This window comes from Hippopotamus amphibius, chromosome 8 (genome assembly GCF_030028045.1).
Source record: "Hippopotamus amphibius kiboko isolate mHipAmp2 chromosome 8, mHipAmp2.hap2, whole genome shotgun sequence".
In the NCBI taxonomy this organism is placed as follows: Eukaryota; Metazoa; Chordata; class Mammalia; order Artiodactyla; family Hippopotamidae; genus Hippopotamus; species Hippopotamus amphibius.
This window is the reverse complement of record NC_080193.1, coordinates 122,175,307-122,319,485: the sequence shown is the minus strand read 5'-3', so window position 1 is coordinate 122,319,485 and position 144,179 is coordinate 122,175,307. Positions and strand designations below refer to the sequence as shown.

Below are 144,179 nucleotides of genomic sequence, written 5' to 3'. Positions count from 1 at the left end.
TATAGAAGGAAAGGAAATACAGCCTTATATTTTCTAAAGGAAATGCCATTTGCAAAGATATAATGCAAAGGAAAGTAAGGGAAAGTAAACGTGCTGATCTTGGGTATGCTTTTACAATAAAATCACCATGAAATTTTGGTTAAATAAAAGCAGTTTTGGAGGACCACAAGGCTGCACTGGAAGATGGTTGAGGCCACAGAATACATTGGTTTGAGTGAACGTACAAACCAGGCTCCATTTCCAACTGGGCTTTCAACTCCAACTGGGGTTGAAAAACCACGGTTAGATGAGAATGATGGAATATCCAAACCCCCATATGAAAGCTTCATTGAAGCCACTGTGGAAACCCGGGGCTGCCAGAACACCAACGTGCAGTCACTCTCACTGTTTTTCTTAAGACTCTCAGCCTAGTTGTGCTTCCTGTAGCTCAGGACTCTGCTCCAAGATGGTCGACACTCAGCACATCACCTGAACTTTCATTCCCCCGTCACTCTGGCTCCCTAATGGCCCTGGCCCAGTCTGCTCCCTGGGCACATCAGTCTGCACCTGATTCGAGGTGGCTTACATTCTCTGCCTTACCTTGCTTCCAGAGATATCTTCGGAGACCATAGCTTCTTCCCTACTCTGCTAGCCACTTTCCAGGGCATTGCTTAAATAAGATTTCTTAAATAAGAACAAACAAATACATCTTCACAAAGAGATTCTTTATCCTGTGATTGGCTATTCACATCTGCCTCAATAGCTGGTCTTAGTGTTTTTGCATAATTCTTTTATTCACTCATTCTTCTCCACATTTATTGAGCATTTGCTGTATGTTCCAGGTCTCATCTCTGAGTTAAAGACATAGTCCTCATTCCCAAGCAGAACATAACTTGGTGAGGAGAACAGCCAATTTATAGATTATGGTATAGGGATGACAGTGCTTTGATAGCTGTAAACATAGGGGTATTGGGCAACTTAAACCAGCTTGCCTGATTGATTTGGCTACTTGATCACAAAATGACTGGGTTAAGTGTCACACAGTACTCTTTTTTCATTAGGAAGCCTTATCCCCAAATCTCTTGGCATTATTCATTCAAAGAACATTTATTGAGCATCTACCATGAGCCAGGCACTGTTCTATATGCTATAATTTTAGTACTCAATGGAACAGAAAAATACTCCTACCCTCATGGAGCTTACATTCTGCAGGAGCCAAAACTTCACTAGATGACACATGAATAAGTAAAATATAGAATAGGGAAGATAGTGGTGTGTGCTAAAGAGGAAAAAGAAGGAAGAAGAATATGAAATGGAGAGGTCAAGTTTAGGGTGACTAGGGAAGGGCCCTCTGAGAAAGTGACCTCTGCATAGTGATCTGAAGGATCTGAGAGGTGAGCTGGGATACGGTCTCGGGGGAAAGCATTCTAGACAAAGGCAACAGCAAATGCAAAAGGCCCTGTGTCAGGAAAGTGTCTTGTGTGTCTAAGAACAGTAAGGAAGCCATTGTGGCTTGAGATCAGAAACTGAAACTCACTCTCCTTTGAAAGAAGAGGAGATGAACTAGCTTCCCAGACCCGTTTCAGGACGTCATGAGAAGATACAGCATTTGGAGAAGGAAACAGTACAGTGATTTTCAAAAGGGCAGCAGTGGTGTGGGAGGGCAAAGCCCTGTTTCCCAGGCCTGGAGTCACCCTTGTAACCTTCGGTCCTCACTCCTTGCTCTGGGTAGAGCATCTGATGTACGCACTTCCTCCAGGGAAGATGAATGGGAGCAGTAATCTTAACAGACCACAAGAAGGAACTCAATTGCCTCAAGCATATTTAAGGAAAGATACAAAAGTCATTGTGCATCCCGAGTATTTAGTTTTCCTCCTCCTTCCCGCACCCACCCCTGCCCCCCGCCAAGGTCCTTTCTCAGCCTGACATCATCTGGTAGAGAAAGTCACCGTTACATTTCAATGGAAAACTTTCTACGAGACCTAAATAAATTACAGTTAAGAATTGAGTCTCCAGAGATCTTCCAACCCAAAACTGGCTCACCATCTAAGAAAACATCTCATAGAGAAACACCAGTGAAACTATCTGGTCTCAAAATTCAAAATCAAACACACACACACACACTAAAAAAACAAGTCAAAATGCTAGACAAAACAAAAAACAGCATCTTCCTGACTGCCTCTGAGGCAGTGCTTCTCAACCTTTCATCAATTATGGATCCCTTGTAGAATCTGATGAAAGATACAGAGTCTGTCTCAGGAAAATGGACACACATTCAATTGCAAGGGGTTTGTAAACCCTATGAAACCTATCCATGGATTGCTCTATAGAGTTGGGATTCAGAATATCTGCTTTGAAAGGAAAAATCTTTTCTTTTTCAAAAAAACATTTCTCCTACTTAGATTCATTAACGTTCCTTAAAACTTCAGAGTTCCAACTCGACCATCTTCATTTACTATAAACACACTGTAGTTTATGATTCAGTAATCAGAATCTAATCTCCCTCCTGACATTAGAGCAGACATAAGGCTGGAGCTGGGGAGAGAAGCAGCGACAGACTTCAGTATCAGGGAGAGGATTCATCCAGTTCAACCATCTGCCTTTGGAGATGCCACCATCAAACAGCTGCAGGATGTATCCTCCGGGCACGGGCTCCATGACCCCGCAGCAGCATCTCTGTGACCCTGCTAGGAGCCCTAGTCCCAGGAGAAACACTGAGTCATGCAAACAGATTTAGCAATCTTAGAAAGAAGCTTTTTTTCCCCTCTTCTGAGTATCAGTGGGTGTTCCTCTGTCCTACCATTTAGTCACTGTACTCACCTGGAATGGCCTCTAGAATCTCTTTGTAAGCACTAAGTTCCAGCATGTAAAGGAGGAGATTAAGGAGAGAGGAAGAGAAGTATTCTGCCTGCTGATAGTTTTCTCATCTGCGTACCTGTTAACCTACCAACAGCCCTGTGAATTTGAGCATAAACACTGAGGTTAAAAAAAAACACTATAAAAAGATATATCTTTACTGCTAGGAAATGGTCCAGGAGGAAGAGTTTGAACATACATATATGCATCGCTTTTTGTTTTTGTATTAAAAAAAGAGGTGTTTCTATCCTTATTTTAATAAGGTGCAAAATGCTTCTCCCACTCTTTGCCTGTTCCACACGCTCCTCTCTAGCCCCACTGGCTTGTGAACTTGCTGTTCACACCAAAGGAGTTGGCTAAGAAAGGAATGATAATTTGTTGAAGATGACTGAAATCAGCACTGCTTTAACAAAGCCGTATCCCTAGCCCTGACTCATTCAGTGTGAGACACATTTGTAATCCATGGCATTGGGGGTGTGGGGGACACTTCGTGATTTAATTAATGTGTCCCCTGTGCCTTCTGGGAGTGAAGTGCAATCACCAGGGAGGTGGGGCAGCCTCCTGTGGATCAAAGACTAGGCTCTTAGGCAAAAAGAAGCCTCCGTTTCCTCTGACTGGGAGCCAGGGCTCAGCCTTCTAGAGAACTGCTGTGTCAGTGGCAAAAGAAAAGGGGATCCTCTGAGGAGGGCAATCAGTGCTCCAGTCTTCGATATTCTCCACCTTTATTCTCTTCTTGTTTTTAATAAGGGCATCTTCAATCAGACAAATTCTTAACATGCTACAGGAAAACACAGCAGCCACAGAGACCGGGAAAGGAACCTGCTAAGTTCCATACTGAGCATACTGAGAAGGTCCGGGGTTGCTGTAGACCCCCGTAAGGTGGGGCACAGGTACTGTACCTAGAGACGGGGTAAGAGCAGGCAGACATCATGGATTATACAGTCAGCCCCTGTCCTCAGAACAATCACACTAGAGCAGTGGTTCTTAAGTGGGAGCCACGTGTGGAGACAATTTGAATAACATGACTCAGACAAGGCGTGCATCTAGCGGTAGAGGGAAGGAATTCCGCTAAACATCTAATGCTCAGGACAGCTCCACCCCTCCACCCCACCGCCAACAAAGACTGATTTGGCCCAAAGTGTCCATAGTGCCGGGGCTGAGAAGCCCAGTGCTAGTGGGAATGAGGGCGTGAAGCTTTGGGAGACCTGAGAGGTGGATGCCTATAGGTGGCAGAAGCTTGGACTTTTCAATCAAACTTCAAAGGCTTTCAAGACTTCAAAGTAGGGTGGAATATTTTTGGCTGGATATTTCACTCCAGAATCAGGCAAGACTATCACAGAGGAGTATTCTCATATGGCTGCTCAAAGTTAACAACCTCATCCTCTTGATGAGTCCTTTATTTTCTGTGTGTACGCACGTGTGTAAAGAGGAGAGCAACACAAACAGAGACACACCCACCTGGAAGGAGGCTGTAAGTAAGTAGTAAATGAATACCACCTAGGTCCTCTGTGCCATCCCTTCTTTGCATATAACTCATTATTGACAACCATGGGCTTAATCCAAATGAACTGTCTCCTGCCCCTCAAGACTGAAGCACTGGACCTGAAAAATTGCCTCTGAAGGATTTCTCAGGAGTGACTTTTCAAGAATGGGTGCGAGTCTATGTAAAGAGCTCTCTGCTCCATCAACGGACACTTTCATTGTTGTCATACGTTGGCTGTTGTGAATAGTGCTGCAGTGAACACGATAATGCAGATATCTAAGTGATTTTACTTGTTTTGTATATATACCCAAAGGGGGATTGCTGGATCATATGGTAGTTCTATTTTTAACCTTTTGAGTAACCTTCATACTGTTTTCCATAATGGCTGTCCCAATTTACATTCCCACTAACAGTGCACAGGGTTTCCTTTTCTCTACAACCTTGCCAACAGTGTGGTACATTTACACGATAGAGTATTATTTACCCTACGGAAAGAAGGAAATCATGCCATTTATGACAACATGGATGAACCTGGAGGACATTATGCTAAGTGAAATATGCCTGACACAAAAAGGCAAGTACTATGTGATCTCACTTTTATGTGAAATCTAAAAAAGTCAGATGCAGAAACAGAGAGTAGAAGAGCACTTACTAGGGAGTGAAAAAATGAGATTTCCCCTAGTCAAAGGATACAGACTTTCGGTTATAAGATATATAAGTTCTGGAGACCTAACGTACAGCATGGTGACTACAGTTAATAATAATGTATTATATACTTGAAATCTGCTAAAAGAGTACATCTTAAGTGTTCTCACCACACACACACAGAAAAGTAACTATATGAGGTGATAGATGTGTTAATTAGCTTGATTTTAATCATTTCACATTGTATATGTATATCAAAACATCATGTTATACACCTGAAATATATATACAATTTTTGTCAATCTGAATTCAAGGAAGCTGGAAAAAAATAAGATAAAATAAAATAGACACAAAAAAAAAAGAGAGAGAGAGAGGAGCTCCTTCCTCTCCTCATGAAAACATCACCCTGGGAGAATTTACTGAGGACAGAGGGCCAGGAGTGTGTTAGTATCTGAGTGTGTGTGAGTGTCTGAGTGTGTGTGTGTGAGTGTGTGTCTGAGTGTGTGTGCGCACGCATTTTCCTGTCTTTGTCTGAATGCCCTCTCCCAGTGGAGCATGATCTGCCAGTACCGAGCGTGCCACCCCCGCTTTGGACCTCGGCTTCCTCATAAATAGAGGGAGTTGGATTCGGTGATCTCTAGGGCCCCTTTCCAGCTCTAACATTTCTGGATTCTATGTCGACAGTCATTTTGTGCCTGCAGAAGGATGCCAAATGCCTTCATCCTTTGCTGTCTTCAGCGGCCTTGTGCAAACTCACTAGCACAGCAGGCTGCTCTGTGGGTGGCCAGCCCGGAGCACCCTGGACTGGACATCCATTCCTCGCCTCCCATTCTTGCTCCAAAGACGTGCTTTATATTCCTCCTCAAGATGATGTGAGAGGGAATTTAATGGGCTGATTTTATGTGAGGATCCAACTATAGAAAACCAGATTCTAGTCAGTGCTTTCTGCAGAGGATCTTTCCACAGAAGCTGAGCTGTTTCTAAAATAGTCCCCGAAGTAGCTTAAAAAATAATGGAGATTCTAAAACCAGATCATTTCCTGATGAAAAATCCAGGCCTGTTCAATTTTTAATCCTTTCTGAAGTCAGCATGGTTTTTCTTTTTCTCGTAAAGTTACTTAGAATGAAATCCTTGAATTGGCCCCTTGGACACATTTACAAGTTGTGTCTAATTTCTTAATTCTTTTAATCAAGGCTTTCCTAGTTCTAAATCATAGTTAAGTGTTTTGGGGGGGGAATCAGAGTGCTTATTCCTATTTGTCTGACAACACACAGCATCAAATATTCATCATTTAAATGCAATTAAAATATAGAATCGCAAAAACATCATAGCAGTGATTTAAATTGCTCCAGTTTTAATTAAGAGATTAGGGCAATTTGGGATTAGAAACATAATACAATGCACAATCAAGAGGTCATATTCTTATAGGTTTTTGATAATTTAAAACTCTTATGACTTTAAAGATGAGAGGAATGTGGGTGTATTTGCCAATAATGAGTAATAATGACACTAGAGAAGAATAGGAAGACATGAGTAAAAAAAATATGAAAACTCAGATGTGCTGAGAAATTTTAAAATCTACCTGCCAGGTGAAATGTTCAACAGTCCTGAATTCTTCCAGGTTAAAAGCAACAAATCTAAATAAAACTTCACATGTAAGTAGAATGTGCAATTCAGTAAAGTTGTTAAGAACCACATCTCCATTTAAAATTCTTACTTATTATATTCCTATTTCACTAGGATCATCTTAATTTCTTTATGGCTCTGGGATTTGTGGGACCATCTTCATCTGAATGCTTGGAATTGATCTAAAATGTGGTCTGTGGATGATAAAACCTAAAGACGTGGTTAAAAACTTTAAAATTAATTGACATTTTCATTATTCAGCTGGCCTCCAAAGTGACTCCATATAAATTATATTGCCATATATAAATCGTTTGAACTTTAGCTGCCACATTTTCCATATAAACCAACAGCAGCCATAAACAGTGTGAAGTGAAGCGAAAAGTGGCTTCCCTATGGAGGCAGGAAATGTGAAGTCTCTCATGACTTTTAGCCTCGTGTACTTTCATAATCAACATCTCTTGTCATGTTTTTAATTAAAGTGGTATCAGTACTTAATGCAATACCCGAGCTTGTTGGCCACCGAGGCACAGACACAGCACGGATGTCCTGAGGCAGGCAAGCACTGGTTCTCACTTGGACCAACCTCAAATTGCTGATGGGACTTGGGCATCCATGTACTGGCTCCAATGGGCACCTGGACCTTTGGAGAATTTTTTGAACAAAAAAACTTGGAAGATCTCTTGGTCCAGCATCTGACTTCAGGCCGAAGAGTAACAGAGCTAGCTGTGTGAGGGAGTGATCTGGAGCCCCATTACCTGATAAAAATATAAGAAAAGGCATTCACAGAATTTTAAATTTTCTCATAGCCACGTTTTTAAAAGTAAAAAAAAGAAAAAACAGGCAAAGTTAACTCTAACAGCATATTTCATTCAGTCCAAATCATAACTATTTCAACAGATAATTAATACAAAAATTATTTAAATATTTAAAATTATTTTTTCACACCACATCTTTGAAATCTGATATGTACTTTGCATGTGCAGCACATCTCAATTTGTACCAGCCGCATTTCAAATGCTCAGTAGTCACACTGAGTGGCTAGGAGCTACTGCATTGACAGTGTGGCTCTGGGCTATCAAAGTGGTCTTTTGGCACTGAAGGGATGAAAAGTCTGGGGAAGGGTAGCCTCTCACTCCAGAGAGCACTGTTTGGCCCCAAAGATTCAGACAAAGAAATGGAAGTTAGATTTTTACAGGTCATAGTGGCAGTGTCTCCAAAAGAACGTATATATAAGCTGTAGCGTAGTCATAGGATGGAATACTATGCAATAGGAAGGAATGGTCTACAAATACATGCAACAATAAGGATGAATCACACAAACACAACACTCAGTGAAAGAAACCAGATATAAAATGTACATAGTTTATGCATCCAATTACATACACTACAAAAAAGCAGGCAAAACCCAAGGACTACAAAGTCAAGATAGCGAGTACCTTGGTAGGGGGCAGTGACTGGAAGAGGGGCCAGGGGGAGCTTCTGGGTGCTGGTCACATTCTATTTCTTGACCCAGGTACGTTTCACTTATGAAAATTCACTGAGATATACACTTATCAAATATTTATTTGTCATTAAGTATGTTATGCCTCAATACAAAAACATTTTAAAGAAAGGTAAGAGTCAAAATATTAAATCGCTACATATTTCTGTTCTGGAAACTAAACACATAACATGTACCGTATCACATTATAAAAAAGATATGTCAATGCTTCTGACCTAATTTTTTAAAACTTTGGATTCCAAAATAAATTACAAAAGTAAAATCAAAACTCATAGGTATTGGTTTCTGAAGATCAACTTCAAAGGTAGCCGGGGGTATGAGCACAGGACAGAAATGGGACCAACCGGGTTCAGGAACAACCTATTCGCTCTGTGTGCGATTGGACATAGAAGGGACATGAACAAACCACCACACGCTCTGCTTTCCTCTGAAGAATGTTTAATTCTCTTGTCCTGAGTTTCCCCAACTGGCCCTGCATCCCTGGATTTAGAGTCTTTGCAACTGAATTTAGGACAGAGATCCTCAAGAGGAAACCTCATCTATTACCCTTGAGAGAACAAGTCTAAGGATGACAAATTGGAGCAACTTAGTAGATTTGGAACATAAGTACATCTGATTCCTAGACTGCTAACAGCTCATGATCACTACCAGTTTTTTGAACTACATCCCAATGGAAAGATTATGTTTGGAAAACTTGTCCTAAGTTTATCATTAAAGATACTTACTCATATCATTAAAGCTTATTTCTGAGAAATTTTTATCCTTGAGAAAAATTACTGACAATTCTTAATTGAACAAAGAAAGAACATAGAAGACTCATCCTGTAACTCAGGATGATCTGATTCACAATCAACCCAAAACCACTTCAAGAGAGTCTAGTTAGGATATAGTGCCTGGCCTGGGAGAGCCTAACAAGAGAGGGACCCTTGCTTGTTATTTCTGTGGATGCTTTTGTGTGAACCCCATAAATTATACTGATATGTCATTGGTATTTGGCATTAGAATAAAACTTGCGACTTACAGAATACCTAAAATGCTTATTGCTGAAGTGTCTCAAGCCTCCTGCCCATAAGTTCCCACAGGCCATTATATCATTCAAGTCTGCTGTCCTTAGCTCCCATATATGCATAGCTGACATTTATAGACGTGGTTTTTTTTTTTAAGCTCTTTATTGGAATATAATTGCCTTACACTTTTGTACCAGCTTTTGAGGTACCCCAAAGTTAATCAGCTGTATTTATACATATATCCCCATATCCCCTCCCTCCCACGACTCCCTCCCACCCTATAGATGTTTTTGAAGAATGTTTTAATAGTTAGTTGTTTAGATGTCTCTCATGATGAAGGCTAAAGCAATAGTCTAATTATTTTTATATTATCACAAACTCTTTTCCTTAAAGCCCTGGGCCCTCTAAATTGACTTTTGTTAATTTAAATTCATAGGATTCAAAGGATATGGATCGGGCTAGAGTAAAACTATACCTCATCTGAAAACACTCCTAAAGTTATGGTTTTGCTGGCATAATCATATTGGCACATCCCCAAATGCCTATATTCAAATGACAAGCTTAAAAATTTAGACCCATGTAATCCAGCCTCAGAGTGGAATGGCAGTCAAGTCACAGAAATTAATTTCCCCAAACGTTTTTTGCTTGTATTGCTTCAAATACCATAAAGGGGCCATGTTGAGCACAGTGATATTTCTTGAAATTCCTTTTCCATACACAATACTTTCATTATCTGTCACAGCTTCTCCTCCATCTCTTCCCATCAACACTCTAATCCTTCTCTCCACCACTTTCCCCCTTTTATCAAAACTCTGTAAAGCAGTATGGTGCCTGGAGGAGGCTAAAGAGGAATACATGAAACAGACAAAGTCTGACTCCTCTTTAGAGGAACAGGGGAAAGGAAGGCTGGGAACAAGCATACGTTGACAATTTTTGCCCCATCGCACGGTGTTGGTATCAGACTAGCATCATCTTAGGTTGGGTTCCTGGAGAAAGAGACTCTGAGACAGAGATTTGACTGGAAGAGGTTTACTGAGGAGAGCTCTTTGGAACAACCCCTGTTAGAGAATGAGGAAAGCAGGGTAACAAGGCAGAGTGAAAAGCAACGTGAATAGAGGCCTCCCATCATCCACAGGGGAGCTTTGAAAGTGTGATGGCCCCTCAGAAGGGTCCTGAATCAGGACAAGGGACCCAGGCCTTCAAACCCCGCAATGGACAGTCAGTAGATGTGGGCTGCCCCAGCAGGGAGCATGACCTGGGGAACGACAGCTTTCTTCAGCAGCCAATGTCCCATGCAGCTGAGGGGACGAACACCTTGGCCCTGACGGGGGCATCTAGGTGGCGCATAACAGTAACTACTACAAGCGTTGTATTAATAGCTGTCTTTTTAGACCAGATAACAGGAACTGTCTGTCCCCACACGGCTTTCTACGACCCTCACTCTTCACGTTATGATCTTTGGAGCATCTTTGTTCCTGACGACTGCCTTGGAAGGCCTCATATGAAATGACTTTGCTTAGTCTGTTGTTTCAAACCACGTAATGGTTATCCCTTACACGGAAATTACCCTGCCAAATGTCTCTGAGAAGTTCTTTATGCTCAAGCCTCCTCCTATAAATGTTTCCCCTTAGCTTTTTGCACAGCAGGTCAGATCTCTTTTTGCCATTTTCCCTCTGCACATTTGCAAGCCAAGAGAAGCGCATTTTCAGCAGTAAGACTGCAATGTCATGATGCAAGTTTGATGCTGGTGAGGGTAAGAAGCTGGCACAAGAGAAAGAGCTCTAGAATTGAACTGCTCAGCGCTACATGCCAAAGTCTCCTGGGCCTTTAGGAAATTTGGTTTTCAGCACATCTCCAGTCTGGCTTGATTTTCTCCAGCTATGTTGATGCCAATCCTGTTTCCAAGTCATAGATTTGTTTGATTCTATTTTCCCTTTCCCAATCTTCTTAGCACATAGGTTGATAGCAAAAATATGTTTTTGTTTCCGTTGAAATACTTAACTTTACTTGTCCATGGTACATACCATGATATATAACCACAATTTCCTTCAGCCTGATAGTCATTTAACTTGGCAGTGAGTCCCTGCTTGTCCTACTAGGTATTGACTTCTGGCACATAGGTGTGAACAGAAAGCAGTCCCCAGTCATTTCCCAGCTAATGACTGAAAGAACCGTGAATGCTAACTCAGATCTTCTCATTGAGTGCAACTGGAACTTTATTTATCAACGCTGACACGACAACCCTCACCATCTTATCATGTTTTCAAGGGCCTGTTGGAACTTTCTGGTGAACAAGTGTATTCAGTAGCTGCTAGAATTACCTGAAGTTCATTGGGTACCCTCTCTGGCCGGCCACAACACTAGGCATTGCGTGGCACAGGTCAATGGATGTTGCATCTTGGCAAGTTCTTTCCTTATTGTGCAACCACACCCTAGTCAGTGGGAGGGATGTCAAAGTGTAGAACTCCAGGCCCACTGATTGCAGTGTGTCACTGAGTCAAACTGAGCGGCTAGAACTGAGAGAAGCAACGCAGATATGCCCTGCCACAAAAGCAAGTAGGGTCAGGAGTTCAAAGCCAACCATCAAGCCAACCATGAATTTGAGGCTGAGAGAAATGAGGGTTCAGGGAGCAGGGAGCCCCTAGAGGTCAAGGCAAGGCAAGGGACCAGGTGGAAGCAACTGGGTTTTATTCAGTAATGGCACGGGCATGTCATAAACTCCCTTTAGTGTCTCAAAGCCATTGGATTGCTTAGCTTTGGCTTCTACAACTAGTCATATTTTAAACCCCTCCAGTAGTTTACCTTTCATATAAGGAGCTACAAAGAAGAGTCACTCTGTATGATTCAAGGGTATAAAATTTTTTTTTTTTTTTTTGCCATCACAGAGAGCTTTTAAAAATTGATTAATTAAGCTTCACGGTATCTGTCAGTTAAGTAATAGAGTGAAAGAAAGTGCAGCCCCCTATTGAAATAAACTCTCATTTGGAACAGCAGCTTTTTTTGAGCTATAACTAGACATCAGTTTAAGACAGAGTGCTGAGGACAACATATGGGACAAAAATCCAAATGGATGGAAATATGAAAATAGGACAGGAAGCTAAAATAGATGTGCACTCAATTTCTTTAGTATAAATAGCATTGTCTGTAATCTCAGGTATATGATTCAGCAATCTCTAATGGAAATCATTCCCAGTATTGCAAATGGGCAAGCAGCAGGTCCATGAATTCTTCTATAAAAGTGAGAAAGGGTCCCTAAAAGATTTTAAAATACTTGAAACAAATTCCAGTTTGGGGTAAAAAAAATTTTCCATTTGTTTACAATTGGAGTCCAATTCTCTTAAAGCAAATAGGAATGAATGTTTACCCACCTAAACAGTAAGTTTTGATCACTGAAGGAAGACAGTCTTAGTAAGGGTGGGTGCAAAATACCACAGAGCTGTTGGCCTCATTACAAATTCATGACCACCACACTCATCAGGGCTCCTATAGCCACTCTGTCATTGGTCTGCTCCTCCCAGGATAAATCTCTTTCCCACTTACAATCAAACTATTTTCCTCCCCCTCTTTACTTCTCAGGTCCCTTGTGCAGCCCTCATTCTCAACATGGTACCTCACTGTCTAACTTGAATTGGTCCCATTTCCTTCCCATTCATGTCAAAATTTAATCTAATTTTACCCATCCTTTCCTCAACCCTTTCTGCCTAAAAGAAGCAGTGTCCTCACTCACTTCCAAGACCAATTCTTCCACTTGATCCTGTCTCCCCTCATCTCTTTCAGGGCCTTATTCTGTCCCTCAAACTTCTCCGTCTAACATTAAAACAACAACACCACCACCTGTTCCAGTCATCTATTGTTGCATAATAAGCACTCGCAAACTTTAGTGGCTTAAAATAAACAAGTTATTTACTCACAAGTCTGCAGTTTGGGTACAGCAGGGCTCTTCAGTGATCCAAGCAGCATATTCTGGGGCAGGAAAGCCCAAAATGCCTTCTGCACGCATCTCTGGTGCCTCAGCTGGGATGCCTAGACAAGGCGGGAACTGGCTAGACATCTCTCTCTCTCTGTCACCTTGTGACATTTCCATGTGGATTGTGTGGGTTCCCCCACAGCAGGATGGTGTCAGGTTCAGACCTCTTACATGGCAGGCTGGCTTCTCTAGGGTATAAAAGCAGAAGCTGCCAGGTCTTCTTAATGCCTTGACTTGGAAGCCTGTCCAAGGACATCACATTCAATTGGTCACAGGACCATCCCAGATTCGAGGAGAAGGGACGACACAAGGACATGAATACTGAGAGACATAGCTCCCTGGGGCTCACCGATTCTCCTTAGAATCAGCTTTCCTATCCTAATATCATTTTCTTTCCCACCTTATTCGCCTCAAAGAGTTATGATCCTCTCTCCTTTACACGTCATCACCACTTTTCAAAAAATAATTCTCTACTCTTATTTCCTCCAAGGTAACATCTCTCCTTTACTCTTCAACCCACTGCAATGTGGCTTCCAAATTCATCACCTTACTAAAACTAACAGCAACTTTCTAACTGTTAAATCTACATATTTCTTTTTTTGTCCTCATCTTACTTTATTTCTCTGAATTGTTTGTTTCTGTTGACCTCTTTCTTAAAATCCTCTCCTCATCTGGTTTCTGAGATATTGTGGAGATTTCCTCCAAACTTGCTCCTTCTTAATATTTTTCTCTCTTTCTCTTCCTCTACATAAATGTAGGAGGCTTCTGCATCACCCCTACTCCCATGCTACCCGGTCTGTCACTAGGCTATCACAATCCTACCCTGGTAAAATCTAGAAACCGCCCCCTCTTTCCATTCCCATTGCCCCTACACAATTCAGAGCCTCATTTTCTCCTCATTAGGCAAACACAAGAGTCTTCTGTTTGATCTCCAACACTCCAGTTTCTGCACCTTCCAATCCTACAAACCGGTATAAGAGTTACCTTACTTAGAACAATCTATGCTCACACTCTTTCCCCAGCTACCTATTGCCAATTAGGAAAGTTCAGTCTTGCCTTATTTTGCCAAATCCTATAATCCTGGTCTCAAAACATAGTTTCCAATTACCACAGCAAATTCCCATAGCCCAGGTTTTAGTCCCACAGGACATTTCACAATTCTCTAAAGATGTCTTGTGTTTTCCTGTCTCTGTAGTCTTCCTTCAGAAAATTAACCTCCATCATTTTTACCTATCAAAAACTTCCTCATCCTTTAAGGCCAGCCTTAAAAGCTACATTTTCCATAAAGATTTCTCAGTTAGAACGAATCACTCCACTTGCTTTATTTATACCCATGGAATTTTGTTTACGCATTGCTTTCAGAGCATATCACATTATAAGTTATAATATGTTATTATTTAGTGTTCCTCACTAGATCATAAACCCCATGAGACAAGAGACTCAGTAATCTCAGCATCTAGCATAGTTGCTAAGAACTTAGTATTTTTAAGTTGAATGGAATAAACATTATGAAGTAGTTATTGGCTTTCAACCGTTAGCCAAAGAGTCATGTAAAACTAGAGAGGTTTCCTTCCATACATGTGATTTAATTGCCAGCTTAGAACAAAGGCTCTCATGGACAAGATTGCTAAAATTCTGCCCCACTCAAATCACTTAGTGGTGTAAATACTAAATTAAATTCCAGACAGATATTTTAAAAATATCTAGCAGTATGAAGTGAAATAAGTCTGCATTTTCCCAAATTACCTAGATCATTGCCTTATTTCACCAACTTGTTTTATGTTATTACTCTAAGATTTATCACTAACCAATGCTCTTTAAATTTTCATAACTCTCGGGGATATGTGTGACGGCGACACTGCACTTTCACAAGCAACATGAGGATATACAAACATTTCAATTAAGTGTGTCAAATAGTATGCAGATAAATCAATAGAATGGAATAAGGAAATAGCGGTAAATATTTCATGTTGTAAGAAAGACATATTTGATTATTTCCTGCAACAACTACAACTCATTTATACTGTGTGCCTGGTGAGTAGCAATTAAGTCTCCACCTCACTTTCACAAATAGATTTATTCCTAAGATGTATAGATCAATAAATCAATTATATTTTCCTATCTCCCTATAATTTATTTAACCTTCATTTCTCATCCATTTGTCTAACAATTTCCAACTTTTGTACATTAGGCTGCTTAACCCACCCACAGCTTCTCTATCAAGTAGTTAATGGTTTGGAAACAAACAGTAAAGAAGTTCCTATTTTAAAGGAATCCTAGGGTGAACACTTCTGCAAACTGAGTGATTGGATTCTAATTTGTGTTTTGAAAATTCAACTTTGCATAAACAGCCCATAAGATAGTTTGATAGTTTCAAAGACAGCGTGAAAATTGATTAATGAAAAATTGGAATAAAATCTTATCAAATCATGCTAGTTAAATTCTCCAAAACGATACTTTTTAACTCTAATGCTGCTGACCTGTAGCACAGTAGCACCATTCATACGTAGTTCAATTTCAGGATTCTGGGACCAGAGAGCCTTGGACGTCACAGAAAGAAAGAAGAGAATGGTGAACAGTTTCTGCTTTCAGTCCTTGCTGGGTCGTTCAAAGCACTATTTCAAAGCTGCAAGCTTTGCTATCAGTACTTTTTCACTTCTAATTTTCTTTTCCTTTCCTATCCATTTCTAGCCTCAGGGTCTTACTCTAAGGTTTTCCTTTTGTAGTCTCTTTCCTGAATGGCATTAAAATGTATATTTCAGGCTTCAAGATGACTTAAACCCATCTTACCTCTTCCAAACTGTTCCCCATGCAGGTGGACTAAGAATGTAGAGAGCAGGGACTTTGGTGGGGAGAAGAGAGAGAGTGTGTCTCATGCAGCCCATCTAAAACAGGCCTAAAGGTGACAGAAGTGAGTTCACATGTTTTAAAACAATATCTGAACATTCCTTGACAGCATTAATAATGTACTGAAACAAACATGAGAAGGAAATGGGGAGAAGAGATGATGTTACGGCCCCTGCAAAGAGAGGAATGGCAAACATCTACCAGCAGCAATGAGTATAAAGGAAAAGCGTGTCTGGGGGGGGGGGGGGGTGGGGGAACTCTTTAATCAAATCAGACAAGAGAGGAGAGCCATTTGTATGTCAGGGATATTCATTAGTTGGAAACTTTGTGACTTTTAAGAGACCCTCCTCGTGGGCAGCAAAGCAAGTAAACCACAAAATCAATATTTTTCACTTTTTCAAATATACCAGGAGTAAATAAATACCCAGCTTGGAAATTAAAAGAAAAATAATGAGAAATAAACAACTTCAAAATCTTGAGAGTTGAGTATTTTTCTTTAGAATTTGAAATCATTCTTAAAAATCTATGGAAAATCCCCAAAGTTTAGTGTACTGCTAGTTACATATTTTGTGATTTCTTGATTGCAGAAGTTATTTATAGAAAAACAAAAGTGTTCAACATATTTGCTGATTGAGGCAATGACTAGCTGAATTTTATACCTATGAGTGTAGAATTTATAAGTGGGAAATGTGGCACTTAACCCAGAATCGTAAAGGCAAAGTTTTATTTACTAATCATCCATATGGCTCCTCTATTTCCACAGCATTTTGCTTTGCCCAATGTACCATTACAATGAATTAACTGTTCCAATCTAAGACCAAGCTATCCACCTACCCCACCCCTTCTTATCTATTCAAGGATTATGCTCCTGCAGTTATCTCCTCTCATACGGATTATCCCCATTCACGTAAAATTTGCTTCAATATATCACATTTAAAATAAAAATTCTTCTCTCTGGAGAAATAGCTGATTTCAACGTAAGATAGAAATTGTACAAGATGAGCTCAGAATACCATGTTATACCGGATAGCAAGGAAGCTATAAAAAAACAGAACAAAACCAAACAAACAAAAAAATTACCAGGGCATACCAAAAAGATTCTGGGGCCAACTAAAGAACCTGCCCTTGGGTACAAATGGGAGCAATTTGAGCATCAATAAAGATAATAACTGCAATGTATCGAAACATATTAAATATATTTAAATCCATGTGTTTGTATTATTTAAAAAATTGTCCATTGTTAGAGGATACTAAATAACTTATTATTTTGAAAACTATTAAAGAGAAAGAATCAAACATTTATTCTATACTTCCTAAACAAACTGTAATAGTAGGTAACTAAATAATGGATGAGAGAAGTGTTCCAGCTAATAAATACAGAAGCAAGGATAGAATTAGAATGTCACCATTCTGCAATCCCTGATGAATTAACAAATCTAGGCAGAGAGCGTTCATGGCTGCTAACATCACAAAAAGAGACAACGAGGCATTATATTCTTCTTGATGGATAAACATGCTATGAAATAACCTTGCCAAAGAATTTAAACCTGAATCTGATAAAGTTTTTGGATCTAACTATCAATTTTTAGAAAATACAAAAGAAGAATATGCTAAACAAAACCGCAGAGGTTCAATCAAACCGTAGGAAACTCTACAGGACAAATAACCCAGTTTTTCTGAAAATAAATTGCAAGAGGGATAAAAGATGAAGAGAGAATCTCCAGACTAAAAGAAATTTAAAAGACATAACAATGCTGAACCAAAAGAAATTGTAAGGTGTTAATCTTGTCTGGAAATTAATTCAAACAAATCATACAAAAATATGACATACATGAGATAATTAGAATTTTGAACTCTGGATATTTGATATCAAGGGATAATGCCCAGTTGTTTTTAGGTGTCATAAAGATATTTTTATTATATTTCTTTGCAAAGAGTCCTTATCTTTTAGAGATACACTCTCAAATATTACAGATGAAATAATGATATCTAGGATTTGCTTACAAATAATAGTGGTAGGTAAGTACATAGCAGTACAGATTAACGAGATTGCTAATTCCTAAAGCTGTTGATGGGTATAGGAGGTCTAATCGTACTATTGGGTCTACCTTTTTATATGTTTTAAATTTTCCATTGTAAAATTATTTCTAAAAATTGTCTCTCGAATTTGCATTCATCTGCTCCCCATTGGAGCAAAATTCCATGTGAGACACACCTCTATTTCTTTACCTCCCATGTTCTTCTTTCAGCAGTTTTGTTTTTTGCTTCCCACTACTCCACTGAAAGTCCTGTCATCAAGATGCCCTATGACCTCCATCTACCAATCCAATCTTCAACCTCTATTCTCATCTCACTTGGCCTCTTAGTAGCACTTGACAATAATCTGACCATCCTTGGTTTCTGTGCTCTCCCTGTGTCACATGCTTCTTCTAATTTCACTGGCTTCTCTGTCTTCAATTCCCCTCAAACTGTTGCAACATTTCCGGGCTCCCTATCAACACATTTTGCTAAGTCAATCTCACTCAGTTCCACAGCTTTAAACCCAATCTAAATATTGGTAATGTTCAACCTGGCATTCCCATTCTTGAGCCTCAACTTTTATGTCCAACTACATCACAATATCTAACAGGCAGAGATCTTAAAATTAATAAGTATACAGTAAAACTCCTGATTCTGCTTCCTCCCCTTCACATAATCCCCTGACCCCACTCCATCTTTTTATCTTAACTAATGCATCACCATTCCCCCAGTCACCCAGGCAAAGAGCCTCAAAGTTATCTTTGATATTTTTTTGTCTACTCTGTACATTCAACCTGTCAAGAAGTCCTATAAGCTCCAATTTAAATTTATCCTAAACCTGATGTCTTAGTCAGCTTGGGCTGCCATAACAAAATACCATAGACTAAGTGGCTTAAATGGCAGAAGTTTGTTTTTTCATAGTCCTGGAAGCTGGGAAGTCCAAGATCAAGATGCTGGCCAATTTGGTTTCTGGTGAGAATTCTCTTCCTGGCTTGCAGAAACCACCTTATAGGACCACCTTCTCGCTGTGTCCTCCCTCACATACCTGGGGAGGAGACAGAGAGCATTAATAAGAACACTAATCCCAGGCTATCAGGGTCCCACCCTTATGACTTCACTCAACCTTAATTACCTCCTTGTAGGCCCTGTCTCCAAAGTCAGTCACATCGAGGGTTAGGGCTTCAAATATGAATTTTGGGGAGGTAGGGGACCCGATTCAGCCCATATGATCTGAACACAACAATTTCAGGGCGCTTACATTTTTCCTTCTGCCTAGAATGCTCTTCTTTCCAATATTCTCAGGGCTAGCTCCTTCCCAAGAAGTCCTTCCCTCCCTAAAATACTCATTTTTTTTCTCTCCCTTTCTTAATGACTGTATAACTTCCAGTCTTCCAGATCTCAATGATTCTAAAGATGATTTAAAGAGTAAGTGACAAAAAACTTATGTTAAAAGAATAAGAAAACACATGATCTTCTAATAATCACTATATCAAGTTAACCATGTGCTCTGAATTATTTCTATTTCTCTAACACTGAAATTGAAAAGTATAAATTTAGTATTCTAACAAAATAAAAATTGAAAGGAGTTCTGCTATCCCAATCTTCCACTACTTTTCATCTTTATACCTATAACTTGCACACACACACATACATATATATGTGAACACCCACTTTTTTCTAATAAAAAACAGAATTGTTCTATATACATATTACTTCGTAACTAATTTTCTCACAAAGAAGTATACCCTGACCATTCTTTCTGGGCTATGTAGATCTATCTTGTTCTTTAAAGGTTGAATTATATTCCATTGTCTGAATCACAGTTTCCTTATTCATGCTTCTACAGATAGTATTGAGATTGTTTAAAATTATTCACTAATACAAAGTCATTTGTACATGTGTATTTACAGACTTGTGCAATTATTTTTGTAGGCTAGATTCCCAATATTGAGATGACACTCTGAAGTGAAATAAACATTTTCATTCCTGAATTCATGTACCTATTTCAATTCTCATCAACGATGTATGGCATTGCTCTCATCAGCTCAAAATGTTATCAGACTTTTACATGTGTGCCAAACAGACAAAATTATCTTGCAGTTTTCATTTGCATTTATTTAATTAACAATGAGATAGAACATCTTTACATGTATTCATTGGCCATTTATACTCTGCAACTTTTATATTCATGTTGTTTTGTGTATGCATAACAAAAGTACCTGACTAAGATTTGAGAAGATTTACAATAAAACACACATAGAGCTATTAAACACAGATAAAATGAAATGTTGGGGGAGATTAAATTCCTGTGTTGTATATAAGACACAAACCCACTTTGCATATGTGCATTTCAATAGTTATGGGGTACTTACTATGAAGCAGGCACTCCTCTAAGACCTTGGAGGTAAAGATTAATATGATCCTGCCCCTGACCTTGCACTGTTTCTGTGTAATTCACCAAGCATCCTAACAGCAGAAATCAAAATACAAAAATGACCAGTTTGGTAGCTCCATATAAAAAAGTATAAATTTATAAAACCTGTAGAATACAGACCCACAGATTAGATCATCAATTGATAAGCGAAGGCAAAACTTCTAACGAGGAAAAAATGTATGGGACTAGGTTTTCACCATCATGGGTAAATTGAATGCAGGTTAGCATTAAACACATATTAGATTTATATAATAAAAATGTGCTGAGGTTTCAGGAGGTGAAAACAAATTTAATCTCCTTGGCAGTCAGGAGAATATGCATGAAGAGTTGATGAATTGCCTCTCTCACTTCTTAAAACCTATGCCTGTAGAATCTCTGACGGTTTTACAAACGGCTGCGTCCACTGGGAGACTGCGTTTGGTTTCTCGGATATATTCACTCATAAAGGAGTCATAGCTTGTAATAAAATCATTCCAAATGTTAAAAGAAAATCAGAGTGAGAACTGTGAGTGCAATCCTCTGCAAAGCCGAGAAACACAATGCTTTCGCTTTAGACACTTTATCAAACGTGCCAAAACTGAAAATAATTCAGCTCAGGATTTTACACTCAACATCCCAGATGCCTGCGCAGTTGGAAAAGTGGGGCTGCCCTGCTTCTGGCACATAGTGGAGGTATTTATGAGACAAAATGCAACTTTCTTCCTCCCAAACTGTCCAAAGATTATACAGGATCTGGAGAGATTGACCATTGGGGATGGACTTTTCTGATCCAAACAGGACAGTAAGTTAGGTGAAGAGTGGGACAGCCTGGTAAGGAGCCCTCTCATCTTACCATAGGCAGCCCCAGCCTGTTCCGTGAGAGGGAGGTTTATTTTGCTGTTGTTGTTTCCTTTCCAAGAAGACTTGAAATCATCACAGGGCAGTGTGGACCAAAGATTAGATGAGGTAAGTTTACGCTAGGAGACAGGGAGGGAGGACACCATGGAAGCATGGCCAATTTGGAGCTCTACCCAGGAGGCAATAAACACTCTCAGTAGAGTTACTGCTTCCAGTGCATGGAACTTTTTGCCCTAGACGCTTCCATCCAAGAGCCTCAGTGCTGTGGGCTCTGGAAGATCCTTTTATAAGAGGAGAGAAAACATGCATGTGCTCTACTCTGGGTATTTCTGTGACATCTTGGAGGGCCTTGGCCCTACTTCATTAGCTCCAAGGCAGCCTCAAATCTATCTTAGGGACTAGACTTTGCTCCAGAGTCCTTAGGCAGCCTCTTTGGCCTGAGGCAAGGATTTATGTGGCTACTTTGGTAATCTGATTCCAGTGCAAGTCCAGTTCTAGCCTTGATCCTAACAGATTGAGTTTTGGTATATCCTGGACTTTTGACTCACGAAGGAACTGACTGCAATTTGGAAGACCAACAGAAAACTCCCTAGAGTAGGATGTACGTGCCCCACCCACCACCCCACCCCCTGCCAGATATGTTCAACTCCTAACCCTAGGTACCTGTGAATGTGACCTTATTTGAAAAAAGGGTCTTTGCAGATATAATAAAGTTAAGATTCTCAAGATGAAATCATCCTGGATTTAGGGTAGGTCCTAAATCAAATGACCAGTGTCCTTATAAGAGAGAGAAGGAGAGAAGACACAAAGACACAGAGGGAAAGGCCATGTGAAGATGGAGGCAGGGAGTGGAGTGATGTATCTACAAGCCAAGGAATGCCAAGGGTTGCCAGCTGCCACCAGAAGCTAAGAGAGGGGCATGAAAGGAATTCTCAGAGCATCCAGGAGGAGCCAACCCTGCAAATGCCTTGATTTTAGACTTCTGTCCACTAGAAATGTGAGACTAAGTTTCTATTGTTTTAACCCATCCAGTTTATAGTGATTTGTTATGGAAGCCCTAGGAAATTAATACACCCCACAACGCAGATCCAATGAGTTAGTGTGATCTTTTTGGGCAGACTGCATTGGGAATCCTGTGAAAATCACCCTTTAGGGCACAGTTGGGGTAGATTGGACAGAACACAGAGTTTGGAGTTGGACAGATCTTTGTTAATTACTGCTGTGTGTGCTTGGCAAGTTCCTCTAGGCTTTTGTCTCTTCCTGTGACATCAGGAAGGCAGTCTGGGAATTTGAGACAGAAGTCAGGTAGCACAAGCCAAGAATACATTAGAGGTTATCAACCCTGGCTGCATGTTAATATCACCTAGGGAAGTTCTAAAAAATGTTTACAAGGCCTCACCTCAAACAATTGAATCAGAGTCTGGGACTGAGCCATAGGCAATGGTAATTTTTTAACTCTCTGGACACCACTTCACATCCACTGGCATAACTATTGTCAAAAAAACACAGAAAATAACAAGTGTCAGCAAGGATGTGGAGAAGCTGGAACCCTTGTGCATTGCTGGTGGGAATGTAAGATGATGCAGCTGCTGTGCAAAACAGTATGGCATGTCTTAAAACTACAACCCAGAATTACCACATGATCAAGTGATTCCACTTCCAAGTGTATACACAAAAGAATTGAAAGTAGGAACTCAAACAGACATCTGTTCTCAAATAGGACCCCATGTTCATAGCAGCATTATTCACAATAGCCAAAAAGTGGAAACAATACAAATGTCCATCAGTGGATGAGTGGATAAACAAAGTGTGGTGTATACATAGAATGGAATATTATTCAGCCTTAAAAAAGGAAATTCGGACACATGTTATAACATGGATAGATCTTGAAGACATTATGCTAAGTGAAAAAAATGCCAGGCACAAAAGGAAAAATATTGTATGATTCCACTTATATGAGGAACTTACAATAATGAAATTCATAGAGACAGAAAGTAAAATGGTTTCCAGGGGCTGGAGAGAGGAGAGAAAGAAGAAAAGAAGAGTTCGTGTTTAATGGGCACAGAATTTCACTTTGGGGAGATGAGAAAGCTCTGGAGATAGATGCAGGTGATGGTTGCACAACAGTGTATTTGATGCCACTGAATTGTACACTTAAAAGGGGTTAAAATGGTAAATCGTACGTTATGTATATTGTCATCATAAAAAGAAAACAAAAAATGGATGTTAATTGCACCTATTGTGGCAAATCATTTTACAACATATGTAAATCAAGCCATTATGCTGTATACCTTAAATGTGTACAGTGATATATGTCGATTATTTCTCAATAAAACAGGGAGAAAAGTAAAAAAAAGAACAAAAAACAAAAACTCTTCCTGGGCAATGCTGATAAGCAACAGAGTTGAGAAACAGGACAAGCAATGCCCAAGTTCAAGAGGCTAGGGCAGGTCAGGCAAGTCATGGAAAAGATCACCTTGTCAATGGCCAGGCAGGAAACTCCGGGAGACCTAAGACAGAGACTCACACCTAGGACTGAGATGCTGAAACCCTCTGGCAGGAACTCAGTCACTGCAAGGCTGGGTCACCAGACTCAGATAAGGACCAATAGCATCACTGATATGGTGCTGAATCAGCATGGGGTTCCTTCCCCACATTCTGTATAGGACAAAATGGGTTCCACCTGTGGGCCAAACATTGGGGGGGGAGGCTGTAAGGGCATATACCTGATAAGAGACTCAGGAAAAACCCGAAGACTGTTCCAGTCCCAGATCTGCTTTGTTTTGTTAACATCTCAACTCCATAGATTTTCTTCGTGTACAGAGAAACCTTGTGAAACCTCAACTCTTAACCCCTTGGGTAAACTCCCACTCTGCACATCAGTCTGAGAGAGGTTTGAGAGCCTGTGCGCCTTGCATAAGTCTGACAGAGCAGCGTATCGATCTATTTGCAGCGCAGAGTGGGCTGCAGGGAAGAGTTGAGCAAGGGTGCGTGGGTGCAGGGTGAGGGCGTGTATGAATAGATGCTGATTCTATTCATTCCAGTCTCAGAGGCAGCCGCTTCTGACCTGGTCCCCAGGTCTGGGCACGCACTCTCTTAGCATTGCTTTTGGACACCCTTCTTTCGAAAAGTGGTAACAATACTGCCAAAACCAAATTTCAGCCCTTTCATGTGAAAAGTTTTCAGCAATCTTGTTAGCAATAAAAGAAAACACAGAGCTTTAGTTTTAGCTGTTGTACCCATTTACTCTAACCTGGGCCCATTTCTCCCCAGGATGACGGCTGTGTTTGTGGTCTCTGCCTCACCTCTGCTCAGTTATGCTGCATCTGAGAGGATGCAGCTCCTTAGCACACCTCAGGAAGGAAGCGTATGAGTGGGAAGTGGGGTTTCACCTGTCAAATGCCATCCTGGCAGCTTCCCAATAGCAGCTCACGTGTAGAAGGAAAGTATTTCACCTCTCTTATTTTTATGGAGTTATTTAGAACAATTATAAACACTTTCTTCAAATAAACTAAGAGGAATCAAAAGGATAATATGTAGCCTTCTGTGTTTCCCAAACCTTTACAGTTCTGTCTGTACATAAATGGGTTTAATTCAGTTAGTCTTGTGCTCAGGGGTGGAGTGAGGGCGGACCACAACAGCTGGTCTAGGTTTGAGGGCTGGGTGAATGCTGACTCAGGTCCCATTAAGGCTGTTTTCCCCTTGCTTTAGGAACAAACAAACAGGCTGGGAAAGATGAAGGACACACAATGATGGGAGCAGATTTGGCTCCCAGGGCTTCTTTGTTCTTCAGGACGTGTTCCCAAAATTTGGAGTCTTGGCAGCCGTGCAGAGTGAGGAGTCCTCCAGGTTGAATTTCCCACAGGTGAGTTCACTGCCTTTCATACTTTTATAAAAGGGGATGGGATGGGTGGGGGCTGCAGGGCCTAGCAGCCTACATCACCCAGGCCTCATGTCCAGGCTCCAGGTTCAGGATTTCTGGATGCAATGCAACTGTGTTATTGCCTACGTGCTCCTCTGCTTCTTGTTGAGCCTGAGGGTTACTTGGGACTTGAGCACAACTGGCCTGGCCATGGCCTATTGTGGTTTGAAGAACACATAATATGATATGTAACTGACTCCAAATTCTTTGCCATTTTCACCAAAGACACTCTAAGGTGAAGAGTAGCAATCTGTCACAGTAAACATCTCAGTGCAGTGTCCCCTGGGAAAACATTTAGAAGTAAGGCTTGCTTGATGGCTAATTCAGAGATCTGTCCTGATAATCTAAACTCTCTGGTTGTTCTGAGGACTATTTCATCCAACCACTCCCTCATCTACATCACAAAGTAGGCTTTCTGGGGGACTGGAATAATCATGTCTGCCAGAGGGAGCCTTGGCTAGTCCTGAATGACACCTACAATTCTTATTATCTGCCTTACCTCCTTTTCTAGATTCCATGCAGACCCTGGCTCATTTATGCAGCTTCTCACATTCTCCTGAATCAAGGCTTCACCTGTGGTTTTGATATTTTAAATTTATCTCTTGGGTCATATTCATTCATATATTTATTAATTCACTTCTTCAAGAAACATGTATGAAATGTTTATAATTTACCAAGCAGTGTTCTAGACACTGAGGAAAACAACAGAGACAAAAGGCTCCGTTTTTACCCTAAAGGTATCCACATTCTAGTTGGGAAGGTAGACAAAGAAACCCCAGATAGAGGTCTGCAAATGTGTCCAAAACCAACTATGTTGTATATTATTTTTATTATTTAAAATTTTTTTTTGATCATATCAACAAATTGAAGGATAAAAACCATATGATCATTTCAATAGATGCAGAAAAAGCTTTTGACAAAATTCAACATCCATTTATGATAAAAGCTCTCCAGAAAATGGGCATAGAAGGAAATTACCTCAACATAATAAAAGCCATATATGAGAAACCAAAAGCCAACATCGTTCTAAATGGGGAAAAACTGAAAGAATTCCCTCTTAGAACAGGAACAAGACAAGGGTGTCCACTCTCACCATTATTATTGAACATAGTTTTGGAAGTTTTAGCCACAGCAATCAGAGAAGAAAAGGAAATAAAAGGAATCCAAATTGGAAAAGAAGTAAAATTGTCACTCTTTGCAGATGACATGATATTATACATAGAAAAGCCTAAAGAATGTACTAGAAAACTGCTAGCACTAATTGATGAATTTAGTAAAGTAGCAGGATACAAAATTAATGCACAGAAATCTCTTGCATTCCTATACACTAACAACAAAAATGCAGAAAGAGAAATTAAGGAAACTCTCCCATTTACCATTGCAACAAAAAGAGTAAAATATCTAGGAGTATACCTGCCTAAGGAAGCAAAAGATCTGTATGCAGAAAACTTTAAGACACTGATGAAAGAAATCAAAGATGACACAAACAGATGGAGGGACATACCATGTTCCTGGATTGGAAGAATCAACATCGTGAAAATGACTGTACTACCCAAAGCAATTTACAGATTCAATGTAATCCTGATCAAATTACCAATGTCATTTTTCACAGAACTAGAGCAAGAAATCTTACGATTTGTGTGGAAATGCAAAAGACCCCGAATAGCCAAAGCAATCTTGAGAAGGAAAAATGGAGTTGGTGGAATCAGGCTTCCTGACTTCAAACTATACTACAAGGCCATAGTAATCAAGACAGTATGGTACTGGCACAAAAATAGAAAGGAAGATCAATGGAATAGAATAGAGAACTCAGAGGTAAGCCCAAACACATATGGGCACCTTATCTTTGACAAAGGAGGCACAGGTATACAATGGAAAAAAGACAGCCTCTTCAATAAGTGGTGCTGGGAAAATTGGACAGCTACATGTAAGAGAATGAAATTAGAACACTTCCTAACACCATACACAAAAATAAACCCAAAATGGATTAAAGACCTACATGTAAGGCCAGACACTCTAAAACTCCTAGAGGAAAACATAGGCAGAACACTCTAGGACATACATCAAAGCAAGATCCTTTTTGACATACCTCCTAGAATCATGGAAATAAAATCAAGAATAAACAAATGGGACCTCATGAAACTTAAAAGCTTTTGCACAGCAAAAGAAACCATAAACAAGACAAGAAGGCAACCCTCAGAATGGGAAAAAATAGTTGCCAACAAAATAATGGACAAAGGATTAACCTCCAAAATATACAAACAGCTCATGGAGCTTAATACCAAAAAAGCAAATAACCCAATCCACAAATGGGCAGAAGACCTAAATAGACATTTCTCCAAAGAAGACATACAGATGGCCAACAAACACATGAAATGATGCTCAACATCACTAATCATTAGAGAAATGCAGGTCAAAGCCACAATGAGGTATCACCTCACACAGATCAGAATGGCCATCATCAAAACATCTAGAAACAATAAATGTTGGAGATGGTGTGGAGAAAAGGGAACTCTCCTGCACTGTTGGTGGGAATATAAGTTGGTACAGCCACTGTGGAAAATAGTTTGGAGGTTCCTTAAAAAACTAAAAATAGAACTACCATATGATCCAGTAATCCCACTACTGGGCATATACCCAGAGAAAATCATAATCCCAAAAGAAACATGTACCACAATGTTTATTGCAGCACTATTTACAGTAGCAAGATCATGGAAGCAATCTAAATGCCCATTAGCAAATGAATGGATAAAGAAGATGTGGCATATATATATATAATGGGATATTACTCAGCTATAAAAGGAATGAGATGGAGCTATATGTAATGAGATGGATAGACCTAGAGTCTGTCATACAGAGTGAAGTAAGTCAGAAAGAGAAAGAAATATTGTATGCTAACTCATATATATGGAATCTAAAAATGGTACTGATGAATTCAGTGACAAGACAAGAATAAGGACGCAGATGCAGAGAATGGACTGGAGATTTCGAGGTTTTGGGGGGGCGGAGGGTGAAGGGGAAGCTGAGATGAAGTGAGAGAGTAGCATAGACATATATATACTACCAACTGTAAAATAGATAGCCAGTGGGAAGTTGCTGTATAACAAAGGGAGATCAACTCGAGGATGGATGATGCCTTGGAGGACTGGGATGGGGAAGGTGGGGGGAAGTCCAGGGAGGGAGAGGATACGGGGATATGTGTATAAATACAGATGATTGACCTTGGTGTACCTCAAAAACTGGTACAAGAGTGTAAAGCAATCATATTCCAATAAAAATAAATAAATAAATAAATAAATTTTTTTGAATCACACATCTGTGTGTAACCTGATTTTGCAAATTGTTATATATTATTTAAAAATCATCCTTATTTTGGGTAGTGTTGTATCAAACTCCAAGATGACTTCCAATGTCCTCACCTCCTGATCTTCATCCTCTTTTAAGGCTCCTTCCCACATTAAATCAGTGCTAGTCTGTGTGACCAATAACATAGAGCAGAAGTGACTTCCGAGGTTATTAAAGGTATTACTGCTGCTACCTTGGTCTCTTGGATTGCTCACTGGACAGCAGTATACTATGAAGACACTAAAGTGGCCCATGGAAAGACTACTTGAAGAGGAATTAAGAACCCTGGCCAGAACTAGCATCAACCCACCAGTCACATGATTTGACCACCTTGCAAGCAATTACTTCAGCTTTAGTCAAACCTTCGGGTGAGTGCAACCCTGGCCAGGATGTGACTACAACCTCATGAGAGATCCTAAATCAGAACCAGCCAGCCAAGCCAGTTCCAAATTCCTCACCCACAGATACCATAAGATAGCAAATGATTACTGTAATTTTATGCAAGTAAGTTTGGGGGAGATTTGTTACACAGCATTAGGTAATAGGCTATGCTCTTGTTTTTTGTTATGAGCTTTTCTTCTGTGTGGAATGCCTCTGTATATGTTCTTCCATTGCAGCTCCCTCATCTTTTAAGGCACAATACAAATATCACTTATTTAATGGTTTTCTAGTTATGTCAATCAGATCTCTTCTAATTACTTGGCACATTGCAAGTATTATAATAGTTGTCTATTACAATTATTTCTAGATTATGAGCAATCTAAGGGCAGGCTATGCTATATTCAAAGTTTACAACATCATAGCACTAGCCTAGGGTCTTATATATCATATGTGTACAATAAATATTTGTTAAATGAATGACAGAATGTGGTATATACACACACAAAATATGCTATATTAATTTTTACATTTTAATGTTTCATTTCAGGAGTTTTTTCTTTTATATTTATTTTTCCTGTATTGAAATTAGACCAGGGAATGAACCTCATTTATGATGTCTTTTCTGCCTGCCTGCAGCATTTAATATGGTGCTGGATACTCAATGTGTGCTCAATAAAGGTTGACTGACTGAGCATTTAATACCTTAAAAGAGAAATTCAATAAATGTAGTCCCAGTGACCTGAAAGAGTAATGTTTCTCCTTGTGTGTCTAATGGATTACCAAGGAGTTTCTTAGAGCTAGGATTTTAGAAACAACTGTCAATGCCAAACTCAAGGACACAACTATCACCGGAAAGGGCCTGCCTCAGAGAAAGATACTTCCCAAAGAATAACAAAGAGCTTAAGAAATTAGCCTGCACTTTGTCCATAGAAACGTAGATTCCTTAGATGTAAAAGACTCCCTCTGACCTATACAGCTATGCAGAAATCAAAGACTTCCTTTTAGGAGGGTGAATATTCCACCCTAGGTCAGCCTAAAAGTCAACATTAATGATGAGGCTACCTAAGAAATATCTGGACTGCCACAGTGAAAGGGGAGATGTCCACTGTGAATTCTCGTCAAGGCAACACCTACAAGGTCCAGCTACAGTCCGCTTGGCGGCCAGTCTGACTCTGCTCGCCGAGACAGCTCCATGCATCTTGCTCGTGACACTCCCTGTCTGCACACTGTCCTGAAGAGGATACAAAGCTCTTAGCTCCAGCCCTGCCCGTGACTGGCTTAATCGCTTCATTTTCCTTTACCCATGCTGTGTCTTAACTCTGACTGATTGGTTTATGTCTCCTGGATGAATTTCCTTTCATCCATTAAGTACCACTAATGGACCTCTGATTAATTAATTCCTTCTCAGTTTCCAAAGTAGGAGTTTTATTAGTAGGAAAGCAAATGCTGATACTACCCAAACTTTCAAAAGAGGAATCCACTTATTTTTTTCTTTGAGATATATGTAGATTTACCACTGATTTTTTTAAAAGAAAGGAGCCAAAGTTCTGATGATGAAATTATTCTTCAAAACTGCTTCTTTATGATATCTGGTATAGCCAGGGTTATGAAAATGATAATAACATTTTTGTCAAATGAGAGAAAAACATAAAAGTGGAAGGCATATAATGAATATTCAAGCCTTATAATACACTAACATTTACCATTTGGATTTTCAATAATTTAATGGAACACCAAAGCAGGTTTTTATTATTCAACATATTTGCCTCTGGATTATCCATCAGAGATGTAAATGCCTCTAATTCAATCATGTTTATCTTGTAGGTATGTTAATAACTGCACTGTTGATGGCTTTTGTGTTTTATTTTCAACTGTATATGTGTTATTATGAGGACAATACATACAATTTTAGAAAAGAGACAAAATTATATAAAGTAAATGATATCTAAAGGGAATGGAATAAAGTAAAAATTATTAATAGAAACAGAACTTTAGGAAATAAATTGATTTTAAAATTAACATTATGGTACAGAAGGCTTTTAAAAATCTGTATACCCTACAAAGAATTAAAATGATTCATGGATGGCTTTTGGCTCTGAAACTTATTTAAATTTAATAATTTAGCCTGAAAAACCGTCGGTATTTTATTAAAAAGTTCAAAAAAGAATAACAAATAAAGTATGATCATCACAGTCTTCAAGTGGTATTTATGAAGCTCCCATCTTCTTTAAAATCATATCAAGTACATACATAACAAAATAGGGGCTCATTAAAACCTGATCTTCATGTAGCTTCTATGTTCATTCTCCTGTTTTCATTTACAGCAGTTTCTGTATCACCACAACATTTATAAAGCACCCAGCACAGGTCAAGAGCTAGAGCGACCACTCATCCCTCTAAGGCACAATCTCGCTTAACATTCCAGACAACCCCATGGCTAACTACTCAACATGGCACAGAAGGGGAGACTGAGGCATAAAGAAGTGAAATAATTTGGCCTGGTTCACACAGAGGTAGAAGAGCCAGAATTCAAATCATATCTCTTTGACTTCAAAGCCTGAGCTCTTATCATTCTACTATGAGAGTGATTAAGAGTGTTAAATCTCCTTCAAAAGACCTGCCTACTTCTCCAGCCCTCCCTTTTCTAAATCAAACCTTTTCCCATGTATATCATGTTTTAGTTATATACTGCTTTATATTGTTATGTACATGTTTAAAGTGTGTAAAGTTTTTTCTTCAACTAAACTGTAAACTTCATGAAGGTAGGCTTATGTCTAGTATATGCCGTACTACAATCAGAAAACAAAAGATAACAAGTGTTGGTGAGGATGTGGAGAGAAGAGAACCCTTGTACACTGTTAGTGGGAATGCAAATGGGTAAAGCTATTAAGGAACAGTATGGTAGTTCCTTAAGAAACTAAAATTACAACTGTCCTATGATCTGGCAATCCCTCCTCTGGGTATACACCCAAAGGAAATGAAATTGACACCTCAAAGAGATATCTGCACTGCCATGATTCATTGCAACACAATTTACAATAGGCAAGATATGGAAACAACCTAAGTGTCTGTCAATGAATGAATGGATAAAGAAATTGAGATTATCTATCTATGTATGTATCTCTCTACCTACCTAATGAATATTATTCAGCTTTAAAAAAAGAAAGAGCCTGCCATTTACAATGAACCTGGAAAATGTTATACTAAGGGAAATAAGCCAGGCATTTACTCATATGTAATCTTAAAAAGTCAAATGCATAGAAGCAGTGAATAGGATGGTGGTTACCATGGACTGCAGGATGGAGAAATAGGCGGATGCTAGTCAGCAAGCACAAAGATGCAGTTGTTTAGGATGGATACGTTTAGAGGTCTAACATACAGCATGATGAGTACAGTTCATAATAATATATCGAACGATGGAAATTCGCTAAGACAGTAGATTTCAGCACTCTCATCACATACACACACACACACACACACACACACACACACACACACATACCCCCAGGTGAGATTATATGTTAATTAGCTTGACTGTGGTAATCATTTCACTATGTATATGTATAGCATCATGTTGCAGAGCTTAAATGTACACAACTTTTATTAAAAATAAATATATTAAAAATGTGCCCTATACCCTTCCAATTTACTAAACCACTCCCTCATACATAAGCACTCATTAAGTATTAGATGAATTTAATTGAGTGTGACTATTTAAAATAGGTGTTGATAGTTAAAAAGGTATATAGCACATTTATCTTAGTATTGTACTAGCTACTTTACATATATTACCTCATTTACTCTTGGAGGTAACCTGGAAAGTAGGCTTCATCATGCCCATTTTACAAATAGAGAAATGGAAGAAATATTAAATAATTTGGCCAAGGTCACAAAGAAAACTAGTGGCAGTGTGGGATTCAAATCCAAAGCATCTAAAAAAGAAATTTATGTTCTTATCATCTACTACACTGTTACATTAGAATTTGGCTAGGGAAAGTGATATTAACAAAATTATTTTTGCTTCTGAGTAAAGGGTGAACAAGAATTGATCAAACAGACAATATATATCATTTTTATATATTATGTGTCTGAGTACATGGGACTGAATATCAGCGATATGACTGACTGATAATTTAATACTTACTATGGAATGGGGGAGAAGGAGGTGGGTAGAAGAGAGCCTTTCTAGATATATCACTCACTTGGGGGACAGAAAATTGAATTTAGTAAAAAATATTATCTGTAATCCTTCTAGAACTAAAACCTGACATTTAAATAGCTTCTGATTTCATATGAGATTGCCAACTATTTCTATCGGAGAAGTAAATCTACTTTCCACAACTTGACTTTTTGAGATGAATTAGCTTTAATATAAGAGATATTCCATAGTCCATTGTTATTGCATCATTAAAGGTAACAATCTCAAATATTCTCCTTTGACCACAAATGTCTTGGGAAATATCATCTACTCTTCCTACATCAAATTTGTGTTATGTTAACTATTTTATTTTCTTCCCAGGGGTCAATCTGAAGTCATTCTTTCACTTCCTTCTGCTTTTGTCCTTTCTCGATAGATGATTCACCCAAAAAAGAGAGTCAATTAAAACAAGTATCAGGGCAGCAAGAGAGATGAAGAGTGTTTAGCAAGCAAGGACTGACTCCACTGTAATTTCTCATCAAGTGATGACTCACTTCTTTTGTGAACACTGGCTTCCCTGAGTGCTTCGGCTCTGCTGTCTCTATACCTTTGCCAAAGGTGGCCACAATAGACTGGCGATATCTTTATTTGCTGGAAAGGAATACTTTTGATAGTTTACAAGGTGGCCATATCAATAGTTAATAGCATCATCAATATCCAGGAGCAAAACTGATTTTAGTGAATACAGAAATGGAAAAAAGATTTAGCAGATTTTTCCTTCAGCCTTCTTAAAAACTGCATTTCACTATATATCCCTTCACGGTACTTTTTTTTTTTTTCAATGGTTAATATGTTTGGCTGAGAAAGCAAAAATATAGATCTTTAAAGAATTATTAACAATGAAGAATTAGAGATACAGTAGGAAAAAGTGAGTTGCTGCAGAATGAGGTACAGCTGAGCAAGGCAGAAATAAGAAAAGAGAAAAATGGTCCAATATCATCGAGGGAGACTGTCCCAATTCCAAGATGGGAAAAAAATTCATTGCCCAGGAGAACTAAGCAGAAGCACACCTCTGTGGTGGCTTCAGCATTATTTATAATGGTGAAGATTTAGAAACGACATAAATGATCCACCAATTATGGTTCACTCTCACGTGAGAGAACACTCTGCAGCCATAAAAATCGGTTGCAGAGGTAGATTTAATGACATGAGAAGACTTCATTAAATACTATAAAAAATAAAAACTAGATTACAAACTGGTACATATGGCATGATGGAAATGAGAAACACACAGAAGTATGCACGTGCTTACACAGAATAAAAAGGTGGGAAAGATCAGCACAAAACGTTATCAGTACTTAGCTCTGGGCCATGAACTTGTGGATGGTTTTATTATTTTTCTCTGTGCTTTTGCATACTTTACAAATTCTCTAAAATTAACATGCGTTATCTTTACAATGCCAGGATGAAAATAATACATTGCATTTGTAAAAGGGAAGAAAACAAAGAGAAGGAATTCTATTTTTGGCAATAAAGCTGACCAGGTACCCTAAATAGCACTATTATGGAAAACAAGAAATTCTGGGCTAAAATAAAAATAAAACAAACAAATAAAACCCCTCCTTTTAAAACATATTGCCAAGCTGACTGAGAAAGACAGAAACCTAAAACAAAGTCAAAGAGGAACACCAAGGAGGCAAGCAATTACTCAAATGCCTTTCACTTTGAGAGACATGCCAGGCTCTGGTGAACTGAGCTGGTCGTCAGAGCCATGAAGCAGTGGTCTGACGTAGCTGCCTGCTTCAATTCAGTGAGACCACCTTGGTATCTTGAAATCAGCCATGTGAGTATTTATACCACAGAAACTAGCAAATGCTACAAATCAGGGAACTTTTTTTCCAGAGAGCCAGTCCTTAAGTATTTACCAGCACGTTACTGAACAAACATAAAGTTCAGGAGACAAATCCTAGGGTCTATAGAACATAGGGAGTCTCATTGTAGACCCCACATAAAGCTGGGAGCCCAAATAGTAGCATATTTAGTATAAAAGAGAAGTAGAAATAAGCCTATTCCACAGAGGGGATCATCAAGAGAACAAATGATGCTAGGTGGGAGTTAAAATATCTTCCCTGAAAATTTAACCACAAGCTTACCCTCGTGAAAATTTTAGGACCTGAAACTCATACTACCTATTTTGAACCAAAATTCAAATTCTGTAAAAATACACTTACAACTAAGTCTCAAAACTTGGCGCAGAAAAAAAATATTAGCCCACATTTTTAAACACCCAAGAAAATAAGGCAGTAAGAAACAACAGACAGCAAAATCAGATCTGCAAAAATTTAAAATATGTAAGCTGGGCACAAAATAGAAAACAAGTTTAACATTTTAAAGACATTAAATAGAATTGTAAATATGAAAACAGAGTGAGAGTCTATTAAAATAGAAGAAAGAAACAGGCTTGAGGAAAACAAATAGAACTTCTAGAAGTAAATCAAGTACTGGAAATCAAAAACCTGATGAACAAGTTAAACAGAACATTAGAGTTGAAGAAAACATCAGAAAAATCAAAAGGTATATCTAGAAAAAGTATCCAGAATGCAGCAAGAAGTATCAAAGAAGAGATTTCCCTGGTGGTGCAGTGGTTAAGAATCTGCCTGCCAACACAGGGGACACAGGTTTGATCCCTGGTCTGGGAAGATCTCACATGTTGCGGAGTAACAAAGCCCGTGAGCCACAACTACTGAGCCCTCGTGCCAACGACCAAAGCCTGCATGCCACAACTACTTAGCTAGCTTGCTGCAATTACTGAAGCCTGTGAGCCTAAAGTCTGTACTGCTCCACAACAGAAGCCAGTGGAATGAGAAGCCTGCACACTGCAATGAAGAGTAGCCCCTGCTCTCCACAACTAGAGAAAGCCCGCATGCAGCAATGAAGACCCAACGCAGCCAAAAAAAAGAGAAGTGTCAAAGAAGTAGCAAATATGATGTAAGAGAGGTTAAGCAATGTGGTAGAATGATAGGGATGGGGAGACACACATGTGGTAAATCCATAAATAAAGGCAGGGGAATAATATTAAATTCAGGATAACGGTTACCTGTGGGATGGAGTGAAGCATTGACTCATGTGGGGCATATGGGACTTTAAAAATACAGTTGACCCTTGAACAACAGGGGGTTATTTCACACATAAATTATAGTCTGCTCTCGATATCCAGGGTTCCTCCACATCCAGGGATTCAACCAACCACCGACTGTGAAGTACTGTAGTATTTACTACTGAAAAATATTCGTGTATAAGTGGACCCCACGCAGTTCAAACCTACATTGCTCAAGGGTTAATTGTACTAACCTTCTATTTCTTAAGATTGGTAGTGGATACGCAGGTGTTCCTTTTTATTGTTATTCTTTATGCCTTAAAATACATTGTGTTCTTTTTATGTTGTCAATATTTAATACAAATATTTTATTAAAGCAGCCTGAAAGGAAATACCCCATAGAGTTAACTATAGTTGCATTTGAATCATGCAACTATGGGTATTTTTATTTTCCCATTTTTTTCTGATACTTTTTTTTTCTTGAAACTATATTAAATTTATAATAAAAATATAATGATGAACACACAATACAAAAAAAGAAGCATATGGTTTCACAACACGATAAACCTCTTTGCATACAATACCAAACTCAGATAATCCTATTATCTAGAATCTTGTCTTTTATTTATAGATAAACAGACAAATTTCTAAAATACTACAGAGTGGGAAGGATCCTTTGGGTTCTGTTTTTTTCTCTGGTGAGTAAAAACATACTATCAAGTTTCCAATGAATTAAGGAAGCTTTTTAATTACTCTTTGGAACTTATGAAGGTTCTTAAACTGAATTACTTCAGTATCTTAATTATATTTAATGACTAATTAGAGATCTGGGACTGATAAAATTATAAGACTGCTGAGAATTAAACTTGTTTCAAACAGAGTCTGTGGCAAAGATAAGATTGATTTAATTTTGACTTAGTGTGTCTACAGAAAGAAAAGGTTAGAATAAGGCCCACTGGTAAGAGAAGCACTGACACTGGTAGGTTTTTAGATAGAGAATTTGCTTAGGCTTCAAAGCACTTTTAATAACTAGTTGAATAATCAAATCCTAAAGAGAAAAGAAAAAGACATTTTTTAATGTGCTGAGTTTGACTTACTATAAAAATTACAGTTTGCAAAATCATGTAAGGGAGACGAGATTTAAAAAATCTCATTGGTGTGCTCGCTTCAGCAGCACATATACTGAAAAATCTCATTGGAAGATGCTTCAGTTTTTCTAAGATAAAAAAAAGCTAACAAGCTAAAGTGTGAATACTGTTTCCTATTTGAAAAGTATATCTTAGCTTGCAACTTTCATTTTAAGTGGCCTAGGTTATTCTAAGTTTTAATTTTCAGTCATGTTTATTGAGGTATAATCACATACAGTGAAATGCACAGATATAAAATGTATAGTTCAATCCACTTCAACAAATGAATACACATGAGTAACCCAAACACCTATAAAGATATGGACTACTACCATCACGCCAGAACTCTCCCTTGTGCCCACATCCTGTCAGTTTGTAACCCCATGCAATCACTGCCCTGAATTCTATTACCATTGATCAGATTTGATTTTTCAAGAACCATACAGTATTCACTCTTTTGTGTCTGGCTTCTTTGTTCAGCATAATGTTTTAAAAACTGTTTCATGCTTTTTGTTCTATTGTATACCACAATCTGTTTATTCATTTCCTATTGATGGCCACCTGGGCTGTTTCCAGATTTTAGCTGTTGCAAATAAAGCTGCTATGAATATTTTCATATAAGGCATTGATGAACAATATGTTTTAAATACTTTTGGATTAAATACTTAGGTATGGGATTGCTGGATTATAAAGTAAAAACAAAAAAACACATACATGCACACATTTAACTGCAGAGTTCTCCAAAGTGGTTGTACCATTTTACACTCCCACCATGAATGTATGAGAGTTTTGGTTGATCCACTCCTTGCCAATGTTGGTATTGTCAGTCACTTTCATTTTAGCCATTCTAGTGGATGTGTAGTAGATTGTAATTTTCTCTTCTTGAATGTTCTTATCTAATTTTGATTGATATCAGGGAAATCTGGCCTCATAAAACAAGCTGGGAAGTGTTTCCTCTTTCTGTATTTTCTGAAACTTTGGGAAGTTTTATATGAAGGTTTTGAGTTCTTTAACAGTTATGTCTATTAAGATTTTCTACATCTTACCATGCTAGTTTTTGTAGTTTGTATCTACACTGAATTTGCCTATTTTATCTAAGTTTTAACTTATTGGCATAAGATTGTTTATAATATCCCTTTTCATCCTTTAATATCTGCAGAATTTGTAATGATATCCCCTCTTCATTCCTAGTATTGGCTATTTGTGCTTTATCTCTTTTCTTGATCAGTTCGGTTAGATATTTAACAATTTTATTAATCTTTTCAAAGAACCAAATTTTGACATCATTCTTTTTTTTTGTTTTTATCCATTTTCTATTTCACTGATTTCAACTCCTATTTTATTAGATCATTTCTTTTATTTATATTGGGCTTATTTTGCTCTGATTTTTCAAGCTTCTTAAGTTAGAAACATAGGTCATTTAATCCTAATCTTTTTTCCTAATATAAGCTTATAATGAAGCTTATAAAAATATAAAAATAAAATATTAAAAATTAAGAAATAAAATGTAAGCTTATAATATAAAGATTTTTATAAGTTTATATTTTTCTATATTTTCTGAATTATTTACATATTTTTTCTAATATTATATATTACAAGCATTTATATCTGAAATAGACTTACCTCTAGGTACAGCTTTAGCTGCATGCCACACATTTTGAAATGCTGTGTTTAATTGTTATTCAGTTCTAAATATTTTTAATTTCTCTTGTGATTTCTTCCTTGCTCTATGAGTTATTTAGAAATATGCTGTTTATTTTCTAAATATTTAGGGATTTTCTAGACATCTTAATGTTATTAATTTCTAATTTAATTCTAGTGGGAAATAACCAATGTTGGTGAGGATATGGAGAAAAGGGAACCCTTGAAATGTTGATGGAAATATAAATTGGTATAGCCACTATGGAAAACAGTATGGAGGTTCCTCAAAAAACTAACAATAGAACTACCATATGATCCAGCAATTCCACTCCTGGGTATATATCTGAAAAAAATGAAAACACTAATTCAAAAAGATACGTGCACCCCAATGTTCATAGCAGCATTATTTACAATAGCCAAATTATGGAAGCAACCTAAATGTTCAACAACAGATGAATGGATAAAGAACATGTGGTATATATGTACAATGGAATATTACCAGCCATAAAAAAATTATATTCTGCCATTTGCAACAACATGGATGGATCTAGAGGGTACAATGCTAAGTGAAAAGTCAGAGAAAGTCAAATACTCTATGTTATCACTTACATGTGAATCTAAAAAAATAAAACAAATGTATTTAACAAAAGAGAAACAGACTCACAGATATAGAGAACAAACTAGTGGTTAGCAGTGGGGAGAGAGAAAGGAGAGGGGCAAGATAGGATAGGAGATCAAGAGATACAAACTACTATGTATAAAATAAATGAGCAAAAAGGATATATTATACAGCACAGGGAAATATAGGTATTATTTTGTGGTAACTTTAAATGGAGCACAATCTTTAAAAATATTGAATCACTATATTGTACACCTGAAACTAATACAATACTGTAAATCAATTATACTTCAGTAAGAAAAATACTATTGTAGTCAGAAAACATACTCCAAAGATTTCAACCTTTGGAATTTCTTGAGACTTGTTTTATGGCCCAATATACAGTCTATGTTGACAAATTTTCCATGCGCAATTGAGAAGAATTTGTATTCTCATTTTGGGCTGTACTGTTTTGAAAGGGACAATTAGATTGAGTTAGTTGATACAGTTTTTCGAATCTTCTGTATCTTTACCGATTTTTTTTTTTTGTCTACTTGCTCTATCATTTACTGAGATGTTAAAATCTCCCACTAGATTCGTCTATTTCATACTAATAACTTCAAGTATTTAAGAGCTTTAGTAGGTGGATATCTATTGTTTTGTGTTTTATCATTATGAAAAATCCCTCTTCCCTCTAGGAATACTCTTTGTCTTGAAGAGTCTGATATTTTAAAGTCTGACTCTGATGGGTGAGAGCAAATTGTCTTTGTGTATGAGGATCTTAGGATTTCTGAATCATCACACTAGCCTTTACTCAGGTTTTCAAAATGTGTTAAAAAGCTCAGCCATTGTCCTCTTACCCAGTTTTGTGGCAGTTTCTTCTTCTCCAGCTGTTCCACCAAGAGTGGAGCATCTGTGGATCTCTCCTCTCACTTCCTGAACTGTAGTTTATTAGGTTTCTTTGCATCCTCAGCTCTCTTCTGTGCACCCTCAAAACAAAACAAAACTATGAATTTGTACAGCATCCAGATTGTTCTTGTTGTTTAGGTAGGAACAATGCTTTCTTGTGACTTTCGACAGCCTACACCATAATTGGATGCAAAAGAGCCAGCGTAAGGATTTAAATAACGTTAAGACTCTCTCTCTTAAATCCTATCCAATATTAAGTTCTTCAGATAAGTTTGTTACTTCCCCTTTCCTCAAGCAGGACCATGATTACATTAACTTAGATTTGATCCCAAGAGTTCTCAATCTTTTCTTGATAATGTTACTTTCAATATTATAGAAGTTTCATGTACCATCATAGAGATTTTATCTAATATAAATGAATCTTACCCTAAGTAAGTTCCTCAACTACGGAGTCTCCTCTCCTTGGTGACTCTCCACCATCCTACTTTGTCACCAAGGCTCCCTCCTCTAAACTTGCTTGTTCTCCTGTGATAACTCCTAAAACACAGAACTGATCCTGCAGCCAGTTCTGAAGCTCTTCAGTGGCTCCCCACAGCACAGATTACAATGCTCCTTATGATCTAGTCCTGCATTATATCTACAGCCTCTTCACTGTAGATCACAAGATGTACAGATTTATTTTCATCCAAGAACCCTCTATTTTGAACTCTAGTGAAAGAAAAGTTAATCTAGCTGATTTGGGGTAAATCCAATGAAGCCATGGTTTTCTTGCTCCCCATTTCCTCTGCTAGATTGAGTCTCCCATTCTTTAGTGTTATGGGGCCATCTAGAAGCATTGCAATTACCACCACTCTTCTATACTGGCAAATGCTGTGATGTTTAAGTGTTCATGTCCCCTCTAATGTGGATTTCACACTGTATCTGCTGCTGTGCCTTCTCCCTCTTATGAGGCCCAAAACCACAAATCCAGGTTCTCAGTGTCATAATCACAAAAAAGTTTTTTGGCTACTTCCCTCTCCTGGTTGTGTTTTTTGAGGAATCTATAAGGCTTCCTAAGATTATTTTGTCTATTCATTGTATTTAGATGTTTCTAATGTATTCTCCAGTGCTATGATGATATAAAGAATTCTTCAGGGCTTGTCACCTTCCCAGGAAACCCAAAAGGGCAGCAGATTACAGGACTCTTTAACGCTCAGAATTTCAAATTTATATGGGGTCGTCTGTTCTCCCTTCAGATTCAGAGAATCTTTATCCTAGATGGGAGTGATAAAAATCTAAGTCCTCCTCATCACATATTCTCCCAAATATCTCTGCCTTACTCTTTTAAAACTCAAAAGCCAAGACTTGACATCTTTGTTCTCTGGTTCTACTGGGGTTCTGGGGCAACTCCCATTGAGGACAATAGGTCACCTGCCTAATGATTTAAATGCTGAAAAGGTGGCCTGGTTAATATAAAGTGATGGGAGAGGAAAGTAAAAAAACACATCAGTTAATATTTCAAAACATTCACCACACAAACATCCACCACAAAAACTCGTTTTTATCCTTTTCAAATTTAAAGTACTTGGGACCAGTAGAAACAGCAAGAATAGAGAGAGCATTCTCTGCGATAGTCCTGAATAGTTGTATAATGATGGTATTACTGAGCCTCTATCAGTAGAGCGTGTACTTGGGTAGGTTTTCTTATTGTGGCCACACAGTTGTGTTAATTATTCGCCAGTCTCCCTCATCTTCCACCTCTGATGAGTAATATACAACAGAGGGACAGTGGCTAAGAGATAGAGACTACCATGCACAACTAAGAGAACTAATTTATCATATAGAAGAGTCCTAAACACTCACATTATAAGTCACGTCTCTCTCAGAGTAAGGAGTATCATAAAAATTATTGGCGGTCCTACTACATTGCAAAGAGATGAATGCCAACTTTTCCTGAGCTTGCTTCTTTATGTTGCATTTGTGGCATAAACGAAAATCATGGGTTTGGTAGGGATCAAAAGATTATCTTTATATATGTCCAAAAAGGACAGAAGTCTTTTTTTCAAAAACTTAAAGTAGATTCCACAACCCTCCATGGTAAATTTGTTCAACATTTCTCTGACAGGAAACATATTCCTTAAAAGAAAAAAACCACGTAGCTGCTGAAGAAGAGTTTTAACTATTATTTTCCAAATAGATAGGAAACAGTGATCAGCACGATTTGTGGGAAAAACCTTACTATACCTATAGGTCATTCCTGGAGCTTTAAAGAGGGTGGTATAGTAAAAACAAAACAAAATAATGATAAAAACAATGCAATAGACATTTAAAATATTTGTATATTTGTAAAGCTAAATATTGGGGGTTTATGTTGTAAAACTGAACACTTCGGATAAAAGACTAGACGAACAAGAAGAAATCTATCATTATTAAAACATTTGTTACGTGTGTAATAGTATGTGAAAGGTATTATACTAGTTGCTGTGCAAAAAGTTCAGAAATCATTGTTGTATGTATCTGTTAGGTTTTGTTGTATAGCAAAAGACTCTTACATCAGTGGTTTAAAACAGCAAACATTTATTAGTTCTTAAAGTTCTGAGGGTTGGTTGGGTGATTCTTCTGGTCTGTGACAGCCAGGTTACGTCTCACTCATGTTTGGTGCTTGGCAGGCTGGTTGGTCTGGGGGCCTCATTTATGTGTGTGGCAGTTGACTCAACGCAGGCTAGGGGGGTGGCCGCAGCCTCTCATCACCCAGCAAGCTCGCTAGCCTGGGCTCATGCACTTGGTGGGGAAAGGATTTCCAGCATCACGAGATGCCAAGCCCCAAGGACAAGAATACTCTAGCCTCCCTGTGCATGTTTGCTGATAGTCCATTGGCAAAGCAAGTCACATACCTAGGTTCAAACCTCTCATAGAGGTGTAAGTTTTATATTCTTGTTGTCAAAAAAGGCTGACATTCTAACTAGGGTTCAGATAAATACTCAGATTCGGTATTGGATATCTCTTTGGGTCCCAACAGTGGAGTAATAGAGTAGAACTCAATGATAAGGGGTGTGCAGAGAGAGATTAGAGAAATTTGTGGCCATGAATCTCCTTCATCATGTACCTTTTTTTTTTTTTTAAAGTTATCATGAGGCAATGATCCCAGCTGTATTTGAGTTGGAAAGAAGGTCAAAAGCACCTGTAAATTTTACGCATCTGTATCTTTTTATTTTTTGCTTTTGCTACTGAACAGAAACACAAATCCTAAGCATTTACAAGTCAATGCATTAGCTCAAAATGAAGACACTTCTGTAACTAATACCTATCTGGAAACAGAACAATACCAGTACCCCAATAGTCCCATTTATCTCTTCTTCCAACATCATCCCACTCTCCTCCACAAAGGTAACCACTATTTTGATTAGGTCAGTTTTACTGTTTTCCTATTTCATACAGTTGAGATCATATAACATGTGTTCCTTTGAGTCTGAGTTCTTTTGTTCAACATTTAGTGCTTTTTAGATTTATCCATGTTGTTGAACACAGCTGTGGTTTTATCATTTTCATTTCTGTATAGCATTCCATTGCAATGAATACACCACAAGTTTACTTCTCCATTCTACTGTTGATGAATGTTTGGGTTGTTTCCAGTTTTTGGCTATTATGAGTAATGATATTCTGAATATTCTTGTACTCATCTTTTGGTGCATACTTGTACACATTTTTTTTGAGAATAAAGGAGACTGAAATGTTTGTAGTGTTCTTACTGTTCAAGTACCTAAGTAAGTAACATGTAGCATTTTGTTTTTTACAGTTTTACTGAGGTATAATTGACAAATAAAACTGTAAGATATTTAAAGTGTACAAAGTGATGATTTGATATACGTTTATATTGTGAAAGGACAACCCCCCATGGAGTTAATGAACATAGCTCTTACCTCACATACTTACCATTTTTGTCTGTTTTTTTTTTTGGTGAGAACATTTAAATTCTACTCTCTTAGCAAATTTTATTTATATAATACGTTATCAACTATAGTCACCATGTTATACATTAGGTTCTTACACCTTATTCATCTTATAATTAAAAGTTTGGGTCTTCCCTGGTGGCGCAGTGGTTAAGAATCTGCCTGTCAATGCAGGGGACATGGGTTCGATCCCTGGGCAGGGAAGATCCCACATGCCGTGGAGCAACTAAGCCCGTGCGCCACAACTACTGAGCCTGGGCTCTAAAGCCTGCGAGCCACAACTATTGAGCCCACGTGCCACAACTACTGAAGCTCGCGTGCCTAGAGCCGGTGTTCTGTGACAAGAGAAGCCACCACAATAAGAAGCCTGGGCACCGCAATGAAGAGTAGCCCCTGCTCTGTGCAACTAGAGAAAGCCCGAGCATAGCAACAAATACCCAATGCAGCCAATTAGTTAATTAATTAATTAATTAAAAAATAAAAAAACATAAAGAAAGTTTGTACCCTTTTACCAGCCTCCTCTAATTCAACATGCAGTGTTCCACTGTCCTGTTGAGCACTTAGGAGTGAAATCACTGGCTCACAGGGAACATGTATGCTTAAACTTAGCTGATATTGTCAATTTTCTAAACTGATTTTACTCATTTACACTTCCACCACTTCTGCACTTTTTCCCCCTTTAACACACTTTTCTGCATACATCTTTATCTTCATTTTGGTGCTCTAGGTTTGAAGCTAATGCATTCTTACCTTCTACATTCTCTTGCTCTATTACAAAATACTTACATTTGGACTCCAATTAGGTTAACAATAGTTGATCCTACATTTAAAATTTCATAAGACCCTGAGAATTTCAAAGTGTATCAAATCATTCCGCTTAGCAATAATCCAAAATAACCTGTTTGCCACTTCACTCATCCAATGCTTATTGAGTACCTATAAGAGACAGATTGGAACCTGGGGATACAAAGGAATGTAAAATTGAACTTCTAACCTCCAAGAGGTGTCTACAGTAGTAGAAGACTCTGTTTCGTTAGTAACTGCCTGTTGCTCTCCAGTACCTCCCATCTCTCCTATCGATTCTCCAGTACTTGCTTCCAGCCTTAGGTGAGCCATGCAGAATTTTCATTAACCACAAACACAACTTTTCCCTCCTCTCTCTTTTCTCTCTTTGGACAACTATCCTTCAGAATTCTGTTTCTTCCTTTTTGGACAGAAAATAATATTAAGGACATGAGCAAAACTTCTCAAAACTTGAGGAATGGTGGCAATATTTACTTTCCACATGTTTTCTGTATTTCAAGGAAGCATCTCTGCATGTATTTGTGTATAATGGGATTTTCAGGCTGCATTATATTGTGTAAGAAGATTGCAAATGTTCAAAGTCTTCTTACTGTTCAGTATTTCATACTGCAAAATGAGCAGGAGAATACATTAGTTGTAAAGGTAATGTGCTCAAGTATCTCTGTGGTTTAAAGGAGGCATTACAGCTCCCAAAATAGCTGCAGTTAGTCCTTTTCACTGGTAATATGAAACCAATTTTTGTTTGTGAACTGGATTGTTACATCTGTGCAGTACATTTCAAAGCCCAAGAAGAGTGCTGTAGGAAAATTGAGGTTCTAGTAAAAAAATAGAGCACTAGTAATAAAATTAACCTCATTTAAAATCACTCATTTAGATATTTCCGTGAAGCATTAAGAGCCATCCAAAGGTCCTTTTTTATATTTTTCCACAGGTTATTTTTATTGAGAATTCATTTATTTCCATCTATTCTCAAAAAGAAAGGCTACAAGCAGAACTATGTAAGCAAAAGCATAGTGTGGCGGGAACAGCTGTCCTTGTTACCCAAACCTGCCCACCGACAGGAAGCACCCTGAATTAATACAGGTGCTTTTAGTGCAAGTGGTACAAATCCAAATCAAAGCAGCTTAAGTAGAAAAGCTAATTCATTGGCCCGTATAACTGGGAAGTCTAGTGTCAGCCACAACTGAATTTATTTCAGGACCCAAAATTGTTAGGGCTCCTCCTCCATGGGCACTGCTTGCTTTTGAGCTGCACGCATCCTCTCTACTGCAGCCTGGCTTTTTCCATGGAGCTGTGGCTGCTCTAGCTTCAGTAAACACCTACCTTGCTCTGTGTGCCTTTAAACATGGCCCTGTGTTTCATGCTCCAAGCTGAAAAACTACTGGAGAAGGCCTCTGAGTGGCCCAGCTTAGGGCACATGCACACTCGTGAACCAATGGCATTGCCCAGGGGGATCAGGTATTCTGTATGGCCAGGCCAGGGAGTTCTTTCAAGGCAGGTTTACCAGAATTATCTGATCAGAGAGAAGGAAGACTCCTCATACAAAAACAGTAAGTGTTCAGTACAGCCCTCATAGCAGCTTCTCATATAGTGGTCACAAAAATAGTGTTAGAGAAGGGGAGATCTCTGATTAAGAAAACAGGTGCTATATAAAATATGGGACTCATAAGGACGCCTAATTCATACCAGCTACTGTTCCAGGATTTTTTCTAGGAGGGAAACCAACTCACAGGAGATTCAATCCCCTTTGTCCAATCTTTTAGGTCTTGTAATGCATGAAATTACCGATTAAATAACTAGTAAATTCACTTTAACAACCATTTGACTGTCACTGAAGTGTTTGATCAAAAATTAAGGTGTTCGGATATTGGATAACCTAATTCTCTAATATGGGATTAGAAATAATACAAGAGTCACAGCTGGTTGTTTTCCATTCCTAAAATGTGTTGGTTATAATAAACGCTACAGCGAGCAACCAGAACCTACATGAAACAATTATTTTAACAGGTTAATCATGCTTCCATTTGCAGAACATCTACCTTTTAAAATGTCAACCAGAATGTGTTCTCTAGAATGAGATAACGGAATATTTTGCCAAACAAAAACAGAATATTGCTGTCTACCACTCTATTAAATGGTGAGCTCTTTATTTAAAACAAATCTTGTTCTCACAAAAACAAGAGGGACACAGCTTTATATGAGTGGAAGACAGTGAGCTTCCCAGAATAAGCACTATCATTACGATCCATTGAAGAGTGTTTCCTAAGTGCTATGTCTATGGCTGTGGCAGTCAGCTAGAGATGATTCTGCCGCCAAAGGCCTATTTAGCGATGTCTGGAGATGTTTTTCATTTTCAGGACTGGGAGGCTGGTGCTACTGGCATCTAACAGGTAAGGCCAAGGATGCTGCTAAACATTCTACAATGTGCAGGGCAGGCCCCCACAACAAAGAATTAACTACCCCAAAATGTCAGCAGTACTGAGGTTAAGAAACCCTGGTCTTTAGCAAGGTACAGATAGAAAGGCAATGCTTAAGATAGAACTCCTACCACTGACAAATGTATAATCTACTTAGGTGGGGTAAGACAAAAAATACAAATGATCTCATTGTACCATATATAAGTCCTAATTACAAGGTGTTTACTATGTGTGCCTTGAATTGCATCAAGTGCTATAGAAGGAAAAGCCATTGTTGGGTTCTACATCTGAGCAACCGTCAAGTTAGTAGCAAGGTGGATGTGTGTTGAATCTTGAAAGATTTGGATGGGCAAACAGAAAAGGATATTTTAGGTGGAGGACAGAAGGAAGGCAGAAATCCAGAGAGGAGAAAGGGTAGTATCTTTTCAGGGCAGTAAATAACCAGCTCAGCTATAGCACAGTTTATGTGACAGGGTAACCTTAAGAAAAAAAAAAACAATTTCACCTGTCATGTGTGATCATGTGCTGGATGGAGTTCTGGCTTTGCCATGTCTCAGCTGGGTAGACATGAACATGCGCACTGTAAAACTGGGATAGCTCTTACCTTACGGTTGTTGTAAAAATTAGGTACTCTAAAATGCCTGCCACGTGGTAGTGCTCAAAGGATGGTCAGCTCCTAGAATGAACATTAAGAAAGACAAATTGAACTTGAACTTCAAAGAAATGCTAGAGGAGTCATTGGACTTCAGTGTATAAGGGGCAGATGGGACAAAAATAATGCTTTAGATGAATTTGAATCTAGGTAGATGGTATACAGGTGGTCACTACACTATTTTTTTGACTTCTCTGAATGGCTAACATTTTTCAAAGTTAAATTTTTACTTTTTAAACTTGATCTGTTCTTCCCACAAGAATTTAGGCTCAGTTGAAAACAGGTCCCCCGTTTGTGTCCTCTTTGCTATATCCTCAAAACAGTACCTGGCACACAGTAGATCATCAGTAAACTATTGTCCAAGTCCAGCCACAAGTAAAAAGGGAATGCTACCACCCACTATGGTGGTATCAGAGTGGGAAGATAGGGACATTTGCAAAGATTTCCAAAAGCAATATTGACAGAACTTGGCGCTTTGAGGATAGGGGAACAGCTTTGAAAATGCAGAAGTGACAGGAGAATCACTTGCAGTTAAGTTAGAAAAGATGCAGATCTGAGGGAAAATGAATTGTATTTTGGATCCATGACATTATGGGGAGTAGGCCAGTGAAGTGCAGAACTGAAACTTGACACAAGTTTTAGAGTAATTTAGCTAGAGAGGATTGCTGAGATTAGCAAAGTAAATGAGGTTTCTCAAGAAAGATGAAGAACCTATTTTCTCACTGTTATTGAGAGGGGAAACAAAAACTATGATCTTCTTTGTATAATAAATAGTGTCATTTCAAAATTAAGTATAGATCATTTTTGAGAGTCTAGAGTGGAATCACAAACCAGCTACTCAAAAGCTAATTTACCTGTAGAGACTGCTTTCTTTGGACTTTCAATAAACTTGGGGCTGTTTTAAACTCACACAAAGTCACTGTCGACATTAAACAATCAAAAGCTATGCACAAATTCTTACTCTAATCCTGTTGAATACCAGGCAGATGTGTCAACCTTCAGCCTAGAGGCACAACTTGGGGGAGCTGAGCACCTGCTGCTGCCTTTAAATGACTCCAGTTTACCACATTTGATTGTTTCAGCTATGTGATCTACCCAGCTCCTGTAATTATCTGAGTCTGCAGTTCTTGGCCTGGGACTATGTCACCTTTAGTGACAATAACAACACAAACAGTAACAGTGAGCACTTAGTGCCAGGCCCTGTAATGAGCATGCCACAGAGATCATTCACTATTTGAGACAGTTACAATTATTAAACCATTTTACAGATGAGAAAACTGAGACACAGAGGTTAAAGGACCTGTCTGAAAAGTTAAAAAAAAAAAAAGACTGCCTGAAGGCCAACAACGAGCAAGTGGTATAGGTGAGATAAAAGTCAGACTTAAATGAGATTTAAGTCAGACTTACTTAGATGAGCAGATAGCCAAACAGTATTCAACTTAAATGGTAATAAATTACTCTATACGAACCTGAGTCTTTTTCTAAAGCCTGTGCTCTTCTGTACATACACACAGACATGCACACCCTATGTGACTTTGCTAGCTGAGTATCTCCTTTCTTCTTCTACCTGTGCAAAGTTGGCCTAAGGTGAACTCAACAGTTTCATCCTTCCCCACAAACTATGGTCTTGCCTGGTGAGGAGAGTGAGTCCTAGTGGTAAGGAAATGTTCATACATTTATCTCTAGAAAACATACAACGCAGAGATAGGACTAGAAATGTATGATCTAATTGGGGATATGCAACGTGCTCAAAAGTTTTTAAGGACATTTAAAAAGAAACATGTGGGTAGGAATAAACAGAAGCTGTAGAACATATCCAAGGCTGAAAGGCTGAGGGGACACAAGAGATCAGAATAAGGAGAGCCAGGAAAACCATGTGGAAGTGTTTCAGTTAGGGTTAGGAAGGGTGCATGTGAAGATGTCCATGAGAAGAAAACAGAAGTTTCCTAAAGGTTATACCAGGCACTCTGGGTTCTCTCCTAAAATATCAGCAGACATTAAAGTTTGCTTGACTGAAGAAACATCCAGTGGAATAAAGATGGAACAGAAAGAAAGAATCTGAAAGATGAGAAAGGACATCTGACTATATTGGAAAAACTGACAAAAGAATTAGGAAAAAAAAATCAGGGTTCTAAAAGATCTTGATGCCTGAAAGCATACAACTGTAAGGTAGACATGGCCTAGGGAAAAGAAAAACACATCAGTTGAATCAAAATGAAAATGGCATAAACAAAGCATTAAAATTAAGAATAAAAAACTCACTCATAACTAAGCAAAACTTCTTTCCCCCTTTCTGACAACACACTTGGGAAATGTGCAATCGGGTATAAGAAGCTGGTCACTTAAATTTAAAAAATATATACATCTGGGAAAGAAGTACTATAGCAGGAAGAAAGTGAGAGAATTATTCTTTATTACACTTCTAACTCTAGAAAAATCCATTAATTTTCTGTGTAGCTATTAACACAATCCCTTTTTTTAACACTGTATTACAGAGATGAGATATAACAGAGCAATTACGAGTCAGTCAACGAACCTCAATTTTCTCCCAAGTCCTTGCTACATGCTGGGGAGAAAGAAAACCAGCACTTGTTGAATGCCCACTTTGTGCTATGTTTTACAACATGCCTCTGACTGCTTTTAATCACCACTGTAACTGTGTAAGGTGGGCACAATAAACATTTTAAAGATGAATGTGAAGGTCAGAGAGATGAAACAATTTGCCCAAGTCCGCACAGCTGTTGGGTGGCAAAGCGGGTACTCAGATGTTTCCCTCCAGTGGGAATAAAGCTGATCTGGGTTAAAATCTGGTCCTGCTGCTTACTGTCTCTGCGGCCTGAACCTAATTAACCTCTCTGGACTTCACTCTTCTCTTCTGTCATATGGGGAGACAAAACCAATTCTCATAGGGTTGTCTTGTGAAAATTAGTTTATTCATTTGTTCACCTATCAAACGATGGACCACAGAACGAGGAAGTGAATAAATGAAGGAGGGGGGTAACATGATAACAAAGTCAATTGCTCTAAAGTTGTGATGAAGTAAAAAGATTGCTAGAATAGTAGCATTAAAGCAGTGGTCAAAGTGTATGTAGTGCTTGAAGGAGAGATTTCAGAGGCTGTATGGATTTTGAAGTCAACATGAAGGAGATGACCACAGGAGTGGGTGGCTAGGGATGTGAAAGGTAGGGATGGAGGAAGAGAACCTTAGAGGCGAGGAAGTTGAGAAACTGAAAAACAATGAGTAATGCATGCAAGATATCTAGAACTTGTAAGGTGATCCCCTTACAAAATGCTAACCCTAAAAAGTAAAAATTAGAAATAACACATATTTCTTATCTGCCTATTAAAAAAGGAAGCAAGTGAGAAACCTGCCTGAGTGGCAGGCAGTGGATGGGAACACATATTTGATGCTGTAGACGTGCACTGAGACAGCAGACAGTGCAATTCCCTATCCCAGGCTCTTATTTATGATGTCCTGATATGACTCACTTACACTTTAAATACTTCTGCTCGAAGGTAGTTATTCTGCTAACTGCTTTTTTAAGAGTAAATAAAATAGTGAGGAGCAAAAAAAAAAAAAAAAAAAAACAATTAAGTAGAACAGGCAATAATTATTATAAATAAATATCTATGTCTCAGCAGTTCCTTCTGCCTCACTTCTTCTCACAGCTAACATTACCTTATGAGAGAGATCTTCTCTGTCCTTCCTACATAAAATCAGCACCCCCCCCGCCCCCCTCCACTATCACACACTCTCTCCTTTCCTTCCTTCTTCAGAGCATTTATTACCACCGGGTACACTGACATTTCTTTGTTCCTGTCTTTCACTGTTCTCTCTCCCAACTATAATGTAAGAGTTGAGGCTCTGTTTTCTTCATTGTTTTATCTCTAACTCCTAGAACAGACTTGGGCACATAGAAGTTCAATGAAAGTTACATTAAAAACAATCTACTTTAATAACTTTTTAAGGTCTTAAAGAGTACTCAATAAAAAGAATGGTTTTCCATTTTTACATTTAGAAAAGAAATTATGAACTAAGGTTAAAGTGAAGAAAATAAAATTTAGAAAATAAAATTTCTAGTCCACTGTTTTCTCCTTGTTAGCACCTCTAAAGATAAGTTTTTAGTTAACTCTTATTTATTTCCTTTAGGGCTATAGCCTATGTGTTCCTTAAATCCAAGCTGCTGAGCTTCAGAGTTCTGTGAAATGTACTACATCTGTGACGGTCCATTCTAATCACAACTCACCACCTTCTAACCACCACAGCTGGAGAGTGTTAAAAAGAACTTTTCCACGCTGCCATATTCAATTAACGCTTTGGGAGGGCAGCGGGGAGAGGAGGAGAAGAGCATAATATTTCTTTAATCACATGGGCTTTATTGTTACTTATACTTGACTTTTTATTTATTTTTTTTAATTTAATTTAATTTTTTTTTGGCACACGGGCTTAGCTGCTCCGCGGCATGTGGGATCTTCCTGGAGCAGGGATCGAACTCATGTCCTCTGCATTGGCAGGCGGATTCCCAACCACTGAGCCACCTAGGAAGCTCTACTTGACTTTTTAAATAACAAAAATAGAAGACATTCTGAATCAGAGTACGCTTGAAAGCCAAATGTTAAAATGGTGGTTTCATTATTCTTGAACCTGGACATTGGCTAAAATGGATTTTATATATTTTTAAGATGAACAAGTACAAGTAGTCTATTTAGTAAATAAGGTTAAATGTCAGCAAATCTAAAATTTCAAAGGCAATATTTTATTTCAAAAGTAATAATTAATACGGTCACATATTAACTGGTGAGTTACAATGGTGGAAACCCTTAAAATTCTTATAAAAAACTAGAATTATTTCACAGTTACTCTTGCTCACATTTCTCATGACTGTATGTTTTCCAGTGATCTATTAATACAAATTAAAAATTCAATACATATTAACTTACCAACCAACGCTGAGAAGAAGCACTAATCACAAAGAATTTCAATTAAATGCTAATCTAACAGTCCAGAAAGAAATGTTATTGTGAGAAGTCCTAATTATAAATAAGATAGCTGTGTATCTGTTTAAGGACTAACATACACCTAGCTTCACCAAAACACTTCTGAAAAAAATTACACATACCTGTTCTGTTCAAGACATAATATGCAACTTAAAATAATTCCTCCACTTAAAAAAAAGCATGACTCCTAAAAAAGGTTCACAGCATCTCATTAACAAAGCAAAAACGTTAAACTGAAATGGTTCCTCTACTTTTGTCTTCAGTTACAAATAAAAAGTCACTACCAATTCAATACAGTAATTCGATGAACAGCTGGAAACATTATCAGAAAATCTGTCAATGAAAAAAAATCACTGATTCAATGAGCATTTGACCATTTTATTAACAAAATATAGGCAAGAATTACATCCCTCTCTGGTGAAACTTTTCCAATAATTTTATGTGGAGGGCTTTAAGATGTATCGATTATAAAACATGTTAAAATGAAAACATTTTTTCAATGTACAAATACAAACCAATACTTTATACAAAAATTCTCTACAAAGTTTGTCAATCAATGTAAAAAATAATTTGTTTCAACTGAATATAAGGCATGTTCAGTTTCTATAATTTTGCAGCATTATTTTTTTTGCTTTGTTGGAGACTTTTCTCTTCTCCGGTCCTGACTCTTCTTGGACTCTCTGGATTGTTCAGAGTATTGGCCAGACTTTTCCCATCGCCTCTCAGCACCATTCTGACACTTATCCTCATCGCTTCTAGAGCCTGAATGTCTTTTATTCTTTTCTCTTGACTTGGACCTTTCCTTTCTTCTAAAATTCTCACTGTCCTTATTTCGGTGTCTGTGCTCATTTTCAGAAAAAGAATTTCTTCTCTCTCCTCTTTTCTTTTTGGGATCCCCACGATTATGTTCCAAATCTATGTACATTTCTTGGTCTCTGTCATCCATGGCTCTGCTGTAGCTATTTCGCTCAGAAGGAACTCCTCTGTCTGAAGTGTATTTTGTTACGGGATCTCTTGAATCTCTGTCTCTGGGTTTCTCTGACCTCCTTTCTCTCTCAGTCCTTGTTTCCTGACGCCGTTGTTCTGGTCGCCTTTCTTCTTGTTTCCTATCATTCGCTTGTTGTTTCCTGATCAATTTATCTACTTCTTTACTTCTGTGGTTCCTTTGCCCCTTCTTTCTTACATCTTTAGCTGCATGTGTAAAATGAAATATAGTTAGCTTTTATTTTATTTCATTTTCACAACTGAAAAACCACACTACTCATACATTACAGGTTTACTAATTCGGACAAACTGGATGCAGAGCCAAATTGACTGAACGCAAAGTTTGATGACAGAACTTTATACAAAAAGTGTAATTTTTAAGAATATACATTAATGGAAGTATGCTTTGATCCTTAACTCAAAACAGTAAATAAGAACTTTAAATAAACTATAGCAAAAGGTAAAAGTTTTAATGTAGTGACTAATGTGCTACATTCCCATTTACAAATTTTATCCAAAACATAAATTCCAGCCCACATGCATCATGTCACATGAAATATTATGTCAGATCTGGTACATAATTAAAATACAATGATCATACATGCCAGCAATGTCACTTCCTGAAAGATGGGCTGAGTGGGATGACTGGGTTTGCGTAACAATATGAATATGTATTTTTCAAGTAAAAACCTCTACCTACAAAAACAATAGTTCTGCTATCAGAGATGTACTAACTGTACTAGCAAAATGAAGCTATACTGAGATATAGGCTTTATGAGAGCCACAAAGTTTGATTTCTGAGAAAACTCTTCTAAGAAGACCTTGAAACTTAATTTTACTGATATGATCACAAATATAAATTACAATGAAGCATCTTACCATGTTATACTATAAAACACATTTAATCACTGTATCTGTGTTATTTAGTTTGGGTACATAATCAAAGCTACTGAGATGACCACAATGTCTGTCAAATTCTATGAATATAGAAAGAAGAAAATATGGTTGCCTACCCTTGTCCTGCCTCCACCCAAACCTCAATGTACCAGCCTCTATTTCTCTTGCCAAATGCCTACCCTTGGCACAGTCAGTTGGTTTGTCACTAAAGACCTATTTCTCTGGTTCCTATCAAGCAACTCAGCTGAGCTGCAGCTACCTAAGCAGAAACCATCTGGCTCTGTGCAGAATCAGTGTCTCTCTGACCCTTCTGTATGCCACTCTTGGTGTTTCTTGACACTAAAACCTGAACCCTATCATAATATGCACTCTCTTCTCTCTTTGGTGTTTGCTTTACAATTTTCTAATTTAGGGGACGTTCATACTGCTTTTATGCTGTTTAATATTTTATTGATAAAACTGAAAGCTCTCTACTGAAACTGTATGATGAGGCAAATTAATTTTGAATCAGCAAGCTTCCTTACTGTAGCAGTTCATGCTGTGTTATCATCTGTTCTCAAAACAGATACCATGAAATAACAAATTCTTTAGAGGTGAATGGTAAATGAACAATGTTAATGTATTTCAATTCAAGAATAAAACTTCCTGTGAGCACATGGAATCTTGCTCTAATAATATAAAACACTGAGAGTCCCCTCATTCTAGATGCCACATAGTATGTAAAAACACTTTGAAATGAAACGAGCATGTAAAGACTAGCCTTCCAATCTACTAAGGCTATGGGGAAAAGTGCTGCCTCTCTGAAATATGCGTTAAAAAAACAAGAAACGACGTGCATTTTGGACAATCAGACTATCTCTTAGTCAAGCTAAGATACTATGATGAAAGAAAGCAGAGTTGGCCCTGGAGAAAATAACATAGTCCTTTTCAAAAAATGGCATATTTGAAAAGATCCTTTACTATAGCACTGTCCCTTCCCAAGGAGGATGGAGAAGATTGTGAGAGACTAGTAATGCTGCTGAAAACAACTAGAAATATCAGATAAAAATTTAACATCTTCTGCTTAAAGGCACTAAATATCTGCAACAACTTGAGATGCTATAAGGAAGGAAGTGCTCAAAAAAAAATGATGGGTATATGTCAAAAGAATATAGGAGTTAACTTGAAGGAATTCCTCATTGCCGAAACTGAAATGATCTGAACAAGAGAATAAAAGATGGCATTGGACTTTAACCCACAGACTAAGATAAATATCCATGAGTCCACACTGATATAAATATACAGCCGGATTAATAAATAAATGGGGGGGGAGTACAACTCTTTCTTACAGGAGAAATTCAATTACTAAATGTAGAAGAGACGAAAAGGAAAACTGCCATTTGGTAAACACTACAGTACTAAATGTTGCAGATAAGATCCAAAGATAGATGTGAAAACAGAAGACTGAAAGTCAGAGGAGAAAGAGGAGATTTGCATAGTACTGAATTATCTCAATACAAGATATTAATTCACAGAGAAAAACAGTCTCCATGAAAAAATCCAGCATATACCACTTTAACCAAGTGATCAATGTTAATGTCACCAATAAGACATAGCAATATTATCAACTCCTCAATAAGGCACAGTAAGTACAATACATCATTTCGATGGTATTCGGGCCAAAAATGAATAACTTCATTCTAATCATGAGAAAACATCAGACAGATCTCCATACTAAGGGACATTCTGCAGAATAAGTGACCAGAGGACTTAAAAAGGGTCAAAGCCATTCAAAACAAGGAAAGCCTGAGAGGAACTACTGCAGGTTGTAGATGATTAAAGAGAAATACAGTTAAAGGCAAGGAGCACCCTGGAACAAGAAAAAAGGACATTAGTGGGAAAACTGGTGAAAGTAAAATAAGACCTGTTGTTTGATTAATAGTATTTTCCCAGTGTTATTTCCTGGTTTTGGTAAGTGAACTATGGTTATGGAAGATGCCAACATTAGGGGAAGCTAGCTGAAGGCTACATGGAAATTCTCTGTACTATTTTTGCAACTTTTTTATAAGTCAAGAATTAGTTTAAAATAAAAAATAAAAAATAGACACCAGAGAGATGGCAAAAACAAAACAAAACAAAACAACCACTAGGACTAGAAGGGCCGAGACTCAAGAGAAGGCACAACTGTAGAGAAGTAAGCTGATGTCACTTTCTCCCTGTGAGTATCTGCTGATTCAGGGCTGCTGCTGAGGGACAGAGACCAGCAGAGCTCTGGCAGCCTTGCAGGGCTTGAGAAGGAAGAAGAATGGGACTAGTTATCTGCAGTACATACATGTGACAAAAGACACATGTGAAATACATAAAGGAGCTTACAAATCAATAGCAAGGACAATTTAATAAAAAAAAAAGGAAGGGAGGAGGCAAAAACCCTGAACAAAGCCATGTAACAAAAAGTAAGTATCCAAATGGCCAATAAATATAAAATGATGCTCAACTTCATTAGTAATCAAGGAAATGCAAATTAAAACCACAATGCAATACCATTACACACCCACCAAAATTACTAAAATGAAAAAGACAGTCAAAGTGTTAGTGAGGATGGAAACTACTAGAGCTCTCATACATGGCTGGTGGGAGTGCAAATTGGAATAACCATGTAGAAAGCTGTTTGGCAGTATCTACACACACCCTACAATCCAGTGATTCCACCTCTAGGTACATATCCAACAGAAATGTGCATGCATACACACACACACACACATCACCAGAAGACATGCACAAGAGCGTTCATGGGAACACTATTTACAAATTTAAATTTCCACTGAGTAAAAAGGATAAATGTTACATGTACTGTGGAATATCTGTATAGTGAAAAACTACACAGCAATGAGAAAGACCTATAACTAAATGGAATGGTACGGATGTATCTCACAAACATAAAGTTGAAAGATAAACCAAACATAAAGGACTTCATAGAATATAAATCTAAAGTTAAAAGCAGGCAAAACTAACTCACAGAATTACAAATCAGAACAGGAGCTGCCATGAGGCATCGGATGGGAGGAGTGGTAGTAAGCAGGAAAGGGAACAAGGAAGACTTCTCGGGTACTGATCATTCTTGTTCTGGATCCTGGCTACATGGTTGTGGTCTGTTTATGAAAATTTATATAACTATTCACTTATAAGGTATGCACTGAATGTGTGGTGTCAATTACTAACATAAAGCTTTACTATTAAGAGTAAAAAAATTAAAATTTCTTTAAAACATAACCATCAGGACAGCTCCTGTAAGCACGATTACAGACATTATGAATGGCATTTCAGTCAGCACTCAAATAAATATTTGCCAGTGGAATATCTTCATTCCGACGAAAAGGATTCCAAAAGACAACCTTAGCATTCTTAATGTTGAATTTAGTATAGACTGCAACAGTGATAAGTGATCATTTATATTATTAATTGTGGCTTTTAAACACTGAACTCTAAAATGAATAAGCAATCAAATTATTCTCTTCCCTTGTAAACACTACCAGCAATATACTTGTTAGAGAAGAGCACTATCAATTATAAATGAGTTTCAATACCTGAGGCTGAGCTCTGACTACTGGTGGATGAAGAATCGCTTTCTTCACTAGAAGAGTCTGAACTGCTGTCACTGCTGTCCGAATCAGAGGCAGAGGAGTCAGACTCTGAGGAGGAGGACTCGGAAGAGGAAGAGGAGGGGGAGGATTTATTTGGCTCAACATCCGGTTTTTGTGCCACGATGACCTTTGGTGTATTTTTGAGATGCTCACGCAATTCATCCCTAATTAAAAACATAATCTCTGTTAGATTCTGCCTTGAAGGCAACTGTGAGATCATTTTGTAAGATGAACAACATTTTGATAATAATTCTTACGTTAAACCTCCAAGACCTATAGAAGTAAAGAAGTTGATGGCAAACCGAGTGTTTCTTGGGTTATCTCGAGGTAATAATCCTTCAAAGAATGGCTGTAGAGTTCTAAAGAAGAAAAGGAAAATGAACAAAAGAGAACAGATTGCTTAAAGATAAAAAGGCAAAATCCTTATATAGTCATTTTTCAGATTTTCTATATATTGAATTAGTAAATGAAATATAAGCAAGTAATTTAAAAATCATTTATTAGGTCAAGTTGCATACTATCTAAATGAAATGAATAGAGTCAAGCCATAATTTACTGAAATTGATTTCTAGGGATTTCCCTGGTTGTCCAGTGGTTAGAACTTGGTGTTTTCACTGCCAAGGGCCTGGGTTCACTCCCTGGTGGAGGAACTAAGATCCTGCAAGCTACAATGCGCAGCAAAAAAAAAAAAAAAAAAAAAATTGACTTCTATAATTATACAACAGAGGTTTTTTAAAAACTTCCTTATACACACATATACACTCAATAGATATAGGTATATAACACATATAAACCTATATATACATACGTATGTACAGAAAAGTAAAAAAATAACCCTTCTCTGTTGTACATACATACACATATGTATACACAGCACTGTGCAAGTTAGAGGAAGAGGGGGAGAAGCAGACAACAAAAGAGAAATCAAGGGTAAAGACTGTACGGAATCACTATTTCTAGGGAGGAGCACAAATAGAAAAACATTAACAACACAATGTGCTTCTGGACATGTGGTTTTTGAGTACCACATTCAATGGACTAAGCAGCAGAGTTAGGAAAAATCATTCTTCATAGAAAAAGGTAACAATAGAAGAAGATCGATTGAGAGTTTGCTGAATAGAACAAGAGAAGGAATTCCCAGCTCTGGCATGAATTAGCCAGACTTGCTTACAAGCCAGGCAACGTTGGTGCCGCCAGAGTGCAGCTTGCTGGAGAAGGGAGTACATGAGCCTGGCAAAGTAGACAAGGACCAATAAATACGTATATGAAGCCAAGAGAAGCGGATGGATTGGCCCAGAGCATGTGGAATCTAGGACAGACCTTTGGCAAACGCTGGAGAGGCAGGCTAAAGAGAAGAGAGAGACTGGGAGGAGCAAGGCAGAGTGAGAAGGAAGTGAGGAGCAAGTGCGCAGCAGCGTGAGACCAAGAGGTCAAGAGGCACGCAGACTGAGAAAGACTGTGCGATTTGGCAGGTGGTCACGGAGAAAAATTTGAAAGGATTTCAGGAGTGTGAGTGGAGTAGAAGCCAATGTGAGTGGTAATGGGCAATCTGAATACGTGTGGAGTAAGAAAGCTGGGACAGGGATTACAGGACAGTCCTGGAACAAAGCCCTAGTGCAGTGTAATAATTTGTAACAGTTACAGGACTGATATTCACTGGTATATGTGCATAATCACCCACTGACAGTAAAAAAATTATCCTTCTAAGGCTCAATATTAGGGTAAAAATGAAAATAAAAGTATGAATACTCATTACTGGAAAACTCCAGTGAGCATGCAAAAATAATTTTGTATAAAAATTTTGTTTTAATTAAAAGAGGCATTAATTCTGCATTTTCTCTAATTGAACTAAACGATGATTAAAAGTTTCATGTTGTCCTGTGCCACACAGAACATGAGAGTCAGAGGAGTGACTAATGGACAAAGAATGTCTTAAGGACTTAACTCGTATTTTTACAACTAAGGGTGAATGTACAGTTGCTAAAGTCGGGGAAAACCTCTGAGGCCAGTAAGAACAAAAAGTGCTTAATAATAAACTTACTCATCCTTTAATCTTGCATTAAGTTTAGGAAGACCCATGTATTCACACAATTCCTGGAAAAATATTTTCACAAAAATTCTACTGGATGATGTAGTGGTTTCTTCACTCAGCTTTATGCACTCAAGAACCTGAAAATTAAAATTAAAAAAAGATAATTTTATTTTGGTGTTCAAAAGATAAGACAAAGTGACCAATATCTGTAACTGCTAGTGTCCCTTGAAATTAATGATTTGTTCTCATCTTCAATCAGAAATATCTTTAAATATCTTCCCTTATGCTATGTATTATTACTTGGGAAAGTTTAAGACTTCTTCCCTATACAAATTTTCAAAATGTTAAGATGCTACAGAAATAGAATTCATTCTCTTTCCTAAGTAATGTGATTTTTATAGCAGGGAGAAATATTGTCTTGAGCATATAATGCTAAGATTACTAGCTCCTAAAACTCACTCATCAAAACGTGGGTGTATGAAGGTTTAGGGCAAAATGCCACTTAAGGCATCAAGCTACAGTTCTGTCCAGCATATACAGTACACATGAAGAGCAAAGATGAAGAATGATGGCTTGTTCTGAATAGTAAGACTGGGGCTTAAAAACTGAAGCTCACAGAGAGATATTTTAGTGTAAATAAAAATAAAAGCAACCTCCAGTTTTTTGTGGATGATGTGTTTCAGGAGCTCATGTATTTCAGTTGTTTAAAACTCTGACTTCATTTTCGCAGAGAAGGAGGAAAAAAAACGAAGTAAAAAGTTAATGACTTGCCCTGCTGGGTTAGCTTATAAATGCCTATTAAAATAGCTGGACACACTTAGTACTTAAAGAAGTACAAAAATCTATCCAATGTTTATAAGCTCAATGACACTGCTTCATCCTACCACTGGATTGTGGTATTCTACAATATGATTCTGTTTTTTCTTTCTTCTTGGATATAGTTTCTTTCTGACTTTTCAGTTCCTTCAGCCTAACCTACCACTTTTTATTTTGCATTATTTTATTTTATTTTGCACCTTACCTCTTCTGTTATATGGTACTAAGCTTCTTGAAAGTAGGGACCATATATATAATTCTTTTTGGATGCCCAACGTCCCTTTCTTGGCGCAGAGTTGGAGACTGAACAAATGGTTGTTGAATGAACAGTTGTACAATTAAGTGCCAGCGTTTATTGAATGCAATTCATATTCCAACCCAGTGTACGTTTCCCCATCGAGAATATCTTTCCTTGTTCCAACTATGACTACAGGAACTCCTCCCTATCACTTACCCAACTTCAGTGTCTGCTAAGAAAAATACATCCTGCCAGAACAGTCATTTTGACAGTTACTCCATCAGGAAATAGGCAGTAACTCAGAGGCTTATGTGCCACCAAACTACTGGTATATGTGAATATGAGTGTGCACGCACATGTGTGTACACAGAGAAGACGAAAATCTATATTTTCTCTGAAAACACTGCTGGCCATCACTATCAAAAGGTACTGCAATATTTAGTCTGTTAATATCATCCAGGATGGTGTTTCTTACACTCATACATTATTTACTTAGCTTTCTGATCCCATGTTATATGAACACAACCTCAAAGACTGCCATGACAGCAAAAGTTTGCTCCATATTTCATTTTAAAGTACAGTTCCTACATAGGAAAAGTATGGCTATGTTATACTTAAGATCTACTCCAGAATAACAGGGGATTAGGAAAAGTACAAACATTGACCCATTTACTTACGCTCCATGGAAGTGAATCAGTGTATAAAAGGTGAGCAAACATCTTAGCAACATTTCTCAATTTGTTTGTTTCCAAGCGATGGATGGTATCATATTGTTCTTTGAATATACTTTCAAAGGATTCCATGTATTCTTTTTTTAGCATGCAAAATCGCTAATAAATTAAAAATAAAAATGTCAATACCATTATGAGCCTATTAAATCCTAATTTTATTCAATCAAAAGTTAATAAACATTTATATATCACTCAATCTTCTTGTGCTGTATAATGGAATGCTCAAGAAAGAAGTTAATATATATTACCCCTATCTACCTGGGATTTATATGCTAAAACAAAGTTATACATGTAGCTGACCATAGACACACACATTTGTATAAGATAAATATACTTCTCTGTGGGTTGAGTTTGAATTCAAAAAATTATTTTAGCTCATGCTTTATTTGTGCTGCCTGAACATGTACTTGACTTCAGAAACTGCTGTGAAATTTTCAAAAGACAGCATTTAATTGTCTTCTTTGGGAAATTGTTACAAAGCAATCTGGGAAATGCAGAATTTCTCAAAGTTCTGGAAGAGTGATACACAATGTTAAGGCACTACAGAGATGAAGTGGGAAAGCAGGAAGCTGCAGAGTGGAAAACCTGTGGAAGGGAAGGACAAGTTGCTTTCAGCAAAGATATGTTATTACAGGCAACAAAGCAGATACGTTAATTCACAGCACTCGTGTTACGAATCACCTCTGTGATTTCAACGAAATTCAACAAGAAAAATGAGGTTGGAACTCACCCCAGCTAATAGGCCAAAAAATTTCTCGTATGTCCTTTGTTGGGCACAGCAATCAAGTATCATGTTGCAGAGTTCTTTCTATTTGGAAAGAAATTACATTAATGATTCAAAGCACAATGAATCCATGCTGTATGATAATTTATCAGTATGACAGAGACAGCCTGAATTTTTAAATAAGGTTTTAAAAACACAAAACTTTGTGAACTTTAGCTATGAAGACAAAATAAAAAAATTCAATCTAGGTCAAGCCAATAGTTTTTTTTAAAGTCTTCTATCTGGCTGACATAAATTCCAGTCATTTATGCTACTTAGATTGATTATAAAATTCTAAATTCATATAAGTACGAACCACTTCAAGAAAACCTAGTATAGGAAACAGATGCATCAAAAAGAGACTAAATATACTGTATTCTACAAAGATTCTATACAGAAGTCTTTTAAATATAGATCACCAATACAAAATCTAACAATTCAGTTATACATTTCCAAAGAATTAAACTCAATTATCAAGGAATAAATTGTGTTAGTATGGAAAAGGCAGAACATGGTGAGTCTTTACAGAGCATACATGGGCACAACTTCAATGTTAACTTAAATGACCCTCTGGTTGATAAAGAAGAAAATATATTTAAAAGAACAACAACAAAAACACCTTTGTGGCTAAGTTTTTTAGCCTCCAAATAAATGTTACGCATATAGATCTGTCGATAGATGGATCTATACAAATAGATGGACTCATTCCATAACTGCTATGATAATACACTGTCCAATCAGTTATTTATGTGCCTTGAAAACTTCTTTGTGAAAATTCTGTTGAACTAATAAGAAATGCAAGAATACACCCAGGATCAGGAAATACCATCATCACAAATGATTTGTAACTAATAAATATTATTTACTAATTCCTGAAATAATCCTAATGAAATACATATTGATTACAGTAATTTCACAGATGAAGAAACTCAGGAAATATGGACAAATCAATGGAGACAAAATGAAAAAAGGCATACCCTAACCCTGAGCACTGCTGTAGAATTAACTAAATATCTTTTTCTACAAAACATTTATCAGAAAGTTTAAAATTAATGTTTTCTAAATACAGCAACTGTGGGACTTCCCTGGTGGTGCAGTGGTTAAGAATCTGCCTGCCAATGCAGGGGACACAGGTTTGAGCCCTGGTCTGGGAAGATCCCACATGCTACGGAGCAACTAAGCCCCTGTGCCACAACTACTGAAGCCTGTGTGCCTATAGCCCCTGCTCTGCACCAAGAGAAGACACCACAATGAGAAGCCCACACTCCACAATGAAAAGTAGTCCCTGCTCACTGCAACTAGAGAAAGCCTGTGCACAGCAACCAAGACCCAACGCAGCCATAAATCAATCAATCAAACTTTAAATACAGTAATTGCAATGTATTTGCTTTCTATAAACATAAAGCAAGCCTCTAAAATATAATGTATACCCTTTCAGGTTTTATTTTTATTTAATTTTACCTTTATATCTTCAAATAGGAATTCTGACATTTTTGTCACTTGATAACATGCAATACAACCTAAGTAATTATTGTAAATAATCTTAAAAATGAGGTCAATACAAGAACAAGGAAGCAGATACAGAGAATGGACTGGAGAACTCGAGGTATGGGAGGGGGCGGGGGGTGAAGGGGAAACTGAGAAGAAGCAAGAGAGTAGCACAGACATATATATACTACCAACTGTAAAATAGTCAGTGGGAAGTTGTTGTATAACAAAGGGAGTCCAACTCGAGGATGGAAGATGCCTTAGAGGACTGGGGCAGGGAGGGTGGGGGGGACTCGAGGGGGGGGGCGTCAAGGAAGGGAGGGAATATGGGGATATGTGTATAAAAACAGTTGATTGAACCTGGTGTACCCCCAAAAAAAATAAAATAAAAAAAAAAAAAAATATATATATATATACATTTACTGCAAATATCTATGTGCAAGAAGAAGGGGACCCTGAAGCACAGAATATTCTAGAACTGTGCTGTCCAGCACGATAGCCCCCAGCAACACATAGCTATTTAAATTTAAATTACTTAACATTATATAAAATTCAAATTTTAGTTTCTCAGTCACACTAGTCACATTTTAAGTACTTAAAAGTGACATGTGACCAGTACAGTGGCTACGGTACTAAACAGTGCAGAATATGAATATTTTCAACACTGAAGAAGTTCTACTGGACAGCGCTGTTGTAGAAGCTGATAATCCACTTACAAAACTACACTCAAAGGCCTCCCTTCACAACATAAGGTAATGTTTAGCAGTAATTATATTGCTTATTATTTTTTTAAAGATCAGTCACAAGTTGTCTTAATTAAAATGCTTATAAATGTCTAAGTTCTGAAGAGATGTACTTTGTCAAAATTTAATATAGTACTAAGAACTTAAATGAGGCTTTTCTGAGTTCTGCCATATAATGTTAATTTGATATATTAAAATGCATTTTCAACTTCTTCTACCCACACTGTATTTTACAATAACTTAAGAGTTAATCAGGTTTTGAACAATATAACACGGTAATATGCTGATAGCATTGCTAATAAAGTCAGCACTACCTGCAAAACAAATTACTTTCTTCCCTATACTAAATGCAATTACAAGAGTTATTCCCTGTGGTATAAAATAATTAAATATTTTAACATTTTAATTAAATATCATAGTGATTTTAGGAGAGTCTTTTGAGTGCATGAAAATTGATGTACTAAGACACTCTTCTAAATGTTATCAAAATATGTTGCAGTTAAGTTCTAGAACAACTATCCTCTGGATTAATATTAATAAAATTTATAATGATGTAATTATATTTCTCAAATAATGTGACAAGATCACACCATAACTTCAGTTTCAATTATAATTTTAAAGGTTACTTCACTAATTTATTCCCTTCCAATGACAACACATCAAGTGTTGTCATAAACTTTAAGAGGGAAATAATAATTTTTTAAATTTGAAAAGAAGAATCTCTTCTCAAAATTCCATACCATGGCATTTCAAGAACTAACCTATATTTTTGAATAAAGGTTGGGGAACTTTTTCAGTAAAAGGCCAGACAGTAAAAATACTTCAGGCTTCAGTGGCCATACAGTCTCTGTGACAACTAGTCAATTCTGCTGCTAAAGGGCAAAAGCAGCCACACATAATACATCAACCAACGGGCATGGCTGTACTCCAATAAAACTTTATTTACAAAAATGGGCAGTGGACCTGGACCACAGTGTGCCAATCCCTGTGAACACAGAGAACATATTTAAAGGGTTAAGACAAAGGACTTCCACCTAACACTGACTTAGCTCTGATAGTCAAGATCTTTTAGAAGACCTAGAAAGCAAACAGTCTGTAAGAGCTGCCACATTCACTCTGCACCTGTGCTAGGTCTACTACATGTAAAGCAAGGTGTGAAAAACAAAACCCTGAAAGCCTTGGCTCAGGTTCCAAGGATCTAAAATCTAGATGTGCAGGGAGCAATATGCATAAGAATACAACTAGAAAAAAAACAACCCCAAGATAAGCTTTTCAATCTAGTCTTTATTATCCTTGGTATTAGGGTTCCATGATACTTTGAACAGTGAAGTATACTGAGTTATAAGACTATGAGTCCATGGGCTAAGAGGGGGCTAAAATGTACCTTATGGATAGCTGAATCCCTGACACCTTGCAGAGTGCCTGACATACAGCATATGAGGAATACATTTTATTAAATGAATTAATGAATGAAAAAAATGGCACAGATTCTTCTATATCCAATGAAAGTAATGTAACAACATGTATAGGGATCTTTACAATTTCTATGACAAAAGAATGCTTTAGCGCATACGGTAGATGGGCCAGGAAATTCATTAAAGAACAAACTTCCTATTGTATTTAAGCCACAGTTTGATTCATAGGCAACCACTTAAATTTGTGTGAAGTGTGGTGGTTCAGAGAGACTTCTTCCTTTCCCCAAAGCCCAATCAAGCAGCCAAATTTAAGTCACTGGAATGAGTAGCATATATGAAGCACCTCAGGACTCCTAAGTTTTGAGTTATTTTAAAATTTTAGAAAAACTACATTTTAAAAAATGAATATTTAGTACTGAGTTACTGTTTCAATTTATGAAACCTATTAACTGTCTTAACCATTTTTATAGCCAATATATATTTCCTAATAGAAAAAAAAGTATTAACTTACTGTTTGACTCTCAGGAAACTCCATTTTCAGCAATTTGTGAGCACATTCTTCAAAATCTAAACTGTAGAGATAAAATGGCCACAACAGTTAGGTTAAAAACTTGCAGCATGTTAAAATGCAGCACTCTCTCATGAGTAAGAATCTTACCTTAATAATTGTTTTAAATAATTTTTCTACTATAATTTCATATTACTGTATTGTATATATAAAAAAGCCATAGTTCTTAACTCTACAAAGAATGAAGGACTGATATATACTACAGTATTATATGGATGGACCTTGACTTATGCTAAGTGAAAGAAGTCAGACATAAAGATCACATATGGTATAATTCCATTTATATCAAATGTCCAGAATGTACAAATCCATAGACACAGAAAGCAGGCAAATTTTTATTACGCTGCTAAATATTTCCACTTCTCCCGATCCAAGTCAGGAAGAGGAAAAAGATGTTCCAGGAGCCCAGCACGACATCTAGTGCTTCATCACCACATTTACAAGTTACCTTGATTCATACCCAAACACAGGGCTTCTATGGTACGTTATATAAAAACTAAGTATAAAAAGTGTAAATAACCAAAATCACTTACAAAGAAAAAAATTTGTTTTTACACAACATTCATATAAATTGCATGAAAAATATCTTCAATATGCTTCACTTAAGAGAATTATCAAACTCAGTGTGAACTTGATTCCGGAATAATGTTAATATCTTTTGATAATAGCAGTATAAAATAATCACCCACTGAAATATAATAAATTTAGTTTTATAGTTCATCTGTATTCCTCAGCTTCTGTTACTTATTGGGTTTCATAAGCACAAAAGGGGTAATAATTCAGGATGGTAGAATGGAATAAAAAAACTAAAATGAAAAAAAGAAATCTATCAAGAAAGAGCTTTCATAAGAGATAATATTAAACAATATCTAGCACTAAGATTAAAACAGTTAACTGTAGTTGATAAACTTCAATAATATAGCAATACCAAAAGTATTTTAAAAGATGTGACATTTTCTAGTTTCTATTTTTTTAAAAAACAGAATTAGTACTCAGGAAAAAAATCCTGTAATTTCTGAAAAACAAGTCAAGTAGTTCATGGAAAAATTTTACAACTTTGCTTTTATCTAATAAGTGAAGAATCAGGGTGAAGGTATGACAGTCTATTTCCCTTGTTCCTGTTTTACTTTAAAGGTATTTGGTGACTCCCTACCATGACTGTTTTGAAGTTGCACTAAATATAAATGTTAAATGAATTAAATTTGCTTGATATTTTAAACCAAATGAATTTCAGGTTTAACACAAATTAACAGTGACTGAGGGAAGGACAAAGAAAAAAGATTTTACATGACGCCAGTTTTCAAGCCGTGTTTACAAATGGTTTGGTTTTGTCTCCAATCTAAGAAACTTCAAACTGTTGAGGACATGATAGTCCCACCTCCCTCTGATGCTACAGCTTCAATACCACTTAAAAGCAAGACCCACCAGGAATGTCTAATTTTTTAATAGCAAAGCTAGTTGTGTAGTTTTATGTTTTCATAGATAAAAGAAGACTCTTTAAGGAACCAGAACAGCAAGAAGATCAGAGGAGTACTGTTGAGGTCAGCCAACAAGTCTAAAAGGAAAGTAAAAAAATAAAATCCCCAAATAGTTCAGCTGCCAGAACTTTGTTCACAAGATTTCCAAAAGTGAACAGTTTATGTAAATAATCCAACCTCTTCTCAAGATAAACACTGTTGATGTTAATATATTATTTCTAGAATCTGCCTACTTATTCATATACTTAAGATAACGCTACCAGCATAATAATATAGTCTGTATTATTAGTTTTTATCCCCACCTAACATTAAAGCAGACCACTTGCCCACATCAATATTAATTCTCCATTAATCTAATTTTCAATGGTGGCATAAATTGAACATTTCGATTATTCATATTAGGCAATAAGACTCTCTCTCCCGCCCCCCACCCTTTTTTGCACTGAACAATTCTGTGTATATTTCTCTGTCAATATGTATTTCTTTAAGAAATATAATGAAAAACAAGGTCAAATGGCAATCAAACTAAGCCATTGATTCATGCTACCAAAAGGCTTTCCACAAAGAATGCACCAATTTAAATTTCCACCAATAATTTTTCCGTGTATCTAATGGAAATCATTACTACTGAGTACTGTTGCTTTAAAAAAAAATAAACCACTTCAGCTGTTTTAATGACCAACAATATTACTTATTTACCTAGAATAATATTTGCTTGATAATGTTTTTATGTTTTATACCCATTTCAGACCCATGACATGAGTCTCCCAATCATATCCTTTAAACACCTTTTTATCAAAGTTGTGTTTATTTCCTAAAATTATTTTTACTAGGCATTTAGGGGCTGAGAATTCAACAAATAACACATAAGACAGTATTTATTGTACTGTTACTAGAATTGGTATCACTATATAACACTTGTCTAATTTTTAGTTTTTCAAATCTTTTTGTGTGATTCGGAGGTTATCAAGGTTAGATCACCTAAAAAAGAGTTTCTTTTAAATAATCATTCAAAGAGCTCCACTGTGATTCTTCAAAGAGTGTTAACAGCAATATATAAAACAGTGAATCTGCTCTTTACAACCTATTACTATTGAATTTCTAAAAAAAGGACAAACAAATAAAAGGTCAAACTCTAAGAATAGCTACTTATAAAACAAATTTCTCACTTTTAAGTTTGCATAAAAAAATATTTAATAGTTTTTTCTTTCATGTGAAAAGCAAAGAAACGTAAGGGTAAATCAAAAAAATTTCTAACCAATGTTTTGCTATTTAACATTTCTCTTTCTGAAGATGAATCCAAGCCAAAAAGTTTTCAGACAGACTGAAAACAAGATGACTCCTACTTATGAATCATTTTTGCTATTACATCATACCAAATGGAAATATACAAAACCTAGTAACAAAACAAAATAGAGAAAATATTCGTTCCCCACTGTAAAATATAAACATGGTGCTCACTAAATCAATAAGCTGATGATCATTCAAAACAACAGATGTACTAAAAGCATTTAATATTTTCATTTATTTCACTTTAAAACCAAACTCACTGCCTTGAAAGGGAATAGGCTATTTTCATGACATCATAGTAATTCTTGCTTAATATTACTTCAAAGGGTCCTTAAAACCTTCCTAAGTCTAATCCCTACTTCCATTCATATTCATTTCCATCTGCACGACAAATCAGTGTCCAAACGTCATTGTGCTTCTCTGCTTAGAACCAGAGTTAGAAACCAAATTGGAAAAAAATAAAACACTGAACTTCTACTACACAATTAAATACTGTGCCAACTGTGTAATACAGAATTGTTTTCAGCTTATTAGTGATACTTAATTATAAGAAATGACATAGCTTAAAAAAACCATTTAATTGGTAAGAGTTAAATAAGTAAAGACAATTTCCTCTTGAAGTAAAGAACCAACAGCAGGAATCTATTAACTGGGGCTTGGGATGGATGTAGAAGAGGCAAGTAGTCTGAGAATCCCTACAACAGTATCTAGTTTTCTGTCATCTGATTCTAAACATCCCATGTCCTTGCCCATCCCCTGTCAAAAGTAAAGATCAACTGAGCTACAGTAATCTTACCTTGACTGAATAGCAAGATAAATTGTACGACGAAATGAGACTAGATTAATTTCTGTTTTGTCATGAATAGTCACCTTTTGTCCTGAAATTAAACATAACAAAATTATAAAACTACAAAAATAGATGTGAAGGCCTGAAAATATACCCCTGTATAATATTTTCATAATCTGTTTAGAATCTATAAGAGTTTAATAATAATGCTTTCTTTTACAGTATGTTAGTATTTATAGAATTCAAAAGTAACTATTTCTAGTATTTTGCCATATCTTAGAGTATTTTAATATATTTATTCAGCTCAAAAAAGTCCAGAACCAAGCCAGGAAAACTATTTTTGTTTCTGTGTCACCTACTCATTTAGACATTATAAAAGGTTGCATTCATGCTGTTGTCTGGTAAAACATTATTTCTATATTTATAAAGTTATCTTGATAATTTGGAAGAATTGTTAATTTACAGGTAGAAATTCAGTTTCAGAGAACACTGGATCATCATGACAGGTTCAATGGGTCCAATACAAATATGAATATTTGTTAAAATTTTATCTAATCCATGAAAACTTTCCTTATAAACATTTAATAGTTCTTATCTGAATAATAGTTTCACATAAAACAAAGAAATTCTAAAGTTAAATGTCATATATGGTTAGGAGATGTTTTAAATGAGGAAGACACTGGAAAAAATTAAACTTATTTTTATAAATTATGTTGTACAGGAGCTACTGCACTCTAAGACGGAACATTAAAAGGGAAAGATATACTTCTAATATTTTCAAATATGTAACATAAGTAAATAATGACCAGTGTATGTTCTGATGTTTTAACTGAGACTTAACCAAAGTAAAGTTGTGAGCTTATTTTCCTGTGAAAGAATATAATCAAAGCTGAAGAGGAAGAACATCATGCCTGCTTCTGTACAAATATAGTTTTTGGCCTCCCCACTCTATTTTTCCAACATGAAGAGCAAATATCTAGTCACTCTCACCTGTCACAATCATGCCAGGGTAACATAAATCACATGCATGCACTCAACATGAATGCACCTTTTTCACAGTTTATAATCAGTCATAAAATGTCAAATTAAAATTATGTTGATATTAAAAAATGAATTTCCTTGTTTAATACTTTTAGAGCAGGGTCTTCCAACCTTGCCAATCCTGATGTTTTGGGCTGGATAATACTTTGTTGTGGGGGGCAGTCTTGTGACTCGTAGGATGTTTAACAGCATCCCTAGTCTTCACCCACTAGATACTAGTAGCATCTTTCGTAACCCTTCACAGACTAAGAACCACTGTTTTAGAGGATTATGTTAGATTACTTTGGGATTATTTTACAGTTCTATTTGAATAAGCTATATTTTTACCTTCTTCATCTTCTTCTCCCTCTTCCTCCTCTTCTTCCTCCTCCTCTTCACTACTCCCAGCATCTTGGTCTGTGTTTGAGTCACTATCTCCTTCATCAAGAATTTCTAAAAGAACAAGTAAATTTAGGAAAATATGAATGAGCAAGGGATATAAATACATCTCATTCTGAGAAGAAAATTGTCAGTTCACTGCAACCCACAATGGTGTAACAGTTTATCAACCAACAAAGATGATCACATAGGCCTCATGTTATTGCCTAGATACTCAAAGAGCATTGTAATTAATGACTAGAGAAAGCCATATGTATAATTCTTCTGCCAGACAGAAAGTGGCCATGCAACAAGCAAGGGATGAGAAGAACAAAGAAAAGTAGATGAAGGTTTTCCAAAAGAGCAAGAGCACTGGAACAATAAATTGGGAAGAGAAATTAGCATATTGGAGTCAAAATATTGTTAGTTCATCATCAGAAAGACGATAGCCTATCATAAAAAGCTAAGGCTAGCTATAGAAAACAAGAATTTAGGCTAAGAATGTTTTTTGAAAGATGAAGGGAGAAGAAAAAAACTGCATACTTATAGCATTCACTTTACGTAAACAGTAGTGAGATTTTTATTAAAATGTATACCTATTAAATAGAACATTACAATCAATCCATAAACTTCCCATAGGTACACACAGAAGTTTAAAGGCTTTAAGAAAAATTGGTGAAATGAGTACTTCATTGGAATATTATTTCTTAAGATACAACTCATATTAAGAACTGGGCGAAAACAGCGATGTAAATGAGAGACTACATAAGGCCAGTCATCATGTTAATAGCAATAAACAAATGACAAAAATTAGAATCGTATTTTGCCCAGTGTTATGTGCTCTATCAGTAGGACAAAAGACAAATGTACAATGGTGATGGTTATTTCAAGGAAAGTACTTGTGTGACAGAGCTGCAAGATGAATTAGCTATATTTTTCATCTTTACAAATCTGGCCAACAACTCACTTTTGCATTTTTATTATAATCAGATAGGTTTTAATACAGTTTTGGGGCCAACTAAGTTTTAGGAAAATTCTAATTTCCTTACATTTAACTAAATAGTATAAATCAGGAGCCACATGTAATACTTAATGTTAGCAGAGAGCTTTATACTGTTAGAAACAAATCATTTAACAAAAATGGACAGTTGTCATTCAGCCCTTAGCTGACACACAAGTCTCAAGAATATTTCTAACACATGTGACTTCAAGAAATGATCTGAAGAGTCTAGTTTATTATTACATAATGCGGCTTAGACAGACCTTTAAAAGAGGAAACTATTTAGTATTCAATAGTAGGAAGACAGGCACTCCTGCTGTTTTCCCACATGCTGTAAGACCTAAAACACAAGTACACCTGGGCCACTCTGAGGTGCTAATTACTAAAGCTGTGCCCACTTCCTGCTGCGGCCATTTTTTTTATGCCAGCTCTAGAACATATTATGAAAGAATGAAGGTCAAATGGATTGTCTAGTCGTTTACATCATCCTCTCCTTATCTCTTCACTTTAGGATCTACTTACTGAAATCACTTAGGCAATGACAACTGGATTTTATTAACTGAATAAAGCAGTGGTTTCCAAGTATGGTCTGTGAGTCCTGGGGGGAATCACTGAGACCTGTCAGGTGGTCTGTGAGGTCAAACTATTTTCAAAATGATACCGAGATACTATCTGCCTTTTCACTGTGCTGACATCTGAAATAAAGATGCAAAAGCAATAGGGGTTAAAACTTGCTGCTTGCTTAGTACAAATCAAGGTAGCAAACTGCACTAGCAGTCACTGTACTCTTTACTGCCACACTATCGTAGTAAAGAAAAAAAAAGTTTCATTTAAGAATGCCCTTGAAGAAAAAACATAAAATTATTAATTTTGTTAAATCTTAGCCCTTGAGTATTGGTATTTATAACAGTCTGAGTAAGAAAACATGAAGTTCATATATAGCACCTCCCTTAAAGACAAATGTACAATGGTGATGGTTATTTCAAGGAAAGTACTTGTGTGACAGAGCTGCAAGATGAATTAGCTATATTTTTCATCTTTACTTGAAAGAAAAGCAGACAAACTAGAGTTGTTAGGTATTTACCAGACATTTTCTCAAATATAAACAAAGTGAGACTATCATTTCAAGAAAAATAACCAATAGGTATTTTCAGGTATTTGCCACCATGATCAAATTAAGAGTTTTCAAGGAACTTTCCTGCTGGCACAGTGGTTAGGAATCCACCTGTCAATGCAGGGGACAGGGTTTGATCCCTGGTCTCGAAGATCCCACATGCATCAGAGCAACTAAGCCCGTGTGCCACAACTACTGAGCCTGCGCCTAGAGCCCACAAGCCACAACTACTGAAGGCCATGTGCCTAGAGCCTGTGCTCTGCATGCAACGAGAGAAGCCACTGCACTGAGAAGCCTGAGCACTGCAAGGAGGAGTAGCCCCCGCTCGCTGCAACTAGAGAAAGCCCGCGAGCAGCAACAGAAACCCAACACAGCCAATAAATAAATAAATTAATCCAAAAAACAAACAAAAAAGATTTAAAAGAAAAAAAAAAGAGTTTTCAAGAGAAAATTAGAATTTTGGAAAACTTATATTCAGCCCTGTGAGCTTGACAGCTTCCCAATACTTAGACTTTTCTGATAAGATAGGTGCTAATATGAATAAGTGTGATTTCTTGATATTTAACTTAAATATCAATTTAATTTTGATAATGTTAACACATTAATACTTGAAAGTTGTGAATAATTCAGTGAATTGGTATTTTCCAAATGACCAATGCAACATGTTACAAAATCATGCATGGGTGAAAGATCATGCAAAGTGACAGGCCAATAGATTTTAATGTTAACAAAGTATGAAAATTCATGGATACTGTTTCAGGTTTCACAGTGCAATTAAATTGTTAAGAAACCACTAGCTATTAAATATTAATTGGAATAGTATTAAACAAAAATATACACAATTATAATTCTGAAAAGGCTATTAAAATACTCCTCCCTTTCCAACTACATATCTGTGGTGAGGCTAAATTTCCATCATATATTTCAATCAAAACAACCTATTGCAACAGACTGAAATCAGAAACAATGAGAATCCAACTGTTTCCTATTAAGCCAGGCATTAAACTGTACAAAATATGTAAAACATGCCATTCTTTTTCTTAAATTTCTTTGTTTTGAAAAGGAGTTATTTTCATAAAAACATGTAACTTATGCAGATATGTATTAGGTTTATTATTGTTATTTTGAAATGACCTAATATTTTTTATATTCTCAGTTTTAATTTCTAGTAAGTAAATGTCAATAGATACAGCCCATGAATAAACAAAAGCTCTTTGGAGTCCTCAATAATTTTTAAGAGTATAAAGGGATCCAGTATCTATATGTGTATGGCTGATTCATTTTGTTGTGCTGTGGAGGCTAACACAACATTGTAAAGCAACCATACTTTAATAAAAATTAATAAGTAAGTGAATAAACTTTACACAAATAGGAAAAAAAAATAGAGTATAAAGGGATCCTGCGACCACAGAGTTTAAGGAATGCTGTAATAAAGAAAAGTATTACTTTCTTGGCCCAAAACCATATCAGGTATAGTAAGAATTCCACAACATCATTTAGCATCCTTCAGGGAGAAAGCAGAAAAAGAAGTTCATAAGAAAAGAAGAAAATGGGTTTAAGGGGTTTCTCTATGTTTAGAAACTAAATTTATTAGAGAAAAAGGAATCTGGCTGTTGCAGTGAAATGCCCCTAGGAAAACAGCATCTAAGGAGAGAAACCTATTTACTGTACCTGATTTTTAGGATAACATATAGAATGGGAAGCTTCTTACACCTTTACCCTTGACATTTCACTTCTAAGCATGACTAAAACACAGAACACAGCAATGACTGTGTTCTGCCCTCTCTTCCTAGGAGCTTTAAGAGCTGTAAGTATTTGTCAGATAAAATCACAACTCAAGGGAAATAAACCCATAAAATTATTATGTAATTATAATACACAAAATAACGTAATAGAATATAATAGAATGATATAAGTAGCTCTGAATATTAGCTTTAGAAGAAAAATAATGATACACTATGAAAAAAAAAAAACAACAGTACCAGTGTCTAAATACAAGCTCTGTGGCAATATAAAACACTGTATTTTTATTTACCCTTACACAAACAAGTTAACATTTACTCTTACATCAAACAAGTAATTTGTTCTAGGAAACTAAGCTGGTAATGGCAAAAACAAAATACAAACCAATATCTGTACAAAGTTAGTGCTTACAATACACTAATGATGTACAAATGGCAATAATCAATTTATCCACTTATTAAGTATATTAAATACTAACACAGTATCCAGTACTGTGATTGACTTTATCAGAAAGAAAGAATGATGTATAAAACTTAAAAGTATAGCACTTAACTGAATATTAAATTGGGTGGCAATTTAAGCAGCAATACTTAAGTGGAAGTGAAGTTAAATAAAGGTCACTGGCAATACATGAATATTTCTTAAGAGGAATGAAGCTTAAGAGTTGCATAATTAAATAGAGAGAAAGAAGAGAGGGAAAAATGAGTTAAATACTTTAGAATGAAGTAATACCATGGATAAGCACTAGAGAGGAAAATAATGCATGAGCAAACAGTGAAGAGAATGGCTTCATAAAGCAAAGATTTCAATGGGTGGGGGGGGTCAGTGATCTATACCATTCTATCAGTATTATATAATTACACAAATTGCTTGTACTTATCCAAACGAAATTATTTTATAAAATTCTACATACCCTTCTTAATAGCTTTGTACTTCTCTTCATTCTCCATAAAATTAGGATCCATCTTGAAAACATCTCAAAAAAGAAAAAATACTGAAGTTAGTGTTTATTTTCTATGTTTATGTTTGTATTCCACTTCCCAATGCCCACCCCTGACTTACTAAGAACATCTTCTGGGTTATAGTCATCTTCCAGAGGGAGCATATGGGTGAACTGATCATCTTCTTCCACTAAGTCAAGTCCATCTAGAATAACAGGGTGGTCCTTGAATCCATCCTTCCTTACAGCAAACATCACTTCAATCATATACTGAACTCTTTTGTCAATTTCAGACTCATGGAGAATGTTTCGAAGGCGTTCAAATATAGCTAAAGTTAAGCAGAAAGAAAATAAAATATGCAATACATATTATGATGCTCAAACCAAAGCTCAATATCAAACCAAGAATATATACCTACCATTGATTCCTCTTGGTGACACTTGTGTTAATTTGAGACCACATTCCTTAAGAAAACCAATAGCTACTTCAACACTATCATCTGTTGGTCTTTCCAGGAGCAAAGTGAGCATTTCTAAGCATAAAACTTCATGAGCCTTGAACAGAATGAAGACACACAGAACAGAGAAAATGCTTTCACATATATTAACCTACCACTGATGGTAATTTTAAAAATTAGTAAATCTAGTTTTTGCAGTGATAATATTGTACATATGAAGAGGGAAGTTTTATAATGCACATAAACATACTCCAAACATAGGGTACGATTTCTCTTTCACTTCCATTATGCATCTGTTAAGAATTTCCTGATAATTTTTCTAAAAATCTTAATTTATTACACTGAATACAACTATATGATTTATCTCCAGAAGAAATACTCTTCTCATACTCTCTATATAGGAAACATACATTATCTATAGGAAATGCCATAATTAGCCTCAAAAAAAAAGTTAAAAAGCCATTTACGAATTTTTAATCTGAGATATTTCATAATCACTATATGAAGAATAGTAACATGATTCTTTTTATAATATCCTCTCCATGACCACAACTCTATATCCATTTCCCAATTCATCCTCTCAGCAACTCTGGAAGCAAAGAGTTCTTAAGTTACATGAATACTAATTTTCTCATAAAATATCTTTCTAGTAGTTTATAGCATACAATGACAGTTTTGAATACTTCTATGTTTAATTAAATCAAATGCGACACTGGCCATGGTCAAAATTTAGAATTTTATAAACAATGCCAGGTAGAGAGGGAATAAAATTCAACTGAAAAACTTTGCTGTAAAAGAAACTGGACTTAGGAAGCATGTCCAAAAGACCATACATATGCCTTTTTAAAACCAGACTCTTATTTGAGATGGAGAGAGACAAAGTCTAACCTCAACTCAGGAAAACACCCTCTTTCACATTTAGCACAACATCAAAAATACATACTGCTTTTAATCTGGGAAGGCAGGCGAGGCTGAACAGTCTTACATTAGGGACAAGAAAACATTGCCCTGTACCACAGTTTGGAAGATTTAAAATATTTATCATTTTAACTGGTTTATGTCAATGCCAAGAATATCTCCAACATAAGTGTAATATACATTCAAAAACTGAAACATAATATCTGTGCTGTTATAGACTGTGATATTAGGTTTTCAGGCATGTGAAATTAAGTTTCCATGGTTTTAAGAAGAAAATTATCATTGTAATAATATGACTGGGTTAAAATCTAAAAGGTTTCTTAAAGTGAATACTGGAAAGAATTTCATGTAGCAAAGAATTAAAATAATATTAAATGTTAGAGAAATAAGATTAAGTGTGGCTTCAAAATTCTTCCTCTTGTGTATAGATATAATCTAAAAAAACAGTAATATATATCTGAAGGAAAACTCTGAGTATGAACAAGAGCAATTTTACTATTTTCATGTTTAAAATGAAGCTAAATCAAAACTCTCAGTGAATGAATACAAAATAAACACAAAAACTAAACAGTAAAATGATAATTTGGGGCATCTAAAACAGATTAAAATTATTTATAATATTTTATAAACATTCTAAGAATATATGAATATATACATATACTATGCAGTTACACATATATGAATACATACATATACTATGCAGCTGTGGGGAATAGCACTTCTTAAAGAATATCAGCTATTAGGTTTTCATGAACACTAGGTACAGGGCAAAGAAGTAGAAGAAACAGCAACTTTTTAAATAAAAACATATTACACTCTTTGAAGGAAAAATGTGTAGCTAAGTAACCATGTACAGTATTAAGAGTTAGATAAATGTGATAAAACACTCGGTCTGGGTTCCTCTTTATATTAAAAAAATCCATTTGTTATAGTTCTAAAGTTAAAATATCATTCAAGATACAGTTCCAAAGGACTATAAATCAAAACAAAGATGTCACTGAAGTGGCACTAAGCCTGTGGTCTAATGCCACTGAATAGCACCAAATTTTGAAAACAATTACTTACCACATTTTGGTTAATAAGATGTGCCACAAATTTTGAAGCTGTCAGACAAAGTGGCTGAAAAGGGAAAGTAGAGACATTAAGTTAATCTATAAACTAAAACCAATTTTCATTAATCTAGAGTCTACAGTTTACTAACATACTCTATTTCAAATACAAAACATGCAAGGTACTTTTAACTTGTAAGAAAGTTATAAAGTAAAAACTAATACATGTGAAAAAGTGCCATTTCTGGATCAATGGTTATAATTCAACAGTTATAGCCATCATTTTTGTTGCTCAGTATCAGAGGCCAGAAATATTTATTAGAACAAAAAAAGCTCTCATGAAACATGCAGTTTTAAAAAGAAATCCTACATAGAAATCAACATTGCTCACTACAGTTGATACTGGTTTGTTAGTCTGCCATGCAGAGCAATCTACCTACAAGTCCATTATATATACCTTATCATTTCTCCGATAGCCTTTTCGAAAATTAAGAATTAACCTTTTGAGGATTAATTCTCCAATTTGTGGAAATTTTGAGTTGATAATTGCCACTAATGCTGCATAAACATGGGTGAAGATTGGAGAAGCACTCTGTGCTTGCAAAACAGATCTGGATAGTAGGCCTCTGATTAAAAGAGAAAAGAAAAGGAGTCAACAATAATCACCAATTAGAAGGAAAAAAGCTCATTTAAAATCCAGCTATATTACTCCTCTGTAAATCATCATGAAAGCTAAATCAGGACTAAATTTTCACCACTCTTATCTAGGGGAAGAGTTTGTCTTACTAATAAATAAAAACTGGTTTTGAGGAAATAAAATTTCAATTTGTACATATATAAAACAGACAGATTTAATACAAATTTTTTTCAAAAATTTTTCTCTAAATATAATTCCTCTTTTCTAGCTCCTGTTCATTACATCTAATCATGAATTGAGTTTTTAACTTATATTAATTTAACATTATCAAAAGAGTGAAGTGAGAAAAGACCTGCCTCAAAAGTACTGAACTTAAAGTTTCCACTATGGGCCCGTCATTCATATAAATTAATTCTGTGATTAAAGACAAATGTGGGTGGTTTCCATCTTTAAAGACAGGCTTAAGTCTATTGTTTGTGAAAATATGGTATTCTCCTAAGAGAGGTAAAGACATAATCAAAGCCCTGCAAAAATAATGCTAAAACAAGGATGGGAAAATAAAAGGTTCTACCTTCTAACTCATTTTGAAATGGGCATGTTTCTATATATATCTGATAAGAGGAGAGATTCAAAGTGGGCTAATTGAAGAGAAAAAGGCAGCAAAACAATGTCTTAATAGTTATCAGGTCTAGGTATGACATCTGAACCACTAGAGTAGAAAATGAGAAAAGAGAACTCAGCTTATAAACTGTAAAATCTTAAGCCACCCCTTAAGTCACTTCTGAGTCTGCTTCTTTCTGAGTAAGATGTGAGAGCTCTTCCCTACCTTGGAGGACAGTGGCTGCCCTGGTCACCTTACTAAGCCCACAATCTGCCACACTTTATATTCCCAGTGTTTTGAGATGATGAATCAAGGTCATAAGAAACAAGACAGGAAAATGGCCCTTAGATTTTAAAATAATAAATAGAATATAAAATATTTCTATTTCCTGACCCTTTAAAATATCACAACTATTTAAAAACCATGAAGAAAATGGTTGTTATTCCCTTCTGCTATTCTAAAATTTTTTACTAATCTTTCTCATTTCTTTCACATTCTCACTTCGCTTTCAAAAGAAATTAAACTGGTTTGAGGTAGCATTTTATATGGATGCAAAAAAATTAAATATTTATGATTCCTCATGAGTTTAAATTCTTGGAAGTATTCAGTAAACAAATGTGCCAAAATCATTATCTGACATCAAAGCTTCTCAAAAAGTAAAAACTCCACACAACCTCTAACAGTGGAGTATAAGTTATTTGTTAGCTGCTTACATTTTTACAAGATCTGCGTTTTAAATATTCCTTGAAACTTCCTTTGAAATGAAGTAGCATAATAAATCAATGATTATTGTTCATGTAGATACTATGTTCCTTTGAAAAAGTACTATGAAATACTACAAATAAAACAGCTGATGCTTACCTTCCTCTAACTATATTTTCTTGAAGAAGTTCTTGAATAATAATACCGATATTAGAAATGTTGACTTTGTTGATCAGACCATTGATGGACTTCTTTAGGGCTTCCCAGCTCATCCTCTGGTACGCCAAGCTAAAAAGAATTGATTTTAATAAAGATGAAAACTTAGTCAACCATTACAATCACAAGAGGTTATAATAACATAAAAAATAGTGTTCCTTTATTTTCAAGATTTGCACAAAAAAGACCCCAAAGTGCAGTAAAACATGTGACCATGTGGATACAGATTATATCCTAAACCATATTTGATTCTCTGTACATGTGATACTCATGTAAAGACTAATTACTTTTAAGAACAATAAAATAATACAAGAATATGAAGGATATTTTATGTCCATGTATATTGCAATTTACAATATTTATTAGATTCAGTACATGCTTATTTTACATTATAACACTTAATTTACATAGATTTGTCTTCAAAGGAAATTTTTTAAAGTAAAAGCAACTATTTTTTATTTTAAATTACAATATGAAATACCTAAATATATGCCATAAAAAGGAAATATTTATTATGTTCCTTCCCCTAAAAGCACAACAGAGGAAAAAAAATTAAATGTTCTAAACCATGAAGAAATAGTATTAATTGTAGCAAAAGGGGGAGTCATATGAAATTATGGGGCTGAAAGACTGTTCCAAGTATCTTGAAGAACATCTCTATAATTAGGCAGTAGTTCCACAGGTTTATCAGCTGAAATTGCCACACTTTTTTAACTTAGGGATTAGGTAAATTATCTAAGGTCTTTTAAAGCTCTAAAATTCTACGGTTTTTATAATTATTTCTCTGTGGAATATAATTTCAGCTGCAGAAAGTCTTAACTTTTCCTTGTCCTTATATTTCTCTGGCAGTCTGGTGAAGGTGACAAACTTCTTAAAATAATATATATAAATACACAGGATTACAAAGGATACCAATCATACTGAAACAGTTTTCAAAGCCTGAAAAGAACCAAAGTTTGATATAGTATTATATGTGCTTCTTACATTAAATAACAAGAAGTGGTGGCAGGCATAATTTCTTTAATTTGCAAGTTGCATAAACAGTATTTTGAGATATTTGCAACAAACAGTCTGTTAATACTATGGTCTATTGCCTACAGTCCGGATAGAAAGAAATGCTAAATTTGATCAATTAAAAAAGATGCAATTTTTTTCCCATTCACATTCACGGACCGCCTGAATTCCATCCACGGACCTCTCGAAATATGTAGGTTAAAAATCCTGTTCTGAACCCTTCTATACTGTCGATGGGAATGTAAACTGGTACAGCAACTATGGAGAACAGTATGGAGGTTCCTTAAAAAACTAAAAATAGAGTTACCATATGATCCAGCAATCCCACTCCTGGACATATATCCAGAAAAGACGAAAACTCTAATTCAAAAAGATACATGAACCCCAGTGTCCATAGCGGCGCTATTTACAATTGTCGAGACAAGGAAGCAACCTAATTGTCCACTGACAAATGAATGTATAAAAAAAGATGTGGTATATCTATATCAAGGAATATTAGTCATAAAAAAGAATGAAATATTGCCATTTGCAGCAACATGCACGGACCTAGAGATTATCATACTGAGTGAAGTAAATCAGATAAAGACAAATATTATATGATATCACTTATATATAGAATCTAAAAAATAATACAAATAAACTTATCTACAAAAGAGAAACAGATTCACAGACACAGAAAACAAATTTATGGTTACCAAAGGGAAGGAGGAGGAGGGATAAATTAGGGTTATGGAATTTACAGATATACACTACTGTATATTAAATAAACAACAAGGATTTACTGTACAGCACAAGGAACTATATTCAATATCTTGTAATAACATAATGGAAAAGAATCTGAAAAAGAATCTATATATATATATAACTGAATCACTTTGCTTTACACCTGAAACTAATACAATTTGGTAAATCAACTTACCTGTACTTCAATGGAAGAAAAAAAAAAAAAAAAGAATCCCTGTTCTGGAGTGGTATACCAGATATACCAAGGAGGGGAGGTGGGGAAGAGTATTTTATCACTGACATTGTCCTCAGCAGACAATGAAGATAAAAAGCAGACTGACTTGCAGTTAATTTCATTACAGTTTCTAAGTTCCGTATAGATTACACACTCCCTTACTGCCTGCATCCGAGGTGGAAAACTCCTCCTGCCCCCAAACCCCAACCCTTTAGTATGCTACTATCTAGAGTAGTAAGATCTGTGGCTGAACAGCCAGCCTGATAAACAAGATACTGCTGACACATAATCACAAACTCTATTAAACTTTGGTAAACGGACAATAATCAAGTACAACTGTACTTCTTAATTAGGAAACCTACAATTAACCTGATTTAGTATCTACTGAAAGCAAAGACTACGCTTCTACTCCTGTCCCCTTTATAGCCTATAAGCAGAGTTCAAGTGTGTACAAAATTATATTCCAAGAATCTGTTTAAAACTGCATATACTGCGGACTCTTCTCTGTCCACTTTATAAAGAATTAATACTCCAGAAATAACAAAAATGTTTCCGGTCTTTTACAATTAGATTGCTTTGGACTGGATTAGAGACAGTAAATACTTCTCACTAATGCTGCCACTACTGCCTCCAGTAAAAGCAGAACCCCTACGTGATCACAAAGCTCCCACAAACCACAGAAGCCATTTCCAAATCCCTTCTCAACATAACATTCCAGGCATCACGACTAAGTGCCAGAATATGACACATGAAGAAAAACTTATTTGCTTTAAAATGTCATTTAAATGTTCCCTTCTAGTTCATAAATTTTTTAAACTTTATTTCAAACATTTATACTTTATATAAATGATATTTCTACTTCAAGCTAATTCTTGCAACAAATTTAGATTTTATTTTAGATTCTCAAGGTTCTCAAGTACTACCAAGTTGCCATGAAAATACCCAAGAAAGATGCAGAAAGACCTTCTTGACTCACCTGGAATCTGTTTTTCTTAAAGCATAGCTACCTTTTATCCCAATCTTTTTTCTGACTACCTGCCAAACTTAGCTGCAACTTAGGCCTTGAAAACTTAGCTGCACTTGCCTACACAGTTCCTCATCAGCTCAATTATTTTGAAACGGGAAGGAAAGGTACTTAAAGGGTAAGCAGTCATATATAAATTTTAATTGTTTGCCTTAGTGTAGCAAAAAAACTATAGTCTAAGATGTTATGGTCTAAGAAAAGGGGGGAAAAGAAAACTGTCAATTATTTCATAGGTTAGTACAGGGTTGGCAAACTAAACCCGTGAGCCAAATTTAGCCTATAGCTTGTTTTTTTGCAAGTTAAGCTTTATTGGAACACAGCCATTCTCACTTGTTTACATATTTTGTCTATGGCTGTATTCACTACAACAGAGAAGGGGAATAGCTATGACAGACAGAATAATGCACAAAGCCTAAAATATTTATTATTTGGCCTTATACACAAAGCCTAAAATACTTATTGATACTATCTTGCTTTCCATAGAAAAAGTTTGCTGACTCCTGGTTTGGTACAACTGGAAAGATCCATTTGAGTTCTAAAATATCAATAGTACTCTTGATTATCAATGAAAAATGGACACTACTAATAGGCATGCATGCAACTACAAAAGGAATAGTCTGAAAATAGAGAAGAAAAAAAAAGACAAGTGATCTTTCCTCAAACTTTTCCATTCATTCACGCAAAAAATAAAGAGGTTATGAGTTAATGTCAGGGAAAACAGTAAGCAAAGCTCCAAGGGAGCTTCTGAAGGTAGAAAAGAAAGAAGTCTAATTAGAAGTCTCTATCACTGTGGACTCATGCAAACTCTCAACAGCCAAGGTCAACTGGAGCACAGATGATTTTTTTAAATGAGAGTATTGCTGCCTTGTATTGTATACTTAGTGATATTGACATGCCTGTTTTTATCTGTAATCTGTTCTTGCATCATCCTGAGCTTTGCAGGAGGAATATACGCTCCACCAGTGCGAGTAAGAAGAGGATCCAGCTCCTCTTTCTTCTTCTTTGCAGTAGGTTCATCCTGAGCAGAGGAACTCTGGGTCACCGATGGTTCTGGGCTCCTTCTCCCAGGAGATGGAGATTTCCGGGACCTTTTCCGATCCACATCTCTTTCTCTTTCTCTTTCTCTGCGTTTTTCTCGGTCTCTACTTCTGCAATATATTTTTTTAATGGCGAAAAGACAATACAAATTACATTCTTAAATGAACTGTATACCAAATGAGTGAGACCATTTGGGGGCCACAAATTCAGACAAGGAAGAGTGGTTTGGTAAGGAAGTGCCTCACAGAAAATGTAACTTAAACCAGGTCATCAAGGCTTGACAGGATTTACATTGGGGGCAAGGTAGGAATGGAGGACGGCATTCTCCAACTAGTAGAAGACAGAATAACTACTTAAAAACTGAGCAAAGGTATTCAGGCCAGAATAAGTAGAACAATAAAGAATCATGTATAACAGTAGTTGGAAAGATGAGTTCGAGCCAGACTATGAAATCATAAAAGACAAGCAACAGACTTTAAGTTTTTTATCCTAGAAGTGATGAGGAATCATCACAGTTTCTGAATGGGATAGTAATACGAAAATAGAGTTTTAAGAAGACAAATTGGCCTGTGATGCACATGATAAGTTGTATAAAGGAGAAACCAGAGTTTATCTCCAATAATGGCAATTTAGGAGTAAGAATGTTATAATAAACTGTAATATTTGAAATTGTTTCTTGATAGAACTGGTAATTTATTATAAATCTCAAAATATCAGAAGCTTCTGGTTATTTGAGACAATGTGAAAAAATTTAACCATTTTCTGGCCACAATAACTCCTCGCTACTAATGCAGGTGACTATCCTTTCTCAAGTTAACACTTTAAAAATGATCAGGGTATGTAACGTTCTCAAACTATCAACAACTAGCAAGAAAGAAGGAATGCTTGCTTTTTGCTCTTTCCCCAGAGAAGAGTTTGTCCACTTGGCTGCTTTTTACATATACTGCCTAGAAACTCAGATTATTCTGTTCATGCTTTGTGTAATGGTGAGTTATATGAACACAGTAAATAAAAATGAGTTTTACATTATCACTGCATTACCAGGAAACCACTCAACAGATTTTAGCTAAATCTAGAGGGTATGTTTGAGATAATATGTCTTAATACATAGAGAGAGAGAAGCCCACCTACCCAGGTAGCTGTGGAGGAACTCTTTTAAAACTGAAGCATAAAGAGACCTGAGTGACAGAGTCTATACTCGCAAAGACAGAGCCTGTACCTACTAAGACAATGGGAACAGTGGGGGAAAAAAGTGGTTCCAAATAGAAAGCCTGATATGTTAAAGGCAGGCGCTCTAAAATCTAGCCACTGATTTGTAATTGAGTTGCTTCTTACTGTAGATTTAAAATGTTTCAAGAGACTAGCAATACAAGGGATTTACTGACATTGCTTACAATTCTGAGAAACAACAGGTAAGACTGCTCGCTGGCTGGTAAAATCATGTCCTTCTGAGATTACAGTGTTTGTTCCTTTAGAGTGTAGAAGTAACAGTATATCTGAGTCCAACAGAAATATTTCTTTTCAAGTGTTTTTGCACCATTAGCCTTTATATTCTACATAATACACAACATGCTTACTTCACAGCATGACTGTGTGTATCAAATGAGACTTTATATACATACAATGGATCAAACACACAGTTATAGTGAAATAATACAATCAGGGCACTGGAGTCAGAGTGGAGTTCAAATCCCAGTTTCATCATCTACTAGAGAGGTAACGGCAACCTCAGGTAAGTTAATCAGTTCAGACCCATTTCCTTATATGTGAAATGTGAGATACAGTATCTAGTGTGTAAGCGTTTTGACAGTATTTGAGAAGGTATGAGAATGCCTAGCCACCAATTATGGTGGTAGTAGTTACTCTTATGAAGGTGTCATTAGAGTGACTGCAGATGAACCTGGCTTTTGGAGGTTAATTTAATCTGACATTTAAGGATTGGTTACATATTAGAAAGTAAGTAGTGATAAGGAAATTTTGGCTGCAGATATCAAATAATGTGTTTGGCTCCACACCGTGGAGAAATCTGATCAAAAGTCTAGTGGCGTATAGTCTCGGTAGTCTTGGAGTGGATAATATGAGAGAGACATCAAAAAGGATACAGAACTAAGTGAACAATAAAACATGGTAGGCAGGTTTTTGAAACTGGATGACTGATAAAGGAGGTAATCAAGTTCTACAAGACTCAGGTAAGAATAATTTATACTTAAATAAAAACTACAGACTGGTCACTTCATTCTCAATGTCCCTCTGCCATTACGTAGGAAAGTAAATTAAGATCACTCTATGTCATATAATATAAATGACTTTCATTTAGTAAACAATCTCAAAAACTCACATAAGCCAATTCCTCATGTAGTACAGTATAATAAATAAAAACCTGGGCTCTAGAGTCAGACAGACCAGGAATTGCCACTGATACACTTTTAAAACATGAACAAATGACAACTTCCCTAAGTCTCATTTTCTTCATCTATAAAAGAGACATATTTACTGCAGTAAGGAGTTAATTCATGTTAAGCCCGTATTAGAAAGCCTGGCACCTAAAAACATCCATTTAATGCTAGCTGTGATTATTATTAAGCATAAAGAAAATTTAAACAAATATATGTTTCTATAGTTAAAATATCCAATACTAACCGTGACTCCATGCTACCATCATAAGAATGTCCTCTTCTTGAACGCTCGTAGTCTGACCTGCTGTAATCAAAGTAATCTCTATCCTGAGGGGATCTTTCTTGTTCTGTGTACCTAATACATAAAATAAGAAAATCGAAGTTATAAGTTGAAAACAATGATGTTATACTTAGGGAAGCCATGTATTGGTAACGACAACGTAACTCTGTGACTGAGCAAAGTCTCATCAAATGGATGCTAACGAACAGCGTACTCTGCTGACACCTGTTCGTAACGAGAAGAGCCTTCAGCTGGTGTGCAACAAAATGACTCCTGGAATTCGCTTAACCAAACTTGACACCCTGATTCACACTGTCCTTAGTAAAAGATATATATTTGCATGTCATATATAGTTTAACATGAAACAGGCCATCCTCCGAATGACTCCTTTTGCTTAGTTGGCACATTTTATCAAAGTACTAGCTAATGTCATTGGTTGGTCTCCATAAAGACCAGTTTAACTCCACCTCAAAAGACTATTTTTATCAGCGGCTATTCTTGAAATTATATTATCAGCTATCTGTGAGAATGGATTGAAATTGTTAGCAAACAGAGATAGTATAAGATCTGCGATTTGAATCTTAAAAGTTAATAAAATCAGAGAACCTTCAGAGAAGTTAAATACATACACACATGATAAATACACACAGTAACATAATCCATGTTTTATATACATATCTACAATTAATTTATACACACACAAATACCTGTGTGTATGTCTGTAGAGAAATTAAAAATACATGTGTATATATATACACAAGGAGGAGGTGATCCATGAAAGGCAATAAGCAGATGCATACCACAGCGATTAACTTGATGTCCGTAAAGCAAAGGTTTTAGAGACAGCAGAGTGGAACATAAACAGGGAATAAGAGATTAGACAAATGAAAGAAAGTTTAGAGGATGCTTCCCCTTTCATAAATTATTTTTAATGGTTATACTTACTAAGTGAAATAACTAAAGTCCTACTATGAATGCATGATGAACATTAATGGTGACATTTCTGGATCTTTGATCTTAACACAATTATGGTAAGATATATATAAAAACATTTTGAAAACTATAAAGACCTACGTAAATATAAAGGATAGTATTAATAGTAAAAGCACTTCGTAATAATGTGATTTCAACTCAGTTTTCCATTTTATAAACTTTCCTTTGATTCAGTATTTGAGATATTAAAATTATTCCCTTTCACCTAAAAATTTTCATAAAATCTATAATTATTTACTACAAGTTTCTAGAACAGTCATTCAAGGATGATCTGTTCTCAAGCCCACTCAAGTAATACTGCCTGTAGAACCATCAAAAAGAAGCTGTTTACCCTAAAATTAGAAATCTAAGAGCTAAATAATTTCTTGAATTCATTACAAAAAATTTAAATGGTATTTGGAACTTATAAAGCTGTTTACCTGTCTTCTGGAGAGGAGGTCCTCTGATATGAATTATAGTTTTCCCTTCTGTCATGACTAGAAGAATGCTTTCAAAGGAAAAAAAGAAGGGGAGAGGGCATTTAAAAATTCTGTTTAAAAAAAGTATATAGACAATGACATATGTAGCCTGGAAAATTGGAAGTGCTTTAAAAAATTATTTCAAAATATTTTTTTACCCATAAGAATAATTTATATTACCTAAATGATATATAAAACAAAATGCTCAGGTCAGCCAAGGTAAATGTCTGTTTTCACTATAGGTCAAGTACTATTTTTAACCAAAAAAACTCAAGGTAGAAGAAAATTCTCACATTTTCAATGTCAGTTAGTTAATATTTTAATCCTGTGTAATATGATATAAATTTTTAGAACATCGCTTTTATAAAGGCCTTTCCTGGTGAAAAACAAGATGAAAGCTTTCCCTTGGTGAAAAACATGACCAAAGGGCCAGAGGTTTTCTAGCAAGAGGTCACTTTCGTGGTTATGCTCAAGCCTTTTATAACACTGCACTTACTTTCTTATCTCCACTGGCTTATAAAAACTACAACATTAGTCCAGGTTACTAAATCTGGATAAAATAAATAGCTAGAATAAACTGACTCTAATGTATTTATGAAAATTCATTTTTGTTTTCAGCAAACATTATTTGAGTGTCTGATATGGCATGTTTGGCACTATGGTAGGCTGTAAGGATTTAAAAAATATGACTCATAAAATATAGCTCCTAAGTCAAATCCTTTGAAAAATAACAGACATACAAATAAGAAGTGACTTCAGTGTAACATGAGACTGAAGATACGTCACATTGAGAAAGAGACATGAACCATCCAGTTTTAAGAACATACCCTAATTTAAAAATCCAAATACAGTTAAGAAGCCAAAATATTTATAAATTTTTTAAACCACTGGTATAAAAACATTCATATTGACAAACTTATTTTTAAGAATTAAAACAATTTTAATTAACTGAACTATAAAAAAGGAAAAACAGTATGTTTTCAAACTATCTTAATCTTGAAATCTAAGAAAAAATAATTCAAATAATGAGTAACTTGTTCTGCACACTTACATGCTTGCCTTCTTAATGGAAAAAATACATTTAAAAATTGAAAATTATACTGCAAAGAAATGTAAACAAGCTCCAACTTCCTCTTATGTTATGACTATCTAATCAGCATCAGTGTGAGTCTAAAATTATCACAAGTAAATTGCCAATACAATCTCCTTAAGTACTAAATTTTTTGAATAGTATACACTAATTAGACTAATGTATGTTGGTGAATAAACATATGATCAAAATTTATCATTTAAAGTAGCCAGTCTGGCTGTATTTTACACTGAATGCAAACAACTTAAAATCCTGTTTCTAATGTGTATAACTTTTAAAAATTATTTTACTGGGCAGCATAATTAAATAGAATTGTTCAATATATATGACATAGGTTTCCATAAAACCTGACATCAAGATCCTAAACCAAATATAGACCACAAGATTCATTTCATTCATGGTAATACCAAACAGAGTATTTACTTATTATAAGACACAGCCCTTCCTGTCTAGACACTCTGGGGGATATAAAAATTAGGGAAAACCTTCAAAGAACTTAAGATTTTATGGGAGAGAGATGGTTATAAAGAGTTCTACAGTTAAACACATCAGATTATACATGAGAGAGAGAGAGAGAAGGGGGAGGGGGAGGGGAAGGAGGGGGAGAGAGAGAGAACAATAAAACTGCACTGTCTACTTTTTCTTTTACAAGGCACGGCACAATTATTTTGATTACATTAGGAAGAAGGCCTCAATTCTGTGCTAATGATTTTAACACATCTCTGCAACATCTGTTGTGAGCAAGAGGGAGAAACCAAAAATATTGAAGTCGTGAATCAAGACTTCGTAAATATGATCAAGTTAACAAGTGCCTGGCACACGTAGTCAGTGCTAACAGCTAACAGGAGATCTTGAGTAGGAACAAGCGCTGGGGTACAGAGTACTGAGGGTGACAGTGAGTAAAGGGGAATTTGAACTGGGCTTCAGGAGATTTTACTAAGTGAAAAATAATTTCGAAGTGTGATCCAAATAATAATAACCTGAATTCTCCTATTTCCCTTATCACAGAGTTTAGATTCTAAGTCAGGGCAGTAATTAAATATAACATATTGTCGAAATACCCTTTAAAAATTCTCTAAATTGTTCACTAAGCAAAGCAAATACGGTACACCATGCAGTCACCTGTAATCTCTGACAGTGCAGAGGGAGCAGTAGGAGGAGGTGAGTGGAGCAAAGAGCCTGTGTCCAGAGGCTCTGAACATCCATTAGGCTCAGGGAACAAGTCTTCAAGAGCAAGAGACAGGAGGGGCTGGAAGAGTTAGGGAACGTGTTTCTCACTAGCGACAGTAAGGCTCAATGGAAAATAAGGGATCCTCAGCTGAAGCCTCCTGAACCTTACAGATGAGACCCCGGAACATCAAGAGAGGAGCTGAGCGTCACCTGAGGTAAGAATGGGCCCAACCCAGCTAGTGGACCTGCTTATGGCCCAATAAGGTGGAGAGAAGGAGGCAAACTAAACTGAGAACTGGCTGGGAGAGCCAAGCCACTAAGTGTGAAAGGCTTGCTGATTGAGGTCATCCCTTCTAGGCTGGGGGGATGCCTCAGAGAACCCATCTGGACCACAAGAGGGAAACGTGGAAAAGCACTGTCTAAGAGAAACAGGAAGAGATTCTGAGAAATACTAAACACTTCTCCCGCTGTGTAAAAGGTACAGAGTTTAAATCTGAGTGCTCTTGTCTAACATGGCTCAGTCAAGAGCCAGCTCCGCACAAGGTCTCCTTCCCCCTTATGTTCCCAGCTCCTAACACAGAGTCTGCCACCTACTAGGCCCACAATGAATTGTTTAACAGTCATTGGACCAATGAGTACAAGCCCAAAAGAGGCAGATTTCAGAACACTACATAAAGGTATCTACTGACAGATGGGGCCAGCTTCATCAGGGACAACAAGCCCCCGCCAAAGGAGATATGCAAGCACAGGCTGGAAGTCTACCTCGGAGGGACGCTGGAGAGTGTCTTCTCATACTCAAAAGAGGTTCGAAGACATGGCAGCAGAGCCTGTCTCAGCCTGGAAGCATACCAATTCAGTTTATTAAGCATCTACCACACCCCAGGCCCGGTACCTGGAGCTCATATCTACTCACACTCTTTAAAACAGGTTTAGGGGTGCAGAGGTGGTAGAGGAGGAGAAGGCAGAAGTGCCGGTCTTTATAACCAAATAAAAATCCATCTTCCCCTACAATGATTCCAAGACCCAGGAAGTGATATGCCTGCTTGTAGATCTGTGGACGACACAGATCGGCTAGTAGATCTGTGCAGCTGAAAAGAAAAGGGAGTAGAGTGGTTTGCTCTCCCGCCAAGTCCACTCATAGGCAGAAGGACAGTTCTGAAGCAGATGGAGTTACCAGTTCCTGTGACTACTCTGCCCTCCTCTACTATCCTACTTTTCTCAGAACCTGCTCCAGCCACACTAGACTCTTCCTTCACCTTTGCCCCCGTTGTCCCCTCTGCTTGGCACACTCTTCTGCCAGACACCTACGTGGCTAACTCCCTCATCTCCTTCAAGCGTGTGTTCAAAAAGGCCCCTTTTCACTGGGCCCTGCCTATTACAAACTGCATCATTCCAATGCTATATTTCTTTTCTCCATAGCACAAGTCTAGCATTTAACAATCTAATATACTATGTAATTCACTTATATATTAAATTTATGACTTATTTTCTTCTCCCCCACTAGAATGCAAACTCCACAAGAACAAGGGTATCTGTTTTATTCACCCTTTTACCCAACTAGCTTAGAACAACCACTGGGACACAGTAAGAATTCAGTGACTATTTGCTGAATAAATGAACGTATAATGTCTGAAGTAAAGTACAGCACAGGATTAGGAGCTCATTTATGCACATGCAATATCCGACAAGAGGCTCACTTGCAGACAGACACGCAGGAACTGCGAGCAACTGAGGAAGAAGATATTCATCTTCCACCTTATGCTCACGCAGGAAAGAATGCTCTTGGAGAAGGATGGTGGAATTTCCTGCTGTTTGCTATTTTTCTTTTGCATGGGCTCACTTACATGCACTTTCCACACCCCCCACCCCCGTACATTTCCTCAACTGCCCACCTGCACATCTGGCCAAGTATCTACATTTGAAACTGTGTTAAATTAAATGTGTGTATGACACAACTCTACTGTCTGGTTCTAATGTCCTAATTATATAAATGCTTTTGTTTAAAGGATAGATAACTGACTACAAGTTTATGTTCTTTATTATAAGTTTCAAACACTTACCTTTATTTGTGCCACACTACTTTTCATTTTCTGTTGCCAGCTGATCTGAGATATCAAAGACTCTTAATCTGGTCCCAATAATAAGTACCAAACGGTGTGAATTCCCTGACAGTTTACTTTTTCTGTCTGCAAATGTCACCTATAAAATATACCAAAGAAACCTCTGTTAACACGAATAAAATGTGTGTAAAATAACGTTATTTCCACACAATGGACATTTGACCACCTTATTTTTCTTAATAGGCACAGATACAATCAATAATTAAATGAAAAAAATTAAATGAACGTTCAAAAACTCTTTAAATAGTTCCATATTATAATGTATAAAAAACACATATTAGTAGAAAAAACCCTGAACAAAACTGCAATAATAACGAAGGCTTATTAAACACTACAAAATATTCTAATGACTGAAAAGAACGAAAGTTCTCTTAATAAATGGTGTCAGATAACTTTATTCAAAATATTCTCAGAGAGGAGACATACACATATATCATAAAACAATACTGTGATATTATAAAAAGAAGTGAACAGAGGAAACAATTATATAAGAGAAAGTATATAAACTGAGTACAAAACATCCAATGTTTTAAACTAAGAATGAAATACCAATGTTCTTATAGTAATGATCGTTCAAGAATAGAGATTATAGAGAAAAAAAATGTGCTCAGTACCAAAATAACAGTACAATTAAGAAAATTTCTAATTTGAATGCAAGAAAGGATGTTACAGATTATCTGATCCAATTCCTTCTTTTTAAGGACAAGAACAATGACGGTCAGATAAGTCATTTCAATGTCCTAAGCTGCTATAATGTCCTAAGCTATAAAACAAGCTAGTGGTATACTAGAAACCTAGCTAAACGACACCCAATTAAGTATTCTTTTCACTGGACCACATACACAAATAATCTAGATACTATAAAGTGATACAAAGAGTTGCTATCATTTAATGCAGATGGGGATATACACAAATCACTAAGTCAAGAAAAGTTTCCATTACAATGGTTAGCATGCTATCTAGGTTAGTAAAAACAATATACACAAGATTCTTCACAAACTTGTCAATTTATAAAATATAACTGCAATCACTTCTCAGGGACTCCCAGAGCGGAGAGAACTAGGGAAGGGAAGCCCCACATGCTAGACACACTCCCCCAAATCTCTGACCACCCCTGAACCAATACCTGTACTAAACAGAGTCCTGCTCAGGATCACAGGACTGAGCTGAGACGTGAATAAATGCTCAAGAGACAGAATTTGCAACTTAAGTCTAATCAAGTTAATTGCCTGAAGGGTCACCATTCCTCAGAAGAATGTACCAGAATCCAAAGTCTTAACAGTAAAATGTCCAGGATACAATTAAAAAATAACCCAACTTATCAGAAAACTGTGGCCCAATCTTAAGAAAGAAGACAATCAAAGGAAACCAACACTAACACCAACCCAGATGCTGAAATTAGTACACGAGGTTTTTAAAGCATATTCAAAAGTGCAAAGGAAAACATGCTTGCAAGGAATAAAAATATAGAAAACTTCAGGGAAAAAAAACCCCAAAAACCCAAGACAAAAAAATGAACCAAACTGAAATTCCAGAACTGAAAAATATATGAAGCAAAAAATTCACTGGACAAACTTAATGGCAACATGGGAGATAAAGGAAAGCCAGTAAGCTTGATGTAAGATCATTAGAAATTATCCAATCTAAAGAAGAGAGAGAAAAAAATTGTAATGAACAGTGTCAGGGACATGCGGGACAATAACAAAGGCCTAGTGCATGTGTAATCAAAGCCCAAGAAGGAAAGAGAGAACGAATGGGATAGAAAAAATATTTCAAGAAATAACAGCCAAAATTTCCCCAAATTTGAGGAAAGGCACAAATTTAGTTTCACGAAGCTTGGAGAACCCCCAGCAGGATACATATAAAGAAAACCACTTACGCACGGTCATATACAGTAGTCAAAGTGCTGAAAATCAAAGATGAAGGGAAAATCCTGAACGCAGCAAGAGGAAAAAAACAACAAATTACAGACAAAGAAATAAATTATCGCTGACTTCTCATCAGAAACTAAGGCGACCAGAAGACAGCAGAATAATCTTTAAAGCATTGAAAGATTAAGAAACTGTTAACCTAGAATTCCAGCAAAAATATTAAGAATGAAGATGAAATAAAGACATTTACTGACTGAACAAAGCAAACAAAAACTAAGAGAAACTAAGAGAATGTATCACCAGCAGACCTGCACTGTAAGAAATGCTAAAGGAAGTTCCTCAGGCTGAAGGGAAATGATACCAGACAGAAGTCTGGATTTCCAAAAAGGAACGAATAACACTGGAAATGCTAACTTTCTTGAGGAATACAAAAGACTTCTTTTTCCTTTATCTAAAATATACAGGTTTGTTGAAAGTAAAAACTATGTCTTGAGAGGGCATAGTGTTTGTACATGGGATACATGTGGACTAAAATGGACCAAGATGAGGCAAAGTTTCTGAATTTTTTCTGAAGCAGTACCATGTGAACTCTAAGAAGCCTGTGAAAAGTTAGCGATATATATTGTGTTCTCTAGGGCAATGACCAAAAAAATAACATATGTAAATACAGCTAAAAAGCCTAATTAAAATGGAATTTAAAAAAATATTTAATTTATAAAGGCAGGAGAGAGGAACAGAAGAACAAAAATCAGAGGGGACAAAAAGAAACAAAAAGATGGCTAACCTAAATCTAACTCTATTAATTATATTAAATATTAATGAACAAACATTTCTAATAAAAAAAACAGAAGCTCCTCCTCCCCCTCCTCAGGTGATACAACCCTGAAGGCACAACCTTATCTTGGCTGGATTTTAGGTCTCACTTAACTCAAGATGATTTACACAATGTGTATGTGCCATACACAAATCACATGATTCTTTTCAAAGATCCTGTTTTTATGGCTATAAATGTATAGAGCTATAAAACTCAAAATTTTACTCAATTAACTTTTGCTCAAAGGTAATGGTATTTTTTTTTACCTCTACTAACACAATTGTTATATTCTAGCATATCCTCATTACCTAGTATTATTTATACATACACTTTTCAGCAACAACAAATATTTACTGCACTTGTATTATTTTGCCAGGCATCTTTCTAGGAACTGGGTAGACAGCAGTGAACAACCATAAAAAATATCTCCTGCCCATCTGGAGTTTGTGTTCTACTTATAAAAAGTAAATCTATAATGATAAGCAAAGCACTAAGCTACTAATTAAAGCAAAGTGGCTGATTGGGCTTTTTTCACACGTCAGTTTCAAACCATTACTTAATACTGTAAAACCAGATCCCTAAGTCACTATGTTAAAAATAAACTGAAATATGAAAACTTGCCTGATTGGAGAATTACTTGTACATATACTGGGGCCCACCTGACTTACTACAGCAGAAGATATGTTATGTGGGGACGAAGCTAGGGAGGAGGAATACCCAGGCATACTGGTTTTATGAAAGCATCTCCAAGGTAATTCCAATATTCAACTCTTCCTCAAGATTTCTCAGCTTTCCAATTCTGAATGAGAAACTGATTTAAATTTCAATTTATTTTTCTTAAACCACAAGCCACTTAAGGTAAAATACAGAGACTCCACAGCTTCGATACTTTATAGTGAAGAACTTAGTCATAAATCATTTGGAAAGGGAAACATAAATTCCAAATATTAATCCTTAACTCACTGGTAAGAAGCACATACATGTGTGTAAAAAAAAGAAAAAATCTGTATCAGTGCTTTTTAAATTTGAGAAATTCTGGGCACAATTTATAGGGAGAAAATTCTCACTCATAATGCACTGATGGCCACAGCACAGGTTTTTGGAGCTTAGGATATCAGCCTATACGATAATTAAAGTAACACTATCTACTACAACATGATCACAAAGACAAATTTAAGCACTGAAATGGAGTCATTCAGATGACAAAATATATTCATAAAATACTTACTATCCTTAAAATGAAAACAAAACATGAAGAACTGAGAGAGGGAAAGAAGAGAAAAAAACCTGCATCAACAGTTTGCAGCCTTTCTATGTAAACGAGATATGTATACAATAAATGTTTCAATGATTATGTACTTCTCAAGTTAAAAAAAACTCATATACATAGGCTGAAATAAATTCTATAAATTTTCTTTTGCCTGCAGGCTTAAATATGCGTATTAACTGGTGAGATTTGTAACATACTTTATGTAGAAATTAAAAGCCTAGAGAACTGTCCATGTTCTTACTATCCATAATTTGTTCTTACTCCCAGAATGATACTATATTATACCTCAATAGAGGTTTTCACTCTTCTCTATTCTAATAATGTTGTTATATAAATTAATAGAGTCACTTATTGTCCACAGGAGTTTCTGCTCCTGCCTTACATTCACTGAAAGACCCCCTCTATAAACTAGCCTCAGGAACTGAATCGTCCAGAAGGAACCTCAAAAGAATCTAAGTAAAAGCCTCTAGTACTAGTTAGTACTCTTTACTTTTTGTAGGGGATATGCTGATGGATACTGCTGCCATCATCACCTGAGTGATTTCCAGGCTTTTCTGATCTGGAAGGAGAAAACACTGAAGACAGAACAAGGCCCTCCTTCCCCGGATGCTAGACACCAGTGACTGTCATGCACTTCTTTGCATATTTTTGTCCTTGATCCTCTTGGTTATTTTTCTCCCTCTCTGCTGGCTGACACTTCTAAATCAGCACTGTATAATAGAACTTCCTGCACGGATGGAAAGGTTCATATTCTGCACTGTCAGTAGCCACTATACCAATACAAGAGTCACTGGCCACATATGGCTATCGAGCACTTCAAATGTACCTAGTGGAACTGAGAAAATTAATTTTATTTGATTTTAATTAAATTTATATTTAAACATGAATAGTCACATGTGGCTACTGGTTACCACACTGAACAACACCATTCTAAACGATTAAGACACTGGGGCCTTTTAGTCAGGGTACTCTCAAGATCCTTGTTTTTGATAATCTCCAGATATGATACTAATTAATTCTTCAGATACTGGGAAAGTAAAACAAACAAATAAACAAAAATCCTCATATCCAAATTAATGGGAAAAGTCACTTGGTTATTTTCCATGGCAGATTCAGATTATGGTAGATAAGAGATAACATAATAATCCCCATCCTAGAGTTTGTCTATGCTGCAAACATTAATGTGATCTCCAGAGTCTTAAATGCTGCTCTGCGGCCGCTATGATGCCAAATGATCATTTTACATATGCAACAAGAAAGAGCTGGCACTAGAGACACTACTACCATCACAATCGTGACCCACGGAACCACAGTGCATATCAGGATTGATCACACCTCCAGAAGATAATGTCTACCCTTCAGCTTATGTTTAGTAACCAGAAGGGGCACTAATAAAATGAAAACAAAACCAAAAACAGCCTTGATGACAGCCAAGAATTGACAACTGACACAGAAACCACACTTTGTAAAATATATTTCCACTAACTTGCAAAAGAGAAAAATTATACCAATCTAAGTCATGATACACAACATGGGTTATGTAAGCGCAAATTCTTATTTCTGGTTAGTTCAGACCCATCTGACCCACACAAAATGGTGGCCACATGGACTCTCAACTGTTCTAAAGATATGACCACTTACTGTTCCAACAACTCTTTTGTTTACAAATTCTCTCTAGTCTACAAATTCCTGCCAAGACCATCTGATGACTACGAGGTATGTTACTGGGGAATTTTATTAATGGGCTTTAACATATAAGACAAATGAAGCACCTTCTCCAACAATTCACTGGCATGGGGGCCAAAAAAAAAAAAGAGAAACAAATGGCACAGGTGTTACAGAATAGAAGAGGCCTAACAGACTTAACACATGTAATATGTGTACCTTGTTCAGATCCAAAGTTGAACAATTTGCCCTGCTCTAAAATGGGATGTGTTTATATAATAGGACCCATGCTAACTTGAATTGAACACTAACTCCTCTATGGAGCCTTTCTTCTAGAAAGGAGATGGACCAAAGGTCTTTTCTCTTCATGGGAGACAAAATAATGGAACAGAACACTTTCTGGTCCAGTAAGATTGTGAACTTGCTGACAATTATATTCACATCATGGTTTTCTGGGTAGAAGAATGAGAATAGGGTGGGATTTGGACTCTCAGAATTACTTAAATCCTTACAGACATACATTTTCTACCCAAGAGAACTTATCTTAGCATGTACCTGAAATGACTCATTTCAAAATCAGCTGTTACCTACAGTGTGCCCAAACTGATAATAAAGGAGATAGGCTAAGCTCTAGTGCCAATAATATACAAACTTTAAGAAAGCATTTTCCTCAACTATACAACATGTTTCCCTGAGGCAAGTCATTTTAAAATATGATGATCAGTGTTCCCAAAGCTGATAGGAATGGTGCAATGGTGAACACAGGCTGCCCAACACTGTTCAAAACCAGTCAATGAGAGAAATGTCAATGTATACTGCAGCTCCACAACAAACTAATTTGCCATCTACACTAACAGATTCCATAGCACATTACAATGATGTTCTGAAGATACCCAGAGAGGAACTAATTACATTTCTTGTTTTAGAAGTTGGAAACATGGAATTTAGAGTAAGATAACAACAGCAACAATAACAAATAATAATAAATTATTATAATCACACAGACCCTATACCAGGAACTTTGTTTATATATTCTTAATTCAACCTTCATGATTACCCTGCTTTCGTGATTTTTTAAGCCTTATTTTTCAGTGAGAGAATTGAGGTAAAGCAATGTATATAAGCTCTTCACAGCTAGTAAAGACCAGAGCTAAAATTCAAAAACGTTTATCTGATGCCAAAACCATCTGATATTGCATCCCAATGGAAATGCCAACATTAACAAGCTGATGCCAAATTAGTAAATTATAAAATAAGATCTCTGTTACCCAGAAAATTTTCCTATTCTAAACTGATCCATTCTTGTAAAGTTCCAGATAGTAAAGGTTTTGATGTTAATATAATGAGGCCCTACTTCTTTCTAAGCATGAATAACTTTAAGGATTCCTTTACTTAATTTGCATACTAGAATTCACCGTGACCAGGTACCACATGAGCAAATAAATCACTTGACTCTATTGTGCAGGATCTAGTGTTTTCCTTCACTATCCCTCTTGGGTCTTAAAACTGGTTTCTCTTCTCAACCTACCTACACACACGCAGGGCAATTTTTAATGCCTCTGATTTCAAATCATCTCACTTATTTAAATTTAATTACTTTTTTTTCTGACTGGTGTCATCTTTCGCCTTTATACCCTTTAACCATCATCACCAAATACTTTTCTGGCAATCAAGTACGATCTGTTACATTTCTATGTCCCAAAATGTAAGTGTGAAATTGACAATAATGTAGACTGCTACTGCAGTTCTAACAAAAAATGCATAAAGTACTATCATCATCCAGATTTATACAGAATATGCCTATAGGGAAATTCTGAGAGTTCAACATGTGCATGCTTGATACTTAGACTAATTGGAGATTCCTGCAATGAGAGCAATTTATCTAGAGTTTATAGCTCTCACTGCTCTTCTTAGCATCACTGTGCGGATTTTATGATGAATTATTAAATTTCTCTCTCCTTGTCACAAGTAAGCAACTCAGCAAAACTACACCTGCTCTCCTGAGCAAGGAGGATGTTTTATAATAAGGAGATGTAGTTTCAGCAAGCATCAGAAAGCAAAATATTTAATAAGACTTGCAAGAGGTGCTTTAGACTGTTAACTGGAAACTATGAAGTTATAAATTCCGCAGTTATCTCAAAAATTCAGAAAATGAGAAAATATTCAACTAATGGCTGAAATGCAATGCTTTCTCAATCACTTCAGTATAACATATCTACCATTGTCTCTTAGGTGTCCTCAACTCACGTTAGAGCAACTTGAGGAAGCATACTATCCTAAAATTGTTAAAAGAAAGTCAAAGAAGTAGATTTCCCTAAGTTTGCTCTTCTGCATTTTAAATAGTAACAGTAGGCATAGCAAACTCCAAACACTATAACAAAGTTAAAAACAAAACAAAAACAAACTTTAGTTGCCCAGTGGGGAAAATGGAATATTAAATAGTATTCAAAATAAAAGCCAGTTTAAATCTGTTCTTAATACAAAAAGGTGATGGTGGTGGTGGGATCTCCGGAAAAATTTCCAAAAAGGACCCAAGCCCCTGACCCTTCCAAATAGTGATTTTCCTGTTCAGGGAACAGAGAGGAATAACATACTGCCACAGTTCTTTTTTTTGGCCGAGCCGAATGCTTGTGGGATCTCAGTTCCCAACCAAATATTGAACCCACGCCCTAGGCAGTGAAAGTGAGGAGTCCTAACCACTGGACCACCAGGGAATTCCCTGGCCACAGTTTTTAAGCATTAATGACAAGATTGCTATGGCCTTTCCCTATGTGCACTGAAGGAAAACTTCATTAAGAAAAGTGCTTCCTTATTTTTTCTTGCTATTTTTTTGGATATATACATATTAGTCAGAAATTTGCCCCATGATATGCCATATAAGAAAAAAAATGATACTGTAATTTGATTTCAGCACAGGTTCACAATTTCAAGAAAATAAAAGGGCTAAAACTTTTCAGGAAAAGTCACCAGGGTGACAATCCCCTAACTGCAATTCTGAAGTCTGAAAAGCCTTGAAAATACAGATTTTTCTTTTAGCTTGGAGCAAACTCCTTTGGCAGCAAAATCTGACATGCATTAACTTGAGACTTAATGTGATTCTTCATTTGACGCACTGTAGAATTATTACATGTATTTGATTACAGGATGTTGCCCTGGATCCCAAAAGGGGGTTACTTAATAAATACATCTGCACTGTATTTCTTCTCTGAAATCTGAACAAAATTCTGAATGTTAAATGAGAATTACAAATAAAGAACGGCAGACCTGTCCTTCCTGTCTGCTTCCTGGTACACCACCGCCCATCAGGTGTGGCACTGATGCATGACCACGCAAATGCGTGAAGCTCACCATGCTGAGGCACAGGGTTGGGAAGTGTGTAGATAGTGCTGGATGCTGTTTGGGTTTTAGGTGAGGAATAAACAACATAAAGACGTTTGACTGGTCTCTGACCTTTGCAGGGAAGGCAGCGCCAAACTGGGGACATCTTAAGACATTGAGACTCAGATGAGTAAAAAAAGTGACAAAATCTAAAAGTTCTCATCATTTTAAGGAACTCAGTGACACCAATATTCATACCAAAAACTACTCATCATAAAGTGGGAGGAGGTATTACCCCCCATTCATTCCTTACCTCATGAAGCCAGTCCATATTAGTCTGTGTTTAAATTACCAAAGAAATTAAATAGTGATATGATCATCTGCACATGCTACTTAAACATTGTTTAAAAATTCTTCTGCTGGTACACAGGAAGATCCATCCTGCAATGTGCTCCTTTTCACAGAATGCAGGCTCTATGAAAGCAGGAAGTTGTCAATTTTTGTTTGTTTCAAAATTTCTATCAGCTATTTCTTGACTTATAGTATTGATTTCCAAATGAGTTGGGTTTAAAGAAAAATTCCATATGTTGAACCTCTTTACTGATTCACTTAAATATAAATTATGATATTTATGGGGTAAATATCCTTTATCCTGCCCCTTCTCTACTTCCATTCTCTTCCTCTACACAGCTAAGTTTTTTTTTTTTGGTAGATGAGTCCGCACTGGCTGCCTGTAATTCTTAATCTCCCATTAAGCCCTCTTATACACCACAATTTGGTTTTCCGCTCCATTATTCCACAGTACTTATCAAGGTTACATAATGATCTCCTTGTTGCTAAATCTAGGGGCCACTTCCTTCTTTCATGATGTTGCTTCTAGCACTTGGTAGTGCTAATCCCCTTCTTGAAGTTCTCACGTCCCAACTTACACAGATGCCAAGTTCATCTGGTGTTGCTCTTGTCTCTTCTTCTGTGCACCCCTCTAACATTTTACTATTCCATAGTTTAATATTTGCTCACGGATTTTTATCTGTTTTGTTCATTGCTATAGTTCCAGAATAGAAGTCTCTCAATATTTGTTAAGTGAACAAATGAACAGTCCTTATCTTTTCTTTCTCCATATTCTCTCTGGAAGACTATCTCCACCCCAACATCTTCAACTAAGAATAACTTTATTTTTAGTTATTTATTCTTAGTCAAGGACTTTATTCCAGCCCAATCTTTTCTACAGTGTTCCATATCTTTATCTCTAAATGACTATAGAAACCTTCATGTGGATGTCCCAAAGGCTCTCTGAATTAGCGAAGTCCAAATTGGAACTCATTTCCTCCTCTCCTCAAACCAGCACTTCCTCTAACATACTACCTGTAAAGGTAGCCAAGTGACAGTTTCCTTTTCCTCACTCCCAGTCAGTCATCAAATCCCACTGATTTTACTTTCTCAGTTAATAGGAGATAAAATCAAATCTGCCTATTCCCCCCCCCCCCCCATTATCTCTGCCACCATATATAGGAGGAAGTGGGGGAAAGCTCCATTTAGGGAAGATCCCATAAGATAATCCTGGTTTCATTTTAGAAGAAGGCAAGTTTGACTTCTCTAACAAGCTTTCTCACGTGGTCTTCTTTATCTCTAGGCTAAAAGAACTTGCCCAACTTGCCCCTAAAAGTATATGCACACTGCTAACTTGCAGGGTTCCACTGTATTCTACCCATGCAGGGTAAAAGGATATTTTAAATATCTGAAAAGCTACCCACAGAGAAACCAGGCCTTAAATCAAAAGCACATCTCAACTATGATATGTTCAATTATTCCACACTTTCCAAATTTCCTTCTAAGTTTTTAAAATGGAAAGTCTGTCTCAATGCCTACTGTATCAACAACCTATCTCCTTATATTACTCTTTAATAGAAAAGAGTTTCTCAGTAGCAGTCCCTCTAATTACGGAATAAAAATAAGTCCTAAGGAACAGCTTTACTTCTACTATACCCTCAATCACTTGTACTCAACGCCCCTCCCCACCTCACCCCCCAAGCCCACCTCGTCTTATCTTAGTTTCCCCACACTTCACTTGGTTCACAGCTCGACTGGCTGGCAACAGAATTTAACTTTCATCATTAACCCCATCACCTCATTCACTGAACAAATATTACCATTATGGGTTTTACTGGTCTGCGATTAAGCTAAATTTATACCCATCTTCACGATAACAAAGAGACAAAAAAACCTTACATTTCAAACCTATACCACAACCCTCACCACTTTACTTAATAATACAACATTGTAATCAACAATACTCCAATTAAAAAAAGAAAAGAAAAAAAAGAGCTTACAAACTCCTTAAAAAAAAAAGTGGTTCAGAAAAGCACTTGCAGAGAAAATGAGAAAGTATAAGGTTAAGAGAAAAAGCAGGATGGTCTTTTTCTTTCTTACTTTACCCCCATTCTTTGGAAACAAATTAAGAATAGAGAGTTAAAGGCAGTGTCTGTGTATAGCGAGGGGAAGCATACATTAAGCTGCACAGGAGGCACTGAGGTCTGAGAGATGAGAGTTCCTATCACCAGGCAGAGCAGAGAAGTCCAAGTGCTGTAGAATGTTACAAACACTATACTGCTGGAAATAAGGGAATGCAACTAGGTGGGCGTGGGGCATACAGAAAGAAGTGGGTTTAGAAGCTGAATTTTGAAGGACAAGTAGGAGAGGGGGAAAAGGTCATTCAGGCAATGAGATAGCACCTGTAAGGACTCAGAGAGATGAGGGACCTTGTAGGAGAACATTGGATTCTTGAAGTTCTTGGTCACTGCTATATATCCAGAATTTAGGACAGTGCCTGCTACTTAATAGGTTCCAATTCTAAAATTAAATATAAAAATGGTGTGTGGACTTTTGATTATAGCTATTTCTTTCTGTGTAGAACTCCCTATAATGGTATTTTGACAACTTTTTACCAAGGAATATCACAGCAGCCTTGCCCCACATATCAACCCCTACTTCTAGGAACCGCCAAGCTGTATGTCATCAACTGTATAAAGACAGTACTATCTGGTGCCATTCTTTATCTGTCTTAATTCCAAGTTAACTTGGAGAGCAGCCTGAATATACCTCCCTATTGCAATGGGAAACACACACACACACACACACACACACACACACACACACACACACACACACAGAGTTCCTTTGAAGGCACTGCAAGAGGAAATCTGATCCTGGAGGCGCCGTTACACTTACGAAAATTTTAATTATTGAGGATGCCACATGCTTTCAAACACTCATACCACTTTGTTTACCCTCCCCCCAAATCTGTTCACCAACTTGCCTAATTAAGTATATGGGCCAGATATGTCCTACCAACTCTCACAGCACAGCTTTGAAAGTGGGCTTGCTGAAGATTTAATGAAAGAGCCATTTAGTAAACCACATTCTAAGTTTTAAAGAAAACTTGGAAGCCATGTCCTCCACAGAGAAGTTTATGAACTAGCCTCTAGACATAAAGCACTATATTCTACTCCAGAGGCTCTTGTCACCAGGTCTAGAATAAAGCTGTCCTGGTAAACTAATTCAGGAAAGGACTCACAGGGTAGCCTTTGAGGTGGAAGTGCTGAACTCTAGTCTGATCCATTTATGAGTTGGGATCAAAGACAAGTTAAACATGAACCTCCACTGGGTCTCTCCCTCCCTTTAGCCAACGTATCTGATAATCCCAGGGGCCCTGATGTCCTTAGGCCAGACTTGCTTTAATTACTGTTTCCTCTCCTGATATATTATTTTTGAAGAAAATGCTCTGAAAGTTTGCACTTTGTTGTAGGCCTTGAAATGTGTCTTCCAATGTTCACTTGGGAAATGTACGTAATGAGATAAAATATTTAGGCTACAGGTTTATTAAATCTGGAAGTGTGCTAAAACTAATAAGCCAGAGGCCTTTTTGTTCCATTACCTTCCCATGCTAGGATTCTCAGATTTAAACAGAGAAGCAGACAACCGCAACAAGGACGCCCTCCAAGTCATTAGTGGGATAAGCTATATTACCAATAGCCACTTCTTTCTTAAACTAGCTCTAGGTCAACCATGACTCATATCAAGTTAGGGATATACCAGGTAGTACAAGATTCAGTCTAAGTACAAATGAACCGTAAACAGAAAATAACGTTCAAGTTAAGGCCTGAACATTATAAATACACAGTGTATCACTGTCTTCTCTCTTAGGTGGTCTCAGATACAACAAGCTGCTGTAGAACTCTTGGCAATGTACAGTCATCAGGGAGGAGACTTAACCTCTAACAATTCAGCAGCTGGGAAAAAGGACAGGGCTAAGACGGGTTTAGGAAAAACAGTTAAGCAATCAAGAAAGTGTCAGAATTCCATAAATGATTGTAGCTAAACAATTGAAAGTGAGGAAGGATGTGTCGGCATAACAAGGAAATACTGGCTAGCCATAGATCACTTTGGGGCAAGGAAGGCAGCACACCTGATTCTGGAGGTGGGGGTGAACAATACTTAGGGGATGAGCTGGAGATGGACTAGAAGAGTGGCTCTCAAACTAACCGGCATGACAATCATGTGACTGCTCTGGCAAAAAAGAGAGTGAAGGGCACCTCATTCCCCAACTTCTGATTCAACAGGATTGGGGTGAAGCCCAATAAATTACATTTCTAACAAGTTCCGTGGAGATACTGTTGCTACACTGACTCAGGAGACCCATTTTCAGAACCACTTGGTCAGGCGGGGTATTAGATTAAGGTTCTTGGCCTCTGAAGTATCAGTGCCTTACATGCATTACTTTTCCTCATCCTCAAAACAACCCACATTTTTCAGACGAGTAAGCTGAGACGAGAGATGTTAGGTAATCTGCCCCAAGTGACAGACCTAATAAGTGCTGAGCCAACACTGGAATATTTGGTTTACTAGCGCATCATCCAGTACCAATACAAGCAGGCCTCCTCCTCCTATGGATACTAAACGCTTCTTGTTATCATGATAACACTTTTAATGCCAATTCTAAATGCACTTTTCCACAGCAGGATGTTAACTGAGGTGAACTGGTGACCCTAAAACAAGTTTAAATACAGATAAGGAGGAGGCGGGTTAACTGATTTTCTGAAGCCCAAGTGTGTTTGTTTATCTATCTGCTATTTATAACTTGCGGACACCTAAAAAAGCAAAGGGAACTCTTACTGCACTTTCAATCACCTTAGTTTTTGAATCTGGAATAGGTTTTCCCCAATTTTTTCCTTCTCCATTTATCTCAAAGGATTGTTGTAAGCATTAAGCGAAAATTGGTAAAGTAGTTATTGCAGTTGGACTCAATGAAATTAACTATGACATGACCGTTAGGTGCAACGGGATTGTAGGATCGGAGCTCGGTGGAAATGTGGAGACTGGAGACCCATGTTGGCGAGTTATCACCTTATTGGAAGTAGTTCAGATTATGGAAGGATAAAGGAAGACAGAGAAAGAACACACATAACGAGGAACGAACAGTCCCCTGAATTAAACACTGGTAAGCAGCAGAAATTACGTGGCAAATGAATGAAAAAGAAACGACTAGTGAAATTCTAAAGAATCAATCACAAAGATATTACGCCGGAAAGAGGAATGAGAGTGAAGGTTCCACTGATTTTTAAATTAACTACCGTTCATTAATTCCACAACTGTGGGCGGGGGCACTAAGCAAGGGGCCTTGGGAAGCCCAAACGACTCGAGAGGTTGTAAGCGATCCGCGCCCCAAACACACCGCACGCGAAAGGAGACAGTGCCAACACTGGTGCTGGAGTCCACCGTAAAGCCACTGCGGAGACACGGCGCCAGGAACCCCTCGAGGATGCCACTCCGTCCGCGCAGGCGGGGAGGGAGGTCGCCGCCGCCCCCTCCCCACCCCACCCGCCGGGACTCCTCGGCCCGCCCGACACTCAGGGCCCAACCTCGCGGGCCAGCGCGGCGGGAGACCCAAGCGCACCCCGGAGCCGCCCACAGCTGTAACAGCGAGCCTGCACCCACTCCTGGGTCCCCTTCACGTCCCACCCGGTCTGGCAACCCACCACTGCCACTCCAGCGCGCTGCCTGCAGCGAGTCTATGGAGTTCCGTAATTACCTGGAGCTCCACCGCGCCGCCATTACCCCGGATACACGTCACTTCCTCTTCCCGGGCCCGGCGGTAGGAGGAAGACGGAACGTGAAATACGTAAAAACCTGCCGCTACACTGACTTTGATACGTTATCCTATTTATTTATTTTAAATAGTCTTGTAATACCAGATTCAGAGCCGTTGATCTGGCCACACTTTTCCCTTCCCAAGACGGCGACAAAAGAGAAGCCAACACAAACTACAAAATCCAGAACCCACCGCCAATGAGGCGGAAATGACGCGCACAATTGTAGGCTGAGAAGACAGCAATGCACGACGGGAATTGTAGTTCCTCTGGATAAGCGCCAGGGAGGGCGTGCTGGAGGTGCGCCGGAAACCTGGTCGTGATTAAGATTTTTTTAAATTTACTTTAATCTAAAATTATTTAGCTGCGGTTGGCAAAAGAGTAGACCTTACCTTAGTGTAGTGAATTTTCCGTGAAAATCTGAAGGAAAGCAGACACCTTTTTCAAACTTTTTACAATAGTTAAACCAGGAACTGAAAAAGCAAAAATGTTACCAAATGTTAAGTGCCTACTAAATTCCAAGATTTCAAGCCCAAGTGAATGGGAGAATATTGGACCACAAACAGAGTGAAGTAATGAGGAGAAACTAATTCTGTAAAGAAGATGATGCCTCTATTTTAGGTTAAGGTACCAGCTGGCGGGACATCCTGAGAAGGAGATGGCCTGACTGACTTGGAGATAGCAGTCTGTACGCAAATCAGAGGTAATCAATCGAAGTATTTTCTTAAACATTACTTTTCAATAGTAACAAAACCTAAAAGTTTAATTGTTACTGTTTTGGAAACTATCTTTTCATAACACACCTGTATCTTTATGTTCCTCAACCGTGTATAAACCAGGCCTGGCTTCTCCAAACACTGAACTATTACAATTTTAGGGTGCTGGTACTATTAAGCCCTTCCTAGAGGCAGAAGAGTAAAATGATTACTGGTAAAGACACTAGAGCAGAACAGCTTAAATTTAAATCGTGAATCTATTGATATGCTCATGGACGATTGACCTTAGGCAGGTTACTTCATACTGTGTGCCCATTTCCTGATCTGTTAGGAATGATAATAGTACCCAACCTATAGAATAGTTTTAAGAACTGAATTAGTTGATACCCTTGATGCATTTGTGCTATTTCCTACCATGTGATAGTATTATCTATTCTTTTTTATACTTAAGATATTTGGGCATAGTTTAAGGTGCGTTTTGGTGTCTTAAAATATTTAAGTGGGTAGATTTCAGTTATACTAATACAGGGCATAGGAGATGACTCTGATAAGCGTTTGTATCCATATCTGAAAAAAGCAGAATCCCATCTCTACACTTATTGATAGAAATAGGAGAGAACCTAGGGGAGCTAGATGGAACAGGGGAAGATGGAACTTTGTCATTTTTGTCCTCAAGGAAGCAAACAGTGATAGAACAAAAAATGTAAAAAAGGTGAAAGGAAAAGGGAGAAAACTAGATGGGGTCAAGGTTACTCCAGAGCAAAGATGAAGAGTCCCTCCCTGGGATAAAATGGCAGGGCCCTTGCAGCACAGTCTTGCTTAGTCATTGGCTGGAGCCTTCCCAAGAAGTGTGTGGCCTCAATTCAAAACCTGAGGTGAACTTGAAAGTGGTAACAGTTAAAGGCTGTCACCGTACCACACTCCTTGTAAGCAGGCAGAAGGCCTTTTATTGCAGAGATGTCTGAACAGCACATTTCTGTGTTTGTCACAGTCCACCCCTTGAACCATGTAGATTCACTCTCCATACACATTCAGGGAACTGTTTTCTTCCTGAAGAGAAAGACAGAAGTTGGTGGGACATACTACAGTCCCCATCTTTGCAGTTGGTCTTGAGCCACACCTGAACTTAACTGCCTCTCTCCTCCACTATTTGTTCTAAATTTTCCTCTCTCTCAGGTACCACCTCTACTGGTCTCAGTAATCAAACTGGTGTTGTGAAAACCCTAATCCCTGAGAAATTTGAGCCCCTGTAATAATCCCTTTCTCATGCAGATGTTACTGTCCATTTACAGTCACTATTGGGCAAGGTAAAGTTCCCAAGTGCATCACCTGAGTACCACACATATTCTTACTTGCCCCCATTGAATAACATCAAGCCTACTTCCTCCTGATGATGAGTTGGCATCTCCTGCCAAGGTGTTGACTCCTCTTCTTGTCTACTTGTCCCTGAACTCAAGAAGTCCAAAGTTCCCAGACAGCAGATTAAGCTTGGTTCAGTGGGGCCCTTGCTGTGTCCTCTAGCAAGAATATGCCACCTTTGGGGACTAGGACCTCTAATTCCACAACTACAGGAACGGGAAACACTATGTGCCTTAGTGGGTCATTGGGAATGATGGTAAATGGGGCTGTTTCTGTTTTAATCCATTGTTTTCTGGCCCTGTGTATTATTTCTATTCAAGACGCTAAGCCATATCAAGGTCTACTGCATCTTGGGGAACAGCATCACATCCTTGCAGAGTACTGTCTCTTAGCAAGTGCTTCAGCTTCATCCTCAGCAGGCCATTCCAGTGTTCTACTAGGCTGCCAGCTTCTGGGACGTGCAGCATGTGGTACAACCAGTGGAACCTGTGGTCACAGGCACCTTCCTGTACCAAATACAATACTTTCATCTTATGGTGAATTGTGACTGGGCCTCGAGAATTTATGACATAGTGTGTTCAACAAGATACATTTCATTTTGTACCACTAAGTATCTCATGGTCAAGTATTCCCTCTTTAGCAGTAGCATGCCAAGAGTTATTTTTCAAAAGTTTATCCAGAACCTCAAGAACCTGAACTGTGATTCTCCTACTAAGATTTCCATAAACTCCATACTGCATCTTTTCCTGAAACTGACAACTTTAACGCCATAGGATCTGCCAGTTTCTTTAGCCCAGGTATCAAGGCTGCTTGCACTACAGCTCATACCTGCTGCAGAGCCCTTTCTTGTGCCAGGTTGCCCCTGGTATTATGGGCCAGAAATACAGTCCTGGGTCTGGAGTATGTTGCTTACAGAACGCAAAGCAGCCTCCTAGACCCTGTGCTTTCTTCTTTGTTGTAGGGGATGCAAGAGGCAGCAATTTGTTTTTACTATGAAGAGGATGTTCAAGCACTTCCCAAAACACTGCTCTTTAATACCTTTAATGAAGGGACAGGTCCCTGATTCTTCATGGGGTTCATTTCCTACTCTCTGGAGCACAGATCTCCAGCACTCTAGCCATCTCTTGCTCAGCCTGTTTAGTCAGCATGATGTCATTGTTATAATAGATCTGTAGGACCTTCTCCAGAATTTCCAGATGATCTTGATCTCTTTGGACTATATTATGAAAGAGGAGAGTTACCATAATCCTGGGGCTAGAATGTCAGTGCATGTTGTTGTCAGTTTATTTCATGTGGACGTTAACTGTTTCTAATTGTCTTTCTTGATTGGGATAGAGAAGAAAGCTTTCTCCAAATCAGTGGCCACATACCATGCACCTGAGGCCCTGTTATCCTGCTTAACTGATACTATGCTTGGCATGGCAGTTGCAGCTGGGGTTGCTACTTGATTGAACTCATGGTAGTCTACAGTTGTTCTGCTAATTCGTCTGGTTTCTGCAGGTGCCATACTGTCAAATTAAATGGAGATGTGATGAGAGCTATTACTCCTGTATCCTTTGTCTCCACCATACCCTGGCATTGTGATTTAATGGTTTAGATTTACTCTCTTGGCCAGAAGAGGCAGTTTCCAAGACTTCTGCTTGACTTTCCCTGACTACGATAGCTCTTACTCCACAGGTCAAGGACAATGTATGGTAATTACTCCAACGTATATAATTGAGATTGAGGAGCCATGATGTTTCTTCAGATCTTCAGGTATCAACATCAACTCTGACTTGTATCTAATAGTCCTCAAAGTATGTGGGGACTCCCCTTTCCTCGGGTACAGTCATTCAAATAAGTGCACGTGAGTCTCTTTGGGAAAAGGTCAGGGAAGTCTCTACAGCATGTACTTGATATGGTGGTGTACGATGCTTCTTCCTGACCCAGCTAAGGTTTCAGCCAAAGGTTTGAAAACGGGTACAGGTCCAGGAACTGGGTAAGGGATTGTGACTTTTTATTGGGACAACCACCCTCAGCCTTCTGCTCTTCCATTCCTTCTTTTGATCATGCATGTTGAGCAGCACTCTCATCGGCTGCCCATATATGTTGTGGCCCCAGTGACACCACGTGCTGTTAACCATCTTCACAACTCCCTCTTGGCTGCGGCCCCTGCATTCTGGTCGCTGTCATTGTTTTCCTAGCTTCTGAGGGCTCAGTGTTGCTCATCCTCTGTTGCTTCAGGGCCCCATTATCCTCACTGCTACGAATAAACCAAGTTCCATGGCGGGCTCTCCTGTAGTCAGCACTATACTGGAAAGAGGAGGCAGCACTGGATGTCTTTCTTTGTGATGCTGGTGCCCCTCTTACTAGCACATTCCTGTTGGCCTTGGGGAATGATATGTCCTCTGGCTCCTCCTGTGCAAAATAATTTTCGGGTAGGTTTTCTGGTCTCTCATAATATATTCACTCCAGCATGTCCACTTTCCTGAGCTTTTTATGTCTTTCCTCCAGGGTCAGCTATGGCAGTTCAGGCATTTTATTTTCCTCTCCATGAGCCATTACTTTCTCCAGATGTCTGGGGATCACCCTAGCAGCACATTTGCTCCACCCACTCAGATCCTTTCCGGAGAGTTTAATTCTATATTCGAAGAGGGTCCCGTAAAGTCAACAAACTCTCCCCATCTAGTAATATATTCCAGTATTCTCTACCAGTGAAAAGTTTTAGCAATCACACTACCATATTGTGTCAAGTAGTAACTGTTCCCTGTATACCACCTGGGATGGGCTTTTTTTTTTTTTTTTTTTTTTTTTTTGGCCAGTCAGGAAATGAGGGATACAGTTTCAAAATCCCAACTTACCACTTGCTATTTTGGGTCCTCCCTGATACTACTGTGTCTGTTGAGTCCTCTGAGAAGTGGACTTTGAGATGGAGACAGGAGAATACAAGGTTTGTTAGGGACTAACACCTGTGAAAGGAAAGGACAGGAGAAAAGATTGAGCGGGAAGAGTCAGCAGACCACGATGCAGATCTGACAAAGTCTCTGAAAGTCCAACAGAGAGGCCCAGAGTGAGGATTAGCCCTTAGAAGAGTCTCGCATTGGGTGAAAGTCTAGACCCTTGTGGCACATCTTGCAAGAAGAGCATGACCTGAGCTCAAAAGCTGAGGCCAAACCTGAAGGAGTTAATAGCTGGAGGCCAAAAAGTCCTCTCTCCAAAAGGGAGCTAAACATCTGAAGGTTGCATTTCTGTATCTGCCACAATAGGTACTAGCACTGGAAATAATTAGGTTTGTTTGGTATGTTCCGTGTTTCTTAATTAGTTCACTGCTATTGTAAGAAGTGCATGGAAAGAACTGACCAATCAGAGATCTCAGCCTTCCCTGGGTTAAGTTCATATAAAATTTCAGAGATTGTAGATTTTAAGGGAAAGACCTGGACATTTGTCACTTCCCTCACTGTCCATAATAGGTTCTTAGTTTATGGGAAACATTACTTAAATCCCTATGAAATAGCTAACAGGAAATTTTACTCTCCTTCATTTCAATATTATTGGTACTGTAATAAACTGACCACAGCAATTCAGTCTCATTATTCAACAGGTTTCTATTTCTCTCTGAAGCTTGCCTGAGACTCTAGTTTAGGCAACAGGCTAGTGATGGTGTCATTAACAAAAAACAGTCTCAGAGCCCTCAAGGTTGCCCTCGGTACTCTGAACTATGGTCATTTCAAAGAACAGAGTCTTGGGTACAGTCTTCCAAGGTAAATATTGCTCAGGAAACTTTTAGACTGTACTGTGTACCAAGTCAGGATTCCCAGGACTCTTTTCTGTCCAGAAGCAGACATACTTCATTAAAGCTAACTACTTGATCCAAGGCCTAATGAAATACAAATTAATTTCAGTGAACTTAATAAACTATTGAGGGAAATTTTAATGTGGTAATTTATTCAGAATATTTTTGTTATTATTTTAATGTTCTGTTTTTTTGTAGATATATGAAGGAGCCCTTTCCTTTTCTTCTGAAGCTATTTCAGATCTTCAATTTAATTAACTCTACCTCTGGGATCTGATTCTCCCTGATACATAAATGTTGAGAAACAGATATTTTTACCGAGTCTTTGTAGTTTCATAACTTTTTGTCAATAAGAATATTTTCTCCTTTTTACCAGGGTATAATTGGACAAATCAGTTGTGCAACAGTCACACCTGAAATGTCACATTTGAGAATAAATTCTCATTTAATTGTGTATCAACCAGGATTAACTTGATATGTCAAAATCAGCTCATGAATGACACCAGCTGTTGACTTCAGCTGTGAGGGCTGGCCAGCTGAGTAATGACCGTTGCCTTGGAGACCAGAGGACCTGGGGACACTGCACTGATCTCAGGATCCTCACTAATCCTTTTTCCTATAAAGACCTTGCAGAGGAGGTGGGGGGAGGGATGAATCTGGCATGCTAAAAGATTTACCCAAATACCTGAGCATTACTTGGGGTTCTTTTTTCTTTTCTTTTCTTTTTTCTTTTTTCTTTTTTTTTAAGGGGGTGGGCAGTACTAACTTGCAAGGGGGCATTTGGAAATGTGTAAGGGTGGTGAAGGTTGTCATCATGCCAGGAAAGGCTGTTTTGGCCTTTTGCAGGAGGAGGAAGTAGGGATGAGGAGGCACAGGGGCTAAATGTCTGCAGAGCTCTAAGAAGAACTGTGTCCCCTGCATGCCTCTTGAGTTATCGTAAGAAACAGAGAGGGGGGTGTGTAAATCATACTGTCCGTTTGGGTTTAGAGGAGTGGCTTAACAGTTTGGTTTGGTTTCTCCACACAACCCAGTGGAGAGAGCTCTTGAGGAAGGTAAGATTAGTTTAAATCAAATAAAAAATTACTTTTCCTTCCCATTATCCAATTTGTAATGTGATTGGTCCTGTCACAGGTGTACTTAAAAGCAGAGTTAAGCCAAGTGCAAAGTAATTGTAACCATATTTTTAAAAGCTGGGAGTACTGATTCTTGGAAGGAACAAAAGATATTCTTTAATTGATTTTCTTTAAGATATGTTTTTGTCCAGAGTGCCTAATTCTCAGATGACCATGTTAGTCACACTGAAAAGCCAAAGCTTTGACCCACTGTTGTGTGACTCAGTTCATATCATATTTTGAACATTTTAACAAGCCTCCTGTGCTTATGTAACCCACATGCAATAACTTAAAAGTGCTCTTGGAGCTATTTCTGACAGTTTCTACAAAAACACTTTAATTGGGGTGGCCCACAGCCTTTAATTGTCACAAGGGATGTTTTGCTGTGGGAAGTGGGTAGGAAGAAAAGCCACTGAAGAAGAGGGTTCCCTTGCCCACCCCCCACCTGTGTTTTCCTTTCTGATTTTGTTTCCAAAAAGCTGTCCTTTTCAGACAAATGTTAAAGTTTCCAGAAGGCAAACAGTGCCTTTTTCTGTAAGTGAAAGCAGAGGCAGGAGAAAACCGTTTACGGGAGAAAGTGGAGATGAGGAGAAAAATGGGACCTAAGACTAAAGAAGAGCGAAAAAGAAGCATGGAAGCAGTGAAAAAACAGAAAGTAGAGAAACGGAGAGAAACACATGAAATGGTAATGAGTGGGTATTTCTGAGTCCTAATCTAACAAGAGTTACCTATAGTGACCTTGTGGTGCAAGTGAGGGGACACAGACTCTTCCTTTAGTACAAGAGAAGGAGTTGTTAATGGCTTGTGCTCTGTGCTGGAATCTCAGCTCTACCCAGGCCATTGGGAAGCAGGAGCGAGCACACTGAGCCTGGCTGCAAAAGCTGGCCTCTGAGAGGGAAGCTGAGAGAACCACTCCAAGTCCCAGGGAGCAGTTGAGCACACTGGCTAAAACATGCTGTCCAGAGCCAGATCATCCAAGTTTAAATTTACCAGATGTACTATTTGTCACATAATGAATTACTCTAAAGCTTAGTGTTTAAAAAGTACATTTATTATATTTTCTGGTGGTTGGGAATAAAGAACAGCTTAGGCTAGTCCTGGGGTTCAGGATCCCTCACAAGGCTGTAATCAAGGTGCCGGTCAGGGCTGCAGTCATCTCAGATCCCAACTGGGAGGGGATGCACTTCCATGCTCACTCACATGGCAGTGGACGGCCTCAGGCCAATGCTCCCCATTGGCCGGAGACATCAGTTCCTTGCCATTGGTGTGGACCTCTCCATAGGGCAGCTGGCTTCTATCAGAGTGATGGGAAAGAATCAGAGAGGGCAAAGTCTAATCTTGAAAGTGACTTTTCATCAATTTGTCTATTCCTTTTGTTAGAATCAAGTCACTAGGATCATTCCACACTCAAGGGGAAGGAATGACCCAAGGACATGAAGACCAGGAAGTCATCTGAGAGGCTGGTTTATCATACCTCTAAGTAACCCAACCTACCTTCAGTTTCCTTCACTCTAAAATGAGGATGAATAATAGCATTTACAACATTAAACAATACAATGAACATTTTTTTGGTCTATGTTGTTTGAGGATGGACTAAGATAATGTATGTAAAATGCCAAAAGTAGTGTGTTACACATCTACTTTTGAAATAGTGGCCATTTTTCATCCTAGGAATTTCCTTTTCCTTTCTTCAATGCAAGTAATTGGTTTCCTTTGCTCATTCCTCAGGAGGGAGGTATGGCCAAATGGGAAGCTGGTCTTCCCAATTTGGTTTCTGAAAGCCTAGATTCTTATGAAAACAGAAAGTTTGGGATGGAGACCAAATAAGTGGGAAAATCACTAGGCAAAGGGCAGGTCTGGGGAAGGAAGAGTGGAGCGAGTGCTGAGCTTTCTCCTTCTTAAATCAGGCATTGAATATTATCAACAGAAAGATCTTTGTTTTCTAATTGTTTTGAATAAGCAATTTGGTAAAAATTATGGACATTCAAATAAGCAATTCAGTGAAGGAAAATAACCAGACTATGTTATGCTGAGGGAAAGCCTCTGCATTCTTATTGAATCCTGTTCTGTATGTTCTGTAATCCTTTGATTAAGTAAAATGACAATACCCTGAAAAAGCAATAATGGGGATTTCACTGCCTGGAGTTTAGGTTTAGACGGAGTTAGTATTTAATACCATTTGGTAGTATTTTAAAAGTTGCGTATCTGTAGTCAGCAAATTAGTTAACACTATTTTTGAATACTATAAATATTCTATCATACAATCAAAGTTGTGTTAAAAAATGCTGGCTGTCTGGATGGCTTAAAAGTCAGTGTTCAATATATTGAGACATTTAGGGATAAAAAGAAATAAAGGACATTTCTCATATTGGTATGCTTGATCAAAAATTGGAATTATTACCAAGCACAGGTAAGAGGTACTGTGAGGAATATGAAGCTTGTGAAATATGTTCTCTACTTTCAAATTTTCTATCCAGTTGAGTGCTTTTGTCAAAGCTGATTTTTTTTTTAAATCTAATTGAGAGCCTCCGCAAAAGGCCTGACATGCAGTGTCTTTTATCAGGTTTCCCATCTGACTTTTGAAAATCCCCAGGGAATAGGTCCTTGTTCCACAAACCTGTCACAAGAGACAGGATATCATAGTGGTTAAGATGACTGGTCCTGAAGCAAAGATGACGGCCAGAACTTGTACCTTGGCTGTGCCACTTGGTAGCTGTTTGATCTTGATCAAGTTATGTAAGCGTCTCTGTACCTCAGTTTTCCTACCTGTAAAGCAGTAATAATATGACTCATGTCATAGGGTTATCGTGAGAACAAAATGAGATAGTCTGCGAAAATACTTAGAACATAATAGTCCAAGTGTGTCTGGCTCAATAAACATGAGCCTGTTCTTACTAGCTGGTTGTTGTTTACTTTTCTCCATGAAATGACTGTTTCAGGCTTTTCTGCTCACCGGCTATTGCCATGTTATAAGCACTTCATTTAGTTGCTATTTTCTTCGTATTCTAGTTATGCTCCAAAGACAGACATGGCTCCTAATCTTTAACAGTTCAAAGCACAGCTGTGGCATTTTGTGAAACTTTACTGCTGCATATTTGGGTAGACAATATAATCAGAAAAGGAAAACCCAAGACAAAGCATTAGGTGCCATTTCTCGTGGAATCCACTGGTCATGCCCTTCCAAAGGGGCTCGTTGGCAGGCTGACTCTGTCCTTTACTCTGCCTTGCTACTGTGATCCGGGGTTGACTCATTTTCTCCAGGTGGATATCCCCTCACTCCTGCCCTTCTTCTGGGGTCTAGGGCCCAAACCCGCTCTATCTGTAGCTTTCTCAAGAGAGAGCAAAAACCAGCCAACACTATCATAATCTCTGCAGAGAGAACACATGCCCACAAAGAAAATAGAGCAGACTGTTTCTCATTGTCTCAAGTATCTCCGTTCCCACATTCTCCTTTGCTTTGCACAATGCAGAGGTCCATAAAAATGTACTTTAACAAAGAGCTTCCTTTTCCCAAATATAAATTTTCTGCCACCCCTAGAACAATAGGCACAAATTTCAAAATGATTTTACCTACCTATTTTACCAAAATAACCCTCTTTAGAATCTCTCTCACAGTTCCCAAATTAGTGTTTTCAGGACTGAGGAAAGTGAGGAAAATATTGGATCAAAATGATCAGGTTGTTAGTGTGCGCAACTGCAGCTCATTTCTGCTGGAGATCTTTTAATAAACTATATACAGCGTTGTCCAACAGAAATGTAATGCAAGCCACATATGTAATTTTAAACTTTCTAATAAGTAAAATTTTAAAAATTAGGAAAAATTAATTTTGATGTTATATTTTACTTAACAAAATGTCCAAGATATTATAATTTCAATGTATAATCAATAAAAATATTAATGAGATAGTTTATCCTTTTTTTCATACTATGTTTTTGAAGTCCAATGTGTATTTTTCACTTAAGGTTCATATCTGTTTGGACCAGCTACTTTCAGGTGCTCAGTAGTTACATTTGCTAGTAGCCGTATTGGACAACATGGAGAAAATACCTCGAAATTGCCCCAACAGGACTGTGGTCTTTCGTTGACTGGAAGCTGCTCTTGAAAGAGTTAACTTCTTCTGGCCAGACTGGCATGCCAGCTAAGCTTGCTCCTGTAGGCAGAGAAAGTTTTCAGGCAAAGAATCCTTATACTAGAGAGCCATTAGGGGAACTGTCCATTGAACTGCCGGTAACCTCAGCAGAGTCCAGGGGATATGGTCAAGGTATCAACAGTGTCCACTACAACCACCTAAAACAGTAGCTGGCACCATTCCATTCCAGTGCTAGCTAAAAATGGCTAACTAGTTACAAAACTAGGATACTGTATCAGGAAAATTACTAAACAGATATTCCTTTTTTCTCTTCAAGGAAAGAGACTCTTCCCTTGTGAGTGGGAAATGATGTCACAAGTTTTTGTTTTTCTTCCCCCCAATACTTTCTGTTTCTTCCAGGAGATGTGCTCTGGGTGAGACTCTTACACATTTGCAGGGCCCTGGGTGCTGGCAAATTTGCATTCTTCTTCTTCTTTATTTTTTAATGGATTGGTTTCTTAAAATTGTCAACATTCTCTCTAAAAAGCTTTCAGTTGATTTTCTGGAAGTCTGGGTGGGATTTTAAAAAAATCTCAGGTTTTATGAAATGAGCACAAAATTTTCACTTTTCACACTCTAGGACTGTGTCTATGTATCTGTTTTTCTGGCTTCCTGAAAAAAAAAAAGAGCATTTGTACTTTAAATAGTTGATATTCATCTTACATGCACATATATATAAGATATCAAATCATACATTCCAAAAATAAGAATTAAACCCTGAGGCAGTAACCAAAAAATGACATATGCATTGTAAGCAAATTGAGTGACTATTTTAATAGAAACATCCTCATTGTTGCTGCTATTTATGGACTCTGAAATTTTATTTTCCTTAATTTTAAGTAAATATACTTTCAGGCTTACAGAAAAATTATAAGAATACACAATGAATTCTTATACCCTTAAGCAAGATTTCCTGAATTTAACATTTTACCACATCTGCTTTATCATTCTCTTTCTTTCTGTCTCTCTCCCTCCCCCTCAATTCCGCACCCCCACATAGACACTCTCATAAATTAGAGTGTGTATGTGTATATGTGTGTGTATGTTTATATACGTATACACACAGTCGAGATTGTAAGGAAGCTATAAAAATATCTCTTTACCTTTAAATACTTTAGCATTTATTTTCTAAAAACAAAGACATTCTCTTACATAACCTCAGCACAGTTAAAATCAGGAAAATAACATTGACCAAATACTATAACATAATCTACAGACCTTATGCAAATTTTTCTGATTTACGAGTCCTCAGTGGCAGAAGGAAATCCTAGATCACACATTGCTTTCAGTTGTCATGTCTTTTTCATTTCCTTTATTCTGAAACAGTTCTTTTTCTTCTTCCTTTTTTTTAAATCTCTTATAACACTGACATTTTTGAAGAGTATGGGTCAGTTATTTTGTAGAATACCCTTCAATTTGGATTTGTCTGATGTTCTGTTCTGATTAGATTCAGACTTGTATGTGCATTTTTGGTAGGAATGATATGATATGCTCTTTTCTCAGAGCATCCTATCAGGAGACACAGGATGTCAATTTCATTGAGAAAGTCTTATAAAATAAATATCAGCTGAACTAAGCAGTCTGCTCAGGAACATAGTTGGTTTATAATTGTGGTGCAAGTTTATTTTTATGTTGTCATTAGTCGATAACAAACAATTCATGCACTGACATTTTGAGTCGCACCCTTACAGTGTGCATTTGTTGATTATATTCCCCGTGTTCATTTCTCAACTTGTCCCCTTCACAATAGCTTTTCATCTTCACTTTAAGGTTGCACCTCAACCTGGGGAAACCAACTTCATCCCTCACTCTACCAGAGACGATGTGATCAAGGTTAGGCCAATAAAAGCACTGCATCTCTCTGAATTCAGTATTGTTTTAGGATGGGAGTGACCAAAACAGACTAATTACGGTGAGTCTTGGGATTTCTGATGGAAATGCTGGGGTAACGATTCTGTTTCCTTCTGGGAAATGTGCTAGAAATGTGTAGTCTGGAACTGCTGCAGTCATTGTTTCTATGGGGGCCAACCTGAGATCAAAGATGGCCAGTGGAGGGAACAGCTGAACAAACTGAAGGGAACAGATGCACTACTGGTTTTACAAATGTCTAGATTGAGCCTGACCTGATACTTTTGAGCTGTTTAGCAGCAGTTCTAAACCAAGGGTTGTGCTGTCCACTATGCGAAGAAACATCTGAGAGTATCTTTGGTTGTGAGAGGTGCTATTGTCAGTAGACTATGACTACTGGCATTTAGTTCCTAAAACCAAGGATGATAAACATTTTGTGAGATAAAGAATAGTTGATAATAATAATAACAAAGAATTATCCCAGCCAAAATGCCAATAGCAGTACCATCGCCCCAGTTGAGAAACACCTATAGTTTTTTAGGTTTGGAGTGAAGTTTTTACTTATTTTAAACTGAAGATATTCTACCTTGAAGGGATGCTATTCACGGGGTATGTATGGGTACCTCTGGACAGTGTTTTATAACTAGATCTGTTTTGACGGTCAGGGCTTATTCCATCCTAGGCATTAAATGTTTTGCATATTACCCCTGATACATGACCCAGAATTCTCTGCTTTTAGTCTGCTATGTCTGCAGTGAGCCTGAGTACTGAACTTTAGTATTTTTCAATGCCTCCTTCCCCAAATCCTAATTGTATCTGCAAAGCCCACGTGAGGGGACTTCTATCTTGGTTTTCTGATTTTTGTACTCCAGCTTCTCTTCTTACTGCTTTGAACTCCATCCCCTTGTCTGGGAACCCTAGGCTCTTCCTAAACCCACTGTGGCGAGTCCCTCTTGCCAGAAACTGGAGCCCACTCACCAACATGATGACAGTGATTGGAGGACTGTTTTAACTAGGCCTCCCAGGAGTACTGCATTTTGCTGGTCTCTCAGAAATGCTCACGGAAGACGTCGTAGCTACACCAAACCACCAGCAGAGCTCCCTTGAGTAATGATGCCATCCTTTACTGACTGGGAGCTTGTCAACTCCTCTGAGTACTGGGATTTGGCCTGATGACTGCCTCCCACCAGGAGGCCCAGTCCAGCAGTACATTTTACTCCTTCTCAGTTCAATCTCATCCTGCTTCTTCTATCCCTGCTCCACCATGCCTCATGTCTGAACCTCACAGATAACGACAGTTTCTTCAGGAATTAACTAGGGCTCTCCACCTTCTCTAAGCCATACTCATCCTTCCTCAGAGAGAAAAGAAACAGAGAGATTCTTGAGTGGTAAGGGATAGTGGTAGTATATTAAACTATAGACTGGAGATTAAGACACGTATCCAGGTAGATAAATTTACGTTTAAAAACTAATAGAGGAAAAAAGAGGTGAAGTTTACTTTGTTACTAAAATTAGCTGCTTATATTGATTTTGTCACTGGGTGAAGGATTCCTAAATATTTGGTAAGGAGGGATTGCTTTTAGTCTGAATTTTTTTTCAGCTTTATTGAGATATAATTGACAAAATTATAAGATACTTAGAATATCTACTTGATAATTTGATATAACTATACATTTGTCAAAAGATTTTCCCCCATCAAATTAATTAACATATCCATTACTTCATTTTTTCTTTTTGGTGACAACATTTAATTTCCACTCTCATAGCAAATTTCAGTTCTACAATACAGTGTTAACTATAGGCACCATTTTTTATATTAGATCCTCAGACTTTATTCATCTTATAACTGCAAGTTTGTACCCTTTACCAACTGCTTCCTATTTCTTCCATCTCTGAGCTACCCATGGCCACAACTTTTCTATTCAGTTTCTATGACCTTTTTTTTTTTAGTTTCCACCTATAAGTAATACCATATCATTCCCTGTCTGGCACATTTTACTTAGTATAATGCCCTCTAGGTTCATCTATGTTATTGCAAATGACAGGATTCCCTCCTTTTAAGGTTGCATAATATTCCATTGTATACATATGTCACATTTTCTTTATCCTTTCATCCATTAGTGGCTAGTTTGGTTGTTTCCATACCTTGGCTATTGTAAATAATGCTATAATGAACATTGGAGTAAAGATATCTCTCTGAGATACTGGTTTTTTCCTTTGGATGTGTACACAGGAGTGGGATTGCTGGGTCATATGGTAATTCTATTTTTAATTTCTTGAGGAACCGCCACACTGTTTTCCATAGTGGCTGTACCAGTTTACTTTCCCACCAGCAGTGTACAAGGGATCTCTTTTCACCACATCCTCACCTGCATTTGTCATCTCTTGTCTTTTTGATAATAACCATCCTGACAGGTGTGAAGTGATAGCTCATTGTGGTGGTCTTGATTTGCATTTCCCTGATGATTAATAATGTTCAGCACCTTTTCGTGTACCTGTTTGTATGTCTTTTTGGAAAAAAAAAAGTCTATTCAGGTCATTTGCCCATTTTTAAGTTTGATTTTTAAAATTATTTTATTATTGTTTTTCTTTGCTATTAGGTTGTATGACTTCTTCGTATATTTTGGATATCCACTCCCTATCAGACATGTGGTTTACAAATATTTTCTTCCATCCCATAGATGGCCTTTTAATTTGTTGATGCTCTCCTTTGCTGTGCAGAAGCTTTTTAGTTTCACATAGTCTCATTAGCTTATTTTTGCTTTTGTCATCTTTGCTTTTGGTGTCAAATCCAAAAAGCTTTGCCAAGTCCAAAGTCAAGGAGCTTACCCCAACATTTTCTTCTAGAAGCTTTCTGATTTTAGGTCTTATCCATTTTGAGTTGATTTTTGGGTATGAAGTAAAAGAGGGGTCTACTTTTATCATCTGCATGTGGCTGTCCAGTTTTCCAAACACCTTTTATTGAAGAAACTATCTTTTCCCCATTGTATATTCTTGGATTTCTCCTAAATTAGTTGACCATATATGTGTAAGTTTATTTTTGGACTCCCTATTCTGTTCCACTGATCTATGTGTCTGTTTTTAATGCCGGTACCATACTGTTTGGATTACTATGGCTTTGTAATATAGTTTGAAATCAGTAAGTGTGATGCTGGAGGCATTTTCTTTTTTTCTCAAGGTCCTTTGTCTATTCAGGGATTTTTGTGGTTCCAAACAAATTTTAGGATTGTTTTTTCTGTTTCTGTGAAAAATGCCATTAAAATTTTCACTGGAATCTTTAGGATTTTCTATGCATAATATCATGTCATCTCCAAATAGAGATAATTTTACTTCTTCCTTTCTAATTTGGATGCTTTTTCTTTTTTTACCTAATTGTTCTGGCTAGTACTTCCAGTACTGTTGAATAAAAATGGTGAGAGTGGGCATCCTTGTCTTGTTCCTGATCTTAGAGGAAAAGCTTTTGGCATTTCACTGTTGAGTATAATGTTAGCTGTGAGCTTGTCATATAGGCCTTTATTATGTTGAAGTATGATCCTTCTATATCCAGTTTGTTGAGAGATTTTATCAGGAAAGTATGTTGAATTTTATCAAATGAGTTTTCTGTATTTATTGAGATAATCATATGATTTTTATCCTTCATTTGTTAATGTGGTGTATCACATTGATTGATTTGTGGATGTTGAACCATTCTTGCATCCCTGGAATAAATCCCACTTGATCATGGTGTATGATCCTTTGAATATGTTGTTGAAATCTGTTATCTAATATTTTGTTGAGGATTTTTGCATCTGGGATCATGAGAGTTTTTGGCCTGTAATTTTCTTTTCCTGTAGTTTTCTTCCCTGGCTTTGGTATCAGGGTAATGCTGCTCTCATAAAATGAGTTTGGAAGTACTCCCTCTCTTCCTTTTTTTTGGAAGAGTTTGAGAAGGATTGGTATTAGTTCTTTAAATATGTAGTAGAATTCACCCAGTGAAGCCATCTGGTGCTGGATTTGTCTTTGTTGGGAGGTTTTTGATTACTGATCCAATCTCCTTACTGGTAATCAGTTATTCAGATTTTCTCTTTCTTCATGATTCAGTCTTGGTAGGCTGTAATTTCTAGGAGTTAATCCATTTCCAATGTGTTGTCTAATTTTTTGGTGTATAATTTTTTATAATAGTCTCTTCTGATACTCCTCTGATTCCTTGTATTTCTGTGGTTGTTGGTTGTAATTAGTCCTCTTTCACTTCTAATTGTATATATTTGAATCTTCTCTCTTTTTTTCATGGTAAATCTATCTAAAAGTTTGTCTATTTTGTTTATCTTTTTTTACAAAATAGGTCTTAGTTTTATCAATCTTTTCCATTGTCTCTAGTCTCTATTTCATTTATTTCTACTCTACTCTTTAATTCCTTCTTTCTACTAACTTTGGGCTTCTTTTTCTAGTTTCTTGATGTATAGAGTTAGATTGTTTATTTCTTCTTTCTTAATGTAGGCATTTATTAGTGTAAACTTCCCTGTTAGAACAGCTTCAGTTACATCCAATAAATTTTGGTATATGTTTCTATTTTCACTTATTTCAAGATTTTTTTTTATTTCTCTTGATTTCTTTTACCAATTGGTTGTTCAGGAGCATGTTGTTTAATCTCCACATATTTATGAACTTTTCAGTTTTCTTTTTGTAATTGATGTCTGGTTTCATACCATTATGGCCAGAAAAAATGTTTGATGTAATTTCAGTCTTAAATTTATTAAGACTTGTATGTGGCTTAAGCTATGATCCATCTTGGATAATATTCCATGTGTGCATGAGAGAATGTATATTGTCCTGCTAGTGGTTGGAATGTTTTGTATATGTGTGTTAGATTCATCTGATCTAATTGTAGTTTAACTCTAATGTTTACTTTTTGATTTTTTGTTTTGATGATCTGTCCATTTTAGAAAGTGGAGTATTGAAGTCCCTTGCTATTATTGTATTACTGTCTATTTCTCTCTTAATATCTGTTAATATATGCTTTATATATTTAGATGTTTCTATGTTGGGTACATAAATACTTAACTAATGAATTGACCCCTTTATATAATGACCTTCTTTGTCTCTTATTGCAGTCTTTGGCTTAAAGTCTAGTTTGTCTGATATAAGAATAGCTATCTCTGCTTTCTTTTCATTTACATGAAATATCTTCTTCCATCCTTTCAGTTTCAGTCTCTGAATGTCCTTAAACCTGAAGTGAATCTCTTGTAGGCAGCATATAGTTGGGTATTTGTTTGTTTGTTTATTTATTTAGTTAGTTATCTTTTATTTCATTCAGCCACTCTATATATTTTGCTTGGAGAATGTTAGTCCATTTATATTTAAAGTAATTATTGATAGGTATGGGCTTACCATTGCCATGTTGTTAATTGTTTTCTGATTGTTTTGTAAATCCTTTGTTTCTTTCTGCCTCTCTTACTCTCTTCCTTTGTGGCTTGATGATTTTCTGTAATGGTATGGTTTGATTTCTTTATCTTTTGTGTACTTACTATGACTTTTGCTTTGTGGTTACCATAAGACTTAGATTAAAATATTATATTTGTAACAGTTTATTTTAAGCTGATAACAACTTAGCTTCAAATGCATATGAAAGCTCTACATTTTTACACCCACCCATTTTATGTTTTTGATTTTTTTATATTCTGTATCCAGTAACAAATTATTATAGTTACAGTCATTTTTAAATACTTCTGTCTTATAACCTTCATACTAGAGTTATAAATGATTTACCTGCCTATTACAATATTAGAATATTGTAATAACTAAATAGTACCCTTACCACTGAGTTTAATCTTTCATGTTTTCATGTAACTAATTAGCATCTGTTTGTTTCAGCTTGAGGAAATCACTTTAACATTTCTTGTAATGCTGATCTAGTGGTGATAAACTCTGTCATCTTTTGTTAGTCTGGGAAACTCTTTGTCTCTCCTTCAATTCTGCAGGACAACTTTGCCAGGTACAGTATTCTTGGTTGGCAGTTTTTTTGTTTTTTTTTTTCCCCAATACTTTGAATATATCATCTCACTCTGTTCTGGCTTGCAAAGTTTCTGCTGAAAAATCTGCTGATTGTCTTATGAGGGGAGTTCTCTGTATATAAAAATTTACTTTTCTCTTACTGCTTTTAAGATTCTCTCCTTCTGTTTAACTTTTGACGTGTTAATTCTAATGTGTCTCAGTGTGGCTCTCTTTGGATTCTTCTTATTTTGAACTCTTTGAGTTTCCTGGATCTGAATGTCTGTTTCTTTCCCCAGGTTAGGAAAGTTTGGGGCCATTATTTCTTTGAATAAGGTTTCTGCCCCTTTATCTCTCTCTCTTCTCCTTCTGTGACCCCTATAATGTGAGTATTTGTCCATTTGATGGTGTCCCATAAGTCCCTTAAGCTATTGTCACTTTTACATTCTTTGATCTGTTTGCTCCTCTAATTGGATGAGTTCCACTGCCCTGTCCTTGATTTTGTTGATCTTTGCCTCTGCTTCATCTAGTCTGCCATTGAGCCCCTCTATTGAAGTTTTCAGTTCAATTATTATAGTCTTCAGCTCTGTGATTTCTTATTGGTACTCTCATATTTTCTATCTACTTATTGAATTCTCACTGAATTATTCTTCTGACCTTAGGGAGCAGCTTTATGACCAGTATTTTGAACTCTTTATCTTAATCACTTATCTCCATTTTATTAAGATGTGTTTCTGGAGTTTTATCACATTCTTTTGTTTGGAACATATTCCTGTTTCTTCATTTTCCTCGACTCTCTGTGTTGGTTTCTGTATACTAGATAAAACAGCCTTTTCTTCCAGTCTTGACATAGTGATCTTGTATAGGAGATCAACCTTTTTAATCAACCTACACAAGCTCTTGTTTTTCTTTTTCTTTTTTTTAATTTATTTATCTGTATTGGCTGCATTAGGTCTTCGTTGCTGCACATGGGCTTTCTCTAGTTGTAGAAAGTGGGGGCTACTCTTCATTGTGGTGCATAGGCTTCTCATTGCAGTGGCTTCTCTTGTGGCGGAGCACAGGCTCAGTAGTTGTGGCACACAGGCTTAGCTGCTCCACAGCATGTGGAATCTTCCTGGACTAGGGATCGAACATGTGTTCCCTGCATTGGCCAGGAGATTCTTAACCACTGTGCCAGCAACAAAGTCTGCAAGCTCTTGTTTTTCTCTCAAACCATTGTGATTGTCCAAACTTCTTTCTTTATTCTTATTGCCTCCCAGTAATTTAGAACATGCCAAGATCCATCAGTGTCTAAAAAGGGAGGATCACAGTTGGCACCTAAATGTAGGCTGATTAGAAGCTGGACCCTCAGGCAGCAGCTGGGAAAGTATGTACTTAAGTCTCTTCCAGGGAGAAACTGGGAGATAAGTGTTTTTGTCTGCTCTGTCTGTGCTGGGCATGGCTGTATAGCCGAGGAGACGGGGTGGTCCTGTGCCCATTAAGAACTATTTCTTTGTTTGCTACTGTGGGACTTGTGAATGTAAGCCCCATTGGATATCAGGGCCAAGCAATCTGGGGACCCATCTCCCTGGCAGCAGCAAATGCTTGGGTGCCATATATGTGTATGAGCTCTTTCCAGGGAGATACTAGCAACTTGGTTTTATTGTTGGATCAGGATGGAGGGAGAAGGCAGTAGATGTCTGCCAGCTTCCCCAGTCTCTGAGGATGATATAGCCAGGCCTAAGATATGTACTAAAATTAGAAGCCCGACCCTCAGGCATCTGCTTTTAAACTATATAAGTAAATCCCTTTCAGGGAAAGACTGGGAGATGAGATGAGCTCTAGGGAGATAGCTGCTTAAAAACTCTTCTTTGTTTGCTTCAGTTATGTGGGACTTGTGAATGGAAGTCCCATTGGCTATGAGTGCCAGGTGATCTGGGAACCCATCCCTCAAGTGGCATCTGTAACAGCTGGAATGCAGACATGTGTACAGGCTTCTTCCAGGGAGATACTGGTGACTTGGAGCAGACTGGAGAAGAGAAGGTAGGGGAGGTGTCTGCCAGCTTTCCCAATCTCTGGAGATGAACACAGGCAGCCCCTAGATTCATGCTAAATTAGAAGCCTGGCTGTCAGGCAACATCTTTTAAAGTATACAGATAAACCCCTTTTAGGGAAGGAATGGGAGATGGGCATTTTTTGCCTGCTCGCTCTGTGCTGATCCCGGGGAATAGCCAGTTAAGAACTGCTCTTTGTTTGCTATAGTCTTGTGTGTCTCATGAATGCAAGCCTTATTGGCTTTCAGAGCTAGGTGTTTGGGGGGCTTGTCCCTCAACTGGGAGTTTTAAAAGGTGGAGTGCTAGATGTTACTCAGCATAATGTATTCAAGGTCATCCATACTGTAGTATGTATCCATAGTTCATCATTTTGCTGTGGTTGAATAATATATCAATTGTATGGATATGTCAAATTTTGTTTTTCCATTTATCAGTTGATGGACATGTGGGTTATTTCTGCCTTTTGCCTGTTGTGAACGTTGTTGCTTAAACATTTGTGTATAACTATTTATTTGAATACCTGTTTTCAATTCTCTTGGGTATATACAAAGAGTGGAATTGCTGGATCATGTGGTAACTCTATGTTTAAATGTTTGAGGAGCTGCTGGACTCTTTTCCAAAGTGACTGCACCATTTTACATTCTTACCAGAAGTGTATGAGGGTTCTAATTTCTCCACATCTTTGTCAACACTTGTTATTATCTGACTTTTGATTCTAACCTCTTAGTAGATATGAAATGGTATTTCATTGTGGTTTTAATTTACATTTCTCTGATGACTAATGGTGTTGAGCATCTTTTTATGTGCTTATTGGACATTTGTATATCTTCCTTGGAGAAATGTTTATTCAAATTTTTTGCCCGTTTAAAAAAACTGAGTATTTTCCTTTTTATTATTGAGTTGTAAAAATTCTTTTTATATTTGGGATATAAGTCCCTTACCAGATACCTGATTTGCAAATATTTTTCCCCATTTTGTGACTTGTCTTTTTACTTTCTCAGTGGTATCCTTTGAAGCACAAATGTTTCTGATTCTGTTGAATTTCAATTTACCTATTTTCCTTTTGTTGCTTGTGCTTTTATTATCATATCTGAGAATTTTTTGCCAGATACAAGGCCATGAGACTTACCCTTTGATTTCTTCTAAGAGTTTTACAGTTTTAGCTCCTATAATTATGTCTTTGATTTATTTTTAGTTGATTTTTAAATATGGTATGGAGAAAGAGTCCAGCTTCAATCTTTTGCATTTGTCTATCCAGTAATTTCAGAAGCATCTGTTGAAAGACTCCCCATTGAATAGTATTGGCACCCTTATCAAAGAGCAGTTAGCCATAAACATGTGATTTTATTTCTTGACTCAGTGCTATTCCCTTCACCTTTTTCTTTTTTGCTAGTACCACAGTCTTGATTACTATTGCTTTGTAGTGTGTTTCAAAATCGGGAAGTATAAGTCCTCTTACATTGTTTTCTTCAAGATTGTTCTGGCTATTCTGGGACCCATGCAATTCCATGTAAATATTAGAATCAGTCTGTCAGTTTCCACAGTAAAGTCAGTTGAGATTCTTACAGGCCTTGTGTTGAATCTGTAGATCAGTTTGGGGAGTATTGCCTCTTAACAACATTAAGTCTTCCAATCCATGATCATGGACTTTTTCCATTTATTTCGATCTTCTTTAATTTCTTTTCAATAATGTTTTGTAGATTTCAAAGCGTAAGTTTTGCACTTATTTTATTAAATTTATTCATATGTACTTTATTCTTTGTAATGCTTTTGTGAATGGAGTTGTTTTCTTATTTTTATTTTCAGACCATTTATTGCTAGTGTATAGAAATACAATTGATAGATATCTTTGTTATGAGAATCCTTTAAAATTACGACAAGACCCGAGTCTAGGCATCCAGATTAGCCTTCTCTGTCTTTAGGGTAGAACCCTGGTCCCCTTAGCCAACTATAGTCAGAGGTATCCTGACACAAGAGGCTGGATCACCAAAAGTTTTCCAGAAGAGAAGAGAAAAATGCAGAATGCAGTATTATATTTCTGTGATCCTTTAATTCCATCCATAAAATGTCCCATCTGCTTATACTGGGAAAAAAGGGTGAATTCAAGGCATCATTTCATGGTGGCCTTACCATGTGCCCTTACCATGGCATTGTGTCATGAAGCCAGAAGCTTTCAGGCATTTGAAGTGGAAGTACTGCGGAAGATTGCTTTGTCACTAATTCTGGCAAAGGGTTTTATGAAAAAATACTGTGGATCTTATTAATTTATTTTTAATATAGTAATATTTAATAATGTAACTAGAACCAATGACTAATAATGCTTAATGGACTTTAACTTCTTAGTAATAAACAGTTTTTAAAGCTAAAGAAAAAAAAAGAGTGTAGTAAGAGTAGACTATATGACAACTTAAGTTTTGATTAGAAGTAAGGACCTAGTTAATGAGGCCCAGCTTGACGAGGGCTGGCCAGAGGAGGATATTACATGGGAGTACCTACCCCACCGGGAGACACGAAGGGGAATTTGAGTGCTGAGGGGCCTTCATAAAAAGACAGAGTGCAGAGCAAATGATATTTGGAGGAGGCCAAAGAAAACTTTCACTTTTTCATAAGTTTGCCTACAGCTAACTCTGCCCTTGTTGACGTCAAACTGGGCATCACCGATTTCTGGATCTTAAAACATATAAAAGTCAAAATGTTATGTATTAGCTAATTAATTTTTAAGTAACACCATTTATTATTTTGGGATTACTTTCTCAGATGGCATCAACCCATTACAGCAAGTAATGGTGGACATTTACCACTTTTAATGATCCAAATGAGCACTCCCTGTACCTCCCAAACTGTTCCCCAGAATAAGTGCTTGGGAATGCAGGGATTCTATGGAACCCTCACTTTAAGCTGCTCATGGGACTTCTTGATTTGAGAAATAAGGCTTTAGAAATTTAGTAATTTTTATAAACACTTTTGGTGCCCCAACTGAAACAATAATTCTAGGAGTATCCTATTGAGGACTCTAAGTGTACCAAAGAGGTGATATTGATCATGGAGGTAAAAATCATCCTTAGAGCTCTGTTCCTAAAGCTCCAAACTCTTGCTAGATCAGGTTGTCCCACATCTAGAGGCCACAAGGAATGAAAGACCAGGCTCCTGGGCATTGCCCCCAAAGTCCTAACTTACACTGAGACTGAAGGAGTTAAAGATTATCATAGGAAGTGTATGTGGAAATGTAGTATTATATGTGTGTGTGTTTTGGAAGAACAAGCCAGGAGGGAAGAAAGAAAGGGAGCCAATTCCAGATTTTGTGTGACTTCAAAGCTTGAACCATTTTACTGAGCAAATAAGAGCCAAATCTTCAACTTTTAGATCTCAAATGCCCTTTGTGTCACTTGGGACTATGCTTAGAACATCAAGAACAAATTATGGCAAATCTTCAACCACTGCACCTGCTCATGCTTCATTCCTGTTTCCCCATATCCCCAGATCTGAGGGTTTATTTTTATCCCAAATTAAGGTGAAGGATGGATTTAGGCCTGAGCTTTCCTCCATCTCCCACTCTCAGGCTTCCCACTGTCTCTCTTGATTTTGTTATTCCAGAGTCAGTAAAGAGAGACCTGATTCCTCTGGCTTGATTTATAATCCCTTTGTTTCTCTTTGTAAAGATCAAATGGAGGGAAGGAACTTTGATCCCCTTTAAAAATCATACCATTTCCCCTCTCTCAACTCTCTCTTCCCCCCCAGCCCTTCCCCACAGTGATGACAGTATTGAATACTGGAGGATCTGGTTTCGGCACTGACCCAGAGAAGGTCTTCCCCTTCTTAGACTTAGAAGACATCAAGGGAGGCCTCTGCAAGGCCTTATCTCTATTGCCATAGAAAGTAAGGAGAAAATTCTTTCAAAAATTGAAACAGCAATTTGAGGGTGATGTATTTTCCCCATATAATGATTTCAGCAAATCATAGTATTCCTATGCTTTACAGATGAGAAAACTGAGTCTCAGCCAGGTTGAGACTTGCCTGAGGTCTCAAAAATGGCACAGCTCAGGCTTCCTGACTGGACTAGTTCTCTTTCCACTGTGCTGTGACTACTACTTAACAGTTTATTATTTTATGCTTTATTTTTTTAAAAGGTTGTGGCTAAGGGAATTTCCCCACCATAATTTATTGAAGTTAGTCTGATTTAGGTAAAAAGAATGAAGTCTTGGGAATATTTCCCAACAGAAAAAGAAAAGAGAAAGAAAAAAAACACGTAGATTAAGTATTATATATGAAAGACTACAATAGAGTCAAAATTTTTGTTAAATATAAGTTCAATTTAAAGATCTACAGAGATTTACTGAAAGCAAAGTGTTGTCTGTCATTGGATTAGAAAAGAGCACTCCCACAAATATGCAGTGGCTTGTTTGTATTCAGTTTATTTTGATCTTATCTTGGTTTGTCAGAGACAATACCCAAATGAACTTCCGTAAATGCCTTGCAAAGAGTAGAGTGTAGCAAATGAAGATGATGGTTTTAAGAAATCTCCTAGGTAAGGTGGTTTTGGAACAATGTACATGCATATTTTGCCTCTCTTTTCTCCTACAACACACTTCTGCCTTTACCTTTTTTTTTTTAAGAACTTTTATTGAGATACAGTTAACATACAATAAACTGCATATATTTAGAGTGTACAATTTGGTATTTTTTTTCTTATAAGTAATGTACATATGACTTCTGCCTTTACCTTCAGTTGCTTTCGAGAGAGGCAGAACCAATATGTATTCCCACTAATTGTGTATAATGTGTACCACTTTCTTTATTGTCTTGCAAACGCTGTATACTACCAATCCCTTTCCAAAATTTTGCCATTCTAATATGGTAAAATAAAATCTTACTTTAATTTGTGGTTTCCTGATTACTAAGAAGGTTGAGTCTATTTCCTGATAATAGTGACAGTAGTCAACACTTACTAAGTGCATATACCACTAAGCAGATTATCTCCTTCACTCCTGACAGTATCCCTAGGAGGTATGATATCTGATTATATTTACAGATGAAACTAAGGCATAGATCAGTGACTTGTCCAAGGTCACAGCAAGGACTAACGGCCTAGACTTGAATGTAGATGACCTGAGTCTAGAGCCCCATGTTCCTAAGGGCTATGAGTTATGCTATCTTTTTTCTATATGTTTATTGTCCATTTGCATTTCTTCTTGTGTGAGTAATCTACACATAACCTTTTTCTTTGTTTTATTTGCATAGCTACTTGATGCAATTTTGTTACCTGAATCCGATTGTTGCTTCTTGATTGTTTCCACTGCCTCGGACTTGTAGCGGATGAAAAGACTAACTTGTAGTAGATCAACAGGAATAGCTTTAATGACTTTTAGAAATTCTCAGGCTTATAAAAGTATTATGTAGCAAAATATTAGGAACTATTTAATATGTTTTATGCTTTGATAGTGGAGAAATTTCTTCATTCTCAATGTCCCCAAATAGTAATTTAGAAAATGTTGATGATACTTTAAAAAATGAATATTTGGTGGTTAGACCTACTTAAAACATTCTTAAATTATGAACTTAAAAAAACCCAACTCTTTATTTTTTCCAAGAAGATGTAGTTGCTGAGAATATTTTAATCTGTGAGAATATTACACAATTTTAATTGGCAGGAAACATTTGTACCAACCAAGTTGAAAATTGCTAAGAGAGTTTTCCAAGCAAAATTGTCAATTTGAGATGTTGACTTCTTTTTTTTTCCCTGTTGAAATAGTGAAGGTCACAGGTTTTGGTTAGTTTTACAGAACTGAATACTAGAGACAACTTCTGCCTTCCCTTTCTTTTCTTTTTTTCCTGGATTCATTTGTTCATTGGTTAACAGAGTTTTTGCCTTTCAGTTAATTTGGTTTTTAAAAGAATTCAGAAGAGTTCTCTTCTTGACTTCAGTAACATAAACCAGCCAGAAGTCATACACACACACACACACACTCACACACGCACACACACACGCACATGCACACACACGCACATGCACACACACGCACATGCACACACACACACAGTCTTGTATTTGAAACCAAGTGAATATTTAAAATATTTTTCTCAGTTGTTTGAGTCTAGTATTATATGACACTTAAATTATGCTATTAAGACAAGGAAGTAGTCTGGGAGTGTTGTTAAAATAGTAGCTAACCATGGATATTTCTTGGGAAATGCTTAATTCCCATCACTGCTGTGATGTTTACAGAGTACCCACCATGAATACAGGTGAGAGACCATGAAAGACTTGCTTGGCTGACACTTGGCCCAAACAAATGATGGATCTCCCATTCATCAGAATGGGCACACAGACAGTCCCCGGGCCTCAGGCTGCACCCTTTCTTCTGTCTACTCCAGCCTAGGGTCTTCTCACCCTTGTATGTTTCCTTTCCTCTTGTTTCCTCAGAACCATCTCATCCATCGCTCATTCTCTGTCTTTTAGTATAGATTCTATGGAAACAGGTGGGTAAAGGCTGAAGAGAGATGGAGGGAGTAAAGCTGTAAGCCATGGAGGCAGCTGCTATTCCCTTTCCTACCCTTGTCCTCTCTCAGCCTCAGGGCTTAACTCAGATTGTTTGAACATTTTCCACCATTTCCCCAAACATACCCCTTTCCTTGTTCAGCTTCCTGCCAAGAGACTGTGCCCTGTATACTCTTAGGAAATGCTTCAGGATTCTTCTGAACACAAGGCGAATTTTACTATATAAACCTGCCCTATCACTTGTGTCATCTTCATCTTTTCTTCTTTTCTTTTTAAAATTTATTTTATTGAAGTTCAATTGCTTTACAATGTTGTGTTGATTTCTACTGTACAGCAAAGCGATTCATATATATATGTGTGAGTATATATATATATATATATATATATATATATATATATATATGCATTCTTTTTCATACTCTTTTCCATTATGGTTTATCACAGGATATTGAATATAGTTCCCCATGCTATACAGTAGCACCTTGTTGTTTATCCATTCTACATGTAATAGTGTGCATCTGCTAATCCTAAACTCCCCATCCATTACCCCCCACCCCACCCCTTGGCAACCACAAGTCTGTTCTCTATGTCTGTGCATCTGTTTTTGTTTCATAGATAAGTTCATTTTAGATTCCACATACAAGTGATATCATATGATAATTTTCTTTCTCTTTCTGACTTACTTCACTTAGTATGATAATCTCTAGGTCCATCCATGTTGCTGCAAATGGCACAATTTCATTCTTTTTTATGGCTGAGTAGTATTTCCATTATGTATATATGGCACATCTTCTTTATCCATTCATCCACTGATGGACGTTTAGGTTGCTTCCGTATGAACATTGGGGTGAATGTATCTTTTCAAATTACAGTTTTGTCTGGGTATATGCCCAGGCATGAGATTGCTGGATCATATGGCAACTCTATTTTTATTTTTTTGAGGAATCTCCATACTGTTTTCTGTAGTGGCTGCACTAATTTACATTCCCACCAACAGTGTAGGAGGCTTCCCTTTTCTCCACACCCTCTCCAGCATTTGTTACTTGTAGACTTTTTAATGATGGTCATTCTGACCTGTGTGAGGTGGTACCTATCTTTTCTACCAGAGTTGAAGCAGAGATGAATTAAAAAAAAAAACTAGATACATAGTAATCAATCTTTTAAATCACATTTTTATTCATTTATTTCTTTTTTCAGCTTTACTGATGCATAAATGACAAATAAAATTGTAAGATATTTAAAGTGTACCTCAGGGTGATTTGATATGCATATATATTGTGAAAGTCATATTTTATCTTTTTTAAAAATTTTATTTATTTATTTATTTATTTTTGGCTGCGTTGGGTCTTCATTGCTGCTTGTGGGCTTCCTCTAGTTGTAGCAAGCGGAGGCTACTCTTCATTGTGGTGCATGGGCTTCTCATTGTGGTGGCTTCTCTTGTTGCATGGGTTCTAGGCGTGTAGGCTTCAATAGTTGTAGCACGCAGGCTCAGTAGTTGTGGCTTGAGGGCTCTGGAGCACAGGCTCAATAGTTGTGGCACATGGGCTTAGTTTCTCCATGGCATGTGGGATCTTCCCAGACCAGGGCTTGAACCCGTGTCCCCTGCATTGGCAGGTGGATTCTTAACCTCTGTGCCACCAGGGAAGCCCACATTTTATCTTTAAGTAACATTTTATATTTCGCTTTAAGAGCAGAACTGTGAGAAAAACCACAAAATTAGTTCCATACTTGTTTTAAGGCCAAGAGAATAGGGTAAATGCTGTAAGATCACTGTGTTTCTCATTTCAGCACAGAAGACCCTTAGACAGACACAAAAAATGTGGTGCTAAAATAGAAGTATCTTGGCTGATTCTTGAGGCTTTCAGGAGACAGGGAAAGTGGTGATAGGGCTGCTGACTGAAAAAAAGTACACAACCTAAAAGTTGGGAATTTTGTGTGTTTTTTTAAGCTCTTTATTGGAGTATAATTGCTTTACACTGTTGTGCCAATTTCTACTGTACAACAAAGCGAATCAGCTATATTTATACATATATCCCCAATCCCTCCCTTCCTCGACTCCTTCTAACCCTTCCTATCCCATACCTCTAAGTCATCACCAATCATCGAGTTGATCTCCTTGTGTTATGCAGCAGCTTCCCACTAGCTATCTATTTTACATTTGGTTGTGTATATATGTCAATGCTACTCTCTCACTTCATCCCAGCTTCCCCTTCACCCCCAATCCCGTGTCCTCAAGTCCATTCTCTACATCTGCATCTTTATTCTTGCCCTGTCACTGGGTTCATCAGTTCCATTTTTTTAGATTCCATATATATAAGTTAGCATACAGTATGTGTTTTTCCCTTTCTGGCTTACTTTACTCTGTATGACAGACTCTAGGTCCATCCACCTCACTGCAAATAACTCAATTTCATTCCTTTTTGTGGATAAGTAATATTCCATTGTATATATGTGCCACATCTTCTTTATCCATGCACTGTTGGTGGGAATGTAAATTGGTACAGCCACTATGGAAAACAGTATGGAGGTTCCTTAAAAAACTAAAAATAGAACTACCATATGACACAGCAATCCCACTACTGGACATATACCCTGAGAAAACCATAATCCAAAAAGAAACATGTACCACAATGTCCACTGCAGCACTCTTTACAATAGCCAGGACATGGAAGCAACCTAAATACCCATCAACAGAGAATTATGTTTTATTTGTCAGACTTGCTGAGGAGGCAGCCTCTCACATAGCTCTGAGGGACTGCTTTGAAGAGGTAAGGGAGGAGTCAGGATATATATAAGTTTTTGCAAAAAACAAAACAAAACAGTCAGAACATCAAAAGATCACTGTTAATTAAAGAAAAACAGACATCTCAAGTTAATGAATTTAGTCTTTTCTATGTATGGGAAGATGCAAGAGTCTGGGTGCATTGAAGTCATTCCTTTGATATGTACCCTTTGATATCTAGGGCCAGTATCCTGTTTTTGTCCAACCTGAATCCCCTCAGGGTATGTAGTCAGAGGGGCTGCAATGGCTTGATGGCTGCAATATCCTTTGTTTACTGATATGGCAGGTGATGTTTTTTGTTCACTGAGCACTGGCCAAGATGGTGGCTTTATTTATCCTCACTCCCAGGAACCCCTGACTCTAGTTCCGAGGATCCCCATCAGGCTATAGTCTGTTGCAGCCCCTCCCAGACCATGATAACTGCATCAGAAATTTGGATTTGGGAGTGTGAAGAGAAGCCTTAGGGAGCAAACTGATGAAAGCACGGCTGAGTTTACCTGTTGATGTATTTTGTTTGGCCAACATGGTGTTTCCCTTTTTTCCTTTAAATTTGAAGGCTTTCAGGTGTGGAGTCTTTAGTTTGCCATTGTTTCTACCACTCCTTGTTACTACATACACAACAGCTTCAGTTATTTATGTGGTTGCCCAATCTTGAAGACATTTACCATCCTGATTACAAGTCCATAGCTGGAAATGGAGTGTGAGGAGGTATGTTTTTACTTCTTCTAAGGATTTATGTAGGGTGAATCCTTTTCTGGCCAGATCTTGGGAAGAAGGGGAGGGGGTTGCTCTGAAGCTCTGTGTTTTGATTATTTGTTTTGTTTTTAATTTTTTTAAATCTTCACCTCTAAAGCTAGCCCCATAGACTTGCATTCCCTACCACTGTTTACATTCTTTCACACAGAAACCTCTGTTTTGCTCTGTACTGTCAGTGTTCATGCTGAGATGCTGTACAGTTCCCTACAGGAATATAAATGTATGTGTATATATTTATTATTCTTTTGAAAAATCAATAACAACAAAATACCAAATTCTGATACACACACCCACATACCCCTGACCTTTGTATTTTTTTCTCCAGCAAAAATAGATCAACTGAGAAGAAATTCATTTGTTGAAAGTTGTAGCTTTAAATTTAATTTAAATGAAAGGACAATATTTATTAATTAGGATTTCAAATACGTATGTCTTATTATGCATTGTCTGTAATTTTTGATATAATGAAACAGAAAAGTATTATTGTAAGGAATTTCAAACCTTGACCTCATTCTTATAACTAGCAATGCAGTCTATTTTCTTTTTGCTGGTAGATTCTGTGAATAATTTGACTCTCTGGCTATAAAGTCAAAAACTGAAAGAAAAAAAAAAGAACTTAGAAGAGTTTAAAAAGAAGAATTTGTCTTCTTTCTTGGTAATTTCCCTGCAGAATCAACCAAGCAGAGAGAGATCTTAACTTCATTTCCAGGGAGGAGTGGCCGAGTTCTGGACACAGATCCAAGCAAAATGTCAGACAAAAATAAATCAACAGGTTTATTATTTGAGGTGAAAATGACATCTAATGGAAATATAGTGTGTGGATTTGTTTGTTTGTTTGTTTTTTGTTTTGTTTTGTTTCTTTTGTGCCTGTGGATGATATCCCATAGAAACCAGTAAGAACTGAAAAATGGTCAAGATAGTAAATTTTATGTTATGTGTATTTTACTGCAATAAAAGAAAAAGTGGAAGAAAAATAAAAAAGAAATCAGTAAGAAATGAGACAAGCCATGAATTATGATTTGATAGGAGAGCTTTAATTTCAGAAGTTCAAAAACTCAGTATGAGAATGGCTATTCAAATAAAGAAGCTAATTAGCATGTGTTTAAGTTCTTCAGTGTCAACTGTGATTAAGTTTAGGTTTGAGCCCTTTAAACTATGATAGCTTAATCAAAACAGCAGGAACAGTAAAGCAAAGGAAAAGACATATAAAACTTGTGGCAGAGAATATTCTTGGAAACTGATACCCTCCACTGGCATCCTGTGCAATTTGAACAAATGTTTTAATTGGATGAAAATCAATTAAATATCCATGAAGGAGCTGTCTTAGAATACTGTATCATTAAGTAATAGAAGTTGCTGATTTTTTTTAATCACAAGTGGGAAACATGAAAAAGAAACTGGAGTAAAGAGGACATTTTGGAATGCAGCAGTTGACCCATAAAACCTGCTCTGAAGCAGATATAATTCTGTCCGGCTCATTCTTTGTACTTTTCGACATTTTAGTGGCACTTATCAGTAGGGAAAAGAAAGAAACTAAAACTATGAAGGTCCAGAACAGGAAGAATGGACCTCTCTTCTGGATGGTGGATCTTAAACGCGTTCTGTTCATTTGCATATATCCAAAACTATCTATACATAAAATTAATGTTGAGGGTTCACAGGCTCTCAGAAACTCATCCATGTGTTATCCAGAGTTCTGTGGACATAGAGAGAGGAACTTTTCTCTAAGGTTTGCCTTCAAGTTGGGTAATTAGCAATAATGCCCAGAGTCAACTTTGGCCTGATGGTGGCCCAGTCTGAAAGATGGTAGATAGAAAGAAGTAAGAAAATTTAGGCAATGCTGACATCAAAGCGAGGGAGGTATCATAACAAATTCTCCAGATCATCACATTATTCCAAATCGGACTCTAGATTGCTGCCGAGACTACAGGGGACAGAGCTCTATCTCTCCATAAATGAGCAGTTTTAAATAATTAACCAGGATCACAATCCTTATTAAACAAAACAGCCCTAATAGCAGGCTAGAATACTAAACAAGAAATTGAGGCACATCTTCTACGCTGGGCTAGCTAACCCAGTATGGATTTGGAGAGAATATGCTACTTGGAGGGCCCACTGGAGCTAAGGACTTATGCTTGCCAAACGCCATACCTTTAGCATCAGACTAAATTCACAAGCATCAAGGAGATTCTTTTTGTACTTTGTATAGCCCTGGTTATAATTGTCTTGTGAGTTTCTGAACTCAAACTTGCGGGTAAAGAGTATCAGAGACAGTAGTTGGGTATGGCTAAAAATGTGAAGCAGAGCTAACTGTGCCTCTACATTTTATTTCTAGACATGAACTTGGACTGAAGTGTGTAGAAGGCATGGCAGTAGCATTTACCCCTTATAAAGAAGCCCACACATAAAGCCCCTTCGTATAGAAATGATACTTTAAGCACTGCTCTTCTCTTTGGGTGAAGGGCAGATTAAATCTGTTATATTATGCTATTTCCTAGCAAACTTTCTGTATCAACCCAGTTTTCAAGCATTCCTTTATTTTTTTCTCTTCTAAGTCAGTAACTGAAGATGTGCTTTAAGGAGAACATATCTATTATTTGGTATTTTTTCATCCCTCTAAATGGTTTGCATCATCAGACTCATGCCCCTGAGCACAGTCTGACTCAGTGTGTCATCTGGCATATCCACACCTGCCGCATTTCAGCCCTGCTCTGTCATGCATAAAAGTCCAAGCAACATGCCGTTTAACTGGAGCCACGCTGACAGTTTCCGTCCGTTCAGGTAACATCTGTGAGATTTGCATGGATTAACATTCAGATGACAGAAATCTAGTTCTCATTCAAATAAAGAGATAAGGATTGGTTCACTTTAACCACCGGCAGGGACTAGAGAAGACTCACATCTCATTGGAACGAATTGGTGACTGTTATTTTACTACAGGTTTTCCGTCTAACCTACCATATATTCAGGCCAGGGTCCTGGTACCTTGATAAAGAAAACATCACTGGACATACAAATAATACTGTGTTTCTTATTACTGGGAAATTGCACTCGATAATTAAAAACTTCACTAAGTGTCTCCTCTGCTCACTGCACTGGAAGAATCTCTTTGAAAATTGGTAGGTTTGCCCAAACTCATCCACATAGCTGCTTCGTTCTTCAAGAGATGTAAAAGACTGTGATGGTTAGAATGACAGACATCCTTCAGGGATTGATTTTGGTCAGTCAGATAACTATTATGTGCTCTGTGACCTGAATGAGACTGAGGAGGATGGTGGGAGGAGATGGTGGGGAAACAGGATGTAGAACACAGGGGTGCCTATAGATTCTGTCTGTTGTGGGAGCTGATGGCCTTATATCCATGTTGGAGTACGGATGCCTTGCAAAGAGCTGCCCATCAGCAAGTGTAGACCTAAGGACAGTTTATAGAATACCAGTTGGAAGGAAGGTGGCTTTATGTAAGCTTCTTATTTTTGTGTATCATAGGCCAGGTTGTCTTAGAGAGTAAGGAATTGCTTTTTTGTTATAAATGCTGAATCATAAATATAAGCCTAGACATAGTCCTAGAGTCTAGAGTTTCTTGAACTCTTTTCCCCAGGCCATCCCTAGGAAGCAGTGGAAGGTAGAGCAGATTAATGTCTATGCCTTCCTATTCTTGGTTTCCACCAATGCCCTCTTCCCCTCAGACACTCCCTCAGGTCACCTGTCTTTCTTATCCCCATCAAAGTCTGGATCTTGTTAAAAAAAAAAAAGAAGAATCATATTCACCTCCACATTAAACTTAAAAAAAAAAAAAAC

General features: G+C 37.2%; 1 protein-coding gene across 2 annotated transcripts; it reads right to left on the bottom strand.

Annotated features, from left to right (window-relative positions):
• Positions 1-53,521: 53,521 nt before the first annotated feature.
• CWC22 (CWC22 spliceosome associated protein homolog) lies at positions 53,522-109,532 on the bottom strand. Of its 2 annotated transcripts, none has more exons than XM_057746208.1 (20): positions 109,353-109,532; positions 94,267-94,405; positions 89,908-89,975; positions 88,460-88,570; positions 85,678-85,929; positions 81,729-81,857; positions 80,087-80,255; positions 79,646-79,699; positions 77,624-77,759; positions 77,327-77,533; positions 77,178-77,240; positions 72,378-72,482; positions 71,019-71,100; positions 67,398-67,458; positions 63,208-63,285; positions 62,424-62,576; positions 60,702-60,829; positions 58,918-59,019; positions 58,604-58,824; positions 53,522-54,350 (listed from the first exon to the last, which is right to left on the bottom strand). In XM_057746208.1, exons 2-20 carry the CDS (start codon positions 94,291-94,293, stop codon positions 53,779-53,781), a joined length of 2,718 nt encoding a protein of 905 aa, XP_057602191.1. In that variant the 5' UTR covers positions 94,294-94,405; positions 109,353-109,532; the 3' UTR covers positions 53,522-53,778. The 2 variants fall into 2 exon arrangements, with proteins under 2 accessions (XP_057602191.1, XP_057602192.1); XM_057746209.1 differs by lacking the exon at positions 109,353-109,532 and adding an exon at positions 103,578-103,722.
• Between the last annotated feature and the right edge of the window lie 34,647 nt (positions 109,533-144,179).

What these genes read in the sequence shown, in the direction of transcription:
- CWC22 (XM_057746208.1), bottom strand. Translation starts at nt 94,293, where the DNA reads ATGAAAAGTAGTGTGGCACAAATAAAG. An exon ending in AGTTTCCTGAGAGTCAAACA is followed by an intron (nt 63,286 to 67,397) that starts GTAAGTTAATAC and finishes CTTTCCAAATAG; the next exon opens with AAAGAACTCTGCAACATGAT. An exon ending in TAGTCAGAGCTCAGCCTCAG is followed by an intron (nt 54,351 to 58,603) that starts GTATTGAAACTC and finishes TTACACATGCAG; the next exon opens with CTAAAGATGTAAGAAAGAAG.